Raw genomic sequence first — 144,179 nt, 5'->3', positions numbered from 1 at the left:
CCTTGAGGGACACCCACAGTTAGGGGGTGGGAGGAAGAGAAGGAGCCTGCAAAAAGAGGCCAAGGATGATCAACCAGGGAGATAGGAGGAGAACCATGAGAGGACAGTGTCAGTGAAGCCAAGGTTAGATAATGTTTCTGGGAGAAAGGGGTGGATGGCAGTTTCAAAGGTAGCTGAGAGGTCGAGGAGGATTAGGATGGAGTAGAAGCTGTTGGATTTGATGAGAAAGAGGTCATTTGTGACCTTTGAGTGGGCAGTTTCAGTGGAGTGAAGGGGCAGAAGCCAGATTGGAGAGAGTGAAGGAGAGAATCGGAGGAGCGGAATCTACGACACTGGGCGTAGACAACTCGCTCAAGGAACTTGGAGAGGGATGGCAGGAGGGAGATGGGGCGATAACTGGAGGGAGCTGTGGGGTCAAGGGTTGGTTTTTATAGGGTAAAAGAGACCTGAAAATGCTTGAAAGCAGTGGGGAAGAAGCCATCAGAGAGTAAACTGTTGAAGATGGCAGTCCAGGGAGGGCAGAAAGGAGGGAGCAAGTGTTTCGGTAAGTGCGAAGGGATGGGGTAAGATGTGTGGATGGAGGGGGTAGATTTTGAGAGAAGGCAGGAGATCTCTTGAGATACTGCTAGGGGAGGATGGGAGAGTTGAAGAAGGGGCAAGAGGAGGGAGGGACTGGAGAAGAAGAGGGGAGATTTCACCTGATAGTTTAAATTTTCCTCAATAAAGTAGATAGCCAGTTCATTAGGGGCAAGGGATAGGGGAGGCAAGGGGACAGGAGTTTGAGGATGAAGTTAAGCATCTGGAACAACTGGCAACAAGTGGCATGATGACTTGAGAAAACTGGATGGGGTCAAAAGATCGGAGGTCTCTGGGGGGAACAGGTCAGATTTGCAGGAAGGAGGTATGCGGGAGAGAAGGTAGGGGAGGAGGTTCTCACGCTGAAGGAATCTAAGAAAGGGATCAAAATGGGTCAAAAAATTGGAGGTGAGGCCTGGGGGGTATCTGAAGAGTGGTAGAGGCAGATGATATAGGCTTCACAGGAAGGGAAAGAGAGGGACAGGGAAGGTGGAATGGGGCCAAAAAGGTGGCACTGGGGAGCAAGAAGGAATCCAACTCCTTCCCCTTTCCCAGTGAAACTTGTTCATCATTTTCACAAGGATGAGACCCCCTCATCATTTTACTATTGTTAGTAAGGGCTTAACACAATTTTTTTTCTCTTCCCCCCATCTCATTACTAAAATGTAATTTAAACAATTTCATTTAGTGATATAGAGTGGAGGGGAAAAAAATTCCCAAATATGTTTATAAATACTTCCTTTTAAAATGATATAAAGCTAATTTTTTCAACTCAAGCTTTATAATATTTTATAATGAAATGGCCTTTTACCAGAGTCTACCTGTAGAAACCAAACAGACCTAATCTATTTGCCTCAAACTAAAATGGCTGATTTGTTTTTAGGAAGTGGCTATGTTAGTTCCTGAGGCTTAATTGGTATTAATGCTACATGTGGATGACCTTTTTTTCCCCCCTAATGTAAGCCCATGAAATTGAGATATTTGCTATTATGTGACATTTTCCCAATTTCAAGGGAGTGGCAATACTATTTTTGTCTGCACTAATGTGCTATTATACAACTTTTGCTTGGTTTAATAAGGTTTTTCTCGTAGTGGTTATATTAAAGCCCAGAGACATAGACCATTGGCTTGACTCAAATTTGGGCAAGATACATATATATATATATATATATATATATATATATATATATATATGCATATATATATATATATATATATATATATATGCACACACACCATAAAAAGTACCATTTACCCAGTCATCCTTACTAAGAGTTATTTCTATTGAGCAGAACACTGGTCTTCTATTCATGTAAAAAGCAAAAAACCCCGGTTAGACTTTTCAGCATTTGCATTTACTTGTATTCCAGCCCTTAAAGAGAAAGTTTCAACATTGGAAATGTGAGCGTTTGTGTGCTGTAAGTGGCTAATGCATTCCTTAGGCATAAGCAGTAATGTTGATATTTTATTCAGCTCATAATGAAGTTACATTTGAAATGTGTCCCTTAGAAGACTTATCTCTTTGAATCATTAGAAACTGTTTCTTTGCAGTTAGTCTGCCAGGTGTTGATGGGTTGGGGTGATTTTTGGTACTCTCCAGAAGACATTATCCTAATGTAACAGTATCAATTCCATGATACCATTATTCAGGAATGTTTTTTGTTCTTGTAGTATTTTCATTCTAATGTTTTTGCTCCTACAATTTTAATTTTGAGATTTTTCAAGATGTTTTGGCTAAATAGATTGCATTTCATTAGGGCAGAGAGCAACACAGTGGGATCCCCATCATATCACTGATTAATCTAAGAATCAAAGTTCTGTGCCATAGCTCATTTTAACATGTTATGGTTTATAAATTGAAATGTCTACACAGACCACACCCTCCCCTATCTCCAGAAAACCCCAGAGATTAAAATGCTTCATGTATCATATAGGATTGTTTTTTTCTTTCATCACATACCTTTGGGGGATTGGGGGGGGGGGCAGGGCGGGAAGGGGGGAGAGAGAAAGCTGTTATCCCCATTTTACAGATTACAGATGTCCAGAACTGTAGTTTGGAGAGGATAAGTGACTTCTTCAGAGACTGACAGAATTTGAACAAGGCCCTGACTCATGCAACTGTAGTGTTGTCAGTTAGATGGATGATGCTTCCCCTAAAGTTAATCTAATTCTCCCTGAGCTCGTTGTATGTGATGTTACATACAGTAAAGTATTCAATTTTAGAACTCATTTTTCTGTGCCGATAAATTTCAGGATGAAAAAATGATCAAAATACACTTTATCTTCAAATCTATCATGCATTGCAGCAATCAGCAACCTCCTTTAAGAAGTTAAATTTGTTCGACATGTGAAGGATTTTAATTTTTATGTGCAGTGATTCACATGCATCGGAACTCATGTCCACTGACATAAATAATGTAACTTGATATGTCTGTGTCATAAAGAAAGCCATGCCATTTTCTGGATATCAAAATATCACATGGATTCATATCCAAGCATGACCGTCTTCCAGACCTCTTTATTACCCCAATGTCTTGGAACACAGGAAACTCTAAAATAAGATCTTTGAACAGCAGAAATATGTGCCTTGAAAATAAGTTTTGTCTGTGGAGTCATGAAAAGGAAGGGTTTGAGAACTGTGAAACCAAAGATCAAGGGAGTATTGGTGCAAAGGGAATTTTAATAATGTTGGTATTTGTTAAGCGCTTACTATGTGCAGAGCACTGTTCTAAGCACTGGGGTAGACACAGGGGAATCAGGTTGTCACGTGGGGCTCACAGTCTTAATCCCCATTTACACACGAGGTAACTGAGGCACAGAGAAGTGAAGTGACTTGCCCACAGTCACACAGCTGACAAGTGGCAGAGCCAGGATTTGAACCCATGACCTCTGACTCCAAAGCCCGTGCTCTTTCCACTGAGCCAATTTTAGCTCTAGCACAGTATGGAATAGTGTTATAGGGAAGGATGGCCTCCCTTTAAAACAAAAGCATAAAAAGCTCTTTCATACATCTTCCATTGCTGTAAATTCACACTGTATTGGGCATTTCCAAGAAGTGTCATACATGACTTTTGAGACAATATGTTTACTTGATTTTGCAGACCACCTGCCAGGAAAGAAACCTGATCAGTTCACTTGATACAGCACTCTGTTTAGTATTTGTCAGCTATTTCAAGATGTTTTTTAACTAAACATAGAACACAATATGAATACAGTGTTCTGGGACAAGCTAGGGCCGTTGATTAAACACAAGCCTCTATGGGCAGTCAACTTCACCTATTCTTTCCTGTTTAGTAAAGAAAGATTTATCGTCCTGAATGCCTTGGGAACAATTCACTCCACCTACCCTCCTCTCATCTGTCTTATTCTTCTCTTTCCCCCAGCACACTTTTTTTTCCCTTAAATGTCTATTTGGATTTGGCTCTGTCAGCTACCTCAGGAGTGATAAAGCAATGACTCGAGGCATTTTCAAAAAAGTCTTAATTACTAAATTGCTATTACAGCTAGCTCAGTTATACAGGGTAACAAAAGGAATATGCATTTCCTACTGAAGCCCTACTAAAACTAGATACCAAAACTAGTGTGAATTATTTATAAAACTTCAAATTAGAAAAATATTGCTTTTACCATTATCAGAATGAATGAAAAGAATCCTTATAAAGCAGCCTGGGAATACCTAAATAGAATTGGGAGTTAACAGTTTGAGGGGTTTTTGCATCTTTTTCCCCCTCTCCTACCTGTTCTAGTACTCAGTTCTGCCAAAATACCCATTTTCACTGCATTTTTTGGCTAGAATGTGACTAGAGAATTCAGGAGCATTCTTCCAACAAACCATGTCTGGCTTCAGCATGATGAAGTGTGGGCATTGGTGGACTAATTGACTCTGTGGCCATCTTGAGGGGGCTATGCATATTTTCCAAATAATTTTCTAGTAGAAAGTTTGTATTTGGATGAGAGTTTGTCAGTCAATCGTATTTATTGAGTGCTTACTGTGTGCAAAGCACTTTACTAAAGCAGACCCATTCCCTGCCCATAACGAGCTTACAGTCTAGAGGTTTGCTCAGGGCAAATTTAACTGTCATTGCCAACATAATGTTAGGGCTCCCACATGCACAAAGGTAAGTGTTTTTGAAGACTTGAACGACTAATTCCACCTCCAAATTTACCCAGGAAACCTTGAAGTGCACCTGCCTACTTGATAACCAGCATGTTACATTTGTTCCAGTTCTCCACTCCCTTTCATCCTCTTCCCTTCTGCTCTCTTCTCTCCCCGCCCCCAACATACACACTTTATCCTATCCCTCTAATCCATTTCTGCCCTGGTAAACCTTAGGTAGCCTTAGACTGGACTATCCAGATTGGAAGAGATTAGGCAAAATAGGAAATTGGAGCTACTGCTTCTGCTCTTTACCCTGTTATAGAAAAAATGGGACTGCAGCATGTGCTATTTGGTTTACAACCTTACTATTTGGAGTGCCCACTTCCTGTTGTCTAATATAGCAAGAGAAGATTGTACAATGGGGCAGGGAAATTATCCCTAGAGAGACTGGGTCGGTGGTGGGAGGGTGCACTATTTAATGTAGATTCATTAAATCTACCAGAATGGGAAGCACTGACAAAAACCAAGGCTTCCCCTCAAGCTTCAAGGACTTTTCAATTTCACTAGGGGCTCCCGCTGCTGAGACAAACAGAATAAATATTTGAGTTAAAAAAAGTTTAAATCCCTAGAGAAGAGCAAAAGATTCATTGGGGCTCACTTTTCTGATACAAAGGGGCCCCATCTAGGAATGCTTACATTAGAGCTCAAAATGATAGCTTTAACTCTACTACTCAGGTGATCTTTGCATCAAGAATCTGGGAGGGGGGCAGGAAGAATCATGGAGCTCCAGCAACAAACAGCAATCAGGCAGTCCAACCCAACCAACAGCCATGCCTGATGATACACTTGTATAGATGATCTTCTCTGTATAACCTCAACTGAAATACAGGAAAAAAAACCCAAAACCCTACTAGAAACAAACACCCCTACCATCTAATGAAGCAGGGTTATTAGGGACAAAATCTTGACCTCTAGAATGTAAACTCTTTGTGGGCAGGGAACATGTCTAACTCTGTTGTATTGTACTCTCCCAAGTGCTTAGTACAGTGATCTGCATATACTAAGCACTCAAATATCACTGACTGAAAGAAATGTGGATTCTGCCAGTTTCCTTCCCTGGCACCTCCAACATTAAAGTGTGATTCTCCCTTACTACGAAAAGGTGTGTAAATTCAGCTCCAGATTACATTACCTTACTGAACTGAATATACGTGAACTCACCTACCCTGACAAACAGGGCTTGCATTTTGTCCCCCACAGATTTTGCCAGGAACAAATGACGTGCCAGTGAGTGTGGAATGGAGGGAGGGGAAGAGCCCTAGATGATGCATAACCTGTATAATCCACCCCAAATAAATGCAATTTGACTGATTTTGTTCTAATCAATTGAGACTGCAGAAAAGTTTTTAGGAAGAAAAAAATGTGAACCACAATAACCCAACCTGGGTAATTGATTGAGGCTCTTATGAGATGTAGATTCCAATTACTGTTTGCAGGCATCATGTTTACACATTGGACATGATTGTGTAATGCTCACCTAGTGACTTAATATAACTGCCAAAACACACCAGTTTTACAGTTTACAATCCAGTACTAACAGACATTTAATTCTTTTCCCCCGCCCCCAGTCACACAAACCCCACCCACTCATACACTCCCTCTCTTAGTCATACATGATACAGCAATTTTCTAAAAAGAGTTTAGACCTCAACTAACTTGTAGCCTAGAGAGTTTGTTTGCCCTCAGAGATTGTCGTAGTGAAGAGGTGACTCAACCCACTCATTTTTCTGTGGAGACATTTTTCCCTTCTTACCCCATCTGTATATCAAAACACAGAGGCCAACTTTTGTGGAGGGTTTTGAGTTTGGGGGTGAATTTGGGATGGGGCTGTCAGGGCATATAACATTTGGGGGTGGGGCTTCAGGTCAGGGGAAGTGTAAAAGACCTTCAGCAGAGCCAGAGGTATGACTGAGAAGAGAGAAGAGCCCCTGGCTAGCCTCTACCATCATCCCAGGTTAGGGTGGGATGAGAAGGAAACTGTGTTTTGCCTCAAGTGGGCTGACGGCTGGCCTAGAAGGAGACCCCTACTTGCCCTTGCCCATCTTTCAGGGTGTACCAGTGGGAGAAGAACCCCCAGCTTGGCACTGGGGGCCAGTGGAGAGATGACAAGCCCAGACTCCACAGCCTGCTAGGGGCTGTGGCCAGCTGACACAAGACAATGAAGAAAATGGAGCCACCATCTTGGCAGTTTTAGTTTCAACCAGCAACAACCTCTGGCATCCAACTGAGCCTGAAATGTAATTAGCCCTGGAGAGGGGAAGTTTAACATTTAAAGATTAATGAATGAGTTTTATCACTAATTTTCTATTAATATCCTATATTAGAAAAACTGAGGGCTAGAGCCAGTTCAGAAGTAGTTTGGGAAGCTCTCATTATTTTTGACATTAATTGCTTACTTTGTGCCAAGCATTACACTAAGTATTGGGGGACATTACAAGGATATTGAATAAGGTACAGTTCATAGCTACCAGAGAGCTCAAGTTTGGGATTGGGCAGCCAGGGGGGAGGTGTTGGGCAGCAGAGACACAGGAAAAGGAATAATTGGGCAAATTTGGGGGAAATTATAGAAACTATATACAATTCAAGATTGATTTCACTCATAATCCCAATTTTGGTGATGGGGGTTGGGGCCGGAGAGCAGGGTAAAAGTAGTAAAATCCATTGCTCAGGTACCAGATGTCAATTTTTTGGAAGGTACACCAGAACACAACACTCTGGTTCATTGGCTCTCTGCCCAGTGCTCTAATCACATGGCCACACTGCCATCAGAATTATGTTGGAATTAAGAATGAGCTTTTCTTTAAATGAAAACTGCTCATTCTTAATTCTGAAACTACTGAAAGCTATTTGTCTTCACAGGTCTTAAACCTTGCATTTTTATTCCAACTAATTTCATGTTGATGTTCTCCCCCAGACCGACTCCTTATAGCAGGTGTTAGAGTCTTACTCTAAAATGTTTTCTGTTTTTCATGCTTTTAGAACAAGTTTTCATACAAAAAGTTTATATGAAATAATTTTTGCTCTAAATCTTTAATAGAAAGAAACAATGAAAAGAGAAAGGCATTTGTTTCTCTTAAAATCCAGAATCCTTAAAAGCACTGATCAAAAGGTAGAAGGGACCTCACCGTTCAGTGATCCTGGCTATTTTCTTTATGTAGAAAATAGGTGTAACCCCCTAATTCAACCAGATTGTGGTTCTTGAAAGTGTGGCTGAATCATGAATGGGTGTACTCAATAGATGTACAGGTGATAAGTTAGGGTCTATTCAAGGACTTCTGAAAAAGTTATAAGGTTTTAAAGTTATTCCACACACAGTAAATGTTCAATACTGTTGATGGAACCTCATATAGGACAGAGACTGTGTCCGACCTGATTAACTTGTATCTGTCCCACTTCTTAGCACAATGCTTTAACACAGAGAAAATGCTTAGCCATTACCATAATAATTGAAGCAAGACTTTTCAAATTTTAAGATTTTACCTGGAAGTGAGGAAACCTTCATTTTTTCATCTGTTAGAGCACCTTGCACCAATGGATGGGATGGTCAACATTCAACAAGATCTTTGTTGGAATACAAGTTCTCTGAGTGAGAGGTGATGAACTCAGGGTCAGCTACGTCATCCATTTTTAAATTCAGTCACCTCCCCAGTTCAACAGCAACTTCCTTGAGCATCTGCTCAGCCTCCCTTCAAGGCCTTGAAAAGCTGAAACAAATTGGGCACAGCTTCCTCCAAGAGCCATTCACTGTGGATAGTTTAATCCCAGCCAGGTGGGACAGGGTTGGGGGGGGAGTTTAATCAATCAATCAATTGTATTTATTAAGTGCTTTCTGCACACAGAGTACCATACTAAGCACTTGGGAGAGTACAGTGTAACAGCATTGGTAGACATGTTTCCTTCTCACAAGAAACTTCCAGTCTAGAGAGGGAGCCAGATTTTAAAATAGATTACAGATATGTTACATAAGTGCTGTGGGGCTGAATATAAAGGGTATAAATCCAAGTGCAGGTACAAATTGATCAGTCACTGGCACTTACAGAGCACTTACTGTGTGCAGAGCACTGTACTAAGCGCTTGGGAGAGTACAGTATAACACTATCACATACACATTCCCTACCCACAACAAGCTTGTGGTCTAGACAGTGAGCTCCAAGATACTTACCTGGAACTCTGAGTTGGAACGTATGGGCTGGTCAGGTGTTCTTGTGAAGTAAGGCATCAAACAATACAAGTTGTATCCCTGGAATGGTGTGCCATGGGTGTGCTAATTTTCCTTGTATTCTAAGCAGAGGGTGTATATGGCGATTCCTGCTTCTTGGATGTAGGCTGGCACAAAAAGGGGCACATGGAAACAGGGAGGATTGTTAAGCGCAATCTCCAACGATGTGATATCATGATAGATTGTTGATAACGATTACAACACACAGACTCAACTGGTTGGCCGCAAATTGGGAAAAGCGTTCTTTTCCTCCAGTGGAAGTTTCATGAGATCAGAATGCCAAAAGGCAGACTTGAGAAGCAACAGACTCTGTAAAGTAGCAAACACATCAGTGTAACAAGGAGCTTTTGTTTGGGTATATAATGTGGAATGATTGGTCAGCCAGTGGAATTTTTGAACACCTACTGTGCAGAGAGTTTTGTACAGACATTTCTCCTCTGACATGATAGTTGTGTTTCTGCAAACTCCCGGGTTTTCTGAAACATCATGTCAGCTCAATAATAGTTTCAGTGAGAAGTGAGGGATTCTGGGGAAGATGGTTTGAAAACAGTTGAATTGTACACCAGGTAAAATACAAGAATCTGGAGGAAGATAGAGAAAACTTCACTTGTTTCTGTGACATTTCTCTGAGGAGTCATCAGTCACTCAATTTACACAGCTTAAAATCAGTTTCTAATAGACTGTTAATTTTAAATGACTTCAGTTGGTTCATTTTGCAAGGCTAACGAAGGACTGATAACAAAGTTGCCACAGACCCATCATATTGTTTGAAACAGCATTCCTAGAAGAACTGTATCCCCTTATAACTGATGTTCCACCTTGGTTTGGTAACAATGTTCCCCAGTCCTTCCAAATTGCATAGGAAAACATGCCTTTTAGCAGAAATGAGTATACTTCATGACTGGGAGAATGCAGCAGAAGAAAAGACATGATCCCCTGCCTGTGAGACATTTACAGTTTAATGAAGGAGGCAGGCAGACATAAATTATTTACAAGTAGTGTAAATAAATGGTACTAGCTAAAGATGAAATGCATACATTAGTGAATAAATAAGCAGCTCACATAAATTGATATATCCATAGGTCCTCAGGATAGGCATAAATTGCTACGTGTTAAGCATGGCTGTTGAACTGACACAATTTGGGGTGGTGGGAAGTAATTGGGGGAGGCTTCCTGGAGGAGGTGGAATTTCAGGTGATCTTTTCAGCCACACTCACATGCATAGATAGGCTGTCACCATCAGGAGCATTCATAGTGAAAAACAAAGGCTAGTCAGATATGTTGTATGGGGGGGGCAGGGAGAGAGAGAGAGAGAGAGAGAGAGACAGCCACACCTATGTAGATAAAAATGAAAACAGCAGCCCCTAAGAGAATGTGAATATGGAAGATGAATCATCATGATTTTCCTGTTTATTGCATTTTTATGCCCTTCCATTCTTCTATGTTGTATCACATAGATTACTGACTTGGGACATTAGTTTCTCTGGTTTCTGTATGTCAATTTTTAGCTCATTGACATTTTATCTCTAAACTGCTTCTTCCAAAAGGAATCCCAGCTTGTCACATTAACATGTGGTGCAGAACCCTCAAGGTTTTTGCCACCAACAAGAATAAAGCAAGTGTTGAACTAAATGTTATGGGAGAATGTTTTGTGGCGAACCATGGCTAAGCTTGTACGAGTAGGCAAATATTCTCTTTCTTTCTCTTAGCAACGAAATGAATCCCTAACAGAACACACATGTTTAGACTAGGTGACAAATTTACTTTGGTATTTTTCACCAGTCGTACCAAAATCAGCAATCTGAAAATCAAAATGAGAGTCACTGGGTTCAACTCAGTTAAATAACTCCTCAGAAATGGTAGATTAATAGTCTGGAATCATCAGTGCTAAGGGAGCATAGTAGATAAATCTTTGAAACAGACACAAAATGGTCTAGTTCTATCCCTAAACAGATGCACCACAAATGACAATTTCAAATGCAGTCACGCAATTTTGTGTATTATTTATCTGGCTGAATTTCACAGAACATTATGCAGAGGTTTGCTGACAGCAGCAGTTCCTCAAGAAATGGTTTCTGGTGGTGTTATTCCAAGTTGCATGTCTCATCCAAAACACAAAACAACTGTTTTGCTTGGCATCAAGTGTCTCCCCCCTACCACCATTAGGAATCATGTTTTTATTTACTTACGTTTGCCTGATGGGAAATAGTTTCCAAGAACTACTTGCTAATGTGCCCCTCTTAGGTTTTATCAACATTTTCAAGCATAAAGGTCTAATAAAACATCAATGGATGTTGGTTCCCCCGGCCCCAGGACTCCAAAAGGTAAACACATGTGCCTTGTTCCTTTATGACAGTGTGTGGTAATAGTCACTTCTTGAAAGGGTTTGGGAGGAACAGTTTCCAATTTGCTTGCTCCTTGGGTGAACCTGAAGTTTCCAGATAAACTCGGTTCTTTGGTTTTATGTATGATCTCTTCTTTGTAAGGAGGTGTCCGGTCTTTTCAAAATTTTCCTGTGCTTTTGGCTAAGATCAAAAGTGGCATCCTCTTTCAGTGAAGGACATGATGGGGAGACTTTTAATGAACAAGAATCTCTTCCTTGACTTGTATAATCCAGAAAAAAAATACTTGCTTTTGAAAGTTACCCCCAATTTTAGATTTCCTGTTAGTTTCTTCTTTCAGAAACACACAAGGATGAAATCTGGTACACAAGTGGATATTCAAATTATGTCAGCAATCATCAGCAGGCGAACAAATATCTAGGCTAGGAAAAAATATCTAGTGGGAGGAAGGGTTAAAGAGTTGTCCTGCCACCACCACCAACTAGACATCAATTATTGAAGAATCCTTGCAACCACTCCAGCCAGCCAGTTTGGAATTAGAAGTCACCAGCTTCGGGACATATTTTTGGTATATATTTATTTAAAAAAAAAATTGCTGCCCTTTTCCTATGGGACACAGTGACCAAAAATGCCCATTTTCCTAACATGACATTTAATTCTTGCTGCTCTGTGGTCATCAGTGAGCAACAAAGCAAGGCATTTACCAAACATGTATAAATGCATTTTGCCTTGGCACTAACATACCAAGGCTAATTTGTCTTAGAGCCATTAACCTTTAAAAGACCTCACACTCTATCAGAAATATCACAAAAGAAGCTGTTAGTAGGGGCCCTATGAAAAGAGGCTGCATTACTGAATGTCCTAGATACGTAAGAAAAACAATACGACCTGCTCTGCAGGCTTTCTCTGGGAACTGTGGGGTTTTTTCTTTTCTGTCCATAACTTGGGGAATAGAATTTGGGGGAAAAAAATGGTTTAAAAGGTCTTATTTGAAGAAGATTAAAAAAAATACTCCAAGATTTAATTAAAACTAATGGCATACTATGTAAGTGAAATGGAAGGCCATCCTTAGATACGCAATTTTCTGTCTTTGTGCAGGCAAACCTCCTGCAATTTTTTACCTTTTTTTCATCAGAAAATGACCTCCCTGCGATGTATTCTTTAAAAAGAAAAAAAATAGTAAGAGACTAGAAGTCATACACAATTTTAAAACATAAATCAATTGGAATCCAAACTGAAGAAAAGCTAAATACAGTAAAGGGATCAATTTTTGCCTTAAGATGTTAAAGGTTTCATTCTAGATGTCCCTAATCCTACTGATTTTTTCCTTGGTTGTGGCCCCCTTGCAAATATGGATTTGTATTTTGAAGTGCTCAAATGAGGTTTGTCGTATGAGTTTTGTTAAATAGAATTTACAAACTACATTTTTCTCTAGTTTCAAAAAAACCCTTATTTTCTGTGTTTGTGTCTTATATGTGCTCTGTCATAATGTAACAGCCACTTTTTTATAGACCACTTCCTTGCAGCCATATTTTTTAAAAATCAGCCAGGTAGAGAGTAGCTTTCCATTTTTAATTTTCAAGGTAATGATGTATCCAGGTGGGGCAAACTGACCTAAAGATCAAGCAAGAGACAATAAAAGAAGGATGTTTCCAAAGGGCTAGCTTCCTGGGAGTAATGATCTTAAATTTATAGTAACATTTGTGCCTGAAAGGACTTCACAGTGAGAGAGGAAAGGAGTCCAAATGGAAGGAGTGGATTCATCCAACTATTTGTGAGGTGTTGGTTTTACTAGCACAAAATGCAACTGCTACTTTTTCATGTGAGCAGCGGAGCCCATGAGAATTCAGGGCAGGAAGCCTTGCAGGACCGATTCTGTCCAATTGTAAGAGCAAAGACAATAAGAGGAGGAGGAATTGGTGGGATGTCACTCTGCAAAATGTAGAACCTCAACTGAAATTACTGTGGAACCAGGAGGAACAATTGCAATTGACAGATCTGAACAGTCTGCTAAGGGAATAAGCTAAAAATGAGTCGAGACTTAAAGAGGATGACAGTTTTGACAAGGATTTTAGAACTGAAGAAGAGCAAAGTTTTGTGGGCCTAGAGCAATAAAATTGTTCATTATAGGCATGATGAGCATTTAGCACGAGATTGTCTTACAAAAAGTGTGATTAGTATTTTCCATGAAAAGGCTATGTGTGTGGTTTTTTCCCCCTTTGGTTTTTATTGGTATATGGTGTTTTTTGCTTGGGTACGTTTTTGGTCCAAGCTGAATTTGAAATGAACATTCACGTACATTTGAAGTGATCCTTCTTTTAGAGGAGAAAATAACTTTTGTTTAACCAAACAGTTAAGAAACGGCCACATTGGAAATGCTCATCAATTATAATAATTGTGGTATTTGTTAAGTGCTTTCTATGTGTCAAGCCTTGTACTAAGCATTGGGGTAAATAGAAGATAATCAGGTCCCACGTGGGACTCACAGTCTAAGTAAGAGGGAGAACAGGTATTTTGCAGATGAAGGAACTGAAGAAGCACAGAGACGTTAAGTGAGTTGCCTCAGGTCACCCAGCAGAAAAGTGGCAGAGATGAATTAGAACCCAGGTCCTCTGACTCCCAGTCCCATGCTCTTGTCACTATGCCACACTTCTCTATGTGAGTACTTACTTGTGGGAGAACAGTATTGGGTCCTTTGGGGGGGGGAACTGATGTTGAAGAGGATGATGGCGGTGATGGGCTCTCTTGTCATAAATGATTAGCAAGCCTCGGGTCCAGTAACAAAGACTTTGGACCGGAAGTCCTACACTCCCTCATCCCTGCCAGTCCTCTTCCTGCTGGGGTAGGTACAGGGCTCTGCACACACTAAGCCCTCACTAAATAACGTGAATGGATTAACAGAGTTGGGCTCAGAGCACCACAAGTGATTGGGCAGGTAGGGGTGCTGCACATTGTGAAAAGCCCGCAAGAATTTTACATACGAAACCCACTTATGGTCTAAGTGTACTCTACCAAGCATTTAGTACAGCGATGATGATGATGATGGTATTTAAGTGCTTAAGTGTTAAGCACTGTTTTAAGCGCTGGGGTAAATATAAGCTGATCAGTTTGGACATAGTCCTTGTCCCACTTGGGGCTTGCAGTCTTGATCCCCATTGTATAGATGAAGTAACTGAGGCCTAGAGAAGTCAAGTCATTTGCCCAAGGTCACACAGCAGACCAGTGGTAGAGCTGAGATTAGAACCCAAGTCCTTCTGATTTCCAGGCTCATGCTCTATCAACTAGACTATGCTGCTCCCCTATGTGCTCTGCATGTAGTAAACATTCAATCAACACCATTGATTGATTGATTAAGTGACCACAGCATAGTGCCAATGCCGTAGCGTAACATCATAGACAATTGCTCAGGGAACAGCTTCGGGTTTCGCCGCCCAAATCCACCAGCTATTTTCAGGATTCCCAATGAACCCATATCCCTCACAGAACGCTTTGGTGGTTAATTAGGCATTCCCCTACTTCTGACCATTTCACGCACACCCCCCGCCCCCGACCCCCACATCACGCTAGGGTGTAGGTTGGAATTTGTGGGGGCAGGGAGGATTACCAGAGAAGGCTAAACCATGCTCCTGGGCCTAGATGAGCTTACATTTCAACCATTTCTTTTTTCTGATTTCTCAAATGTTAGCCTTGATGAGTTTATTTTTGGCAAGTGAATAATAGCATCAATGCAGACCCATTTAAAAAAACTCTTTATTGCATAAACTATCCAACATTCAGATCAGTGAGCTGAGACGCAAAACAGCTAAGAGATTTGTCCAAGGTCTCACGTCCCATCGGTGGCAGAGCTGAGATTAGAGCTCAGAATGACGTAGGCCAAAAACTACAAAGCTCCCTGTCATTTCATCTGAACCTTTGTCGCTCACATGTACCGACATCAGGGCTCTCTCCTGTCTATACAGTATTCTGGCAGCTCTTGGCAACTCCTACTCCTTGTCTAATGAAATAGAAATGCCTTTTGAGATACCAGATAATTTAATGATATTAAGAAATAAAGATGGGAATAGAAAGAATATATACCGGTTGAAAGAATGCATTTAATATCTGAAATTTAAGAGCTTCTTTAGGGAAATTTGTTTTTCAACTAAACATTATTGTGACTTATGGATGAAGCCCCTCCTCTCCCCTCATGCTCCTGCTCTTGCCACCTTCAGAAATGCTTCACGCCACTGACCGTCACATTATTCCTCAAGCAAAATTGGTAGTCCCCTTGTAACCCCTCTTCTTCCCTCCCAAATAATTTCCCACGATCAACTTCTCCGGCCAAACACATACCTCAACACCTCTCCACTTTGGGATCTCTCGCGACTTACTCCACTCATTCATTCATTCATGCAATAGTATTTATTGAGCGCTTACTATGTGCAGAGCACTGTACTAAGTGCTTGGAATGCACAATTCTTCATGGTTCAAGCATACCCCATGATGCAATCGGATTCTTTTTCTTGAAAATACTGCCATATCTTGAATGGAGGTGTTGTGGGGTCTGTTCCAGAACCTCTGGAAAGGTAATATGAAATTACATTCCATGCTAAATGCTATAATGCTAACCACATTCAATTTGTAGGAAAGGAATCGAAAGCATACCATCACAGTATTAAATGAGTTGTCAAATGAGTCTTTTGAGGAGGCTGCACAAAAAGAGGCTTGTTCGGTTGACTTGTTATAGTGGCTTTTCAACTTTAGTGAAGAATTTGTCCAACTGTGGTTTTTCCTCTTGAAGTATCTTGTAGCAGGTGAACTCCTTTTGAACTCCTCTCCTAGGGTCATCTTCTTCAATTGTATTTAAAAATGTGTCTGCTTTCTTGAAAACGGATGCAAGACTTCTTAATCCCAAGATTTTAGCTGCTGGTGGAGAAACTGTAGCTACAGCTGTTTCAGCATCTTGCACTGATGCATCAGATGGTCGAGGTTCACTGAGGCCCTTGTTGGACAACAATTCCTCTGCATGAGAGGAGATGAACTCATCGACATCTGCTTCACCCATTTCAAAACTCAGTCGCCTCCTCGGTTTAATAACAACTTCCCTGGTCATCTGCTCAGGGTCTCTTCCATGGCTAGAAAATCTGGCACAAACTGTGGGCAAAGTTTCTCCCAAGTGCTCTTCCCAAGTGAATATCAAACAGCTTTGATAGTTAATTGTTGACGGCTTAATCTCATCCCAGAAGGGACTAACTAACTTTTAGAGCCCTGCTGGTTGGGCATAAAGGTGGGGTAAGGAATCAAACCGTTCAAATCGTATGCCCAGGTTGGATGTATTCCTGGGTGAGAGTAACATGGGTTTTTCCTGAATTCTGGTCAGCATTTTCAGTTGGTCATTCTTCTCTCCTCCCACGCCCCCCAACAATTCTATCAATGTTTTGCCACCAATCTTCCTCTCAGATGTAAATTCAGACAATATTGGTAAAACTCCCTTCTAGTGCTCATTGGTACCCTTCTGTCAAGCCCAAAGCATAGGCTAACAGGCAGGTAGGAAGCAGAGAAGGTGGGAACAACAACTAATCCAATTATCAGCCCAAAGGTGTATTCACATGAAGGACATGCCTGTCCCAAAGCCGAGTCCTAGCACATCTCCAAGAGACCTCCCACAAATAAGCCCTCATATCCTCTTCTCCCACTCCCTTCTGTTTTACCCTTGACCTTGGATTTGCACCCTTTATTTGCCCATCCCTCAGCCCCACAGCACTTATGTACATATCCGCAATTTATTTATATTAATGTCTGTCTTCCCCTAAGATCGCTGTGGGCAGAGAATTTGCCTACCAACTCTGTTATATGGTACTCTCCCAAGCGCTTAGTACAGTATCCTGCATACAGTAAGCACTCAACAAATTCAATTGATTCTTTGACTGATTGAATGAGAAAGCAATTTCAAGAGTGAAGTATGCAGAACATTGCCAAGATATATCCAGAAATAACATAGAGACTGAATATCAAACAGCTCTGCTAGTTCATGAGAACTTTCCTCCTAATCAGGAAGAGCCAAAGAAACTAAGAGATATGATATAATAAGGCTTGAGGTCTTGAATGTTTGGGGAGTGAAAAAAGAAAAGAGACTTAGGACTGGCGGGAGAGTTGAAAATCACAGAAAAATGAATAAGGATCGGTGTCTGTCAATCAATCAGTGGTTATTTATTGAGCACTTATGTATAAGCTCATTGTGGGCAGAGACCGTATCTACCAATTCTTTTGTATTGTACTCTCCCAAGCACCTGCCACAGTGTTCTGCACCCAGTAAGCATTCAATAAATCCACTGATGATGTAGAATATTGTATTATACTAATAGAGTCAGTAGACATGTTCCCTGCCTACAAGGAGCTTGCAGTCAAGGGAGGGAGGATACAGCAAACAGCATCAGCGTGACCTAGTGGAAAGAGCATGGGCTTGGGAATCAGAAGGACTTGGATTCTAATTCCTGCTCTGCCGATTGCTTGCTGAGTGACCTTGGGCAAGTTGCTTAACTTCTCTGGACCTCAGTTTCCTCAACTTAACCGTGAGCCCCATGAGGGAGAGGGACTCTGACCTAATTAACTTGTACCTACCCTAGAGCTTAGAACAGTGTTTGACATATAGTAAGCGCTTACTAGATACTATAAAAAACCAACAACAACAACAACAACAAAAAACAACCTGGTGATTGCGCTGAGTAGAAACAAGCAGAATGAAGATGGCAGAGATTATACACCCTGCTGTGAAAATAAGTTAAAGAGAATGAGGCATATATCAAACTTTTGTAATGTAAAGTTTGGGAATATTGACAGAAAAGGGAGAATAATAATATTAATAATAATAGTAATGATGGTATTTGTTAAGCGCTTACTATATGCCAAGCACTGTTCCAAGTGCTGGGGTAGATATGGGGTAATCAGCTTGTCCCACATAGGGCTCACAGTCTTCATCCTCATTTTATAGATGGGGTAACTGAGGCACAGAGACGTTAAGTGGCTTGCCCAAGGTCACATAGCAGACAAGTGGCAAAGTGGGGATTAGAACCCATGTCCTCTGACTCCCAAGCCCATGCTCTTTCCACTAAGCCATGCTGCTGCTCAATAAGAATAATGCTGCTGTAAGAATAACACTTATAGCAAACAGTCCAGTGGAACCAGGAGTTTATTAGAAACTGGAGTAAGGAAAGAAATCTCTGTAGATACTTTTTCCCAGTCCTCAGAGAGCCACTATTATATACTAAAAGCCTTTTTCATGAGACAGTGAATCACAAGAAAAATTACGTTGCATGAAATCAATGAGGAGAAGCATGGAATGCAGTTTTCTCATGTAATTTGCTATTTCATGACTGCCTTTTCTATTCAACAGTTGACAGCTTTCCTTCCACGGCCCCAAAACCTCTCTTTACACACCTGTTGAAGTGGCAGGCCATTGAAAGTACTGAGGTCTAAGCCATTAGCTGGGACAGATTCAGATCTAAGAGGAATACATAAACAATAAACTCAAAACAAGCCATGCACCTAGATGCCTGAAGCACCTTGCTGACGACTCCTGGATTTTTGTCCATCTTGTAGAGCGTGACTTAAAAATACCGCACAAAAATTCGTGTTGGCCCACAAACATGAGTTGAGGGGAGGAGAGAAGATTCTTATCTATGGCCCAGGAATTCTGAGGGTTTGCTCTCTATTTTCATCCCCCCGCCAGTGTCGGGCATGAGAGATTAGGGGATTGGGGGTGGGGGGGACAGAGGCTGGGCAGTACTGGGACTGGGAAAAGCCCTAAATCCTATCTAACAATCATGGGGGTCATGCCAAAACATGATGGTAGGGAATGTGTCTACCAACTGTTATATCATACTCTCCCAAGCGCTTAGTATAATGTCCTGCACACACTAAGTGCTCAATAAATGACTGATGACAGGGACAGGCTGGGGCATGCTAGGCTGGGTTCTGAGGTGGGACCAGTGGCTTCTGACTCCCAAATCTAGAGTACCTCAGTTTACAAAGAACCTTACTCAAATAGTGTAGAAATAAGTACTGTATATGGGGAAATCTCTAGTGGAAGAAGAGCATCCAAGGTAAGTTCCCAGTTAGTTCATCTACCGTATTCAGAGTCTCTGAGTTGTTTTGGAATTAAAGGAACAAGCAGCCCTTGTAGTAAACTAATAATAATTGTGGTATTTGTTAAGCGCTTACTTTGTGCCTGGCACTGCGCTAAGCGCTGAGGTGGATACAAGCAAATCGGGCTGGACACCGTCTCTGTCCCCTGTAGGGCTCACAGTCTTAAGTGCCCATTTTACAGATGAGGTAACTGAGGCCCAGAGAAGTGAAGCAACTTGCTCAAGGTCACACAGAAGACAAGTGGCAGAGCCAGGATTAGAACCCATGACCTAGGTGTCCCAGGTCCATGCTCTATCCACTACACCATGCTGCTTCTCCAGGAGATTGGGGAGACTGGTGATTGTCCCTTGTAGCTCTGCCTCGTGTCACACGCACCATTTTTGTCTTCCTGCTCTTGTGTCACAACCTATTCCAAGCTTCTGCTCTAGGAGAATCACCCTGCTTCTCACTGTTGAACAGTCTGCTCTGTTTTCAGTTGCTGCTGCCCAGCTGTTCATAGCTAAAGCATATTTTTGGAGGTTTTGTTTCATTGTGACTTAATAATGACAACTGTGGTAATTGTTAAGTGTTGTACTATGTACCAAATACTGGGCTAATTGCTGGGGTCGATACAAAATAATCAGATTGGACTCTGACCCTGTCCCATGTGGGGCTCACAGTCTTAGAATCAATAGTATTTACTGAGTATTACTATGTGCAGAACACTGTACGAAATGCTGTAAGGAGAGAGAATAGGTACTAAATCAATTGTACTTACTGAGCGCTTACGGTGTGCAGACCACTGTATTAAGTGCTTGGGAGAGTACTATATAAAAGAGTATATCATTACTATGTAATAGACACATTCCCTGCCCACAGTCTAGAGGGGGAGACAGATATTAACATAAATAAATTATGGATATGGACATATAAGTGCTTTGAGACTAAGGTGGGAGGGTTGAATAAAGGGATCAATTAAGGACAACACAGAAGGGAGTGGAAGAAGGGGAAATGAGAGCTTAGTCAGGGAAGGCCTCTTAGAGGAGATGTGCCTTCAATAAGGCTTTGAAGGTGGGGAGAACAATTGTCTGTCAGATATGAAGAGGGAGGACGTTCCAGGCCAGTGGCAGGATGTGGGTTAGAGGTCGATGGCGAGATCGACAAGATTGAGGTTGAGGTTGGCATTAGAGGAGTCAAGTGTGCGAGCTGGGTCTTATTTGTTATTCATTTTATTTTTATTTATTTTCTTTATTTCATCTCCATTTTCCAGATGAAGAAACTGTGGCAGCATAAGACCCTCTGCTCCTACCCCTCTCCCTTCCCCTCCCCTCAGCACTGTGCTCATCTGCTCATTTGTATATATTTTTATTACCCTATTTATTTTGTTAGTGAGATGTACATCCCCTTGATTCTATTTATTGCTATTGTTTTTGTCTGTCTGTCTCCCCCGATTAGACTGTAAGCCCGTCAATGGGCAGGGATTGTCTCTATCTGTTGCCGACTTGTACATTCCAAGCGCTTAGTACAGTGCTCTGCACATAGTAAGCGCACAATAAATACTATTGAATGAATAAATGAAAAGCAGCATGGCCTAGTGGATAGACCAAGGACCTGGGAGTCAGAAGGACCTGGGTTCTGATCCCTGCTCTGCCACCTGTCTACTGGGTGACCTTGGGCAAGTCACTTCACTTTTCTGTGCTTCAGTTGCCTCATCTATAAAATGGGGATGAAGACTATGAGCCCTGTGTGTGACAGGGACTGTGTCCAACCTGAGTAGCTTGTATCTATCCCAGCGCATAGAACAGCGCCTGGCACATAGTGAGCACTTAACAAATACCATAAACAACAACAGATGAAGAAACTGAGGCACGGAGAAGTTAAGTGACTTGCCCTGGGTCACAGCAGATGAATGGCAGAGCCAGGATTAGGACCCAGGTCCTCTGACTCCCAGGCCCAAGCTCTTTTGACTAGGCTTCGGTGCTTCCTTTTAAAACATTTCTTCTGCCCTCTCTATTTACAATCCCATGCCAGATCTCCAGCTACCAGCTGTCACCCACTCTCCTCACCCTCATCCAGTGAAAGTATGATGTGTCAAATATTGTCTCTGCTGGTGGAATGTGTTTTTTAGGACCTCAGTGTTTGAGCTCCTATCTTGCCTCTCAATGATGACATAGAGCTGGCACTGATCTGACGGTCATATTTGGATAGTTCTGCAAATAGTTAATAAACTACTTGTTTTCTTGTGTGTGCACCTCCACTCATTCATTCATTCAATCGTTTTTATTGAGCGCTTACCGTGTGCAGAGCACTGTACTAAGCACTTGGGAAGGTACACTCTGACAATAAATAGTGATATTCCCTGCCCACAACAGGCTCGCAGTCTAAAGTGAGGGAGACAGACATCAATCAAATAAATAAAACTACAGATATGTAATAAGATATGTAATCATAAAATTACAGATAAGTGCAGAACACTGTCCTCAATCTATTTTGATCCTTTTAGGAGCCACTCAAGAACTCCCAATGATGCTTGTTAACCTGGTGTATGAAGAGTTTCCCAAAGGATCAGAATTATATTTTGACCCCAGTGACTAGATCCATTAATATTAGTATTATTAAATTTAAATGCTCACTATGTGTCAACTGCTGAGATAAGCACTGGGGTAGATACGAGTTAATCAGGTGGGACACAGTCCCTGTCCCACACAAGTCTCACAGTCTAAGTAGGAAGAACAGGTATTGATTGAATCCCCATTTTACAAATGAGATAACTGAGGCACAGAAAAGTTAAGTGATTTTCCCAGAGTCACACAGCAGGCGAGTGGCAGAGACAGGATTAGAACCCAGGTCCTCTGACTCCCAGCCCCATGCCCTTTCCACTAGCTGATGCTGCTTCTCGTTGCATCGCGAATGTGGTTACATAGAATAGGTTCAGCAAGTCTGGACCTGGTATCAACTACAAAGTTCACTTTAGCCTGAGACCTGTTTGTTAACAGCGACGTCTCTCTGTGAGCCTCGGTCACTGTCTTTGATTCCAGATGGAGATCCGTGGGATAAGAGACCCCAGATTTGAACCTTGGGGCTCTGGAGACGAGAACGCTTCTGGGACTGGCCCATTCCTTTAAACATTCAGTTCCCTCCTGGTGCAACCCGGCCTAAGTTTGTTGACCTTCAGGGCCTTGGGAGAGTTATATTTTTATTGACTTAACACTAGCCACTCATTTTATTGGCTTAGCACTGGCCTTCTCATATGAACATGAAGTTATTCATTGCCACGTTCCGGGCACCCCTGCCGCCACCACCCATGACCACCTTGACCCTTGTTTCTGTTGGGTTTGTCATTTCATTATATAATTATGTAATTTTCTGGTAGATTCGACTCCAGGCTTTTTTACTTTTTTTTTTCCTTTGGCAAGGGCACATTTTTAAAAAATAAGGGAAGGGCAGATTCATAAACACATTATAACTCATTTCCTGTGCTTTCCTCTTTATGGTAGAAAGCTGGAAGAGAGGATTAGAAAAGCACCAGGGAACCATTTAGCTCCATGAAAGAGGTAATTTTCAAAATAGCGCTATGATTCTCTGAAAGAGTTAATTTGTTTCCTACAGTGAAATGTTCAGGCAGGCTCTTTGTAGTGAATGCTGCATATAGCCTTCCTGCAGACACTTTAAGAAATGCCTACCCCTTCTCCCCCCACCCCCCCACCCCATTCAAACTGCATCAAAACTTTCTGCTTGCCACAGGCTGCTCTTGCCTTCCTGGAGAAATGCCTGTGAATGTGGAACAAGGTAACAGGGAGCCATAAATATTCTCTGCTATTAATCCAAAAATGTTAAGCGTCTCTTTTGTGTGTCAGCTTGTGCTAGGTACCGTACAAGAGTATATCAGAAAAGATATAGTCCTGCCACTAGGAGCTTACCATCTACTAGAAAGCCTCCACGGGTCAGCTACGGAACCACGATGGCTCCACAGAGCAAATCGCCTTAAAACCTGTAGCTTTTTGAGTAAGATGGCCAGGCATCCCGCAGAGTGGGGGGCTGACCACACTTTTTGGGGATTCTGTTCCACCACCCAAAAGACCTGAGTGGATAGCTGGGCTAGAAGGTAACATCGGTGACAGCATCCTCCCTCTTCCTCTTCAGTATTGGCGGCAGAACTGTTACCGCTGCCACCCCAGCTGTCATTTCCTTGACTGAACTGGGTTTTCCTGAAGGGTAATGGGAGTTTCCAGAATGGCTAGAAACACTTCATCCAGTTGCACCAGAAAGTCTCTTCACCTGGTCCAGGAAGGCTGGTTCTTGAACCCCTGGGCAGCCATGACATTACCATGGGTCTTTGGGAGCTGCCATTGCCCAGACCAGAAAGGAGACTCCCATCACCACCACCTGGGCCTTGCTCTGATGTGAAGGCAGTGGGAGTTCACAGAGCAGCTGCTCTACCTGAGCTCTGCCAGGGCATGCCCTGCTGCCATTGTTGCCTGGGGTCTGCCATCCTCTAGCAGGGCATGGGCAGCAGGAGTGAGTATCCTGACGGCAGGGTCTGAGTGGTAGCAGTAGGAGTTTCTAGCAAGGCAATCAATGACTGTGTGTTGTCACGCCTGCTCTCACATCTCTCCGTTCCCCCTTTTTATCTTCCCGTAGCCCTTTCTCTGTCCCTTTCTTTCTAGGAGTATTATTATTATTGGATTATGACTGTATTTGTTTAGCAATTTGTCAAGCACTGTTCTGAACACTGGGGGAGATAGAAGTTAATGAGGTCACTTTTCTATGTCTGTGTCTGTCTTTCTTTTTCATTCTCTCGGGCTTTGTCCTTTCCTCTTTTTCTTTTTCATTCTGTTTTTGTATTCCTCTGTACATTTCTATGTTTTTCTTCACCCTGGGAAGCCCCATCCCCCTCCTTTGGCTCTTTTAAATCTGTTTATCTGATCTGATTAGATGAAATCTAACCCAGCACTTAGCACAGTGCTTGACAAGAGTACTTAATAAATATTGTCATTATTAGGTTCTTATTTTAGGGATCCATCTTCACTTCCATCCCTGGGGTCATAGCTCCACTTCCTGGAAATCCATCAGGTCCCTTATTCTGAGCAAAAGGTTTTTGATTTCAGGCTGCATCTGACCTGATTAACTGGTATCTACCTCAGTGCTTAGAACATTGCTTGACATGTAGCAAATGTTTACCAAATATGATAATTGTTATCATTGTCTGGAGTTCTACATCTGGGCATGAAACACGCGCCTTAGTGTTGTGAATTCACTTATGCTCGAGGGTACACCTTCTGTGAGGATTACAAGGCCCAAGGACACTTATGAGATATAACCATCTGCGCTTCTCTCCTCTTCCCACCACTAGCTGAGGACTCTGGTGCCCATTGTCAGAGCTCTAGCCGTTCCCCCGCAACCGCCCCCTCCCCCTGGCCTTGCTTATATGGGATGTCTGATCTCTTTCCTCTCCACCACAGATCTAGATAAAGCTAAAGTGAGATGATTTTATTTCCCCACTAGAAGACTGGATTTTTATTTTTTTTCAGAAAAATGTCTCCGAAACCCAGGGGATTGAGAAAGAAGGTGATCCCTGCCAGCTCATTGTGGGCAGGGAATGTGTCTGTTTGTTGTTATATTCTCCCAAGTGCTTAGTAGAGTGCTTTGCACACAGTACGTGCTCAATAAATACGATTGAATGAATGAATAATGACTGCACCCTTCAGGTGTTTGTCCAGGCCTAAAGCCCACTTTTTTCAGGAGAGTGATTTTAGGTGTGGTGTGATCTTTCTCAGACACAGCTCTAAGTGGTCTTGACTACTGTTCTTCAAAGCTCTCTCCCCTTTAGACTGTGAGCCCCACGTGAGACAGGGACTGTGTCTGATCTGATTATCATGTATCTGAAATCTGTGTTTAGAACAGTCCTTGTCACATAGAAAGCACTTAACAAATACCATTATTATTATTAACGGTATTATTACTACTACTGTTCCATTAGCAGTTGATCAGTCAGGGATGGTTTCACCTCCAGTTCCCCATGGTTCATAAAGATGGAGTAAAATCTGGTGTGAAAAGCATATCATTTGGCTCTGGCAATGCTTCTTGAAGACTGGTTAGAAAAGGCTTAAGGGGGATTTAGATTTAGATTGTGGGTTGGGGGAGTTTTTGTGGTCTCTTAAGCACTACAGGGTGCTATAAGGAGAGAGTACTCCAGAAATGAAGTTGGGAAGCTCTGGGCAATTTCCAGTAGATTCAATAGGCCAAAAGTAAATCAATCAATGATATTTGAGTGCTTACTGTGTGCAAAACACTGTTCTCATTGACTGGGAGAGTACAGTAAGATAGATTAAGTAGACACGATTCTTGCCTCAAGGAGCTTCTAGTCGAGTGGAAAAAAAGCAAGAGTTCTGGCTCTACCTTCATTCATTCAATCATATTTACTGAGCGCTTACTGTGTGCAGAGCACTGTATTAAGTGCTTGGAAAGTACAATTCGGCAACAGATAGAGACAATCCCTACCCAACAATGGGTTTGTGAGGAAGGGAAATGAAAAACATGAAACTCAGTTTCTCCTCTCATGTAAGCCCACCCAGTTTTCCTGCCCTGTTGGGTGCTTATAAAAGGGTTGGGGACCAGAAACCTGTGTAATCACTGACCTGCCTCACTAGAAAAGGTTGAACAAGTGCCAGATTTCCCTGGCATTCTGCGCTTTGGAGAGGCTCACAGCAGGATTCTGGCAGTTGCAGTTGTTTATTAGGCACAGGCTTGTCTAATAAACTAAAATGGTTTATTTTCTTTTTAGTTTCTAAACAGGTTAGAGACAAGGAGAAATTAAAATAGGACTGAAAAACCTGGAAAGCATAGCGTCTCTTAAAATTACCTTGGAAGTTGGTTTTCTGAGCTCTGCCATGTTTGTCGAAGGAAAGCATATTTTCTGGATAAGGGATGGGGCTTTCAGGGGGTGAGCTTTACCTTACCATCAGCAAGCACTCACTCAATCAGCTCACCCCCTCCTATATTACCTCACTGATGTCCTACTACAGCCCGGCCCATACCCTTCACTCCTCCAGCCCCATCTTGCTTACTGTGCCCTGACCTCAGCTGCCTCGCTGCCAACCCCTTGCCCACATCCTCCCTCTGTCCTGGTACTCCCTCTCCCTTCCATATACACTAGACCACCACAATGACACAAAGATAGGCAAGGAGAAGAGACGAAAAGAAAGGGGTTTGGGTAGGGGGAGGGTTGATCTCCTATTCCTTATCCTCCTCACTCTCTCCTAGGTTGGGGCTGTAGGCTATGAGCTGGTGAAAGCTATTGCAGTCAGCAACATGCTGTCCCTCAACCCAACAACCAGGTCAAGCCTCTAATCACCATGACAACCCAAAGTGCACTCTATTCAGGGCTGGAAAACAGATCATGTCAACCAGTGACCAGTGTCATTAGAGCCCTTGGGACACTGCCTCCAAACCTATGAGAGGAGATTAAAATCCTCTTCTTCAGCAGAGCCTTGGGAAGGGGCTGGGGCTGGAGTGGGGTGAGTGGAGGAGCACCACTCTCCACCGCTCTTAGGGTTAACTATGCCAGTTCTCCTAAGTAAAAGAAAAATGCTCAGGATCCAGTCTTCACTTTATCTGCTACCAACTCTACTGCACTGTACTTTCCCAAGCACTTAGTATGGTGCTCAGTAAATACCACTGCTTGATTGATCTGCTCCACGACTTAAAGCAGTAAAAGCTAATGCAGACAGCTATTCCTCATGTACTCCTTTTGACTTGGACAGCTATTTTTTGTTTTTAGTGTTGTTGTTTTTGGTTTTTCTTTTTGTTCATGGCTTTTTAGTTTTTGCCCTGGTTTTCACAACAGAGTCAAAAAGACACCCCGCCCCCTTAGCTATTCAGAGTATCATACGAGAAGTGACATGCAAGAAGCAGTGTGGCCACGAGAAGCAGTGGTGCCTAGTGGAAAGGGCATGAGCCTGGAAACCAGAGGACCTGGCTGCTAATCCAGCCTCAGTCATGTACCTGCGGTGTGACCTTGGGCAAGTCACTTCACTTCTCTGTGCCTCAGTGACCTCATCTGGAAAATGGGGATTAAGACTGTGAGCCCAATATGGGACAGGGGCTGTGTCCAACCCAATTATCTTGTAGCTACCCCAGCACTTAGTACAGGCCTGACACATAGTAAGTGCTTTACAAATACCATAAAAAAACAACGAGATGGCTTTTCAAAGGAGTGAAGATGCAGTGGAGTCAGCTGCTGTTTAGTTCTCAGAAATATTCAGTACGGTGCCCAAAACCAACTTGACTATATGTCCCGTACATCTCTTTCCTCTCTTAACCGTAGGTGATTAAGTAAAAATCACCCAAAAGGCAAGGGGCCAGGAAAAGGTGCACGCCTAGATTTTTGTGTGCAAGAAAGTCTCTCTCAGAGCCATTCCCACTCATGGATAAAGTCTGGCCACCAAAGGACAACTCTAATAACTCATTTTGACTTCTAAATCCCCCAAGCCACCATTTCTCCCCACATAAACATAATCAATTTCAGTGGTAAAAGTTCACACTTGCCTGCATCCACAGCACAAGATTCCTCCAGGCAAAAGTCTCAGTTGGCAGTTAATGTTGTCCAGAACAAGTTTGTTTTCAGACTTATTTAAAGCAACCAGGCCATAGTTTGAAAAACTGCTGAATGGTTTGTTTTTTAAACTTTCCAACAGAAAGAAGATTATACAGGCAGGCCCAACTTTCAGGACTCATTAGTATGTGGAGAAATAGTCCGCAATGTTTGCTACTAAAAATAAGCCGTTATTTTCACAGCCAGAAATAGATCTATGTGATGGGGTTTGTGATAGTTAAGGTCACTCTCAGGCTTCTTTTCTAACCTCCACACTTCACTCACCTGAAATAACTTAAAAAGTTATTTTTCAGCTTTGAAATTTTGCATGCTTAGTTTATAGTCAGATCGCAAACCGCTTTAGGGCTTTGAACCCAAACTGAGCAGCTATTATTGAATAATTCCCAGAAAGCAAAAATATTTTTCTTTTCATAAACCATTTAGGAAATTTTTGAGAACACATCCTTTCTAAACAGTTAACCTACAGGTGCAATATTTTCCCTATGCCTTCATTTTACTAATGAGTCCCACGGGAAATTTTCTAAGGGGAAAAAGGTATAGCCATTAGGTAGTTACCATTATTATCGTTGTTATATTTGTTAAGCACTTACTACTTGCCAAACACTGTTCTAAGTGCTGGAGTAGGTACAAGATAATTACATTAAGCATAGGCCCTGTCCCACAAGAAGATCACAGCCTAAGTAGGAGGTGGAATAGGCATTGAATCCCTATTTTACAGATGAGGAAACTGAAGCACAATTGGTGACTTGCCCAAGGTCACACAGCAGGCAACCAAAAGAGCCGGGATCAGAACCTACGTCCTCTGACTCCCAGGCTCACGCTCTTTCCACTAGACCACACTGCTCCTCAGTAGTCTCAAAATACTTTACATATAATTTTCACTTCCTTTCAACTTATATTTATTATGATTAGCAAGATTATGGAGTTCCTAGAATTAGTAGTCTTGTGTTTGAAAGTCCCACATTTGTAGTTCTGAGCTAGTCCTGTTTCCTTGTAGCAGTAATTCTCCTTCCCTTTTTCTTCCCCCTTACATTGTTTTCTTCCCTTTGGCCTCTTTAAGAATATCTCCACATTAAGAAAAACAGTGGGAAAATCTTCTGGTTTGGAATTTACATTTCATCAACTTGCAAATGCCTTCATCGGGTTCACAATCAATCAATCAGTTAATTGAGCGCTTACTTTGTGCAGGGCACTGTTCTAAACATCAGGGAGGGTATAATCTGTGGAGTTGTACTGAATTCTAATCACACTAGCTCAGCTGAATATTCGGAATGATAAATTGTAAAGTTACTTGGATATGAGTCATAAAGGCAGATTACCAAGACTTCTGCATGCTTATCCTTTTCACCTTACAGAAGCCTGCTGCCCGGCTCGGAATCTCCTTGCAAGTTTGACTTTCAGGCCTTTGAGGAAACATGCACAGTTCCTGTAGAAAGAACTTTCTTGGTCAATCATTCATTCATTCATTCAATAGTATTTATTGAGCGCTTACTATGTGCAGAGCACTGTACTAAGATCTTGGAATAAACAATTCAGCAACAGATAGAGACAATCCCTGCCCATTGATGGGCTTACAGTCTAATTCATTCATTCATTCAATAGTATTTATTGAGCACTTACTATGTGCAGAGCACTGTACTAAGCGCTTGGAATGAACAAGTCGGCAACAGATAGAGACAGTCCCTGCCGTTTGACGGGCTTACAGTCTAATCGGGGGAGATGGACAGACAAGAACAATGGCAATAAATAGAGTCAAGGGGAAGAACATCTCGTAAAAACAATGGCAACTAAATTGTCTAATCTAAACTAACTAAACTAAACTAACTAAACTAACTAACTAACTAAACTAACTAAATTAACTAACTAAACTAAACTAATCTAAACTAAATTGTCTAAATTGTCTAATGACAACTAAATTGTCTAATCAACAATAGTATTTATTGAGTGCTTACTATAATAATAATGTTGGTATTTGTTAAGCGCTTACTATGTGCAGAGCACTGTGCTAAGCTGGGGTAGATACAGGGTAATCAGGTTGCCCCACGTGAGTCTCACAGTCTTAATCCCCATTTTACAGATGAGGTCACTGAGGCACAGAGAAGTTAAGTGACTTGCCCGCAGTCACACAGCTGACAAGTGGCAGATCCGGGATTCGAACCCATGACCTCTGACTCCCAAGCCCGTGCTCTTTCCACTGAGCCACACTGCTTCAATCAATCACCCAATCTGTAGCATTCACTGAGCGCTTACTGTGATGAGCGCTGCACTAAGCACTTGGAAGAATACAATAATTTGGTAGATCTGATCTCTGTCCTCAAGGAGGTTACAATCTAATAATAACAATAATAATAATGGTATTTGTTAAGTGCTTACTATGTGCCAAGCACTGTTCTGAGCACTAGAGTAGGTACAAGGTAACCAGCTTGTCCCATCTGGGGCCTCTCAGTCTTAATCCCCATTTTACAGATGAGGTAACTGAGGCACAGAGAAGTGAAGTGATTTGCCCAAGGTCCCACAGCAGGCAAATGGCAGAGTCGGGATTAGAACCCATGACCTTCTGACTCCCAGGCCTGTGCTCTATGCACTACGCCGTGCTGCTTCTGGATCTGAATTTCCCAATCTCTTAGGAGAGTTTCAGCATTGACGAAATAGTGGGTCCAGATGCCAAAATCCAGAAGGGCATCCAAATGATCCTCCAATCAATCAACCAATCAGTGGTATTTATTGATCGCTTACTGTGCGCAGAGCCTTATACTAAGCGCTTGGGGGAGTACCACACAAGGGAGTCGGTAGACACACTGACTCCCCACAAAGAACTTACAGTCTAGAGGGGAAGACGGATATTAACATAAATTACGGATATGTACCTGAGTGCCGTGGGACTGAGGATGGGGTGAATATCAAGTGCTTAAAGGGTATGGATCTGAGGGCATAGTTGGCACAAAAAGGAGAAGTAAGGGAGGTGAGTCTTGACTGTCCTCCAGGCTCCCCATTTCAGTCATTGGCTAACCACGCCAGAGAAAGAAACGGACTTGGGTCATATAAGCACTAATATTTCTGCATTTTAAATTCACAATTTAGGGGTACAGAAACTTAATATAACAGTATTTTCAAAATTCATAACCCATTCATCTCTTTAAACTTCAACATGTTTTATCGAGAATTGGTTGTTTGAAAGCTAGTTTTGCTGAATATACACCAAGTGGAGGGGAATGTATGATTAGTGTTAATTGCTACTCCGATGAACAGAAGTTGAACATTTGACATTTGGCCATGGCTCATGTTTTAAGCCCAAGAGCGTTTCTGATTCTGCTTCTTATGCCGTGACCCCGGGAAAGAGTTTTAGAACAGTACACCACGTTCCAGAGGATGTTTGCCCATTCAGCCTGGTCGTGGGAGTTCCAGAACGCCTCTTTCCCTCTCCCTTTCTCCAACCCTAGTGGGAGGGAGAAGAGGTCAGGCAGCCATTCACCCGTTTTATACTTGGTTCACTTCTCTGCTGGTCCGACCTCTGTTTAATACAGCTAAGGATGAGTTTATGTCTGGTGTTGCTATTTTAAGCAGCCAGCCTCCCTCCAGCCTCCCTCCCTCCACCTTGGCTCCTGCCACTAAATTTCACGGTGTGGAAGCAGCTGTGTTCAAAGGGACCAAGGAGGGGAATGAGAAGGCAAGGGCTTAGTACAGTGCCTGACACATAGTAAGCACTTAATACTATAATAATAATAATAATAATTACTATTATTATTAAGGGGTATGGGGGCCACAGGGCTGCTCCCAGAGAAAGGCTCTAGGTTCCAGGCCACTTGGATGGGCTTCTGCAAAATGTTGCATAGAATAATATGATGATATTGATGGTGCTGAATAAATATGATTATTTAATATCTTCTCTAGCAACCAAACCAAATGTGTCTTCTGCACTGCCATGGGGAGATCAGAATTACCACTGGCAATTGTACTCCAGGCCAAAGATGGAGAAATGGAGTTGGGAAGGGAACCCTTTCAAGTCAGTTGGAATTTGGCTAGTCATGGGATTCTGAACCGGAATGACAGCATGGCCTCGTGGAAGAGCATGGGACTGGGAGTTGTCCTTCCGCTGACCTGGAATGCCCTCCTTCCTCACCTCTGCTAAACTAACTCTCTTCCCCACTTCAAAGCCCTACTGAGAGCTCACCTCCTCCAAGAGGCCTTCCCAGACTGAGCGTCCCCTTTTCCCTTTGCTCCCTCTCTGCTCCCCTTCTGCCCTCTGCTCCCTCCCGCTTTCCCTCTTCACCTCCCCTCAGCTAAGCCCCCTTTCCCTCTGCTCCTCCCCCTCTCCCTTCCCCTCCCCTCAGCATTGTGCTCATTTGTATAGATTTTTATTACCCTATTTATTTTGTTAATATGGTGTACATCCCCTTGATTCTATTTATCGTGATTATGTTGTCTTGTTTTTGTCCATCTGTCTCCCCCGATTAGACTGTAAGCCCATCATTGGGCAGGGATTGTCTCTATCTGTTGCTGAATTGTATATTCCAAGCACTTAGTACAGTGCTCTGCACATAGTAAGCACTCAATAAATACTATTGAATGAATGAATGGTATTTGTTAAGCGCTTGCTATGTGCCAAGCACTGTTCTAAGCACTTGGATAGATACGAGGTAATCAGGTTGTCCCACGTGGGGCTGACAGCCTTAATCCCCATTTCTCAGATGAGGTAACTGAGGCACAGAGAAGTGACCTGCCCAAAGTTACACAGCTAAGTGGCGGAGCCAGGATTAGAACCCATGACCTTTGACTCCCATGCCCATGCTCTTTCCACTAAGCCATATCATTAAGTGATGATCCACGCCGGGCCGAATGCTCCCCACGTCACCTGCATCTCAGGCTCTGATAGCCTCCAGAGCCATCTGTGGGCACCCTAGGGGGAACAGATTGGCCCTCTAGATCCCCAGTGGCAGTCGGGGTAAAGCTGTACAACCAGCAACTTCCATCGTGATTCTCATTCCAGCACTTTCCAGAACCAAGTCTGTTTTGGTGGCCCTGGAAGATGATCATAGTAATTGTGGGGATGCACTGAAGTTAGCTTAGTCTTTGACCCTCACTCCTTTGACTTTTACCTTTGACCTTTGTTCCTAAATCTATCTACATTCGCTTTACCTTCTGCTTCCTGGCCTTTGACTTCTTAACCTGAGTGCTCTGACTTTGTGACCTGTAATCTTTCTGTAATTAACCTTTTGAATTTGGAAACTCAACATTTTGAATTTTGATGTTCAAATTTTTATCTTGCTCCTTGCCAGATTGTGATCCTGATTGCCAGATTGTGATTCTTCTGACCTTGGATCGTTGTGCGTTTGGGTCTAATAGATAATGTGTGCAAGTGTCCACAGAGCCGCCGGTGAAAGATGCTTTGCCAGATCCAAGTTATGCTATGAGTTACTGTAGTTCTAATTTGACATCAGATAGAAGAAAACTGATGCAAGACCATGCGCCAGATAACACATAGAACAGGAAATTGTTTTGACTATGTGCCTGAGTCGCTGTCTCTTCTAATACTTCACCGGTGCCTCTGGGTCCAGAAAGAGCCCAGACATTGAAATCCATGGTGAATAATAATACGATTGCATTAGCAAAAACATGAGGAAAGTTTGAACGGGGCCTTTAAACCAGTTTGAAACATGCACACTTTCAGCAATGCGCTGATTTAACATTTGCTTAGTTAAATAATTTCACACTTTGGTAAGTGCGGAACCTGATTACCTCTCATCTATCCCAGCGTTTAGTACTGTGCTTGGCGCATAACAAGCTAACAAATATCACAACTAGCATAAAATAAATAAATAATTACAGCATTTGTTAAGAGCTTACTATGTGCCAGGCACTGTTCTAAGCCTTGGATAGTTACAAGGTAATCAGGTTGTCCCATGTGAGGCTCACGGTCTCAATCCCCATTTTACAGATGTGGTAACAGAGGCACAGAGAAGTTAAGTGACTTGCCCAAAGTCACACAGCAGACAAGTGGCAGAGCAGGATTAGAACCCACGAATTGTACATTCCAAGTGCTTAGTACAGTGCTCTGCACATAGTAAGCGCTCAATAAATACTATTGAATGAATGAATGAACGTCCTCTGATGCCCAAGCCAATTCCACTAAGCCATGAGGCTTCCCTATCAGAATTATTATTATTATTACTCAACTCAATGCTTCAGTTTCCTCATCTGTAAAATACCTGTTATCCCTTCTATTTAGACTGTGAGCCTACGTGGGACAGGGACTGTGTCCAAACTGACTTTCTTGCATCAATCCCTGCATTTAGTGCAGTGTTCGGCACATAGTACGTGCATAATCAATGCCAAAATTATTATCATTATCATTATTTTAAGTGTGTCAGGCAGTCAGCCACCAGCAGTCTGTTGGTGCTGCAATGAGCTGGCATGTCTCCCCAAGGGGAGTGGGGCCACTCCAATATGGGTTTGGGGGAAAAGCCAGCCCGTGCTCCTGCTGTTCCCACCCTTCCCACCAGCAGGATGCCCCTTCCTGCTCAACCCAGGCACCACCCTGATGGCTCCTTAAAATCCCTCAGCCCCACTCTCCCTTCTGGTATGAATTGATCTTTACTTTCATCCCATCTGCAATCTCATTAATGGAAAGAATCCTTCGCCTGCCTACTCCCTAAGTCTTTCTCAAGGTGAAGGGTTGCAGAGGAATTGAGGGGTTTTTTAAAGAGTATTTGTTAAGTGTTTACTATGTCAATTACTGTTCTAAGTGATGGGGTAGATAGAAGTCAATCAGGTCAGACATAGTTCCTGTCCCATATTGGGCTCACAGTCAAGTACGAGGGAGAAAAGGTATTGAATCCCCATTTTACAGTTGAGGAAAATGAGGCACAGAGAAGTTAATTGATTTGCCCAAGGTAACACAGCAGACAATTGGCGGAGCTGGTATTAGAACGCAGGCTCTCTGGCTTCCAGGCCCGTGCCATGCTGCTTCCCTGAGTTGGTTTGCACAAGAATATAAGAAATTCCATTCCATGGTCATACCAATTGTCTGTCTAGGTCTGTATTCAATCTCTGACAGGATAACAGTGTATAACTCTCATAACCCCTCACAATCAATGATAAGACCTATCTGGAGCAAACAGTTGTCAAAACTGTAGGGGTTACTTTGAAGGAATTATTGTGCAGTTAGAATTTCCATGGAGTTTAGGTTATCAACCACTGGAGGCAGCTGTGGGGAAAAGGATTAAAGAAGGGTGATAATAATTATGGTATTTATCAAGTGCTTGCTAGGTGTTAAGTGCTGGTGCGATACAAGATAATCAGATCCCTCACAGTACCGGACCCATTCAGGGAGCACAATCTACATGGTAGAGGTAACCACTCTCTTACTCCCATTTTACAGATGAAGAAACTGAGAACTGGAGAGGTTAAGTGGCTTACTCAAGATCACTTAGCAAGCTAGTGGCAGAACTGAAACTAGAACCTAGTCCATGTTCTTTTCACGAGGCCTCACTGCTACTAAACAAGTAATCAGAAAGACAGCTGAGAAAGATGGCCACAGCAATCAACAGTAGCAAAATAACGAAAATGTCAAGGAGAATGAGAGTAGAAATGAGAGCCGTTTTAAAAAATGAATTTTTAAATTAGGGTGGGTTTTTTTCCCATAAAAAAAGGTTAGCAATCTGAATTACACCTCACTCATATGAATGTTTTCCTAAACTACTGACACCAAAGCTCAGAAGACCTTTTGTTGACAACCACATTCCTTTTTAGTTTTGGCCTGTCTGCTTGATAATGACATTCCTTAGTGTCACTTTCTTGTGTTTTTTTAAACCAACACTAATTTTGGTTTACTCTAAATGAACCAAATAGTTACACAAATAAGAACCCACATATCTTCTAAAATAGACTGTAGAAGATGATTTATTTAGGGCAAAAAAAACCCAACCCACCACCAACAAAAAACAACCAGACCCCCCAAAACCAAGCAATTTCGAGATTCAACAACCAGTTCCTTATTTCTGTGTAGATGGCCCAAACAAAGCAAAAGCTTGTGTACCAGAATTCAAAGGAACAGCCACTTCTTAGGGCCAAGTCTTCACGAAGCAATAACATCGATTGAGCCATGTTGTCCAACCCGCCAAAATGAGTTGAAATATGAAAAATGCCCATTCTTTTCCTTTCAACAAATAATTATTGAGCCCTGAGTGGGTGGCACTCTACTAGGCACTGTGGGGAATACAGAATATAAATAAAGCATGATTCCTACCCTTAAGGAACGGTCTGTCTAGTGGGTAGAAACCAGAGGCAATGAGCAGGAATTATGTACAGCCATACAAACATATTGCACATCAGCAGAAATATGACTCACAGTAACCATGTCTGCATGGGGAAACTTAATGGCAGGTTAAAAATATTCCACAAAATCTGCCTGCATCTTAATGGTGTTAGTTGACTCTCTAGCCAGCTAATGTTCAGGGAATGTAGCGTTAGTGATTTTTGTTGCAGTTCAGCTCAAAAGAGCTGAAGAACATTAGCTGCATCTGGGTGGGTGTCTTAATGAGCCTGGGAATCCACATAATTGCAGGTACTTCTTGAGGGTCTGTGCTCTGCCTTTCACCACTCTTTAGAAGTAATTAGATAAGGCCAAAATCTGATCAGCGTGGTGGTGGTTGGGGGTGAGGGGGGGCGGCGGGCCATGGTGGGCAAAGGGCTCCTGTTTGGCATAATTACCTTTCAATCAAATAAGTTCACTTAATATGCAGATTCAGTTCAAAAGCAGATCCACACAAAAAAATGTTGTCCTATTCAGACAGAGCCACTGAATAGAAATGAGATGAGGACCTCGGTGCTTAGCACAGTAGTCAGATGAAGATCTCCCTGTAAACCCCAACACTCAAATTCTGCAGGCAATTGCTACAGACAGGGTTCACCTAAGACTTATTTGCCAGCAAGTAGACCCTGTACTTTGGGAAGATGCAAGCTTGGCCTCTCAAAAAGACAGTAACCTCTCATGACACCCAGCTCTCCATTCTGGCATTCCCCTCTTTACCAAAAGCCCTTCTCCACCTCCCATCTCACACACACACAAAGCAGAAAGAGACTCAAACACATATCAAGACCCTGCCTTCTGTCATATTAGCATTAGCACCGGGTTTCATGTTAAGTCCTTGATGACCACCCTCATTCACACCCTGTATCTCCACTCAACTTTCTCCTCTCAGCCTTTTTGCAGCATCTTCTGGGGATGATTTCCTGATGACTCCTAGCTCTTCCTTGATTCCTTATGGCTTGGACTCCCCAAGAGTTAATAAGGACTTTTCCTGGGTGGTTGGGTACAGTTTCAGCACCATAAATGGCATGGGAGGAACTCATTGGAAGTCTTTTTTCTCCTCCTCTTCATAGGTAAAGGGCAAACTCACACACTCACAGACACACACAGACACAGAGCTGTCTTCCACTGGGACACTACACAAACACTAAATAAATGCTATAGATAGTTGTCTTTCAAAGATACAACTAATGATGAAATTCCCTTCTGAAGGTGTGTGCAACTGAAAAGGCCAATGTGGAGCCCATAGTCTGGCCACGTTGTGCACATAGACTGTCTCTTTTTGTGTTGCTATGTTTAATATTCACAGCACCTGGTGCTGTTTTCTCTTTTGCTTCCTTCTCTTAATAATATATATAATAACTAAGTAGCAAAGGGTCCAATAACCCCACTAGTTTTTTGTTAGACTAATGTAGAATGTTGGGAGTTGGTTTAGTGACTTCTCAGTGATTTAGATTATTGAGCTCACTTGTGAGCATCCTGCAAACCTGGGCCACAAGCTGCTCTGTCCCAGTATCTCATCCCAGCAAGCTTGAGAGTAGGGATGGATGGTGGGGAAGGATGGGCACAGAAGGTGGGGCAAGGGCTTCTGGGAGATGGCATTTGCAGCTCTCTGAAGTAGACTGCATTTCCTTGAGGAGCTGTGCGGATGGAGCGGCTGTCTTAGCATATGAATAATTTACCACCTGCTAAACCTGCCACCCAAGATTACGGTCTTGTTGGACCACAGGAAAATTCCTCACTGACTCTGGGATCTATGCGTCAGACCCACGCGACTACGAAAGGGTGAATGGAGATCGGGAAATGGAAAGCGAGGAGGCCACTGGAAACAATTTAAGGGTACAGTAAAATGGAGCCTCAGGCAATGCTCCTTCCCAGCTGAAAGCTGGGCGTCAACTGCTACCGATAGAACAGCATGGCTCACTGCCTTCAGGAAAGGAGTGGATCTGTTGGAGCAGAAGCTTTGGAAGGATCATGGAACAAGGAGGCGGTAAAAAAAATAGTGCCAAGCTCTGCAAGCCACAAGGATGATGACACAACAAGGGTCAGCCTTCGTGTATACAGGATGCAGCTGGGACTATGGGCCCCGCATTGGCCTTTCCAGTTACACAGACACACACACACACACACACACACACAGATGACTCTCACCTTGACTAGTGACCTCTTCAAGTTTGAAGGACAGCAATATTCTTAAGACCACTACAACCAAGTTTTTGTCCCTTCAGTCCACTAAGACTACACGCTCCAGTCAATAAATGGCCTTCTCATAGCCAAGTCCACTAAGCTCTACTCAGTCCTACTCCTTCTTGACCTTATGGATGTTTTTGACACTGTGCCCTATCCCCCTTCTCCTTGGAACGCTACCTGAGTCAGTACTCAGCTGACTCAACACCTCCTGGTTCTCCTCCAACTGGTCCTTCTATATTTCTTTTGACAGCTCCTCTTCTCCTCAAGTACTTAACAGTGGGTGACACACCTGACTCTGTGCTGGGTCCCTCTGCTCTGCTTCCTCCACACCCACTCTTTTGGAGACCTCATCCACTCACATGGTTTCAGCTACCATCTCTATGTGGATGATTCACAAATGAATCTCTCTTGTCCTGAATCTTCCCTTGCCTCCAGGATATCTCCACTGGGAAGGCCTGCCGGCACCCCAAATTCAACACCTCCCAAACTGAGCTTCTCAGCTTCCCTCTAAGCTCTCCTTCCTCCCAACTTCACCATCTCTGTTGACAGCACCACTTTCCTTATCAAGACTTGGTATCATCCTCAACTCCTCACTATCAGTCTGCTCTCACATCTGATATACTCTTAAAACCTGCCATTATTTCCTTAAAAACACTTCATGCATCTACCCTTTCCTTTCCAACCATACAATCACTACTCTGGTTCATTCACCCATCTCACAGTTGAGCTATTGTTTTGGCCCCCTACCTATCTCCCTTTCAGTTGAAACTCCATGCGGTTGCCCATATCATCTTCCCAAAACTTCACTCAGCACTTGTCTCTCCTCAAAACCTTTCCATTGTTCTCATCAGTGAATCAGTAGCATTTATTCAGCACTTCCTGTGTGTACAGCACTGTAATAAGCTTGGGAGAGTGCAACAGAGTTGAATAGATTTGACCCCTGCCCTCAAGGAGCTTACAATCTACCTGGGGAAATGAATTATGATAAATGACAGGTAGAGGAAGCAGAGTATAAGGATATGTACATAAGTGAGTCTGTAAGTGTTTAGGAGATAAAGACTCAAGTTCAAAGGTGATACACTAAGGAGGGAAAGGAGAGAAGTGATGAGTAATGAGTCAGGGAAGGCTTCCTGGAAGAGATATGATTTTAGAAGGGCTTTGAAGATGGGGAGAGTTGTAGTCTGTTGGTTATGAAGGGAGTGGGAGTTCCAAGCAGGTTGGAGGGAGGGAGGGAGAGAGGGAGAGGACCTACTCTCTCCCAGCTGCCATAAATAAAATATCCTACCGGGACTTGGGAGCTCAACTAATGCTGAACAGGTTGTACTCTAGATGGCAAGAAACCAACCAATTGTAAACCTTTACTATGTCAAGCCTTGATCAGGAAATGACTTTTACCTTGATTTAGAGACTGGTGTTGAACACGGCCTTTATTGGGTTATTGGGAATATGCTTCTTTGGATTAGCTAATCGGTTAATAGTTAATCATGGTAGTTAATACTTGTAATGTACCATTTATGTGGAAAGGCTTTACCAAGGTAAGGCATCATGTAGCAGAAGAGGTGAAATCGATACTGAAGGAAGGCCCTCTGCTGTTTCACTTTTTAATTGTTCCATAAACTATCAGAACTTTTCATTTAATGGAAACTTTTTTCCATCCCTACATCAACAAAAGTAATTCAAGGATCATCAGGCAGTAAAGTGAACAGGGAGAATTGGAAGTATTTTTTTTAATGCCTTGCCATCTTTTCAGTTGTGTCACTGCTGCTTTTTGCCAAACACCAACAGATGAACACAGCTCAGATTGCCCTGCTTATGAGTCAGCTAGGCCATTGCATGACATAAGACTTTTGCTTCAGTAATAGTTCATCCCAGGACTTGCCCATATTTGAAACTTGATCTCCGTGTGTCATATAAATGATATCCTCATTGCCCTTGACTCTTGGATATTGAATTCCTATGGCTTGCTTCCCCATGCTCGGGGTTTATGGCATACCACTCTCCTAGAAACAATCCTGAGTCAACTGCTCTCCCACAGTCCCTTCTGCCATCTACTGATTAGCAGTTTCCCAGAAATTCTTTCAAAGTTTTATTGAACTTGGTGTGCTGAGCTCCCATATGAGCAAGGTTTCTCAGAGCAACTACAAAAAAAAGTCTGTGTTAATACTGTAGTGTGGTACAATTGCGGCAGATCTATTGAATGGGATTTAGTTATATAAGCCCCAAGCTGTGCTAGTGAAATCACCACCATTATCAATTATATCTAGAGGGCCTGCTTGATGATTGGAGAAAAATCAAAGGAATGATTTAGAGCCAGTTCCTCTCTTCAAGGAGTTTACAATCTAAGGGAGAAGACAAGGATATAGAAACTTATAGTTTATAGTGGAAGGATGTAACTATCAATAATTAGACAAGAAATGAGAGCTTCCAGACCAACTTATGGCAGCCGTCCCAATTCCACTGAACTTTTTTTCCAGGTTTATCCCTGAGTTCTAGTGCATTTTCTCCACCATCCTAAGAGTTCTAGGGGCAAGTTTCTGTCATACTGAACTCTGGGGTGTGGGAGGGACTTCTAGGCTATGATGGAGGATGATATCATGTGGGGAGGGAGGGTTAAGGTTTTAGACTCTTCAGGAGACCCAGCTAAGGTGTGGGAAAGCTGGATTTGGGTCTAGCTTCTGGCCACAACCACTTGAGTGGGGAGACAGGACTTCAAGCCACAATGGTGAGCTGGAGGAGGTTGGTGCTGGATGCAAGGCATATCCTTCTCTTTTCTTACCCTTATCCTCTTTCCTTCTTTCCTCCCCAGCTTGAGCTGTAGAAAAGTACTATACCCTGGAATATTTTCAGCAGCGAATTGAAAATGAAGTCACAGTGAAATGACAGCACAGGAATATCCTCAGGACAACTGAGTTATGTTCCCTGAAAATATGGTTGTAGAATGGATGCACTGTGGCGGTACATTTTTCCCTAGAGTTATATGTTTTAAATGAGGATCCAGTCAATCAAACAATGGTATCTATGGAGCACTTACTGTATGCAGAGGACTGCACTAAATGCTTGGGAGAGTACACAGAGTTGGTAGACACAATCCCTCCTCTCAAGGAGCTTACAATCTAGTGAATCTTCTCCAGAACCTCTGGAAAAATCATATGAAATTCCTTCGATATTATAAATTGTCATGATAAGCATCATTAAACTATTGCTTAAATCTTTATTAGAGAAATTCAAAGATTAACATCACAACAATAAATGAGGAATATGAATATGGATCTTCGCAGGAGTTTACAGAAGGAGAGGTTCTCTCTCCAAGCTCGCATCTCCTCCTGCCTTCAGGACATCTCTGCTTGGATGTCCTCCCGCCACCTAAAACTCATCATGTCCAAGACAGAGCTTCTTATCTTCCCTGTCCTCTCCCAAACCTTCCTGTCACGGTGGATGGTATAACCATCCTTCCTGCCTCACAAGCCCGCAACAGTGGTGTTGTCCTTGACTCCACTCTCTCATTCACCCTACATATCCAATCCATCACCAAATCCTGCAGGTCTCACCTTCACATCACCAAGATCCTCCCTTTCCTCTCCATCCAACCTGCTACCATATTAGTACAACCACTTATCCTCTGTATCCACCAAAACTACTCACTCTTGGCTTCAAAGCTCTCCATCACCTTGCCCCTTCTTACCTCACTTCCCTTCTCTCCTTCTACATCCCAGCCCGCACACTCGGCTCCTCTAGTGCTAACCTGCTCACTGTGCCTCGATCTCGCCTGTCCTACTATCGACCCCTGGTCCACATCCTACCTGTGGTCGGGAATGCCCTCTCTCCTCAAATCTTCCAATCACTCTTACCCCCTTCAAAGCCCTACTGAAGGCTCACCTCCTCCAAGAGGCCTTCCCAGACTAAGCCCCCCTTTTCTTCAGCTCCACCCTTCCACATCACCTCAACTCACCCCCTTTGCTCTTCCCCCCACTCCCCACCCCACAGCACTTATGTATATATGTATCTACCTATAATTCTATTTATATTGATGCCCATTTACTTGTTTTGATGTGTATATATATCTATAATTCTATTTATTCACATTGATGCCTGTTTACTTGTTTTGATGTCTGTCTTTCCCCTTCTAGACTGTAAGCCCAGTGTGGTCAGGGATTGTCTCTATTGCTGAATTGTACTTTCCAAGCATCAGTACAGTGCTCAGCACACAGAAAGTGCTCAAGAAATACAACTGAATAAATGAATGAATGAGAAATTGGTTCTGCTGTTTTTCCACTTTAGTGACAAATTTTTCCAACTTTTCCTTATTCTTTTATTCTTAAAGTACCTTGTAGCATATTAATAATAATGTTGGTATTTGTTAAGCGCTTACTATGTGCCGAGCACTGTTCTAAGCGCTGGGGTAGACATAGGGGAATCGGGTTGTTCATTCATTCATTCATTCAATAGTATTTATTGAGCGCTTACTATGTGCAGAGCACTGTACTAAGCGCTTGGGATGAACAAGTCGGCAACAGATAGAGACAGTCCCTGCCGTTTGACGGGCTTACAGTCTAATCGGGGGAGACGGACAGACAAGAACAATGGCACTAAACAGCGTCAAGGGGAAGAACATCTCGTAAAAACAATGGCAACTAAATAGAATCAAGGCGATGTACAATTCATTAACAAAATAAATAGGGTAACGAAAATATATACAGTTGAGCGGACGAGTACAGTGCTGTGGGGATGGGAAGGGAGAGGTGGAGGAGCAGAGGGAAAAGGGGAAAATGAGGCTTTAGCTGCGGAGAGGTAAAGGGGGGATGGCAGAGGGAGTAGAGGGGGAAGAGCTCAGTCTGGGAACGCCTCTTGGAGGAGGTGATTTTTAAGTAAGGTTTTGAAGAGGGAAAGAGAATCAGTTTGGCGGAGGTGAGGAGGGAGGGCGTTCCAGGACCGCGGGAGGACGTGACCCAGGGGTCGACGGCGGGATAGGCGAGACCGAGGGACGGCGAGGAGGTGGGCGGCAGAGGAGCGGAGCGTGCGGGGTGGGCGGTAGAAAGAGAGAAGGGAGGAGAGATAGGAAGGGGCAAGGTGATGGAGAGCCTTGAAGCCTAGAGTGAGGAGTTTTTGTTTGGAGCGGAGGTCGATAGGCAACCACTGGAGTTGTTTAAGAAGGGGAGTGACATGCCCAGATCGTTTCTGCAGGAAGATGAGCCGGGCAGCGGAGTGAAGAATAGACCGGAGCGGGGCGAGAGAGGAGGAAGGGAGGTCAGAGAGAAGGCTGACACAGTAGTCTAGCCGGGATATAACGAGAGCCCGTAATAGTAAGGTAGCCGTTTGGGTGGAGAGGAAAGGGCGGATCTTGGCGATATTGTAGAGGTGAAACCGGCAGGTCTTGGTAACGGATAGGATGTGTGGGGTGAACGAGAGGGACGAGTCAAGGATGACACCGAGATTGCGGGCCTGCGGGACGGGAAGGATGGTCGTGCCATCCACGGTGATGGAGAAGTCTGGGAGCGGACCGGGCTTGGGAGGGAAGATGAGGAGCTCAGTCTTGCTCATGTTGAGTTTTAGGTGGCGGGCCGACATCCAGGTGGAGACGTCCCGGAGGCAGGAGGAGATGCGAGCCTGAAGGGAGGGGGAGAGGACAGGGGCGGAGATGTAGATCTGCGTGTCATCTGCGTAGAGATGGTAGTCAAAGCCGTGAGAGCGGATGAGTTCACCGAGGGAGTGAGTGTAAATGGAGAACAGAAGAGGGCCAAGAACTGACCCTTGAGGAACTCCAACAGTTAAAGGATGGGAGGGGGAGGAGGCTCCAGCATAGGAGACCGAGAATGATCGGCCAGAGAGGTAAGAGGAGAACCAGGAGAGGACAGAGTCCGTGAAGCCAAGGTGAGATAAGGTATGGAGGAGGAGGGGATGGTAGACAGTGTCAAAGGCAGCAGAGAGGTCAAGGAGGATCAGAATGGAGTAGGAGCCATTGGATTTGGCAAGAAGGAGGTCATGGGTGACCTTAGAGAGAGCAGTCTCGGTAGAGTGGAGGGGACGGAAGCCAGATTGGAGGGGGTCTAGGAGAGAATGGGAATTAAGGAATTCTAGGCATCGATTGTAGACGTGTTGTCCCACGTGGGGCTCACAGTCTTAATCCCCATTTTACAGATGAGGGAACTGAGGCACAGAGAAGTTAAGTGACTTGCCCACAGTCACACAGCCGACAGGTGGCAGAGCTGGGATTCGAACTCATGAGCCCTGACTCCAAAGCCCGTGCTCTTTCCTCTGAGCCACGCTGATATTAGCCCTTTGTGAATACCCCTGAACTATTCTCTCCCCATTCGGGTGGAGCCATATTGAGAAATGGTTTCACTTTCTCAAACATTGACACAAGACTTTTTAAACTTAAGATTTACCTGGAAGTGAAAAAATCCTCAGCTTCTTCTTCATCTGTTTCAGCATTTTACAATGATTCCTCTGAATGGGAGGTGATGAACTCATCAACATCTACATCACCCATTGGTAAATGCACTCACCTCCTCAGTTCAACAACAACTTCCTTGGGCATCTGCTCAGCTTCTCTTCAAGGCCTTAAAAATCTGACACAAACTGGGCACAGCTTTGTCCAAGAGCCATTCACTGTGGAAGGCTTAATCCCAGACAGGTGGGATGGGAATGGGGAGAAATTTATTTACTTGTAGCTCTGGTCAAAGACTTTGAGGCAGGCCAGGTGTACCAATGAGATAAGCCATCAAATGATACAGGTTGCATCCCTGGGGTGGATGTAACTTGGGATTCACCTGTAGTTAATACTTTTTCAGAAACCCTCCTCATAGGGTTGATCTTTTACTTACTCATTTTCTATTGAAGAAAAAGTAATATTTTGATTCTTGGTATAACACCATTAATAGTGCTTTGTTCTACCTCTGAGGGAGTATATGATGGTGTAAGATGAGTAGTAATTAACTTACGTTCATGTCTTAGGCTGATAATAAAAGCATTTTTATTGCAATCATTTTACTGTAATGGGAATGGATTGGTCTATAGTATTCTGTTCTCATTACCTGCTAAGTACCAGCACCAGTATCAGTTTTAATATCAGTATGTGTAAACCATGACGATGTCTTATTCTGTTCTGACCATTAGCTGGGAAGCAACTCAGATGCAGAAAGTGGGTCTTGTTTTTCCTTTATAACACCTCACAGTGCCTAGCATGGTCAATTGACCTTTCTGTCAATCTATGATGAAGCACTCTGTTTTCCATGGAACAGTCATTCTCTGCCTTGCCCTTTTTTGTGAGGCTAACCACGAACTAATCGAAATTCCCAACAAAATCTGCCATGCAGATAGTTTTCAAAGCTCATTAAACCCACAGAAATTCTAGCCAGGGCACAAAATGTTCATTTGCTCTCTCACTCACTCCCACCGCTCCCTCCCCTTTGACCAATTCCACCTCTACCTCAAACATCTGCAGGCCAGTACAATACATCCCCCTGAAATGCATGGATTTCTTTGAAAAACCAAACAAAAGGGGATCGAAAACAGAGTCAGAGACTGAAATTTCTCATTAGGCTCATGTCTGACTCCCATTAGGCCCACCCTGGTTTCTGTTAGGCCTCGAGAATGTGTTTCAGGGTTTATTTTCATGGCTAATACAGAGCTCCACTTAAGAGAGGATAAGTGCTGTTGACTAACCTCTCCGGGCCAGAGGCTAAGAACTCTGCCCCCTGCTGGCGACTACCTTCAACTGGCTGGCTGACTGACACAAATTTTGAAGAGAAAAGGGTGTAGAGCGCTTTCATTAATAGTCTTCCAAGGTGCAGCAAATTACTTCCTTTTTTTTACCCCACTTCGGCCATAAAATTGAATTCTTCATCACTGTACTCTCTTGAAATAGGCTTGGTATAATCTTGCCTTTTCTCTGAGCCTCAGTACACTTGATGAAATAAAATAGACAGATAATTGAGTAGTTAGAAACAATTGGATGAATTTCTGGCATAGGTTTGGGAATCTTTTTGCTCAGCAGGGTTGCAAAAGGGTCAAAAAAATCTACCAACCCAAATTTCATCAGCCCAGCCCTGACCTGGTAGCATCAGAGGAGATCAGGTGATGGAAATGAACATCAGCGGGTTGAAGAATGACAAATCTCCATTTGCTTCTCCTTATTTATGATTTTATATACATTTGAATCTGCTATCTGATTTCTACTCAGCCCACAATAATTTCTATGGGCTCACTTGAATGTATGTCACTGAGCTCTCTAATCACCCGCCTTCCCCAACTAATACCTGATGGAAACAATTTCATGAAAAAAACACTTATTTCTTTAGGAAACTTTCAGTAGAATAGAGACTTTGAGGCAACTCTGCAGATGAAACTATCAATTTCAAAAATATCACAACGTAAGTGCTCAAAAAATACCGTAACTGCAGTGTTGCTCAGTGGAAAGAGCCTGGGCTTGGGAGTCAGAGGTCATGGGTTCGCATTCCTGCTCTGCCACTTGTCAGCTGTGTGACTGTGGGCAAGTCACTTAACTTCTCTGTGCTTCAGTTACCTCATCTGTAAAATGGGGATTAAGACTGTGAGCCTCACATGGGACAACCTGATTACCCTGTATCTACCCCAACGCTTAGAACAGTGCTCTGCACATAGTAAGCGCTTAACAAATACCAACATTATTATTATTGTTATTCTTGAAAGCAAGAGCTAAATTGTCTCAATCCCTTATACCCTAACTCCTCTGAATTTATTTTGCTTCTCAGCATTGCTTCTTCTGCATTTCACAAAGTTAAGCCCATTCTTCATTTGCATGGTGGTGACAAAACTGGGGGCTTGAGACCCCCAGCCTATATGATCCTTCTATTGACCTGTGAGGGTGTTAAATTTTTCACTGTCACCAGGGTGGTGAAAATAGTTAAAATAAGAGAAAAACCTGATAACGAAAGCTTCTGCTTGGCTTGCCAACAGTGAAAAACAATCAGCACTCTAGGTAAGTCACTGTAGGCCTGGTGAGATAACAACACATGAATTTAAGTTCCTTTTTTGTTTCTTAGGATGTGTGCCATATCAGGAAACTGTAGGGTTTTAGATTAAAATCCACAAGCATGATGGAAAGCTAGAATAAAATATCCACTGTTATAACTGATAAACATTGCTGAAAAGGCACCTGAGGGATTTTGATGTTGATATCCATATTATTTTTAGATAAAAAGGCTAGAAGTTTGTGGTGCAGAAGGAGGGTTTTTTCTAAAGTGTTACTTAAGGGTCATTTTTGTTATTCTCCCATCCTTTGAAAGAAGTATACAGTCCTGTAGATAGGGCAAAGTTGCTGAAACTGAATGCATTTGCACCCAACCCCATTGTCCCAGACAAACTCACGGGAACTTCATTTATCCTTCAAAAAAATCAATCAATCAATCAGTGGCATTTATGGAGCACTTACTGTGTGCAGGGTACTGTACTAAGCACTTGGGGGAGTACAATATAGCAGAGTTGGTCAACAAGTTCCAAAAAATACAGGGCAATAAAAAACACTGGTCTTTTTTTAACACTTACATTGGGAAGGTTTCCGCTTTCAGACAACCAGCTGCCTTTCATCATCATCAACTGAAGGATCTTCACTATCTCCCTCCTTAATCCCTGATGACCTCTCCAAATACTTTGACCTCAGGCCCGAAACCTCTTCCATCAACTCCTCATGGCTTTGCCACCCCCTCCTCTTTCTCTTCCTTTTCAGCCATCTCTCAAGAGGAGGTCTCCTGCTTGCTTGCAGAATCTACCCTCTCTATCTGGGCCTTTGAGCACATCCCTTCTCTCCCAAGTGCTTACTACAGTGCTCTGCACACAGTAAGCACTGAATGAAATCCAACGCTTAGTAGAGTGCCTGGCACGTAGTAAGCATTTAACGAATACCATTACAAAAATATGATTGAATGACTGACTGACTGACCTCTTAATAACACTTACTGCCAGCTTCCTGTGCTCCCTCAGGGCCATCTTCAACCTCTCAGGCTCGGATGGTTCCTTCCTCTCTATCTTCAAACACACTTAAGTTTCTTGTACACTAAAAAGGCCTTCATCACTGGATCCCACAGCTCCCTCAACTACTGCACTCTTTCCCTGCTCCCATTCCTACCCAAACTCCTGGAATGAATTGCATACCACCCACCCCAACCTCCTTTACTTCTGTTCCATCAACTTCCATCTTGACCCACTACAGACAGTTTTTCCACCCACTTCTCTAGTCAAGTCCAATGGGCTCTGCTCTGTTTCAATTCTCCTTGGTTTCTTGACTATGTTACTAATTCATAATTAAGGATAACTTTTGGTGTACAATCTTAGCCACCCTGCAAATGGAAGATGAGATCTCCCATTAGCTCAGCTCTCTCCCTCCTACTTTTCCACTCTCTTCTTTTTTTTATATTTGTTAAACACTTACTATGTGCCAGAAACTGTATTAAGTGCTGGGGTTGATACAAGTGAGTCAGGTTGGACCCAATCCATGTCCCAGATGGAGCTCACAGTCTTAATCCCCATTTTACAGATGAGGTAACTGAGGCACAGAGAAATTAAGTGAGTTGCCCAAAGTCACTCAGCAGACAAGTGGCAAATCTGGGATCAGAACCCAGGTCTTCTGACTCCCAGGCTCATGCTCTATCCACGAGGTATGCTGCTTCTCACTAGGCCACGCTGCTTCTCCCACTCCACCCCAGCTCACACTCTTTATTCCTCTCAAGCTTACCTACTCACTCTCATCTCTCCTGTTTCCTACCCCTTACTCACACACTTCCTCCTACCTGGCACACTCTCCCCACTCGAATCCATCCGACCACAGCGTTTCCCATCTTCAAAACCCTTCTGAAATCCCATCTCCCTCAGGAGGCCTTCCTCAAATTTGCTATTCTTCTCCCTAGGTCATATCACCCCAGCTACTCACTTCTACACTTATGCTACTCACACCTACTTTTAGTACTTCTGTTCATATTAACACACATATCCTACTATTTCAGTACTTACTCATCTACATATTTATTTTCCTTTTCTCTTTTCCTATATGTAAATTATAGTGTGTCTCCCCCGCTAAGCTCCGGGAAGGCAGGGATAATGCCTTCTAACTTGATTGTACTCTCCCTAGTAGGCACTCAATAAATATTATTGACTGATTGCTTGATTGAACATTGTGTCAGCCACCGCACAGTACCAGCACCTCTAGTCGAATAAATTTTTCTTAATCATATACTTGAAATAATTGTTCTAATCAACCTACTCTGAATTGCCACAGCAACCCCTTTAGCTTCACCTCCTACATCAGCCCTGGCTCCAGTCATGAATTATTTCATACATTTTATCGCCATCATTTGGCTAAAGCTGATGGTATCATACTGTACCCAAGTCTGAAGTTGGTTACTGAACCATTTGGAGAATTGCTGCTGCAATTTCCAAGCTCCAGTGCCGAAAACCTAGGGCTGCTTTATATGACCAATTTTTATGGATCACCACCTAATTTTCTGTTCCTCAATTCGGTGGTGTGAGAGCTACACCAATAATAGTTCTTAATTACATCTCTTCCACTTTATCCTCTTGATTGAGTTTGAGTGATGCACGTGATGTCTGGGCATCGACCCTGGTATTTACGTGTGGTGGTCTTTAAGCGCATACTGGGCCATTTTATAATACCAAATGAGTATGCTAGAAATGGAAATACTAACAAATATTTTTCCATAACCTCATTGGCCACCCTGAAGAAAGTGTTTAATAGCCGGCACCTACATTAACTGTTGGATGCTGAAGTACCATCACGCTTTCCTTGCTGGCAGGTTATTCTCTTGCAACTTCAGGAAGCCCCAACAGGTCTAGGCTTCCGTTTGTACTAAATCTTCAATAATTTGGTCTCACTGACAGTGAACCCATCTATCACAGAAAATCATCCTTCTACCACTTGAAGGGACTTACATTAGTCAGTACTAAATCCCAACAGTATATCATCAGTAAGGTTTATGAAGCTGTGCCGCAAAGTTGACATAAACCTTCAAATCACCCATTTAGAGGACACTGGCTGGGTGATAGGATGTTTAACCTCATGCCTTATCTTAAACCAATTTTGGGATTATCTGGTTTTCTGCTCTGTAGATTCAGGCCTGAAGAGAACCTTGATGGAATGAGGGTGCCTCCCTGAAATATTTTTTGTTTTATAAATCTGGCTTTGGATTTGTCAGATCTTTTACCAGTTGGACAAACATAACCTGAAAGCTGCATTGCAATCTGGAAAATGTTACCAGTTAGAAAGTGTTGATTTTCAAGCATTCAGATCTCTAGTAGCCATCAGGGGGATAAATGATGACTGTGATGATTGATAATTATTAATAAAACCATGAGAGTGTTTACAGTGTGATCAACAGTTGGCACTTCAAAGAAGTTCTCCTTTTACCTCACTTTCTATTTTTTAGTTGTGTGAGGTGAAATGTTTAATTTTTAAAAGTACATCAATGCAATTGTATTTAGATTATTGTGTTCAGAAAGAGGATAAAAAGGATGAAAGGCATTCTTTATCACACAGGGTCTAAAATGATTTGATTAGTTTGGTATCAATCTCATAATTGGTAGAATTCTGTTTTAGTGAGGAATAAAAATGGAGTAATAAACCTGAACAAAAATGCTCATGGTTGTTTCCTATAAACCTCCCATCTGAAGAAACCATAGAAGAGAGGGCGTAAAACTAAATATGGAGGCTCACTAAAAACTCTGTAATCTGTATTTTCATTAAGGCATTAACAGTTCCCGGGAGAAATGGCATAAACATAATTGAGGCGATAGCATGTTTGAGGCCTACCCTCCTGGCTGTTCAGAAGCAAGAGTGGTAATAATAATAATGTTGGTATTTGTTAAACGCTTACTATGTGCAGAGCACTGTTCTAAGCGCTGGAGTAGATACAGGGTAAGCAGGTTGTCCTACTTGAGGCTCACAGTCTTAATCCCCATTTTCCAGATGAGGTCACTGAGGCACAGAGAAGTTAAGTGACTTGTCCACAGTCACCCAGCTGACAAGTGGCAGAGCAGGGATTCAAACCCATCACCTCTGACTCCCAAGACCGCTCTTTCCACTGAGCCACGCTGCTTCTCAATAATGCTGGAATTTGTTAAACGCTTACTATGTGCCGAGCACTGTTCTAAGCACTGGGGTAGACACAAGGGAATCAGGTTGTCCCATGTGGGGCTCACAGTCTTCATCCCCATTTTACAGATGAGGTAACTGGGGCCCAGAGAAGTGAAGTGACTTGCCCAAAGTCACACAGCTGCCAAGTGGCGGAGCAGAGATTAGAACCCGTGACCTCTGACTCCCAAGCCTGGGTTCTTTCCACTGAGCCACGCTGCTTTGGTGACTCAGCCTGTACATAAAATTGGAATGTAAACCCATCATTGGGCAGGGATTGTCCCTATCTGTTGCTGAATTGTACATTCCAAGCACTTAATATAGTGCTCTGCACATAGTAAGTGCTCAATAAATACTATTGAATTAATGAATGAATGCAGGCAGGAGAAGAAGCACATGAGTCCAATAGTGAAAGAGAAAGGGTTGTGATCTGGGTCATTCTGAACCTAATCGCAGATGAGCTACTCAGTTATATAATCTGACACCAAATTCCCTGCAATAAAAAGTGTCTCTTAGCTTTCTGCCTCACTGGTCTCCCTGCTTCCAGCCTCTGCCTGTTTCAGTCCATATACTCCATGCTGGTGCCCGGATCATCTTCCTGAAACATCATTCACCACAACTCTCCACTCCTCACAAAACCACCCATCTCCCTCTGCAGTGGCAAAACTTCCTTACCATTGGCTTCGAGGCTCTCCACCAGGTTTCCCCAGTTTACATTTTGTCTCTCTTTGTCCACTCTTCCCCAGCTCACACTCTTTACTCCTCTCACACTCACCTTTTAAGTGTAAACCACTCTCCCCTTTCCTGCCTCCTACCCCTTGCATTATGCTGTTTCTCCAGCTAAGAACTCTTTCCCTACCCTCAAATCCACATGACCTCAAACCTTCCCATCTTCCAATCCCTCCTAAAATTCCACCTCCTCCAGCAAGCCTTTCTCAATTAATTTAAGCTCATTATGGGCAGGGAAAGGTCTGCTAATTCTGTTGTATTCTCCCAAACGCTTAGTACAGTGCTCCACACACAGTAAACGCTCAGTGAATACCGATGATCGATTGAGTGATTAATTTCCAATACTCGGAGTCATGGCAACCCAACAGCCACTCTAGATAGAGTGGATGAAGTCTCCTATCAGGAACAGCAGATGAGCCTCGGTTCTGAGACTTCAGGATTGAAAGCCTGCACAGAAGAATTGACGATAGTGCCACCGGTTTACGCAGCGTCACTCACACTCTTTCATCTGTGCCAGTCATAATCGATCACATTTACTGAGTGCTGTGTGAAGAATACTGCACTAAACAGTTGAGAGAGTACAGCATAACTCTAGAGGTTAGTAGTCACTCTAGAGGATGAGTTTACAGTCACCATGTGGCAAGCACTGTACTAAACTCTGGGGCAGGTACAAGATAATGAGGTCATGAGGTTCACAGCCTAAGAGGGAGGGAGAACAGGCATTGAATTCTCATTTTACAGTTAAGGAAACTGAGGCACAGAAAAGTTAAGTAACTTGCATGTGGTCATATATCAGGTATGTGGCAGAGTTGAGATTAGATTCCTGGTCCTATGACTCCCAGGCCCATGTTCTTTCCACTAAGCCACGCTGTCTGTCTCTTCCATTGGACTGTAAACTCCTGGAGGGCAGGGAACATGTCCTGTTGCTTCTTTTGAACTTTTCCAGGCATTTAGCACAATGCACTGCACCTATTAGGTGCTCAGTGAATACCATTATCGACCATTATCTGAACTGCTTTCCAATCCACCATTTTGTTATCTTCTTTCATTTTAAATGACTCATTCCAGAGAATGTGCTAAACAATTCTTATGCTTAGGCCTGGCTCTTATTTTCCATTCCTAATTTCTTCTGAAGCAAATGTTATATTATCCTAGGTATTTAGTTGTACTTCTATGAGATTGATTTGAGAGACAGTTAATGGGCCAAGTAGACTATGAATGCCTGTTTCTCAGGTGGTGTTAATCACTGTCTTGACTCACAAGCCAAAATTCAGCACCTCACAACACTTAGCAAGAAAATGTTTGAAAGGTTACCTGTGCCCATCTGTTCAAATAGTTAGAATAAGCTTTAAAAAGGCTGACTTTGTGCATGCTAAAAGTGAACCAGCCCCTGAGAGGAATGTGCAATTTTCACTTTCCATTCATTGAGAAAAGAACTGAAAATGCACACAGGCTATCTACCGCTGTTATTGTGCCTTCTGAAGTCAATTTGGGGAGTAATGCTTCCCAAAAATAAAGTTGGTCTTGGGAAAATGGAAAAGGAATGCCTGAAATTTAAACTCTCTGATATATTTGGAAGTCTGCAGAAATCAGCCCCCTCCCCCACTCCCCCCCCAAAATGCAATGAAAAGAAGTTCAACAATTCTTCCCATTAAAATCTGGATATGCAAAAATTCCACCAGTAGCCCCAGCCAAATCCAAGTTTTATATTTTCTTCATCAACCCAAATTTAGGAGTGGGATTTCTACAGAAGTCTCACTAACCCAGCCCGCAGACAAGGTCAGAAAAACCTGTCTATCCTTGAGGATTTTCTCTGAAAAGTTTTCACAGTCTCTGCCCTTACTTCCAACTGCCATATCTCATCCCGTCTTTGCTCTTCCTCTCCTGGCTTAATGGGCTTAAAGAATCAAAGTGAATGTCTGCTCCTCTTAACACAGATTCCCGTGAAAACTAAACAGCAATAAGAGAAAGAAGAGGCCATTTGTTCATTTTCTCTTAGACACCTCCTGCCTGAGTAAGAACTAGTAAGAACTACTCCTCCTCCTAGTAGGGTGGAGTTGCATGCTAAGATTTTGATTTTGTCACTTTGTATTTGAGCACATTTACTGTTGGGCGCTGAAGTACTACCATGAAACTGAGCTGAGCCTTTGGAATTAAACTGAGATCAGAGTGTAATAAAATATCCTGGTTGCCCGTCTCTTTTTAAAGTTTTGTTTATTATGTTACTAATTCACCACATTCAGGAACCCCTGGTGACTTTCCTCATAGCTGAGTTAATGTATTACCAATTCTTACACTGGAATTATTGAGTATCATTTTTGCTTCCCTAGCAAATAGTGAAACCTCATTACCAAAGGGGCTTGAACAAAAGAAACCTAACACAGTCTTACCAATTCAAAACTCAAAGGTCTGAAAAAATGAACCTTGAATTAACCGGACTTGGATAATCCATCATTTTTATTAAAAAGGCAAGAGGACATTTCACCTGCTGAAGAATAGCAGTTGCTCAATTCAATACTGATTGAATAAACCAATAATGAGACTTCAGTTTGTGTGGAGATATCTTAGGCTTCCCTTAATCTGACTTTGATACTTTCAAGCATGTCTCATAAAATAAGAAATTTCTCTCCTTGACCCTAAGTGACCACTTGCCTTTGTCAGTTTTTAGCATTTCTCTTGGCTAAAAAAACGGAGAAGGTGTCTCACTACTGGTATTTACTGCAAACCTGCTTAGTACAGTGCTTTGCACATGGTAAGCTCTCATTCATTCATTCATTCATTCATTCATTCATTCATTCATTCAATGTGCAGAGCACTGTACTAAGCGCTTGGAATGTACAATTCGGCAACAGATAGAGACAATCCCTACCCAATGAAGGGGGTCACAATCTAAACGGGGGAGACAGACAGCAGAGCAAAACAGAACAAAACAAAAACGAGACAACATCATCAAGATAAATAGAATCAAGGGGATGTACACCTCTTCTCTCTTTGTTTGGGGTTCGGTCATTCTAAAATGTGGGCAATTTTTCTGGATATGTTACTCCTGTTGTCATCGGGCTTTATTTTGTGGAGTTCACTGTGGTTATTGTACTAATCCTAAATTTGTAGTTATTAAAAACAGCTCCTGTTTGCTATAAACCCTTTTACATATTAGTCATTAAGTGCATGAAATAGAAAGAAGTGGAATGGCCTAGTGGATGGAGCATGGGCGTGGGAGTCATGAGAGCCTGAGTTCTAATCCTGCATCTACCACTTGTCTGCTGTGTGAATTTGGGCACATCACTTCACTTCTCTGGGCCTCAGTTACTGCATCTGTAAAACGGGGATTAAGATTGTGAGCCCCACGTGGGACAGGGACTGTGTTCAACCTGATTTGCTTGTATCCATCCCAGTGCTTAGCACAGTGCCTGGCACGTAGTAAGCACTTAACCAATATTATAATTATAATAATTGTTATTATTATTGACACGCGTAGAATAATGTACTCAGTTTGGCATGACCTCTACTGGTGAACCGGCAGCATTACACTTTGGAATGAACAGGGAGACGGGGAGAACTGTATCAGGCAAATAAGGGTATTTATTGAGCGTTTACTGTGTACAGAGAACTGTGCTAAGCGCTTGGGAGAGTACAGTACAACAGAGTTGGTAGAACGATGAGGCTCACTGTGGACGGAGAAGGTGTCTCACTACTGGTATTTACTGCGAACCTGCCTAGTACAGTGCTTTGCACATGGTAAGCTCTCATTCATTCATTCATTCATTCATTCATTCATTCATTCATTCATTCATTCATTCATTCATTCATTCATTCAATATGCAGAGCACTGTACTAAGCGCTTGGAATGTACAATTCGGCAACAGATAGAGACAATCCCTACCCAATGAAGGGGGTCACAATCTAAACGGGGGAGGGAGACAGCAGAGCAAAACAGAACAAAACAAAATCGAGACAACATCATCAAGATAAATAGAATCAAGGGGATGTACACCTCATTAACAAAATGAATAGGGTAATAAATAATATATACAAATAATCACAGTGCTGAGGGGAGGGGAAGGGGGAAGAGCAGAGGTTGGGGGAGGGGAGGGAAGGGGGAGCAGAGGAAAAGGGGGGGCTCAGTCTAGGAAGGCCTCTTGGAGGAGGCAAGCTCTCAGTAGGGCTTTGAAGAGGGGAAGAGAGTTTGGAAGCTCTCAATAAATATCATTGACCATTGACACGCTGGGTGCAGAGGAAACATATAGAAGCAGCGTGGCTGGAGAAGCAGCATGGCTCAGTGGAAAGAGCATGGGCTTTGGAGTCAGGGCTCATGAGTTTGAATCCCAGCTCTGCCACTTGTCGGCTGTGTGACTGTGGGCAAGTCACTTCACTTCTCTGTGCCTCAGTTCCCTCATCTGTAAAATGGGGATTAAGACTGTGAGCCCCATGTGGGACAACCTGATTCCCCTATGTCTACCCCAGCGCTTAGAACAGTGCTCGACACATAGTAAGCGCTTAACAAATACCAACATTATTATTATTATTATTATAGAAGAAGCAGAAGATTGTGTCCCTGCCTTGTGTGCGATGTTGACAGTGTGATGGAGTATACATACCTTTAAGATCAAATTTTGCAATTTTAAAGCAACACAGGAATCTACTATCATAAAAATGAGATACTGAAAAAAAACAAAATGCTCAAATTGTTCTTCCCAGTAGAGGGTAGCTACTTCAAGCTCAGACCGGAAATTAATGAAGTTCAACAAGAAGTTATGGTGAAGAAGTTAGAGCTATCTCTAGGCACTTTTTAACATTTGATTAAGCCAGTGGGGCATTCAGATTGGGGGTGTGGGAAAGGAAGGTTGATGTGAATGGCATCTTGTGCCATTCCTTCTGTCTCCGATGGTGGCAACAGGATGCTTGGAGGCAGCTGTATGATGACTTTCCTCCGTGGCACTCTTATTCTTATTTCTGAGTGAATTTTGCAGGTGAATTTCAAATATTCTGTTTCCTTCTGTCCAAGGTTGTAAAAGAAAGAACAAAAGGTGCATGTAAGAGGGACCAGAGAAGGAGAAAATGATGACTAAAGAGGGTGATAATTTAGAAGAGATGAAATGGGTAATAATTTTCATGATGCCGTGCGGCATATGCTTCAAGGTGAAAAATAAAGAAATGACTCAATAATCACTCAGGAGTATTTACTGAACACTTATTGTATGTAGAACACTATAGTAAGCATTCGGGAAAGTACAGTAGAGTTTAAGTGGATAGAATCTCAGCCCTCAAGAAGCTTAAAATCTAGTGGGGCAGACAGAGAGGCAGTAAAATACAGTACACACAGGGTTAGGCACTGAGTATAAAATACAACATAAAAGCAATGGGAGGATTGCGGTTGTCAGTATCTGGTGCCTGGATCATCTTCCTGAAGTGTCACTAAGTATCCAAGTTCTTAGGTGATGCAAGAGTTCTGAAGTGGCAGTAAGCTGGTGAAATAGGGTGGGGAGATGAGAGATGAATCAGGGAAGGCCTCCTAGAGGAGCTGTGATTCCCAAAGGGCTTTGAAGATAGGGAGACGTTGGGCAGATGTGAAGGGGGAGGGAATTCCAGGCAGAAAGGAAGGCACGAACAAGGGGCCAATGGCAAACGATACAAAGACAAGGCACAGCAAGGAGGCTGATTTCTGAGGAGAGAAGCGTGGGAGCCGAGGTCTAGCGGGAGAGGAGTAAGGTAAGGAGTGGAGATCTGATTGAGCGCCTCAAAACTAATGATTGGGAATTTCTGCTTGATGCTGAGAGGAACAAGTAACCATTTGAGATTTTTACACAAAATGATGTTTTAGAAAAATGATCTGGGCAGCAGAGTGAAGAATGGACCGGCAAGCAGAGAGATAATAATAATAATAATAATGTTGGTATTTGTTAAGGGCTTACTATTTGCCGAGCACTGTTCTAAGCACGGGGGTAGATACAGGGTAATCAGGTTGTCCCGCATGAGGCTCACAGTCTTAATCCCCATTTTACAGATGAGGTAACTGAGGCACCGAGAAGTTAAGTGACTTGCCCAAAGTCACACAGCTGACAGGTGGCAGAGCCGGGATTAGAACCCATGACCTCTGACTCCTAAGTCCGTGCTCTTTCCACTGAGCCACGCCACTTCTTTTGGGAGATAGGGGAGACAGGGAGGTCTCTGAGGAGCCAGCTATGTGGGATATTGGGATAGCTTCGGACCAAGTGGAGGGAAGGGTATCAAAGGTCCCACCTGGAGAAACGCTCTAGGTTCAGGGGTCCTTGGGTAAATTTCTGCAAAACGATGTCGAATAAATCGACATGTTCCTGGCGTAATCTAGGTGACATCCTGCACACTTCCTTGGCCTGTATCTGTGAGTGCCATCGGTGGTCAATCGCATCTAAAGTGTCTAATAGTAGTCTAATCGGCTATGGCCACCTTTATGGCTGCCCCAGCTTGGATCTTTTTTCCAAAGTATTGATATATCATAATCAATGGTAGTTATTGAGCGCTTACTTCGTGCAGAGCGCTGTACTAAGTGCTTGGGAGAGTAAGCAGCATGGTGGAGTGGATAGAGCACAGGCCTGGGAGTCAGCAGATCATGGGTTCTAATCCTGGCTCTGCTACTTGTCTGCTGTGTGACCTTGGGCAAGTCACTTGGCTTCTCGGTGCCTCAGTTACCTCATCTGGAAAATGGGGATTGAGACTGTGAGCCCCACGTGAGACAGGGACTGTGTCCAATGTGATTTGTTTGTATCCACCCCAGTGCTTAGTTCAGTGCCTGGCACCTAGTAAGTGCTTAGCAAATACCACAATTATTATTATTATTGTTATTACAATACAACAGAGTTGGTAGACACATTCCCTGCCCTCGCAAGCTTCAAGCCTACCATATATCTAATGTGCTTACAGCCACCTACCCTCAGCAATGAAGAAAAGGGATAATATAAAGTTTCTTAGCATCGAAGCCGTGCTCACCTCCACACAATTTGGCTGGGTGGGACTTGCCGGGTTACTCAAGCAGCAACTATAAGGTGAGCTGAAACTGGGCAACCGAAAACCAGGGGGACAGAGGAAAGCAATTTAAGAATGTCATAAATTAAAGCCTCAGGCACTGTGGTGACTTAGCTGAAAAAGCCGACAGCTGTGGGAATCAATCGATCGATGGTATTTATTGAGCACTTACTATGAGCACAACACTATATTAAGCCTTTGGGAAAACATAATATAATAAGTAGACAGTATCCTGCCCTCAAGGAGCTTACAACCTAGCGGGGAAGACGGACACTAAAATCAATTACTGACAATTGAGGCCAATCTAGAACGCTGCAGGCTAAACGGGGCTGCTCATTTGAAGAGAAGCTATGAAAGTATCATGAAACAAAGACTCAGTAGCAAGACAGCACCAGGTGCTGCAAACATCAGGGGTGGCAGCACAACAAAAGGCAATCTTCGTGTGTGCATGGTATAGTTGGGACCGTGAGTCCCACATTGACCTTTTCAATTATGCATACACTCCTAAGTGGTCTTCGCTCTCAGTATTGCCTTTGAATCAGAGAACGAGAAGCAGCGTGGCCTAGTGGCAAGACCCAGAGGACGTGGGTTCTAATCCCTGCTCTGCCATTAGTCTGCTGGGTGACCTTGGACAAGTCACTTAAATTGTTCCTCGGTTATCTCATCTGTAAAATGGGGAATAAGACATGAGCCCCATGTGGGACAGGGACTGCATCCATCCTATTTACCTCGAATCTACTCTAGCGCTTAGAAAAGTGCTTGGCACATGGTAAGCACTTTACAAATACCATAATAATAATTATTATTATCAGAAGGACAACTGCATAGAGTCAAATCTCATTTAATACATTCTTGAAAAATGCCATGTTAAGGAAAACTCTCGTTGTAGTTCTTACGCTTGGACTGATACCGCGAGCATGCAGGCAACCACTTCTTCTGACATAGAACTGCGTTCTGTCCACAGACTTACACTGTTGGAAGAATGTTCCCTAAGTCTTCTGTCGTCCCATTCTATCCAACACGTGTAGAGAAAACACATGGCATAGAGGGACTGATACACACATTCACTTTCCCGATCAGGGATGTTTAATTGAGTGCTTATTGTGTGCAGTGCATTGTAGTTAAGTACTTTGGAGAGAAACTCTCTCTTTTTCCATCTACCTAGATTGGGTTTAGACCCAGTCCTAAATAAATGCTACTAATGCAGCTTCCTGGAAATAGACACTGTAGTGAAACCATCAGCGGAATAATCCATTTCCCTATAATTACCTCTAGGTATGGGCAGAACAGAAAAACAAGTTGAAGTGCACATCCTCAGCTGGCCGACTTTGCTAAAGGATGAGTGTGGGAGGGAGTTGAGAGCTGGGGCTTTCATATGTCTTTTCCCAATAATTGCTTGATTCGAGTTCCCACATTGAAGGGCTGAGTATGTTTTTATCATCATTATGCTTTAATTCTTTAGATTTTAGTGGGTGATGTTAAGTTTCCTTCCCATAATCCATTTAATACATGCCTTGGCAAACATCCACTGATTTTCTTCCTCTTTTTCAGTTCTCGACTGCAACTGTGGATTTCTGCGTTGTGGTGCAAATCGAGTGCCTGGTGTTTATTCTCTTGGAGTTGTTCTTTGGATGAAGCCTTTCTCCCGGACGACGCATCGTTACTGTTCAAATCCTGGCCACTAGAGGGCGCACAGGTTTAACATTTCTAGCGCTCTGTAAACCTTTGCTTGAGATCATTTCTTTTCTTAAAGAAAAAACCTTATTTTTATCTGAACACCGAGCTGATTTAATCGGCCCATTGTTTCACATAGAAACAAGTGCCCTTATGCTAGCATTTGATTGATTTCAGCAGTGTCTTTCTCACTAAGTTAGTACCTACACAGTGCCATGAAAGACCCAAATTGAGTTTCATTTTGCCCTTCGGGTTTTATGAAACGCATAGAGAGCAGAATGCGCTCTGCTCTAGTCATAACTGTGAAAAAAAAAACATCTGAAGGACTGTGCCTTGTGTTCTATTATTCTATTTAGAAACAGATATCTATTTATTATCAGGCATAACAACAGAGTCTCATGCTCCAGCAAACTTTCCCTAATTCCGCCCCCAGCACCCTGAGCTATATGGCCTCTTCAGCCAAATCTAGCTGTTATGGACTTATTCACACTCTCCTTAGCACTCATGTATCTATGTCCACTTGATTTATTTTGGGATCTGGGTTCTAATCCTGGCTCTGCCACTTGCCTATTGTGTGACCTTGGGCAAATCATTCAACTTTCATCTGCCTTGGTTTTCTCCTCCATATGATGGACATTTAATAGCTCTTCTCCCTCCTATTTTGACTGTGAGCCCCTTGTGGGACAGGGATTCCGTTTGATCTGATTGTACTGTATCTACCCCACTGCTTAGCACTGTGCTTGACATGAAATATTAATAATAATAATTACTATGTTGGTATTTGTTAAGCGTTTACTATGTGCAGAGCACTGTTCTTAGCGCTGGGTAGATACAGGGTAATCAGATTGTCCCACATGAGGTTCACAGTCTTAATCCCCATTTTACAGATGAGGTAACTGAGGCACAGAGAAGTTAAGTGACTTGCCCAAAGTCACACAGTTGATAAGTGGCAGAGTCGGAATTAGAACCCATGACCTGTGACTCCCAAACCTGTATTCTTCCCACTAAGCCATGCTGTTAGTACAGTGCCAGGCACATAGTAAGTGCTTAACAAATCCCATAATTATTATTATTGATGATAAGGGGTTGCAAAGATGCCCCCCACTACCTTCAGAGTGACACTCCCTCTGACGCCAATGTCCCTGACCAGAAGCCACCCATCAGCCCTCCCCTGCCACCTTTCCCAGTCAGCGTGATGCGTGGAAGGGGTCAAACCACAGTCCTCCTCCTTCCTGTTTTACTACCTCATTAAGGCACTTCAAAACACAAAAGAAATCAAATTTATCTGAGGGCCCATGAAAACCAGTGGAACCTGGCCCCAGGGGAATGTTGCAACATCCCTGACAAACACTCTGGGTGGAGGACTGCTAAACCAGTTGAAGAAAGGCTCACAGGGCACAGCGGCCTTGTCTTGTAATATCATTTGAACAGGTCTTCTTCATTTCCCCAAGTGTTTCTGTTAGTAAACCCAGGGATAATGCTCCTTCAGAGACAAGGAGGTTGGTGGTGTTGTCAACAATGTGGCCTAGTGGAAAGAGCACGGGAGTGGGAGTCAGAGGACCTGGGTTCTAATCCCAGTTCTGCCACTTGTCTACTGTGTGATCTTGGGCAAATTGCTTCTCTGTGCCTCAGTTATCTCACCTGTAAAATGGGATTTAAGACTGTGAACACTATGTGGGACAGGGACTGTGTCCAATCTGAATAGCTTGAATCTACCCTAGCACTTAGTATAGTGCCTAACGTAATAATGATAATAATAATAATTAAGCATTCAATTAATACCATTAAGAAAACAGTGAGTGGAAGGTTAGGGGAGAAGATGATTTGGGAGGTTAGATGAATTCAGTTGGTCATTTTTGAGCTTGAGATGTGAGACTGTCAAGGAAGAGAGGGGTCAGGGCTAGTGAAGTAGATTTGGGAGTCATCTGCCTAGAGGTGGTAGTTAAAGCCTGAGAGCAGATGAGCTCCCCAAGGAAGTGAGTGAAGATTCAGAAGAGGAGCTCCAGAACTGAGTCTAGAGGGTGAGAGACAGAGGACCAGCTGGTGAAAGAGTCAGAAAAAGAGCAGCCAGATAGTAGACGCAAGGCTACTTGGTGCTGCTTTAGAATTAAAAGGCAGTGTACAAAGAGTAGCTCCTCCCCACTGGGAAAAGGTTTAGTGGCTATTGACAGGACACCTGGAGCCTCTTGCTCCTGACTTCCTCTTTGACTATGTTGACCATGTCACATAGTTGGCCAGATTTATACCAGACAATCCAGTTTGCAGCTTGTCTGTCCCCTGCCTGGTACCAGTACGACACAACACCCTTTACACCCTTTATTTTTTGGGTTGTTTTTTTTCAATGCCCAACTTCCCTACGCAGCTGCTCTTGCCACCAAATTTCACAGTTTGGAAGCAGTGTCCATGTTGAAAAGTACCTGAAAGATAACACAGACATTCTGGGGCAAAAAGGGGACTTGAGTTTCCCCCCAGAGAAACGCTCTAGCTTGGGTGCGGGGGGGGGGGGGGGGGGGGGGGCGCTTGTTTGCCTAACGCAAAATGACCCGTATGATCTCATCACATTACAGGGGTAGGGACCCAAGTCTGTGGGCAATGCAGAAGTGAGGGAGAATAGTATTTATTGAGCATTTACTGTGTGCAGATCACTGTATTAAGCACCTGAAAGATTAAACCCAGGGCCCCTGACTCCCAGCCCTGTGCACTTTCCACTAGGCTTGTTGTAGCTATCACTTCTCAGAAGCGAGACTCCATTTTCTGGCTCTGATCTGAGCCAGAGGCCCACACTTGATTGAAATAATAATAATGATAACAACAATGTTGGTATTTGTTAAGCACTTACTATGTGCAGAGCACTGTTCTAAGTGCTGGGGTAGATCCAGGGTAATCAGGTGGTCCCACGTGAGGCTCACAGTTAATCCCCATTTTACAGATGAGGTAACTGAGGCACAGAGCAGTGAAGTGGCTTGCCCTCAGTCACACAGCTGACAAATGACGGAGCTGGTAGATGAGACCCCTGCCCTCAAGGAACAATCTTGTTTTCTGTGAAGTAACCTGTTCAGTGGAACAGAGCACTGTTTTTCAGGAGTACAAGAACCAAAGTTGTATTTTTTTTTTCTTCCTAGTGATGGGATTCAGCACTTTTCAGCAGTTAAAAACAAGTGACATGACCAGATGCAGCTTTAAATGAATATACATTAGAGAAGCTGCTTAGTATCACTTGCTTGCTGGAATTACGATCAGATTTGTCTTTTTAAGACTGATTTTAATAATCCAAGAAAAATGCAATTATGGGCATTTCCATAAATTTGAATACACAAAGTGTGGCGCCCATCAGAGACAAATGCATCATTAGCAGCTTTCAGCAACGCACAGACCTTTGTTCCACAGTTGAATGGGTTCTGTCTCTGTGTCCGTCACTGGGCTGCTGTGCATTTCAGAAAAGGGAGAGTAAGTCGGTAGACATGTCTGCACATGTTTAGTTGCTATGTTAAGAAAGCAATGAGGCAGCTCTTCTCTCACAGCTCCCATATCGGCTTTCTCTCTGAACTATTCACTCCACCAGATCAAAACCCCCCAGAAACGTGTCATTTTCACCAGTTTTATCCAAGAAGACTCCTGAATCAATCAATCAATTGTCAGTCGAATGTATTGAGTGCTTACCATCTGCAGAGCACTGTACTAAGCGCTTGGGAGAGTGGAATGTAACAGAGTTGGTAGACACGATCCCTGTCCAGAAGGAGCTTAACATCTAGAAGATGTTAGAGGAGCAGCATGGCTCAGTGGAAAGAGCATGGGCTTTGGAGTCAGAGGTCATGGGTTCGAATTCCGGCTCGGCCATTTGTCAGCTGTGTGACTTTGAGCAAGTCACTTAACTTCTCGGTGCCTCAGTTACCTCATCTGTAAAATGGGGATTAAGACTGTGAGCCCCGCGTGGGACAATGTGATTCTCCTGTGTCTACCCCAGCGCTTAGAACAGTGCTCGGCACATAGTAAGTGCTTAACAAATACCAACATTATTATTAAGGTAAGGTAAAGGTAAGGTGAGTGGGGGGTGTGAGTCAGAGTAGAAGGAACATCAGCCCCATTCTCTCCAGAAGACATTTATTTCATTCACATAACCCAGAGTGTCTTAGAGATGACATTTGCCTTTTTTCTGTAGGAACAGAACAGGGGTGACCCTGTTTAGGGGGTGAGGTTAATCAATCAATCAATGATATGTGTTGAGCAGAGCACTGTACTAAGCGCTTGGGAGAGAGTGGTAGAGTTTGGACAGAAGGAGAGAAGCACTGCCTGGCTTCCCCCCCTAACTCCAAAGCCATCGCACTTCCCTCCCAGGTCCCCCACAGGCATCGCTTCCCAGCCGGGAATAATAACTGTGGCATTTGTTAAGCGCTTACTATGGGTCAGGCACTGTACTAAGCACTGGGGTGGATACAAGCAATCGGGTTGAACATTGTCCCTGTCCCACGTGAGGCTCGCAGTACCAATCCCCATTTTACAGACAAGGTAACTGAGGCCCAGAGAAGTGAAGTGACTCATCCAAGGTCACACAGCAGACAAGTGGTGGAGCGGGAATTAGAGCCCATGACCTTCTGACTCCCAGGCCCGTGCTCTATCCACTATGCCCTATGGCAGGAGCTGAGGCGGAGGGACGCTGACTGTTGAAAATGAAAATACCTGACATAAAGGCATCTGGTGCCAGGTCAGTACCAGATTAAGCTCCTTGAGGGCAGGGATCATGTCCACCTACTCTGTTCAGTGACTACACTGTCTACTGAGTACAGTTCACTGCCCATAGCAAGAGCTCAATAAAAGCCATTGGTTGATGATCGATTGATTTAAGGGACAGACTGGCTGAAAACTAGACTGTCCAGCAGCATAAAAACAGACAAATGGCCACCCTAGTCCCCATGGTGCCCTAGTCCACCCCTTTGAGGCCATTAGGTTGCTCTCTCATCGATTTGGGCTCCTTGGAGCTAGAAAGGGCCTGGCCTCCACTGGCAGGATCCAGCCTCATGCCCAGGGACCTGTGGGGGTGAACCATCCCCTCCGTCACTCCCATGGGGGCAAGCTGTCCTCCAGAGTCCCCCACCACCCACCCACCCAGCCAGGAGCAAGCGGTGAGGGGCCTGAAAGCAGACCGGCTAAGCTAGAGGCACTGTGGGGGACAGGGGGACAGGGGGACAGGGGATAGGGCTCCATCCTAGCCTGGATGAGGTAAGTGGCATCAGTGGTGGAAGAGCAAGAGCAGGAGCAGGATGGGGGCACAGCCTTAATGAAGAAAACTTTCTGGTTCAAGACTGGACCCCTAAGGTCACCCCTCACCCCTCTGAACCCACCAGTGAAACCAAGAAAGAAGCATAGGAGAAGGTGCCCAAACCACTGAGATCTCGATCCCCCTCCCCCAGCCACATTGCCAACCACCAGGACGGCTCTGAGGACCTGAGATCCCAGGAGGAGAGGGGAGGAAAAGGAAGAGAATGGGCTTCCCAGCAGTTAAAATCTTGGGATGGTGGTGGCTGTTTGGACCCAGAGCAGTCGGGGTCGAAAGGACTATTTTCTCCAGGAGCAGCATACTGGTCTTGTTGATGTGGTTCTTCTCGAATTGTTTTGGCTGAATTTTCCCTATTATTCTAACCCCATGTAAGCTCCTCGAGGGCAGGGGCCATGTCTACTAACTCTACTGTACTGTATTCTCTCAAGCACTTAGTACAGTGCTCTGCAAACAGTAAGCTTTCAATAAAATCCATTTGCAGACTGTCCCTTTCTGCCCTGCTTTTTAGGAATGCAATGTACACATGGTGATGAGCATTCCATGTGGAAGGACAGTATTAAGCACCTTATGTATAGGGCAGCCCCACCCTTTCCCTCTTCTCCCCGCTATCAATCAATCAGTCAGTGGTACTTCCTGAACATTTACCGAGTGCGAAGCGGTGAACTGAATGCTTGGGAGAGTACAACAGAAGCACAGCCCACATTCCCTGCCCTGACAAAACTTATGATCTAATGGGGGCGAGACGGGCAGGCAAAAGTTATTTATGATGAAGAAGAACAGGTGGGAGACAGAACAAGGATATAATAGTCTGAATAAATCAGGATGAAATAAAATTAATATTTTAATGGACAATGGAATATTGAGCTATGCACAAGTGCTAAGGGTGGTTGTTCATTTGATTCATTACCCTATTTATTTTGTTAATGAAATGTACATCGCCTTGATTCTATTTATTTACTGTTTTATCTATTTACTGTTTTAATGAGATGTTCCTCCTCTTGATTCTATTTATTGCTATTGTTTTTGTCTGTCCGTCTCCCCCGATTAGACTGTAAGCCCGTCAAAGGGCAGGGACTGTATCTGTTATCGATTTGTACATTCCAACTGCTTAGTACAGTGCTCTGCACATAGTGAGTGCTCAATAAATACTATTGAATGAATGAATGAATGATGAAAGATGGACCACTGGGGACTAATTCAACAGCGAAGGTTTTCCAGAGGGGGTGGGATTTTAGGAGGGCTTTAGGAGGTGGAGAGGGCTGAGGTCTGGCAGATTAGGGGAATGGGCAGGGGCAAAGGGTTCCAGGCCAGGGGAAGAGCATGAGTAAAGGGTCAGCTTTGATTCTTTGCTCTCCCCACAGCTGTTCTGTTGGCTCCAGGCTCTGAATCCCTGCTCCCTATCTTTCCCCACTGTTCTTCCTTCTCTCTTCCACTCCGCTCTTTCTTCCTGCCTCTCTCTGGTCCTGTGGTCTCAGGATAGTCATCTGGTAGCCATCTTTGAGCCATACTACTTGGACACAGATGGTGACCCAGACAATGACAACCTCTTTTACACACACACACCTGCCAAAGATCCCTGATCCACTTAAGCACATTACGACTGGTCTGGAAGGTAATTTTATGGAACCTGAAGACTTTGAACAATATTTTCCAAACAGCAACTTGACATTTCTTTTGCCTATTAGAATCAATAAACACTCCTACAAGAAACTCTACAATTATGCTGGAAGATGCAGTAAATGTACTATTCAGTGGCATAAAACCTTCTAATGCCTCCCAAATTGCAAAAACAAGGTTCTTCAAATACCTTACCTTCACATTAAGACCAAGTCATACAAAAGATTTTTCTGTTGAGATCTTTCGGAACAATAAAGCCAGAATTATGTCATTACATGCTTGCAAACTTGTGTGGTGGTGGTGTGTGTGTTTTGTGTGTGGGGTGGTGGGGCAGGAGTGTTGTTGTTTTGCAGATGCATAAATTAGCTCAGAGTACATATTTTCTCAAGCCCAAGTTCATTTGCCATCATTTTGCTAGGAAGAATGTGCTTGTGAAATGAAAGATGACTGAGTACTACTTTATGTACAACATAATTATATCCCTTGTAATAACAAAAGCCTTATATGCCTGTAGTTGTTTTCTTTCTTTCTTCAGGGCTCTCAAGCCCAAATCCAGCCCTGCAATCCCCTTTGAGTGAGATTAGAAATATTTGGCAGAAGAGAAACGAGCATAGTAAAGCAAGTTATCTTTCTTTGGCCTCAGCACAGTAGCAAGGAACTGGGAAACTTCAGGACTTTCCTGCCTCTCTCAGTTGACAGCTGCAGTTAGAAGCCTCAGGTCTGGGCAGTGCAAGTTCACAAGTCTACCAACTCTGTTATAGTGTATCAATCAATCATATTTATTGAGCGCTTACTGGATGCAGAGCATTGTGCTAAGCACTTGGGAGAGTTCAAAAGGAAATGAGGGCTTCGTCAGGGAAGGCCTCTTGGAGAAGATGTGCCTTCAATAAGGCTTTGAAGGTAGGGAGAGAAATTGTCTGTTGGATAGGAAGAGAGGGGGTATTCCATGCCAGAGGCAGGATGTGGGCAAGAGGTCAGCAGCGAGATAGATGAGATTGAGGTACAGTGAGTAGGTTGGCATTAGAGGAGTGAAGTGAACAGGCTGGATTGTAGTAGGAGAGCAGTGAGGGGAGGTAGGAGGGGGAAAGGTGATTGAGTGCTTTAAAGCTGATGGTAAGGAGTTTCTGTTTGATGTGGTGGATGGGCAACCACTGGAGTTCTTGAGGAGTGGGGAAACATGGACTGAATATTTTTGTAGAAAAATGATCCCAGCAGCAGAGTGCAGTATGGACTGAAGTGGGGAGAGTCAGGAGGCAGGTACTTCAGCAAGGAGGTTAATGACCAGGTCTATTAAGCCTTATTAAAATCACATCTTCCAAGAGACCTTCCCCAAATAATCCCTCATTTCCCCTACTCCATCTCCTTTCTGCATCACCTATGCACTTGGATCTCTACCCTTTATGCACTTGATACTCACCCCTCCTTCAGCCTCACAGCACTTATGTATATATCCATCATTTCATTTTAATCAGTCCCTCCCTCTAGACTGCAGACTTCTGGTGGGCAGGGAATGTGTCTACCAAGTCTGCTGTATTGTACTCTCCCAAGCACTTAGTCCAGTGCTCCGCACACAGTAAGTGCTCAATAAATACCACCGATTGGGTGAGTTTCTGCATGGGTCCTCAGCAGAATGTGTTGCACTCCTTGGAAAATAGATGAGTTGGCAGACTGGTAGGGGAAAGGAGTCTGTCTAACCAGGTTCATCTCTGTCTGCTGCCTTGGGCTGGAGACTCACAACCTTCCTCCCCCTGCACCCCAGAACATGGTCTTTTCCTGCTGTAGACATGAGGGTAAGAGTGGGGAGAGAAAGAGGGTGAGGAGGGTGGAACTGACTTCTTTTTTAGACTAGGATTTGCCACACAGTAATCTCACCTCCCTATCCCTCAGGCCTACTAGGAGAAGTATCTGTCAGAAACTTGGAGTTCCTTAGATAAATGGGCTCCAAAAGTTTAAGCCATCTCTTTTTTCTGATATCCATTGAGTTTGCAACTCATTTTCTCATCTTTCAGGAGCTACCATAAACCCCTCAGTCATTCCATTCTATCATGTCTCTGGAAGCCATGGGTAACTAACTACCAGCTGATCAATCCTGCCACTTCTGCTCGACAGCCTGGGAGCCCAAGCCACAGTACCTGCTGAGGTGGGATGAGGCAGAGATGGGGCACAAGTGGTCTTCCCAATTTTTGAATGTCAGTGAGCTGGTGAGAATTTGTGCTCAAGGACTATTCAAGCACTCAATCAATCAATCAATGGCATTTGTTGAGTGCCTACTATGGGCAGAGCACTACACTAAACACTTGGGAGAGAACAATCCAAGAGAATTAGCAGACTCGTTCCCTGCCCGTAATGAGTTTACAGGCTAGAGAGAGAGCTGAGGAGCCTAGGTACCATCCTTTTCAGCTATGTTTCCTGCAAATATTGTTCTCCCCCAAGTGCTTGGCACAGTGCTTTGTGCACAGTAGATTCTAGATCGATAATATTATGTACCTATTGTATAAAAAGTACAATAGAATCAGTAGACACGAGCTCTGTCCTAAAGGATCTTACAGTTTAGCTGGGGTGACAGACCTTAGATTACAGATAGGAGGAAGAAGAAAAAGGGGAGATGTATGAGTTCTTGTTTAAGGAATAAGGTGTGTAAGACATGTACTAAAGTGCTTTGGGACAGTGTGAGACTAAGTGCTGAAGTGGGTGAGAAGTGCTGAACAAGCAGTAGGGGAGAGTAGAATTGAATTGAAGAAGGCCTCTTGGAGGAAATGTGATTTCAGTTCCACGACTTTGTGAGGACTTTTGCATTCATTCAATCGCATTTATTGAGCGCTGTGTGCAGAGCACCATACTAATTATTCTGCGACAAGTTAATGAAGTGTAATCCTTAGAGATGATCCCATTCAGGGGCGGTATATGGAATGGCCCGAACTCATCTCCAAAAACTTTAAATTATGAAGTTGCTGGACTTTCTGAGGGGTGGGGGTGGGGAGCAATGCCAGGGGAGAGGAAGGAGGGACTTTGAGATGCAAGACATGGGATGGGATCCAGACGGGCCCAGGTCCACGGTCCCAGGCCGAGGAAGGAGTTTAGACTGTGCATCCCCCAGCCACCTTGCCTGCAACCCGAGCCGGCCAACGTGGGGGCTGCTGTTTGTTTGGGAGATGGGCCGGGACCCCCGAGGAACCGTTTCACTTCGCAGAGAAGATGGAAGTGGATAAACGGGGGGTGGGGCCAAGCAGGGGGGCAGACAAGAGAGAGAGAATCCCGGCTCAGCCACTTGTCTGCTGTGTGACCTTGGGCAAGTCGCTTGACTTCTCTGGGCCTCAGTGACCTCATCTGTAAAATGGGGATTGAGACTGTGAGCCCCACATGGGACAGGAACTGTGTCTAACTCGATTTGCTTGTATCCACCCCAGTGCTTAGTACAGTTCCTGGCACATAGTAAGTGCTTAACAAATACCTCAATTATTATTATTCAAGCTTTTATTCAGACCAGGCAGAGAAACAGGGTGGGGCAGGCGGAGAAGAGAACTCAAGTAGTCTTTTTTTTTTTCTGCTCTATTCATTTTTTTTGAAGGTCTTTTGACTCTGCCCGAGTAGAGCAAGAGGGAGCAGCTGGGACTCAGCATGGGGAAAGTATTCAGTACAAATTGATGATTGAGTGACTCATGCCTCAGAGAGAGATGTAAGACATAATCCAAAGTAGGTGACTTCCTATTAATTTCTAATAATTGAAAATGGAAGAAGGGTGTATTTTAAGTGTTTGCCAATTATCTCTCCTCTCCCCCTCGTTATGGGCAGGGAATTCATTCAATCATATTTACTGAGCGCTTACTGTACGCAGAACACTATACTAAGCACTTGGGAGAACAGCAATTGTTGCCGAATTATACTTTCCAAGAGCTTAGTACAGTGCCCTGCACACAGTAAGCGCTCAATATGATTGAATCAATGAATGAAAGTACAATATAACCATAAACAGACACATTCCCTTCCCCGCAGCGAGCTTACAGTCTAGAGGGGGAGACAGACACCATTGTAAATCCATAAATTACAGATACGTATGTAAGTGATGTGGGGCTGGGAGTGCTTGGAATGTGTCTGTTATAGTGTTGTAATAGTAACAGTACAGTTGCACACAGTAAGCACTTAATAAATATGATTGGTTGATTCTTCGACTGCCTGACCCTCTCCACCCAATCCTCCGGGCCCACCGGCCAGTTTCTCCACCTCCATTATGCCTCCGGAGTTAAACTCTTCCCTCAAGATCCCAGCTTCTCTCACAAGCACCAGCATCTATCTTGTCCCACTCGGGTCGAGTCAAATGACCTCCAATAACACACACACACACACAGACAATCTCTCTCTCTCCTATTTTAAATCTCTACTCCACCCACCTGCTCCTCCCCATTTCTCCACCTGGTCTCTGAGTGAAAGCTTGAAAATGAGAGAAGAGGGTAGTTTAGTATCAGCTTCTCCTCCTGGTCAGGGAATTAAAAATTTGCAAGTGGGAGCAGTCTTACAAACAGCTCCAGGACAGCCTAGGACCTGACAGGGATACCAGGATGCCAGTCTGCATTGTGTCATGGCTGCGGGGAGGGAGGCGACCTCATGTGGGACCATAATTCAACCCCTTCCCCTTGCTTGAGAAACTTGATAGGATGACAACTTCAGAAGCCACCAATGGGATCGTCAAGAAAATCACAACTCTGTCGTAGCACTGGAAGGGTGTGAGCAAGGGAGGGGTTGGGATGTGGGAGTGACGAGAAGGAGACATAGTAAATAGAACAAACAGGGTGAGCTGGGATGGAGTGGGAGAAGAGAGTGGATAAGGAGCCCCGAGAGACCTGACTGCATGCCTTAAAACCAATGGTCAGGAGTTTCTGCTTGATGTTGAGAAAAATGGATAACCATTGGAGATTATTTATCAATATTAAAATCAATAAATCTATTGGTTGCTTGATGGATTTTTCAATCAATCACTGGTACTTTTTGAGCCCTTACTATGTGCAGAGCACTGTACTAAGTTCACTGTCATCAGGTGTTCCACTAGTAAGTGTGGGAAATGCTGTTCAAAATGCTTGTAACTGATATATTTTCTGCAAAGCTAAATCATCTTTTGTGAGTGTTTCTTTACTTAATGTCTCAATGATAAATGATAGAGGAGCACTACCGAGATTTTTTTTTTACTTATTCATTTTAAATTCTGGAAAAGAGATGACTTCATTCTGCAATTCCTTTTTCCAAATAGTAGCGAACTAGAAACCTCAGACTATATGTTTAAGCTCTCCTCCTCACCACTCCCCACCGTCCCCCACTAAAAAAACAGAAAAAGATTCCAAGGGAAGTCCTTCTTCCTTGATCAGGTCAGCACGTTAAGTCCTCAGAATTCAATTAAAGGAGTACAAATAAAAGAATGTTCTAGAATGAGAGCTGGATGAATAGGAGATAACTTTTAAACTTCCTTTAAGGCCATTTCATAGTTATTTCAGCTGACAAAAATGGACAGTCTACAATTTGTTCCCCTTCTGCAAGTACTAACTCAGGCAATAACTGATGCTATTTTTATTTATTTTTTTCAGATGCACAGAGATGCTCACTCATCACAACAGGAAACAAGCAAGCCGATACAAATATCAAATACACTTTTTCACCAAATACATACAGTTAGATTAGAAATCAGGAGTCAAGCAACATCGCTGTAGTTTTCCTCAAGACCAACTTCTGACTGAAATAAACCTGCAGGTCTTCCAGCAGGAAAAGAACACAGTGAACTCCATCTGATTTCCAAGCACACAACAGAGGTCCTAAGAAACACATGTGACGCAAGCACTGTGGATGTGAACTGGTTCTTAAAGCTTGAATATTCTTTACACCATTTGTGCTGTCCAAGTTTTACATTTCCTTTAGTTACGATCATGAAAACAGACTAACCAGGTTCACTCTACCTGGTTCACTACTACACTCACTGTTTGTAATGTTCAGGTTCAAATGATATGGGAAAAGTTTAAAGTTGGATGGCTGGGCCTGAAAACCCCTTAATATTAAGGTTGTAGTTATGCACTCAGTGGATTCACTCTGGGTCTTTACTCTGCAAAGTGCAACCTTTTTCCATAATTAAATCCAAACAGGGAAACAGAGCTATCAAACCACCCAACCTCCTTTCCTACAAGTTTGCAAGTTTCCCTGGCAAATTAAAGAGGAAATTAAAAAAAAAGTTAGAGCTTTATCTTGGCTTTAAATCTGTGACCAATACAGTCAATATTATACATCAATTAGGTTCACTCGCTCTAAAAATGACCTTAATCCATCACAGAGTATTTTTTAGTCATTTGTTGCTTCAGTAATAACCACCTCCCACCCTGACTCGAACCAAAAGAGTCTCAACATTGATTAATCTCCACTGGACATCATTAAAGAAGGGCTCTACTGGGATTAAAAAATGGTGGGTATGCAACAGAGCACAAATTGGACTTCAGTATCCAGTAGGCCAGCCGGTCTGGCAATGTACCTTTCCAGAATAAAAAAAAACAACAAATAAAACAAACAAACCCAACCACTGAGCAAAATAATCTGTCTTTCTAGGAGGTGGAGGGAGAGAAATGAGAAGTGTGAGGAGGAAGTGAGAATTGGCAAGACTCAATTTTGAATCTGTAATTTTTTTTTCTCCCACCCAGCTCTTGCAAATCTCAGCTACTAGCTGCCTGCTGGGATAGAGAGACATGTTTCAAAAGTCAGTTCTAGATCACAGGGCAGAATTCTTTCCTGGCCTACATGCAGAGCTCCCATTGAGTTCATTCTCTTCATCATTCAAAAGTGTTAACTTGAAAGAACTCTGCCCAAAAAGAAGTTGGCTTGGGGTAACCTATCTGCAAGATTCAAAACTAAGAAAGGGCTGAATAAGCTGTGGACTAGGCAAACCAATATATTTTTTTAAATAGTAGTGGGCTTTTTCTGGCTTCAAACTGGTAGTAAAATCAAATAAATACCAAAACACCAGCATTTTTCCAATTTGACTGCCAAAAATCAATAGTCTTCATAGGGAAACTGGTTGGCAAGTGACTACTTTTTTTTTTTCCCCCAAGGACCTAGAAATGTTTATGATGGTCTACTGGACTAATAATATTTGTGGTATTTGCTAAGCATTTCCTATGTACTAAGTGCTAGGGTAGACAGAAGATAATCAGGTCCCACAAGGTAAACAGGTCACACAGCATATCAAGGGATATTATCCTCATCAGACTAATGCCAAGCTATACACTCTGAAAGAGGAGAGGACAGGGTTATTCTCATTTTATCAAAATTTTCACCATATGTTAACACCGACGACTAGGAATGGGGCTGGGAAGGAGTGAAATCGAATTTGCTGCCGCCCATGTACTCATTTTATTGTTTAGTTACTCTGGAAAATAAAATCAGCCTTGCTGCTTAGTCTGTTTTCACATTTGGAATGGAACAGCTTTGGTCAGGTTTGTATTACCAGCGTCACAGATCACTTAGACATTTCAAACTTGCATGTATATTAGTATATGCAATTTGGGGGGGGGTGACAACACGAGATTCGATTTCAAAAACTTAAAAGCTTTACTTGACAGCATCCCTCTGACTCATATTCTACTGGCTACACGACCAGCGAAGAAAACATTCATCATCAAGTGACAACTAGGATTGGCTGAGAACATCGCCTCTCCCCAATTTACAAAGCCTGGATCATTACACAATCAACAACAATAGGCAAAGGCAACATTTTTAAAGTGCAGAAACTCCACATGCCAAACATAGTGAATGCCTTAAGTACTTTATGAAGCATTTGCCACAGTCAACAACAATTTCCTTGAAACGATTAAACACAGAAGATTAACAAGGGGTACAGCAAGATCAAGGAGTTACAAACATCAGAAAGATCCCATTTTTGCTAAATGAGAACTGTAGAGTCTAACAGATCACCCTACTAAACATTCCATTTAACAGGCTCTCACACTGTCATTCTTCCTTCTACCACTGGCCTTACTAACTCATCTTGATTGCATGCTGATTCTACAGATAACTGAAAGATACAACCAATATCTACGTTTCCACTCACAAATCAAGACACAGAAAGGAAAGGTGTGTATGGACTCAGCAGCAGCTGGGCACATGACTTATTTTGCAGCTTTTTTACCCAGAATTTTCAACTCCCATTTGGCCTCCTTAGCCTACTATTCTTTCTTTTATAGGCCTTGGGTCTGGGTCTTTAGTTTGTTTCTTTCAGGGAGTGGGAGCAAGAGTCTACCACACCTGCTATTAAGGGTAGAGGTGTGGTAAGTCTTCTTTGGACTGACTCACTGGTTCAAAAGTCTTGGAAAGAAAAAGAATTGGATTTGCTAAAATTCCTAATGCCTTTAAAGATTTATTTCTCTTGCTTTTATTATTTTTTTTTTTAAAGTCACAAGAAATGGCAATGAGAAGAGGAAGCAATTCTTCCAGGGAGAGCTCTATTAGAAATAAATGGCATTTTGGAAAGGGGGAAGTTTGAATCTGGAATAAATACCACTACACAGAGAAGCATTTGATATAATGAATTTCATCATTCAATATGAGATGGAAGAAGCTGCGTGCCTTCTTGATTTCTCCCAAATGTGCCGCGTTCCACCACAGAATGGTTACTAAATTCCAAACCAAATTTGCTTGAGGAAAAGCTCCTCCAAGAAGATTCACTGTTGGGATAGAGTTGGTCTTGACAAATAAGGCATCTCCTAGTTTGTACTGGGATCCATCACAGTGTTGTGCTAATCCTTTCACTGTGAGGAGGGATTTCCTATTGAGTATCTGTTTCCCAACCTTTGCTATCTCCAATTTGTAGCCACCTAGTTTAAGGAATAGAATACATTTTTTCTCTTCTCTTGCCAATATTTTCATTCTGACTAGGTAATTTATTACAAATAGTTATAGATTAAGGAGCCTTTAAAATATTCAAAATACTATTTATGCTGCATGGGTCAGTTAATAACTACCTTAGGAGACCTTTAATAAGTCTTCTTTTCCCAATTTATATATTTGCAGGTGCAGCCCTGCGTTCACATGGAGTTTGCAATTTCTCAGACTGTCACAGAAAAACACATAGAAAAATAATGACAACATTGCAAAGTGCAAATTCAATTAAGTGCAGATTTCTAAAGCATGAAACATTTTTGAAATCACATTCTGAAATTCTGGAGATTTTAAATAATTTTTTATGTTTACCAAATTCGAACACACACAAAAAATGTATTTTCACTTTTTGTTTTCTTAAAGAAGGGAGTCTTTTCCACATCCCAGGGACCAAATATGGAATTGATTTGGATAAAATTTCTAATTAAGAAAATCAATTTGGAGGGGAAATAAATCTTTAAAGCTGGAAAGAATGCATTTTCAGTAAGCCAAGATCATAAAGTCATCAATGATTTTCAAATTTTTTTTTTACTAATTGCTCAAGTGGGTGCTGAAATTTGACACAGAGAGTTAAAGAATCATTCTGACAACAAAGTTGTAGCACATCATCACTTCCCAATTTTCTGGGCTCAAGTGTTGAACCATCAGTTGCCCAGTAGAACGTCAGCAGGTGACTTCATTTACACTGAGCTTGAAAACGGGACCACCTGCTTTCCACCCACATATACTTCCTCGATGTTCCGATCATCTCCTGAAACGAGAGAGAGAGAAAGAAAGAGAGGGCATCTTTACACCAATCTGGTCTACTGGGCACCTGTCCTAAGTAGTACTTTTGGTCAGCAGTTCCAGAAACTCTTTCCTAGTTCTCCCTTGGAGATTCCCATGCCGCCCGTGCCAAAAAAAAAAAAAAAAAAAATCAGGGAGGAAGCTAGATCTACAATGGCGGAATTTGGATCCAGCTAGTATTTCAACCTGAATTTGCAGGAGTTCCATAAGAATTCGATTTTACCAATTTTTGCATTCACAAGAACGGTCTACTGGTGAGGAGAGGCAGAGGAGAGAAAGGACATGATACAAGTACAGAATCTTTAAGTATCCTGCAAGGGAAAATTTCTCTTGTGACACAAGGGAAGATAATAGCAAAATATAAGGAACTTTTAAAATTGTCTTTCCTGCAGATCTTTAGGAAGAGGAACCCAGGGGGTTCTCTCCCTCTTACTTGTCCACTACATTATCTTACTTAATGCCAGCTCACACTTCTAATTCCTCTCAATCTAATCTACTCACTGTCCCTCGTTCTCATCTCTCCCACCACTGACCTCATGCTCCTCCCCACACTTGGATCTCCTTCCCCTTCGTATCCAACAGTCCTCAAGGCCTTTCTGAAAAACCATCACCTCTAGGGTGATTTCCAGCTCATATCCCCCACTACTACCGCTTCATCGTCTCTATACCACTTAATCACTAGAGTACTCAATCTCCAGTATCAAGGATGTACATCTCTTAGCTACCCCATTACTTAAATACTAACTCATATAGATCTCCCCTTTTCTTTCTTCTTCTTCTCTGTAATTTTTTTAATGCCTTTCTCCCCCACTAGACTGTAAGCACCTTGAGGGCAGGGTTCATGTCTACTAATTCTCTTGCACTCTCCCAAGTACTTAATACACTGCTCTGCCCATAGTATGAGCTCAAAAAAATACTACTGGTTGATTGAGGTAAAGAAATTGAGGAGTTAAGACTCTGTCCACAATTATACAAGTAACAAGAACCAAGACTAGACCCTGGTCTGCTAAGTCTTAGTCCAGACTCCCTAACACCTTCACTTTAGCCCAGAAGTGGAAATATTTAGGAGAGAGGCTCTTAGTAAACTTCACTGCCCGATTACTTTTTGACAACGAATCCCCTAATGTGGCATGGAGGTCCTTCTTAACTCCAGAAGATTCCAGAGTGGATTTGGCAAAATTTGGGCTAGGAAGGGTAAAGAACTCCCAGAGTTGTGCTTGTGGATCCTGGAAGGGGAGGAGAGAGTGGGGGCATACTTCCTTGACCCTTCAGAATCCTCTATCCCAGTCACCAGCCACCTCCCAGCGGGAAGCATTTAAACTCTTTCCCTAACTGTGGGGCCTAAATGCCAGGACTCAGGGGCCGGAGACCTGGGTTCTAATCCCGACTCCTCTATTTGCCTGCTATGTGACCTTGAGAAAGTTATGTAAATTCTCTGGGCCTCAGTTTCCTCATTTGTAAAATGAGGATAACATTCTCATTCCTGCTCTCCCTCCCTCCCTCAGACAGGGAATGTGTCTGAACTGATTATCTTGTACCTACTCCAGTGCTTAGCCCAGAGTTTGGCACGTAAGTGGCTAAAGTATTATTATTATTAGACATTCCACCAGTTGCTCATATTTTTGGGGAAGGAAATTCCATAGCCTCCTTCCAAAGTCTAAAATTTGCCTGCCAGGAAGTTCTTTCATCTCTCTCATTCAACCCACACATTCAATTTGTCACAAAATCTTGTTGTTTCTATCTTCATAACATCTCTAGAATCTGCCCTTTCCTCTCCATCCAAATTGCTACCACGCTGATCCAAGCACTCATTCCTGCAAAGCTCGTTGTGGGCAGGGAATGTGTCTACCACCTCCGTTGTAATGTACTTTTCCAAGAGCTTAGTACAGTGTTCTGCATGCAGTAAGCACTCAATAAATATGACTGATCGATTGCCTTGACTACTGCATCTGCCTCCTCGCTAACTTCCCGTATCCTGTCTCTCCTGTCCAGTCCACAATTCGCTCTATTGTCCCGATCATTTTTCTGAAAAAAATCATTCAATCCATATCTCCCTAATCCTCAAAATCCTCCAGTGATTGTCCCACCACCTATCAAACAGAAACTCTTTATCATTAGCTTTATAGCACGCAATCAGCGTTGTCCATCCTACCTGATCTCGCTTATCTACGACAACCCAACCCATAAGCTTTGCTCCTCTAACACCAAACTACTCTCTGTACCTCAGTCTCATCTATCCTGCCACCGACTCCTTGCCCACATAATCCCTTGAGTCCAGAACTCCCTCCCCTTCATATCTGACAGTCCACCATTCTCCCCACTTTCAAAACCCTCCTAAAATCCTGTTTCCTCCAAAAGGCCCTCCCCAGACTAAGCCCTTTATTTCCCCTGTCCGCCCTCCCCTCTGCATCACCTATGAATTTGGCTATATACCCCTTAAGCTCTTTGATACTCACTCCAAACCCACAAAGCTTACATAAATATTCTTAAACTCTACTAATCCCCCTACTCTTAATCTATTTTAATGTCCCTCTCTCCCTGTCTCTCCCACTGTTTAAAGTCTTAAGTGATCAGTGAGCCCAGACCTCTGGAGTGGGCAGGGAATATGTCTAAACAACTCTGTTGTAATGTACTCTCCCAAGTGCTTAGTACCGTGCTCTGCCCACAGGAAGTGGTCAAAAAATATCATTCATAGATAGGATAGATAGTAATATGTAGCCCTGCCTGAGGCAGGCTGATGGATGAAATAACCTTCCAAGGTCTTTCGCAATTCTTGGATTCTATATTGCATTACCACTCAATCAATCAGTGGTACTTGTGGAGCGTTTATTGTGGGCAGAGTACTGTATTAACGTTGGAAGATATGTTCCCTGCCTATTCCAGAGGTCTGTGCTCACTGACCATTTATGGCTTTAAACAACGGGATTAAACGTTGTGACATAAATCTGCACGGATCAAGAAGCCAGAGAAAACAACCAAGGAAGTTACAAGCCATGGGTTTTTCGAAAAACATCTCAGAGCAACTAAGGGCGGTCACAAGAATAAGACTAGAGGAGGGAGGTAGTCGCGTTCAGCACAAAGTCAGGGACGTACCTAGATAGAGGAACTTCTGGATGACAGCCTAAAAATGAAAAACAAAAGGCAATGTTTAGAAAGCAGACTCTGATCTTTTAGGAAAGTAAATCTGGAGGTCAGGAGCAATCATCTGCTGAAGTGTGACATTTACCTTTGGGCAGTAGAGAGAGTGGCTCTCTTGTTAGAAAGCAATATTTACTGTTATAGTGTTTGAATAAGCATTGTTTGAAAGTTCTCCATATAGAACCTGGAACTCCACCAAGTAAGAGTGCTCCATAAACCCCCAAATAATTGTAGCCATCGGAATTTCAACACCACAGGCTTTGGGTAATACAGGACTAAATTTCCTACTTAGAAGTGGGAAAACCACCCAACATATAAGCAGATAAGGAAGTTTGACTATGCACCAGCTGTGAACCTCTTAAGCACTTTAACACTCACCCTAGACCCCCAGCATTTATGTACATATTCTCACACTCTTATGTCCCCCATCTGTAATTTTTTTTAATGTCAGGCTCCCCCAGAGACTGTAAGTTCCCTGTGGGTAGGGATCACGCCTAGCAACTCAATTATATTGTAATAATAATGATGATAATAATAGTAACAGTATTTGTTAAGTGCTCCTACTATGTGCCAAGCACTGTACTAAGCAGTGGGGTAGATACAAATTAATCAGGTCCCACATGGGGCTCACAGTCTAAATAGGAGGGAGAACAAGTATTTAATCCTCATTTTTGCAGATGAGGGTACTGAGGCACAGAGAAGTTAAGTGACTTGCCCAAGGTCACTCAGCAGACAACTGGCAGACCTGGCCCTGACTCCCAGGTCCCAGCTCTTTCCACTAGGCCAAACTGCTTTTCAAGTGCTTAGTACAGTGATTTTCACACAGTGAGTGCTGAATTAATACAATTATTTCAGAATTTCCCTTTCACATTATTATTCTGAATTTCCAGGCTTCGACTCCACAGCTCTCCCATGCTAGCAACAGCCCTTAAAGTTACAACCCTCTAAAGCCTGGGTCTCCATCTACAAAGTGAAATGGAGGGTAGAGCAGTTATCTAGTGTAGTTGGGCTAGGCTGACAAGCATGGATTACAGAGGCTTTAAAAAATAAGGATTTTCACTTTCCCTCTTGTTGCTCAGGAACTTTCTTCTGCCAGAATTATCTGGTTTGTCACCTCAGTTGAAGAAAGCTAAGATTAAGGACACTGTGTGAAAAGACTATTTCACCTTTTTAAGTAACATATAAAGACCTGTGTACATTTGGAATGTTCTCACAGGTGTTCTTAGGTTTTGGGTGGTTCACTCGTAAATGACTACCCTTAATAGAGTTTTATATAAAAATCGAGTGATTCAATGAAGATCGGACTAAGATAAGAAGAACACTAGTTTCTTCTACAAACAAACCATTTAAAAAATATAATTGTGGCTTGTTAGAGTGCTTATTTGCCTTCCTGAGAATATTTTAACAAAATTACATGATGCTTAAATCTGGGTTTATTTTTCTGACTATACTGCTGTTGAGGTGAACAGCATATGGGATAGGACCTCCAGTGAATTTTAGTAATATTAGGTTTGATTTACCTCCAAAATATTTCCAGAAAAATCACTGGAAAACAGGTCAAAGGGACAGTCTGTAGCTTTGGGGTTGATCAGCAGCGCATCAAATTCCTTGCCAACTTCAAAATTTCCAATCTCATTATCCAGTCCCAGGGCTGTGAAATGAAACAAGTTAGTGAATCAGTCATATTTTCAGCATCCTAAATGTGCCAACATCCCATAATAGGTTCCTGAGAATAGAGAGTTCCACCTACAGTTATATTGCTGTGAAAAATAGGGTATTTTAATAAGCACAAAGAATACTAGTTTTTGGGTTTTCACTTCAACAGGCTTCAGGGACCCACTAGTGGGTCTTCAGACTTAATAAAAGAAATGATTAAAGACCCACAAGCAAAATCTGAGAATGAAATCTAGATGCCCTTTTCTGCTAGATATGTTTTTGTGGCATGTCTTTAAAGCTGCACTGCTGTGTTATAGTGTCAGTGATTACTAACCTGAGAGATACAGTCTACCTCTTCTTCTTTCTACACAAATTCCCAATTTGAGAACGATATTGTGCCTATTTGAAACCTTAACTTTTCCTATTAACATCCCCTTTTATCTGCTGCTTTGAAATGGTCCTATACACGGGGAAAGGTTGCTCCTCTTGACCCCCCAGTTCCATCTGCATGGAAGTCCAAATCACCTCTGGGGTGAGTAAACAATTAAATTCTCATTTTTGCTTCTTTAGCAAAGCAGAGAGCCTCACGACAGAATGGAGTAAGTTAGCAACAGTGAGCTGTTAGAAGTCTGCCTATTAAGCTTCTGTACTCTCAATTCAAAATCCTTCAATACAAGCACTGAGTCATTCTCAATCTATTGTCGTATATCCTTTGAAATCAAACTAGGTTTTACAAATCAAATAATTCTTTTTTGTTCTGACACAGTAGCATTAATCTTTGTTGGTGTGGCTCATTTTCTCTCCAGTTCGAAACACAAGTAAAACCTGGTTACAATGCAACTCCCAGGAATGCCTGGATCCTTTTGTTGGAATGAATTTTGGTTACAGTGCAATTAGATACTGCTTTTCCTACAGTCCCATTTTGACCACTGCAGGGCATAAAAAAAAATAAATCAGATTTTAGGGGTGGCAGTGCAATCCTCCCTGAGCTCTCCTGCATCCCTTAGACAAGGGGATCCAGGATCTGGGCAATACGCTTTCCTCCACACTTTGCTGTAATGAGAAACCCTAGCAAAGCCTGGCAATACAGTTTGCTCCAGACTTTGTTGTAACAAGGAAGTCAACAAAGACTGGACAGATTTCATTACTGTATTGTGAGTGAGTTGTTGTCAGAGTATCCACTCTAACAGATCTTTACTTGCTTTGGTCACTTGGACACTTAATAGCTTTATCAGGGGAATCTATTGGAATCAATCTAAAGGTCTCCATGGTCCAGCAACAAACATCATCAGTTCTAGCAGATCAAAATGGAGGTCACATGGATATTGAACTCTATGACAGAGTGGACAGATTTTGTTTTGCTTTGCTCCCAAAGCTACAAGAATCTGTCCAAAGAAGAAAGTGGATGTAACATACACTGAACAGCTAAACTGATAAACTGGTAAGAATTTAATCCCCCCAAGTGTTTAGAATGGTGCCTAGCATATAAATACTGAATAAATGTCATAATTTTGTTTTTTTATGCCATTTGATAAGTGCTTACTCTGTGCCAGGCACTGTACTAAGCACTCGTGTAGATACAAGCTAATCAGGTTGGACACAGTCCATGTCCCACATGGGGCTCACAGTCTTAATCCTCATTTCATAGATGAGGTAACTGAGGCACCGAGAAGTGAAGTGACTTGCCCAAGGTCACACAGCATACAAGTGGCAGAGCCGAGATTAAAACTCAGGTCCTCTGACTCTTAGGCCCGAGTTCTATCTGCTAGGCCATGTTGCTTCCAAGATCAGTAATTATTACGTACGGGAGTCCAACGGAAGGCACATTTGTATCTCTTGTAAGCAATTTTGCAGGGATTTCAAACTGACACTTCAGGCATATGATTTTTGGTCCCCGAATGTATAAACCATTTGATACTAAATATAGGTTCATTTATGTATCTATATTTCACAGAGCAGACAAGTGGCAGAACTGGGATTAAAACCCAGAACTCCTAGTCCTGTGCCCTTTCCACTAGGTCACAGTGACTACAGACTATGAATAATCTCATATGAATATGATGGGATGAAGGACTCCTTCTGCAATGTCTCTGGCCCTTGACTTCAAGTCCTGACTATGCTATTGACAGATATCTTTAAGCTCCTTGAGGGCAGAGATGGTGTCTACTATCTCTATTGTCCTCTCCCAAGTACTCAGTACAGTGCTCTGCACACAGTAGACATAAACTCCTTGAAGGCAGGGATAGTGTCTAGTAACTCTATTGTATTCTCAGTACAGTGCTTCGTACCCAGTAGACTGTAAGCTCTCTGATGGCAGGGATGGTGTCTCTCTCTACTGTACTCTGTACAGTGCTCTGCACAGAGAGAGCACTCACTAAATACTGATAGACTGATTAATTAATTGAAGAGAGGAATACTAAAATGGTGCCCCTAGATGGCTTCCAGCTAGGATTTCCTTCTCAATGTTCCCAGTGGAACAGAACACTGAGTCACACAGTCATTCTGCCTTAATAGAACTCTTGTTTCTGCGATTCCAAAGCTTGGAGGCTAGGAGGCTGAGCACTTGCAACCAAGGTTCAAGTGCTATTAAAATATGTCCATTCGGTTGTGTCTACGGTCTTCTATAAACCAGCCACCCCAACAAGGATCGAGGGAACCCAAATGAAATCTTTGCTTTATCTCAATTAGTATTTGAAGAATCAAAAACAAATTTAAATGGATTTGATTGTTTTCAGGAAGTTTCTAAATGCATCCAATATCCACCTCCGTGGAGGTAAGCATGGAAAAGTGAGGGCTTCTAAACCACTTGAAGAACAGCAGTTTTAGCGGAAAGTGCTGCCCTGTAGAGAAAAGGCTAGATCCCCTACTTGTATACGATACTTCGAGATCCAAATCCACTGGTGACTCCAAGAGCTGTGATAAGTGTTGAATAACTATTATCTTCAAAATAAATCTAATAGTTTCCTCTGCTTAACTTCACACAGTCTACAGAAAAGAAATCACCTACCAAGCAGTGTGGCCTATTGCAAAAGAGCACAGGCCTGGGAATCAGAGGACCTGGTTCTAATCACGGCTCTGCCAATTGCTTGCTGTAGGGGAACTGGAAAAATCACTTAACTTCTCTGTGCCTCAGTTTCCCCAACTGTAAAAAGGGGATTAAATGCCCATCCCTGCTCCTACTTAGACTGTGAGCTCCATGCGGGACAGGAACTGTGTCCAACATGATTAACTTCTATGTATCCTAGCACTTAGAATAGTGCTTGACACATAGTAAGCACTTAAGCACTTAAACTTGAGAAGCAGCGTGGCTCAGTGGAAAGAGCCCGGGCTTTGGAGTCAGAGGTCATGGGTTCGAATCCCAGCTCTGCCACTTGTCAGCTGTGTGACTGTGGGCAAGTCACTTAACTTCTCGGTGCCTCAGTTACCTCATCTGTAAAATGGGGATTAAGACTGTGAGCCCCACGTGGGACAACCTGATTCCCCTGTGTCTACCCCAGCGCTTAGAACAGTGCTCTGCACATAGTAAGCGCTGAACAAATACCAACATTATTATTAAACATAATAATAATAAAAAATAACCATATTGTAACACACAATAGAGATGAGCATTTCAGAGCACGGAATAGAAGTGAAGTGGTAGGCACCTAACCCTCTTTGACCAAATGAGAAAAAGCACTGTTGGTGAAGCTGTTTCACAGTCAGTCAGGAGTAAAAGAGGAACTGTTATAGGCAATTTCAGTTGGACAGTGAAATGGGATGTGAGTCAAAACCAAAAGGACTTGCCTAATTAGGCGATTCAACTTCAGGCAGAACGGGTAGATCAACTCTTTGAAAGATCAGAAAATTAATTTGGGATTCCTGGGAAGATTAGAGCAATTATGTACATTTCCTTACACCCTATTATTTCCCCTTTCTGCGATTTAATGCCTGTCTAACCCTGTAGACTCTAAGGTCCTACCCACAAGGACCGTGTCTACCAAGTGCTTAGTACAGTACTCTGTACACAGTAAACACTCAGTAAATACCATTGACTAGAAAAGAACCACCTCTGCTCCTCAAAATCTTCCCAGTTTCCATGGTATCCCAGGGCAGCCTAGGGGATCAGACTTGGCTCAAAATTGGAATGCATTTGACCTACAGTCATTTATTAGTAAAGATGGGAGTCAGAGGACCAGGGCTCTAATCCCAGCTCTGCCACTTGGCTGGTGTGTGACTTTCCCCATTTGTAAATGGGAATGAAATACCTGTTCTCCCTCCTACTTAGACTGTGAGTCCTAGGTGGGACAGGGATTGTATCCAACTTGATTATCTTATATCTACCCTAGGGCTTAGTACAGTGTTTGGCATATACTATGTGCTTAAACACCACACTGATTTTTATTATTATTATTAGATGGTGGAAAGCTTGTGGATAAGGAGAAAAAAACCCAGAAGAACATAAAATTCCATCAGTTCCCCACTGAGTTTCTTCAATTCAGGTATAGGCCATTTGGTCAACATGATTCATTTAATCTAGTTTATTATTTTTAGCTAAACCATCCTGTATCATCACTTACATCTGATCCTGGGATTTGTCTGCTACACAAAACAATTTAAGTACCGAAATATCTTGAAGAACATCTTTTTTAGGAAAGACCAAACTCAAATCACTGAGTCTCTAAGGCATTGACTTTATATCTCTTTTATCCCATGTTTGTCAAGTAGTCCTATTGGTTCTTTAGCCAACTTTTCACCGCCCCCCTCCACATCACTGAAATTCAAATCCATCTTAATTGATTTTCATGTCTGACTCCCCCTCTAGTGTGTAAGCTAGTACAGTGCTAAGCACACAGTAAGTGCTCAATAAGTATCACTGATTGATTGGGGGTGGGGTGGAAGAGCGGAGAATCATTCCAATAGGTTCCCTCCTCTTCAGCAACTTGCCAAACCATTCTGCCCCTCGGCCAGATGTGGTCCTAGCTGGTGGGGAGAATTGAGGGCGAGGAAGAAGGGCAGTTATAAAAGATCACAAACTTGCTTATTTTCAAGATTTTTATCCTGATTTTCAACTTCAGGGTGACTACTCCCACCCTGTTCCCCCTCATATACTTATACGTCAGGTTTCAAACTGATTTTATTATCTTTTCTTTGAGTAACGTGCAATGCTAATTAGAGAATGCCTACTGTGAACTTCTGTTCAACACTGTCACCTTCTTGGAACAAAAAATTCAAAAAACAAAGTAGCCCTCTTCAGCCTCCCTGCCCCTATTAGTACAGACAAGCACAACTGCACCAGAATGTGTGTTTGTGCATGTTAAATGTCTATGTGCTCTCTGTACATACACACACTTTTTCCCATTACCTTGGCTTCCTCCAAGAGTTGCTAGTCTGAAGACTTCTTTAAGGGTGAGGCGCTGCTCATTTATTTTATTAATTAACAGGGCGCTGGATGTCATCATTGTTCTCCTGATAGCATCGAGCATGGAAGCTGAATAACCCCCAGCAACATCTAGAATTAAAAAAAAAAAAATCACAGATTTTGGTTCAACATCTGATAAACTAAAGAAAATCCTACCTGGAAACATGGAAAAAGCAAAAGCAACATACACTGTAGTTTAAAACTGCAATAATTACAGTATTACTCTGAAACCAAGGCAAAGATTTTTTTTGGTATTTGTAAGACTAAAAAATAAAGGAACTGCTAGAAGAGTGGGTGGAATCTAGCTCCGGGAAATCTTCAGAATACCAGAAAAAACAAGAGACTTTTTGCACTCCCAGAGTCTATCTCTCTATCCCTACCTTCCTTCCCCTCCCCAAGTACACTTCTTCTCTGACTCCCTTTTCCTCTCTTTATCATCTGTTTTCTTCCTTCTCCCTTTTCCTTCTCTTTTTTTTTTTTCACTCTTCCCCCTTTATCTGCCATTCCCTCTCTCACCTCACCCTCTCCATTTTCATATGTCCAGCTTGATGAGCTTGTATCTACCCCAGAGCTTCACACACAGTGAGCACTTAAATACCATTATTATTATTCTCCCTCTCACCTCTTCTTTCTTCCCTTCTACCCTTATCCCCCTCACTTCTTGATTCTTTCCTTTTCCCAACTCTCGCCTCTTCCTCCTGCATCATTTGAGAAGCAGGGTGGCCTAATGGAAAAAGCATAAGCCTGGGAGTCAAGAGACCCAGCTTCTAGTTCTGGCTGTGTGACCTTGGGAAAGTCACATCAATTCCCTGTACCTCAATTTCCTCATCTGTAAAATGGGGATAAGACGCCTGTTTTCCCTCCAGCTTAGGCTGTAAACCCTGTGTGAAACAGGGACTGTGTCTGATTTGCTTTTCTTACACTGACTCCAATGCTTGGCACATAGTAAGTGCTTCACAATACTACAATTCTTATCATATCACTCCTTTCCTTTTGCCTTCTCTCTCTCTATCTTTGATACCTCTTCAAGTTAAACCTCCAGCAGACTCTGACTGATGTCCACAAGTTAAGAAATGTAGGATATTTATTCAAGAAAAACATGTGAAAATGTACCAGGATGACCAACAGGGTAATCTAGTGAGAAAAGAAAAGAGTGGCAGGCACATAAAGATATGGAAAAAGTGAATGAAGGGATAAAATCATTTTCATATTTCAAGCATCAGATTTTAGTGGTCCACCTCAAATCTATGTGTTGAACTGCACATTTTATAAAGGACAATATTGAATAAATTTTGGAATGCCAATAAGGTAAAGGGAAGGAAATCCCTACAATGAACTCCTAAAGTTATTTCACACACCTGCAAAATTATGAAGACTTTTCAAATGAGGTACTACGTGAGTTGAAATCGATCTACAGTTCTATAATCTAGGAAATTAATCCTAGCACCACTCTAATCTATTTAGACTCTACTTCAAGGAATATTAACATCAAGGTACATTTATTTTGTCAACAATGTTGCAGAATACATTTATAATATACATTCTTAAGAGATTATCATATTAAATGGATATTGCTGATGCAGAAGACAATTTAGTTTGCAGGTATCAGCATTACCACATGAAAAATGCACTTCTAAAACATACATTAACATAATTGAGTTGAATAGCTATCCTTGAATAATAATAATAATAATAATGTTGGTATTTGTTAAGCGCTTACTATGGGCCGAGCCCTGTTCTAAGCGCTGGGGTAGACAGAGGGAACTCAGGTTGTCCCACGTGGGGCTCACGGTCTTAATCCCCATTTTACAGATGAGGTCACTGAGGCACCGAGAAGTTAAGTGATATGCCCACAGTCACACAGCTGACAAGGGGCCGAGCCGGGATTCGAACCCATGACCTCTGACTCCAAAGCCCGTGCTCTTTCCACTGAGCCACGCTGCTTCTCAGCCACGCTGCTTCTCACAATCTTGATCTTGTTCTTGAAGATCAAGAACGCAGGGACTGTCTATCTGTTGCCGACTTGTTCATTCCAAGCGCTTAGTACAGTGCTCTGCACATAGTAAGCACTCAATAAATACTATTGAATGAATGAATGAAAGAAAGTTTAAGAAATGAACACAACAATTTTTGTTAAATAAATGGTAACATACCAGTACCAGTTTGTACTTTGGTTATTTGTGGGAAGAGAACCAGTTCTAATCGGTATATGCAACAAAAGATTAAAAGGTGTAACATATTACAATAGTAGTTCTGGGTTGCACCTCATTTCATTTTGATAGACCACGATTTATATTTCTGTGGAAACCATTACATAGCTCTTTTCAGAGATGTGTTCCTTTAACCCAGTAGAACATCAGAGTATGTTTGGTTTGCTCAACAATACCACTTCATTTTGCCTAATTAATATCATCAGTGTGCAGCCTCTATTCAGGTGACAGTAATCTTGTATGTCACTGGAATACTTTAACCTTAGTAATTAACAAGGAAATTAAAAACCAGCTTGACTAGTTGTAGAACAGTGCTTTCCATGTTTCATATCATTTTGCCTGTTACCTCTGGTTTTTGGATTTTTTTTTTAATTTGATGGGATTTTGGTAAAAATAAAATTAAGCACAAAGAGAGATGACCAATGCAGAGAGAGATACTTTAGGTGATCAATGGAAGGAAACATTTTATAGACTTTCCAACTGACTTTTTTTTGCCATGGTTCAGTCTTTCTAGATTTTCTTCCTGCTTTCCCCCTTCTCAGGTTTGTATAAATTATATTACTGAGAATGAAGGAGCATATCAAAGTTAAGCAGACCAGAATTTACAGGTTAGAGACATGAACCTTGAACATTCTCAACAGTGAAGCTTGATTACAGTCCTGGTTTGAGTTTAAGTGTTTCTACCCTCCCCCACCACCCCACAGCCCTGAGCAGTGACCTATGCAAATATTTCATTTTATGACCTGAAGTTACATTGAAATCTTTTTTTTTTCCTTTCTTCTCAAAAAGGCAGGCCAGGAAATGTATTCCTTCCAGCAACACCAAGAAATACTGAAAGCTGCATACCTGAGTCACAGCTAGGTCTCAGCCTCCCTGTTATGAGAAAGAGACGAACCAATCCACTACCAAATCCCTGACTGCTAATAATAATAATAATTGCGGTATTTGTGAAAGCTTACTATGTGCCAAGCACTGGAGTAGATACAAGGTAATCAGATTGTCACACGTGGGGCTCACAGTCTTAATCCCCATTTTACAGATGAGGTAATTGAGGCACAGAGAAGTTAAGTGACTTGCCCAAAGTCACAGAGCTGATAAGCAGCAGAGTCGGGATTAGAACCCATGACCTCTGACTCCCAAGCCCGTTGTAATCCTGAGCCAACAGGTGAGGGGCAGTTCCAACTGATGGAGGTGTGGATGCGGGTTAAGGGGAGGAGGGATCGGGAAGCAGGCAGACTGAGTCGGTCATAGAAATGGGCCTGATGCTGATCCAAGTGGCTTTAAAATCCTCCATATTCCAAACTGGCTTAACCCAAACTGAGTAGAAGCAGTATGGCCTAGTGGACAGGGTGCGGGCCTAGGAGTCAGAAGGTTGTGGCTTCGAATAACGGCTTCGCCACATGTCCGCTGTGTAATCTTGGGCAAGTTACTTATCTGGGCCTCAGTTCCTTCATTTGTAAAATGGGGATTAAGAGTGTGAGCCCCATGTGGAACAGTCTGTGTCCATCCTGCTTAACTTATATCTACCCCAGTGCTTAGAACAGTGCTTGGTACATAGTAAGCGCTTAACAAGTACCAGTTTGAGAAACAAGAGAAGCAGCGGAGTTCAGTGGAAAGAGCACGGGCTTGGGAGTCAGAGGTCATGGGTTCAAATCCCTGCTCTGCAACTTGGCAGCTGTGTGACTGTGGGCAAGTCACTTAACTTCTCTGTACCTCAGTTACCTCATCTGTAAAATGGGGATTAAGACTGTGAGCCCCACGTGGAACAACCTGATTAACCTGTATCTACCCCAGCGCTTAGAACAGTGCTCTGCACATACTAAGTGCTTAACAAATACCAACATTATTATTATTACCATTATTATTACTATTTGGGTGCTCTCATATGTGGCCATTTTGGCTCAAGTGACCTCAAATTGAGTAACTGATCAAGAACCGGGCCTTATGAATAGCTCACCTAGAGGAAAAGGTAACTCCTATTTGTGCACCAATATTTTCAGTACTCCTTAGTAGTTGCACTTTTGAGTACCTGCTTGATACAGTGCCCTGTAGAAGGCTCTTGGGATGCATAGAATAACAGAGTGACCTGTTTCCTGCCCATGGGGAGCTTGCCCTTCCCTAAGCAACGTGGTAGTTCAAAAATACGCACTTGAATAACTCTAACATCAAGAAACCATCTGTCTTCAACTGAGTAGCCCACGCACTAACAGTACCTAACTATAGGGCACTAAAGAATGCCTTTTTTTTTGGACTAGTCTTTTTACGAGAGAAACCCATCTTTTGTAAATCACCTGAGTCCTCACCTATAAGGATAGTGTTTTATGAACTGTATTGGGAAAACAAATTCAGGAGAAATTTGGGTTGTTTGGTTTTGGGGGATTAAAATATAGGCCGCTGATTTAATTTCATTCAATCAGCTCTTTTCTCCTCCTACCTAACCTTGCTCATCTTCTACTACAAACCCAGCCCACACACTTCGCTCCTCTAATGCCAAACTACTTACTGTACTTTGATCTCATTTTCCTACTCACTCTCCCTTTTGCTTCATCTATGCACTTGGATCTGTGCCTTTTATCCACTTGATATTCATCCCACCTTCAGACCCACAGCCTTTATGTACATATCCTTAGCCATTTCCCCTATCTGCAATTGATTTTAACATCTGTCTCCCCTTCTAGACTGTAATCTCCTTGTGGGTGGGGATAGTGTCTACTAACTTTAATAATAATAATAATGATGGCATTTAAGCACTTACTATGTGCCAAGCACTGTTCTAAGCACTGGGTGGGATACAAGGTAATCAGGTTGTCCCAGATGGGGCTCACAGTCTTAAACCCCATTTTCCAGATGAGGTAACTGAGGCACAGAGAAGTTAAGTGACGTGCCCAAAGTCACATAGCTGAGCCGGGATTAGAACCCATGTCCTTTGACTTCTATGCCCGCACAATTTCCATTGAGTCATGCTGCTCCTCTACTTTACAGTACTTTACTGTACTGTACTCTCCCAAATGCTTAGTACAGTGTTCTGCACACAGTAAGCACTCACTAAATACCACTGATTGATTGATCTCATCTCTCTCACAGCCAATCCCCAGCTCATGTCTTCCCTCCAGCCTGGAACTCCCTCCTGAATCATATCTGACTGACCACTGTTTTCCCTATCTTCAGAGCCCTAATAAAATCATATCTCCTCCAAGAAGCCTTCCCTGACTAACCTCTCCCTTCCCCACCCTATCTGCCCTACCTTTTCTGCCATTTATGCACTTGGGTCTGTATGCCTAAGCACTTCATTATTTAGCCACATAAAACCACACCATTTATGTACATATTATTATACACTGCTGCTTCTTCACCTGTAATTTATTTACATGTCTTTCTTCCCCACTACACTGCAAACTCCTTGAAGACAGGGATTATTTACCAACTCTATTGTATCGTACTCTCCCAAACAGTTATTACAGTGCTCTGCACACAGTAAGCGCTCAATACATACCACTGACTGATTTTATACCCCATACCCAGTGCCATAAAAAGTCACAGGCTCAGCAGTTTTTGTTATATTAGTTATTATTACTTGAATTTGCACCAGGTGATCAGGCAGTAATTTTGGACATAATGGTGTTTTTTCGATCCTGAATTATTCAGTTTGGCTAAAATGTTTAAAAAAATGAAACCAAAAAAAAAAAAAAAGAAATAAACCACATTTTGGGTGGGCAAACAATAATGGACTTGGTAAACACACCTTCAGCCAGTTTGCAAAAAAGGAGGGAACTGGTAGACTTTTCTTAAAAATAATTTTGATAATAGAAAGGCTTTCTTTTTTCCATCTGTTGAGATCTGGGCTAAGTTGGGAAACTTTAGACTTTTCAAATGTCAGCACACACAAAATCCCGATGAGCCTGAACATCAGAAAAATCAGATGCTTCTCCTAGTTGCTGTCCTCTGTGGGCGTTCATAATGAAAAATGACAACATTCTCTAAGCCCTCTTTTCAGAAACTCTTTGCATTAAAAATTTTTTTGTTAGAATCACACACCATTCAGCCTAGACATTAAAAGGCATGACTCATGCTTCCTAAGTAAGCAGCATGATATACAACCAGGAGAAACATCTAAAATACACCGTGAAAACAAGGAGGCATCAGCCCTCTGGAAAGCCTTGCAGGAAAATAAACATTCAGAGGTGATAGTGAGGGAGTCTCATTTTGCTGCTGCACTAAGTGAAAGCAAAACAAGCAGAAGAGGGAAGCAGCATAGCCCAGTGGAAAGTTCCCGGGGCCTGGGAGTCAGAGAACCTGGGTTCTAAACCTGGCTCTGCCACTTGTCTGCTGTGGGAACTTGGGCAAGTCATTTCACTTCTCTGGGCTTCAGTTCCCTCATATGCAAAATAGGGATTCCTACTTAGACTGTAAGCCCCCTGTGGGACCTGATTATCTTGTATCTACTCCAGTGCTTAGTACAGTGGTTGGAACACAGTAAGTGTTCAACAAATTATTATGCATCCCTCTAGACTGTAAGCTCATTATGGGCAGGGAATGTATCTACTAATTGTTACACTTTTCTCTCCCAAGCACTTAGTATAGTGCTCTGCACACAGTAAGTGTTCAATAAATACCACCGACTGATTGACTGGGATTTATTAAGTGTTCAATATTACCAAAGCTCCATCAGCAATTTATCCCCTCATTGACACCTTTCTTCTCAAGTAATTCATGGGTTTGGAGTGTCTCAAAATAAATCAAATTAGTCAAATCTTTCTCCACTAATGAATTCTGCTCCTGCCTTGACCATCTCTTCCTTTCTCTCAGTTCCACTTCCTCCACTGAAAGAACCTCACTTCCTGAAGATCTTTACTGCCCAAGAGATCTCCAATCCCAACGTCCTCTGTCCTTTTATTAATTCTTCCCGGTAACTCCTCCCACTCTGTGTCCAGCTTTTCCATTCGTTAATCTCTCAGTCACTATGTAAATTCGTCACTCCAACTGGCAACAGGCCAAATATTTTCCGAGCCTCCGCTCTGCCACTTAACCTGCTTTTTCTAGAATCTTCTTCAATAAAATAGAGTGATAGAACTATAACATACCACGGCCATGATTTCCTCTTGCGTCACTTTGTTCTTCTCCATTTTGTTTAAAAGGGAGGAAGGAAACACAAAACTTGCCTGAATGTGCCCTAGGCTATGTAACAGGTTAGTCATTAAAAGGTTTTTCTAGTAGAGAAAATATATACTTGAAATCTATAGGATTAATTTAAATTATAGTTGTGCTCATTTGCTTTGGATAAGGGGGCCCCTTTAATTGCATCAGCAACCACAGACAAATTATGGGATACTCACCAGTGCCAAGTCCAATCTTCACTTTGTGCTTCATCACATTCTGTACATTTAGGAATCCACTGCAGATCCTGGAGAGGACAAGGTGAGGGTTGGGGGGGGGCGGGAGGGGAGGAGAGAGAATCAAACCCAGAACAACATTATGGCCAAACAGAATGAAATATTAAAGTGGTTTGCCTGCTATTGAAAATGCTTTTCCATGCTATTTTTTGAGCACCATTTGTGCACAATGCACTTCATCCAGAGCTACGTGGAGTAACAAAGGAACAACAACAACAAACAACAAAAGAACACGACAAACCCTTCTTGAGGAGACTGGCCAAAAAGGAAGGCAAGCACAATTAATAACAAATATGAAATAAAACACATTGACAGGAATATAAAAAATAAAAAGACCCATGGAACAAAGATATCTTTATAAGTATATGGAAATCAAATATATAGATATATATATACACACACAAACACACACACACATATGCCTTAAACTGTGAGCCCCAAGTGGTAATCCCAGAGCTTAGGACAGTGCTTGTTTAACAAATAAAATATATGTGTGTGTGTGTATATATATGTATATAAATGTATGCACATCATCTTTAAATGGCATGTTTGTAATAATAATAATTATGATATTTGTTAAGTATTTACTAGGTGTCAAGCACTGTTGTAGATACAAGTTAATCAGGTCAGACACAGTCCCTGTCCCACATGGGGCTCACAGTCTAAGTAGGAGGGAGAACAGGCACTGAATCCCCATTTTATAGATGAGGGAACTGAGGCCCAGACAAGTGAAGTGACTTGCCCAAGCCCACACAGCAGGCAAGGTCCTCTGACTCCCAGGCCTGTGCTTTTTCCACTAGGCCATGCTGCTTTCTGTTGCTTGGCTTCTAAGTGCCAAAGGGTTAATAGCTTATATGCTGATAATAAAAGTAGCAGTAATCATAATAATGCCTCCTTGGACTTGTAGAGTGCTTTTAATTTTTCCAAAACATTTTCACATCATTTAAGCCATTTTTTCTCCTCACAGCATTCCCCGAGGTAGGAAGAGGAAGGCATTATTATCCCCATTTTACAGATGACGAAACAAGCACAAGGAGTTCAAATGAATTGCCCCAAATCACAAAGCAAGTCAGTGGCAAACCTTCCAAACCCCACGCTCTTTGCTCTGCCTCCCTAAATACATAAGCACTTCTGTCAAATGAGGCAGAAGCCACCTATCCAAGGCAGCAAGAAATGGAGTTCTGGAGTCACAAGAGGCTTTGCTCACCGATATGCTTCTATTCCCCTACACCGTCAAAATCTGGAACAACCAGACCAGTGGAAGGAGCACAGAGAGAGCCTAGTGGCTCAGAGAGTGGGGATAAAGAGCTTTAAAACCAGCCGAGGGCAACAACTCTGGTTATGTAAATCATCTGTCAGGCTGGGATTTTATGTTGCTTTAAAGCAGTCCCTCCTCCCAATAGGAGGGGCAGAAGCAGTAATGGAAGTTAAGTCAGCATTCTCTGCTATTTGCCTGGTACACAGGTTGATGGATCCTGGGTGAGTGGCTATTTTCCAGGTCAGGGAAAAGGAGATTCACTGTGTTGCTTAGCCAGATGGCTGAAGAGTCTGGCAGTTCTCCTTCATCCTCTGGGGAAACCCAACACAGCAGAATGACAGAGGGCAGAGGACCGGCAGACAGTGGTGGGTGGGCCAAAAGCAACTTGTAGGTTGGAGACAGCATCAATTGTAATAATAATGTAATAATAATGTTGGTATTTGTTAAGCGCTTACTATGTGCCGAGCACTGTTCTAAGCGCTGGGGTAGACATAGGGGAATCAGGTTGTCCCACGTGGGGCTCACAGTCTTAATCCCCATTTTACAGATGAGGGAACTGAGGCACAGAGAAGTGAAGTGACTTGCCCACAGTCACACAGCCACACAGTCACACAGCCACACAGTCACACAGCCGACAAGTGGCAGAGCTGGGATTCGAACTCATGAGCCCTGACTCCAAAGCCCATGCTCTTTCCACTGAGCCACGCTGCTTCTGTATTTATTGAGCGCTTACTTTGTGCAAAGCACTGAACTAAGCACTTGGAAGAGTACAATATAACAAACGCATTCCCTGCCCACAACAAACTCACAGTCTAGAGTGGGAGATGGACATTAATATAAATAAATTACGGATACGGGCATAAATGCTGTGGAGCTGAAGGAGGGATGAATAAAGGGAGCAAATCGGGGTGACATAGTAGTGAGTGGGAAAAGAGGAAACGAGGGCTTAGTCAGGGAAGTCATCTTGGAAGAAATGTTCCTTCAATAAGGTTTTGAAGGTGGAGAGAGTCATTGACTGTCAGATATGAAGAGGGAGGGTGTTCCAAGCCAAAGGCAGGACGTGGGTGAGAGGTTGGCGGTGAGATAGATGAGACTGAGGTACAGTGAGTTAGGTTGGCATTAGAGGAGTGAAGTGTGCAGGCTGGGTTGTAATAGTTGAACAGTGAGGTGAGGTAAGAGGGGACAAAATGATTGAGTGCTTTAAAGTTGATGATAAGGAGCTTCTCTTTGATGCGGAGGTGGACGGGTAACCACTGGAGGTTCTTGAGGAGTGGAAAAACAGGCTGAACATTTTTGCAGAAAAATGATCCGAGCAGCAGCGTGAAGTATGGACTTGAGTGGGGAGAGAGAGGAGGCGGGAAGGTCAGCAAAGAAGCTGCTACAGTAATCAAGAAGGGATAGACTAAGTGCTTGGATTAACTAGGTAGCAGTTTAGACACAGAGGAAAGGGTGGATTTTAGCAATGTTGTGAAGGTTGAACCGACCAGACTTTTTGACAGAATGAATATGTGGGTTAAATGAGAAAGATGAGTCACGGATAACACCAAGGTTATGGGCTTGTGAGGCAGGAAGGATGGTGGTGCTGTCTACAGTGATGGAAAAGTGAGGGGGAAGACAGGGTTTGGGTGGGAAGATAAGGAGTTCTATTTTAGACATGAGAAGTTTGAGGTGTTGGCGGGACTTCCAAGTAGAGATATATTGAGAGCAGGAGGAAATGCGAGATTGCAGAGAGGGAGAGAGATCAGGGCTGGAAATGTAAATTTGGGAATCATCCATATAGAGGTGGTAGTTGACGCTTTGGGAGCAAATGAGTTCTCCAAGGGAGTGGGTGTAAATGGAGAATAGAAGGGGACCCAGAACTGAGCCATGAGGGACTCCCACATTTAGAAATGGGAAGCAGAAGAGGAACCCATGAAAGAGACTGGGAATGAAAGGCCAGAGGGATAGGAGGAGAACCAGGAGAGGAGTGTCAGCGAAGCTGAAGTTGGATAATGTATCCAGCATAAGGGGGGTGGTTGGCAAAGACAACTGAGAAATTGAAGAGGATTAGGATGGAATAGAGGCCATTGGATTTGGCAAGAAGGAGATCACTGTGACTTTTAAAAGGGAGGTTTCTGTGGAGTGAAGGGAATGGAAGCCAGATTGGAGGGGGTCAAGGAAGAACTGGAGGAGAGGAACTTGAAACAGCGGGTGTAGACAACTCACTTACAGAGTTTGGAGAGGAATGGTAGGAGGGAGATGGAGAAACAACTGGAGGGAGCCATGGGGTCAAACGAGGGTTTTGTTTGATTTTTTTTCCCAGATAGGAGACACACTGACATGACAAAGCAGTAGGGAAGAAACCATCGGAGAGCGAACAGTGCAAGACGGTGGTCAGGGAGGGAAGACAGGAGAGGGCAAGTACTTTGATAAAGTGCAAAGGGATGGGGACAGAGGCGCAGATGGAGGGGATGGATTTTGAGAGAAGGCCGGAGATCTCTTGAAACACTTCTGGGAAAGATGGGAGAATTGAAGAAGGGGGAGGAGGCGGGAGGGACTGGAGAGGAGAGGACTGGAGAGCATGTACTTCAACTGGTTGGTTACTACTAATACAAAAAAATATTACCAATGCCACTATGGGGATAAAGTAAAACTTCACTAAAAAGATGCCTGGCAACTGCAGGAGCCTCCCCCAAACAGAACACTGATCAAAACAGGCAACCTCTCAAAAGCAAGCAGCCGTTATTTCTCCCACTCCCACAACCACTCTAAATCTTTCCTCTGAGTGGATAGGACAGGAAGACAAAAGATGACCTTGAGAAGGAGAAAGGGTCCTTTAGAAAAGCCACATTTCTCAATCTGCCTGCTACTTTTTCAATGTGGCCGACGCTGCGGTGTCCCGATACTGCTACACCTTGTCGGGATGGTACAGTGACAACGAAGACAAAGAGCTCTTGCTCCTAATTTCCCTAGCCAATTGCCCCCACCAAGTCTAAATCTAGTCAACCCTTCCAACGAATATTGGCTCCTTACGAGAAGTTGGAGTTGGGGCAGTGAGAAATTGAAGCTCCACGTTCGTAGAACACCTTCAGCTCTTCATCGGAAAGGTAGCAGCCATGAGCCATCACCGTCTGCAGGTAGTAATCACAATAATTATTGTGGTATTTAAGTGCTTACTAGGTACCAGGTACTGTACTAAGCACTGGGCTGGATATGCGATAATCAGGTCCGACATGGGGCCCACAGTCTAAAGTTAGGAGGGAGAACAGGTATCGAATCCCCATTTTGCGAAGGAGGGAACAAGTTAAATGCCTTGCCCAAAGTCACACAGCAGGCAAGTGGTGGACTCAGGATTAGAAACCAGGTCTTCTGACTCCCAGGCCCATGCTCTTTCTACTAGGCCATGCTGCTTCTCAGTGAAAGGGCATTACATTGAGGTTGCCATTGAATAGCTTTTAGGTTATTGCTTCAGAATCCAGAAAATCATCTAGTACTAGTACAGTTGGTTGCAATGTAAGCTCATTGTGGGCAGGAACTGTGTCTGTTTATTGTTGTATTGTACTATCCTGATTGCTTAGTACAGTGCTCTGCACACAGTAAGCACTCAATAAATATGACTGAATGAATGAAATTAATATTTATTGTTATTATGACAGTCACAAGTGTGGCTCAGAGGAAAGAGCACGGGCTTTGGAGGCAGAGGTCATGGGTTCGAATCCCAGCTCTGCCACTTGTCAGCTGTGTGACTGTGGGCAAGTCACTTAACTTCTCTGTGCCTCAGTTCCCTCATCTGTAAAATGGGGATTAAACCTGTGAGCCTCATGTGGGACAACCTGATTACCTTGTATCTACCCCAGCGCTTAGAACAGTGCTCTGCACATAGTAAGCGCTTAACAAATACCAACATTATTATTATTAAGTGCGAGCTTTTATGAAGCACTTAACTGTTGGTAAAACGATTGCTGCAATCACTCATCTCTGTTGTCTTTTTCAGGCCCCTAAAGGGTTAGAAACACCCTGCCTGGACTGAGGAAGAATCCTACCATTCATCCCCTCTCCCAGAAGCTTTCCTAAAGCTGCTGGAACCACCACTTTTTTGCATTACTTCAAACTGAGTGGGGGTGGAAGGCAAAATGGTACCCCCATTCCCATAGCTGCTCGAGTGCAGTCGCCAACTCACTGCCTGACCATAACCCTCCCCAACCTTAATAATAACTGTGCTATTTTCCCCCTCTTGAGGGAATGTGTCTACCAATACTGCTGTATTGTACTCTCCCAAGCACTTAGTACAGGGCTCTGCATACAGTAAGTGCTAAATAAATACGATTGATTCGTTGATTTGTTAAGGACTTACTACGTGCCAAGCACTGTATGAAGCGCTGGTGTAGATATCAGATAATCCGGTCTCACTTGGGGCTCACAGTCCTTCAGTGACCTACATCCCAAAATACTGAGACAGAGTCACCCCAATGTGGAACCTTTCCATTCCTGCATGACAGGAGGAGCAATTTTCCTCCTCTGGAAAACCTGGCCTTGGTCATGTCCTCTGGGTTTACCTGAGCCTGAATCAGGCATGCTTTGCAACTTACGCTCTACAACAACCTGGTGAGGCAGGTTAGAATTATTTTTCCCCTTTGACGGGAACCTGAATCAGAGTTAGGTTATGTTCTCTACCCGAACTCAGACACAGAGAAATATCTGCAGAGCTGTGTCTGCTCTGATTTCATTTCTATACGGAACTGTTGAAACAAAATTTCCTCCATTTAGAGAGGTGTAGGGTCAGTAATGGTGAAGAAAAGATTGATTTTTGTTTCTTCAGTATCCATTCTAATGTAGCTTTGAATTAGCCGAAAATAATTTTAAATGTCTCTTCAGAAATAAGGCATCATGGAATGTTGGTACTTTGTAACAAAAGTTGCTCAGGCTAAACAGTTTAAAGAGACCTTCTGAAATAAAGCGGATAGTGTTCCTGTAGATGAAAATCCTGTTTCTCTTTCAAGCCCCCCTCAGAGACTTTGGGAGCAATAGAATTTTCCAAACCCAAAACATTATTTTTTAATCAACTCTTGTAGCAGCTATGCCAATCATGAGTACAAATAGTGTTTCCAGTTTTTTGCTAGACATGACTCAGTAAGCACGGCATTAGCACCACCATAAAATTTCAATCAATCAATATTTACTGAGCACTTACTGTGTGCCAAGCACCATAATGAGTGCTTGGGAAAATACAATACAAGAGGGTTGGGAGACCTGTTCCCTGCCCGCAGGGAGCTTTATTGGCATATAAATAAACCCTCATTTCATTCTATGCTTAACAAAATAAACCTATTACCCCCAAATGACAGTTTCTGATATGGAATAAGAAGTGATTTGCTTTGCTAGCTAAACTCCCAAATGCAGTTGCCCTTTTCTCTGAGAAATGTTTTGCATCTAAGACATGTATAGTATTTATTTCTCCTTTTACTAGTTCACAGGCAGGAGGTAACTCAAATGTTTGACATGTTCACTGACTACTGGGTTTGTGGTAATTTTATTTAAAATATTTTTGTATAAAAATTCCAGTTAAACAACTCCACAATGAAAGCCCCTTTTAAAAAAAGACAGCAATGAAAAAAATTTCCTGTAGTAATAAAGCTCTGGATACAAAACCAGTGAATTGCTTAAAATGAATGCCCATAACTTTCTGTTCCCAGCTAAAAGACTACAAATGAGATTTTAGCAGTCTGCTCAGGCCTACTCTATCTGGATAATTTAAAAAACATCTTTTGGCCCCAATGACCAGACACTTCAGTTCAAAAAATCCCAAAATACTAGCCTGAGGTATCTGGATTATTTGAAACAGGGAAATCTTGGTCTACATTACCTACTAGGGTCGACACGATCTCTGCTTTAGAAACTGACACCTATTACACATCCTAGTTTCGGTAAATGTCTGAAAATTACCTTGTTAGTCAGAAGCTTATTTCTGTCATACACATCAGTATAGTTTTTATAATTGGGAAAGAGTTCTTTCACAGCTTTAACTTCATCACGATTCTCGCTGATATGGCTCTGTAAGAGAGAAGAAAGCGCTGACTGTAAGCTGAGAGATGACACAGCCGACTCAGCAACGGTAGGAACCATCTGGGCCAGCCTGTTTAAGCATCCCGAGGGAAATAAGGAGGATGCTCCCCCATGGGCCAGGAATGAGCAGTAGCTGGCCAAATCCCCCAGGGTCAGAAGCTCCCACCTCTTTCGCCACCTCCAGCCCAAATCTCCTTGTATGCTGTTAACCAAGTCTGGCCCCAGAAAGAGGTAGAGAGTACGAATAATAGCAAATACCAAAATTATCATCATTATTGTTATTATTAATCCAATACCTCTGTCTTTGTTTGGAGCTCTGGGACACCAAAAGAGGATGTTGCAAGTGTCCTTAGCAAAAGTGTTAACTGTCCTCTCTCTCCCTCCTTCTTACACCCTCTCCCCTCCCTGACTACAGAGTAGCCTCAGGAAAACTGGTGGCAACTGTGAAGTACCCAAGCAGATGAGAAATTTCTACAATTGCATCAAGGGGTTTTATCATCAGAAGCATCTGTGCATGACACTGTTATAGGAAATGGGTGTCCACAGAAGAGGAGGAGAAAAAGAGAAGGTGAGGAGAACTACTCCTCGCTTTATATTTTGATGATGAGTTTTGGAAAAAAAAGACCACCACAAAAAACTGTAACAAATGTGGCTGGTTATAGCAATCTTCTTCCTTTCCAAGGCAAAGCGAGGGAGGAGAGTAGCAACTTTTCTGATTTGACCCCGGTCACTAGGGAAAACATTCTTTGAGATCTTGGTGTACATCAATAATGCAAACACTTACTGATCATAAATTCCTGGTGTTCCTAATACTAAGGATGGAGCGTGAGAAGAGCAAGCAGCAAAAGGTTAATGGACTTTAAAAAGGCAAATTCTGAAAACACACCATCACAGAAAAGATGAAGAATCATTGTGCTACGTTTTTTTTTTTCACCTGTCCTTTCTGGTAACCAAGTGTGATAATGTTAAAGTATGGGAATTTCAGTAGAGCATATAATTAAGACTCGTATTTAAAAAAAAAAAACTCTCCCAATTTTAACACAGCTGTAAGCTTTAAAAAATGTTTTATTTCTAAATTGCAGCAAGTTAATGACACACTAAGATGCACTCATGTTACTGGTTTTAAAATAAGACACTTGGCATTTCTTAAATGCATCTTTATAAGGTGGAATATAGATCCTTCAGTTATTCAAAAGGTAGCTAGTTTCCCCTTAAATACGATATATTCTGAAAATGTTTCAAATAAAATACAGCTGGGGGAAAAGCTTCTAAAGCAAGAGCCTGCTATAGTAACCCAGTAAACACATGGTTTTGTGAAATGGCTTAGTTTCTTATAAAAATGTCTCTTTGGGAAGAATTCCTTTCTGGGCAATTTGGGGTGGGAGAGGGTTGGGATGCACTGAGATGTAAAATCTGGCCGGGGAAGAAGTGCAGTGTCAATAGAAGGGTGTATTGGGGGATGAGCTAGAGACTACCTTCAGGGTGTGGGATCAATCAATCAATAGTATTTACAGAGCACTGTACTAAGCACTTGGGTGAGTCAGTAGACATGGTCTCTGCCCTCAAGGAGCTAACGGTCTAGTGGGCCCAGGGAAATCCTTCAAATCGAGGCAAAGTAGAGAAACAATGCAACATACCTGAATATGCAGGTTGTGGGCCTGTGCTAAGTCCCCAAGTTCACTCATCAGAGTTTCAGTGCAGGAAAGTGAAAAACGTGGTGTCACTATGGGCTTCACCCTTGGATACTGAAAACATTCCAAAGACAGTTTATATAGCGATTATGGGCACCCCTCTGATGCAGGAGAGAATCAAAAGCCAGCACAGTGTGAAAACATGGATTAGGATCTTATTGCTACAGCCTTCAGTCACCCCTGGACATTCACCACAGAAACCGAAGCCTGGAGAAGCTCCGCCCCAACTCTTCGCCCATCCTCCACGGGCTTGATTTTCACCTCCCATACTTATCTACCTGCTTCTTCCCCACAAACCTGGAGTCAATAGGAACTCTAAGCCTAAAAATCTTTAGATACAGGAGGACACTGAGAATTAGGCCATCCAAGGAAAAAAATGGTAATTTATTTCAATGACTTTTTTTTATTCTTCTCTCTCACTCCCTGTCACTTGGTGACACTCTAGAGAGGAGCCTGTGGACACAGGAAGACTATCATGCTCTCCTAATTGCCTAGTACAGTGCCCTGCAAACATTAATTGCTCAATAAATATGATTTACTGACTTCGGAGTTGCATCCATATAGAAAAATCAATTAATCAATGGTATTTATTGAACACTTACTGTGTACAGAGAACCGCACTAAGCACTTGGGAGAGGACACTAGAAAAGAGTACGTATAGATGGTACCTGCCCGCAAGGAGCTCAGAGTCTTGACAAGGAAACAGACAATAAAATAAACATTTCCATCTGTAATTTATAAGTGCTATGGGACTGGGGGAGGGGTGAATATCAAAGTGCTTAAGAGGAAGAGACCCAAATGCATATGCAATTGATTGCTTGGTACCAGAAATCACTGACCAAAATGTGATTCCTTGATGGATTTATGTCTGTCTATTCCACAACTTATCAGTGGGCTAACCAACCAGTACTGCTTTATGGTCCTGGGATACTGACTAAAGAACCTATAGGCAAGAGCCTCAAACCAAGAACCGGCTTGGGTGGTCCCAGAATTGAATTGGCCATGACTTACAGAGAAGCCATCTTACTCATTAACAGATGGAGATGACGCAGCTGTATGCTGCTGTGCAAAGGGAAATTTACTTACGTTCTTTTGTAGCATTTCGATAATAAACCTGAAGCAAAATAACAAATGGCAATTGAGAAATCCAGAAATGAATACACTTTTTAAAAACATGTTCTCCACATGCCCCAATTTTATGCATGGAGTTGAAAACTCAACCCTTGCAAAATCTTCATCACTACTAATTAAAGACAGACATGTAATAATTACTTCACTTTATCATTTGAAACCAAAGACATGGGTGCATAAAATCCACTGAAAACATAATTATATATTCTAACACAAGCATAAAAGTACCCCTTCATTTGGCTTGTTCATGCACATTTCCACAGCCCCAAATCCATTCTACTATTTTCAACTCTATTTCTAGCATGCTGCTGTATACTCTGCTTCATGCACTGTAGTGAAGCTCTTTCGCCATGCGGGGATTTAAGAGTTCTCAGCCTCCAGTTCATGGAAAGTAGAAAGCTGTTCCTCAATTTTCTAGGGAGGATACACACGTGCCTGAAGTTGTGCTATATTTACCCTATTCAGAAGAAAATATGGATTGAGGGGGAGTCTGACTATCCAAACACATTAAGAGAAACTGCTGAACATATGGTCACAGATCAGGTGTCAATTTTACATTAGTCACAGTGACAGTTAAGATACCTCCTCTGGCATTTCATAGCTGATTTACCTAAGGTTAACTAAGTGAGGCTGGAGAAAGGACTCTCTCAGCAAAAAACCCCGGGACTGGGAATCTGTCTTGTCCTGGAACTCTATCGTTTCAGCACTGGCCCTTCACTATAACAATACTATAACAATAATGCTGGGGCTTTTATGTCCTGATAATAATGATATTTGTTAAGCGCTTACTATGTGACAAGCATTGTACTAAGCACTGGGATAGATGGGAGAAAATCAGATTGGACACAGTCTCTATACCATTTAGGGCTCAACAATCTAAGTAGGAGGGAGAACAGACATTCAATCCCCATTTTGTAGATGAGCGAAATGAAGCACAGAGAGATCAAGTGACTTGCCCAAGGTCACACAATGGGCAAGTGGCAGAGTCAGGATTAGAATCCAGGTCCTCTGGCTCCCAGGCTCGTGTTCTTTCCATTACGCCACACTGCTTCTCAGTCCTAAGACAGTCAGTCGGACGCATCACCTCAAAAATCTCCTGGAGAGTCCATCCAAGAAGGTGGGGGGGGGGGAGGGGGGAAGGGGAGGTTGTACATGTGTCCAATTTGCATAAGAGGCATACGATTGGATGACCAATATGTCTGGGTGTCCTATCAAATTCACCAATCCCTATTAGAATATTAGAAGGGGCTGAATTATGACCCAACATGGTTCTGCGTCCCCTACGATTGGCATCTGCCAGTTACACGATGCAATCTGACAGCAGCCTGGTGCCCGCCACCCGCTCAGTCCGCTCCCCTATCAACTCTGGCAATGCCGCAGGCCTAAGTCCTCTGAAGTGGGGAACCGTGTTCTAGAGACCCCATTCCTCCTGGCCCAGCCACAGGGGTCTGCTCCGGAGGGAGGGACCCCAGAGAGATACGAAAGACATAATCAAAAGGAGGATGACTTCCTATTAATTAATTCCTAAATAATTGAAAATGGGAGAAGAGCATAATTTCAGTATTAGTGAGAAGCCACATGGCGCAGTGGATAGAGCATGGGCCTAAGAGTCAGAAGGTCATGGGTTCTAATCCCGGCTCCCTCACTTGTCTGCTGTGTGACCTGGGGCAAGTCACTTCACTTCTCTGTGCCTCAGGTACCTCATCTGTAAAATGGGGATTAAGACTGTGAGCCCCATGTGGGACAAGCTGATTACCTTGTATCTACCCCAGTGCTTAGAACAGTGCTTGGCACATAGTACGTGTTTAACAAATACCATCATCATCTTCATCATCATCATCTTTGGAGCAAATCATAAAGATTCTGGTTGGCTTGTCCGCCCAGGGGCCAGAAATAGCAGAGGAAGTTGTTTTCTCGTACGGTGGGGGATAAAATGACACTTTTGCCAAAACACCAAGTAACTACAGTGACGGGCATTTCAGAAATGTTGAGAAAGATCAGAACATCTAATGGATTTTCAAGTGGTTTGGTGGTTACTCTGTGATTCTTGAAATGTCCTTGGATCACTAAAAAAATGCAAGATCATCAGACGTTCAACAACCTGACAAATTTCCCGAGTCAAACTGCCAAAACTCTGCCTCGACAAGGAGGCATCCTAGTCTAACAGAAAGACTGTGGTCTTGAGTGTCAAGAGCCCTGGCTTCTAGTCCCATCTTCACCACTGGGGTCATGGATTGCTGCTTTTTTTCAGCACTTAAGGGTTTTGCCAGCCTCAGGACTGCCATCTCCAAACCTTGCTGGCCCCCCTGACCCACGCCACTTTCCCTACAAATTACCCCTCTGTTTGGGTATTAGGGTACTAGGGAGAACATAGGCTTTGGGGCAAGTGGGCTGAATGGAGCCCGACAGCACAGGCTGAGGGAGTGGTAGAAATGCTGTGGAATCCACAAGCCGTGAAAGAGGTCCTCTTCTTCCATGTGGCAGCTGAAACATAGACCCATTTCCCCCACCTCTGTGACCCCTTCAGATGCCAGTGACCGATATAAAAAAATAATAGTGCTCCCTGTACATACATTCCAGGGCCTTTTAAAATGCACTATCCATCATAAAGAAGATGCTTAAAATTTTATTAAAGAAGCAGCATGGCCTAGTGGATAGAGCACGGGCCTGGGAATCAGAAGGAACTGGGTTCTAATCTCAGTTCTGCCACTTGCCTGCTGTGTGACCTTGGGCAAGTCACTTCACTTGTCTGTGCCTCAGTTACCTCATCTGAAAAATGGGGATTAAGACTGAGTCCCATGTGGGACAGGGACTGTGTCCAACCTAATAAACTTGTATCTATCCTAGCACTTGGAACAGTACTTAACATGTAGTAAATGCTTAAATTCCATCAATATTACATTCTGTGTTAAGGAGCGCAGACTATCACCTGCACACCATCTTCTATCAGCTCTGTTACACTCAACTTTCCTAAGCACTTGGTACAGTGTTCTGCACACGATAAGTGCTCATAAATATGACTGATTTATCTTTGAGGCTGGAAAGGAGGAGGAGATTTTTTCTACCCTCCATTTTATAGGCAGGAAATCTGAAGCATGGGATAAAGTCAACTTCTCAAAACTAGGACAGCTGAGTCCAAGCTGCATGCTGGCAAGGAGGGTGCAGCAGAAGTGGGGAATGACTATGCAAGTTTTCAGTGTGCTTAGCTAGGTAAGACCTGCCTCTCTTCCTTATCCCGAAGAGCAAAATGGAGTTGGGTGGCCCTTGGCTTTGCCCTACTGTCACCTCATTCAACACTGGGCCATGGCCCCAAGGGCCTCTGGGGCGAACGTACAGGACCCAGAGTACTGCACCCTTCCTCTTCTTGGATAAATGGGTTCTGGGGATCTTGGTTCCCACTTCCAAGACACTACTCCCTTCCTAGGAGAGGAGAGCAATGGACTCCCAGAGATTTTCCCCAACATTTCACAGAGCTGGGACTAGGCCACGTTAACCCACCTACAATTGTTCACACTTTCTCATTTTTTTGCACGACACAATCACCACACATTTATTTGAAAACATTCCATCTAAGTCCCTCTTGCATAAAGGGGCCTTTTTCACTCTCTAACTTGCACTTTCAGTAGTTCTATCTGCATCTTTACAGTAGAGCCACCCACTCTCAACGGGAGAAGGGTATCACCATTTTACCTCTCTGTTTCCTTGACAGAGTCAGTAGTGGTTTCCTTGTATTCTGGAACACTTGGGTTCATATCCATGCACACTTTGCCCACAAATGCTCGCTGACCAAATTTATCTGAAAGACACCAAAGAAATAAAACAGTTGACCCCATCTTTTCCCAAACCCATGGTTTGATCACATTCATCAGGACCCTTCAGCCCAACTGGATGACTGAGCCCTGAAACGGGCCAAAGGAACAACCCTCTGATAAAAATTTAAAAAAACCCATAGACAAATAGCCATACTTTATAAGTGCTCAGTACAGTGCTCTGCACACAGTAAGTGCTCAATAAGTATGATTGAATGAATGAATGTTTGGGGGCTTTGAGTAAGACACAGTTTTTCTTGGTTTTTGGGTTTTTTTTGTAAAAACTACCATTTTCATTATAGGATTTAGTGTATGTTCTTTTCATTCTCAAACACAAAAAGCCCTATTTTACTATAAAAATTAGTTATTATACTAACAGTTCACAAATATGAATCAACACAGTTTTTCCCTGCCTTCAATTCTCCCCCTTCTCTCCTCTAACCCCTCTATTAGGATGATTGAAAACAATTCTTAGGCCTTTGGGGACAATCAGCACCCATTAAAATACTACCTAGAAGGGCACTGTACTCTACAATTTATTTATAAATGTAAATAAGCATAAAGTTATTTCCCCGAACATTTAGTCCATGGCTATTCCCACCTCCACTCTACACATGGCCTAGCCCTGCAATTGGGCTTCTATTTTAACAGTTCCTGGGCCAAATCTAGACTAATAATAATAATAGCATTTAAGTGCTTATTAGGTACCAAGCACTGTATTAAATGCTGGGGCAGATACATGATAACGGGGTTGGACAGTCCCTATACCACACAGGGCTCACAGTCTATGAGGGAGGGGGAACAAGTATTTAATCCTCATTTTACAGATGAGGAAACTGAAGCACAGAGACATTAAGTGACTTGCCTAAGGTGACACAGCAGGCAAATGGTGGAGCCGGGATTAGAAGCCAGGTGCCCTGACTCCCAGACCCATGATCTTTTCATTGATGACACCGCTTGCAATATCCTCCAACCAATTAACTAGTATTAGAGATACTCTAATTCCCCAGGGGCCCCTTACAAATCAACCTGGCTGGGATCGAAAGATATAGCAGCAAGTTCTATCTGCAGATGTCAAGTCTTCCCTTTGGATGTCACCAGAATTTCTCAAAAGTCACAACCACTAAAACTGTTTCAGCTCACTGTGGGCAGGTACTGTGTCTACCGACACAATAGAAGAGAGAAGAGCGAAGACACAAGAGAAGCAGCGTGGCTCAATGGAAAGAGCCCGGGCTTGGGAGTCAGAGGTCATGGGTTCTAATCCCGGCTCCGCTTGCCAGCTGAGTAACTTTGGGCAAGTCACTTAACTTCTCTGTGCCTCAGTTCCCTCATCTGTAAAATGGGGATTAAAACTGTGAACCCCATGTAGGACAACCTGATCACCTTGTATTCCCCCAGCGCTTACAACAGTGCTTTACACACAGTAAGCGCTTAACAAATACCACATTATTACCGACTCTGTTACACTGTACACTCCCAAGCGCTATGTACAGTTCTCTGCACGCAGCAAGCGCTCAATAAATACAACTTATTGATTACAAAAAGTACTGAGATGTCTTTAGAAAACCAAAACGCTGATTTAAATCACTGGTCAAAATGTAACAATTGGAAATTCGGGTAATATCCAGGATACTCTCCCTGTTGGCTTCTCAGCATGGCACCACCCTTTGTGGCATTATATTCTTGGAAATGATTCATTTATCTTCTTACCTGTAATTTCAGCCAGGAGCAAGGATGAGTCGGTGTGAATCGTCCCGAAGTAACAAGCTGTCGTCGTACCATTCTTTAGGGTTCTCCTCTAAAAATAAGTAGTGAAACGAGGCTTACTCCCACCAAATGTAGCTATGTGACTCAAATGACAGGGAAACACAATTCACTTTTTTTTTTTTAAATAAGACAAAAACATTTCTTTTACCTTCATGCGGGATGGATTTTGATAGGGGGAAAAAAATAGGTCCCTTCAGCAGAGTCAACTAAGTGAGGATTGTGGAAAGAGAAATGCAAATTACTGATGCCTCCATGTGATTTCTCAATCTCACCTAGCTGAGGATTTCTGTTCATGAAAAATCATCCTAATAGTTTCTGTTTCCTACATGGGCAAGAATTCTGATAAAATAGAAAGAATTATACTCAGAGGCATGTGAATAAAGTTGAAACCTTAAACAATCCATTAGTGGAATTTATTGAGCGCCTACCTTGGGCAGAGCACCATATTAAAATCTTGGGGGAGTGCAATAGAGAATAAACTCCTGAAACTTTGCTCTGCCTCTTCTCCAAGGCTGAGACCGGGCAGAGTGGATGAACCCTGGACGTTCCAGGGCATTTGCCTAATTCAGCTGCTGCCACAACTGAACCAATGCAATTCAAAGTTTCAATGGTGCAGTCAAAATATGGGACCACTGCAGAAGAACCCTGAGAATTTCTAGACCAGAGAACAGAGGAAGTGAGCGGCAAAGTGGTTGCCTGCCCTAGCCTGGAAAAAGAGGTGCTTCGTAAATGGGCTAGTATCGGGGCCAGGGAGTTTGGGTGCTTGGCATGATACTTACCTCTGCACCATCACTTTCCAGCTGAGTGGCAGAGGATAGGGCACCAGGAAGAGGAAGGGGGACACAAGAATGGCAATTTGAACATTCACCTACTTGACTCCTTTTCTCCCAAGCTACCAACCTCAGGTATGCCTCCTACCACCCACCACCTGGCAACTGTGACCTGGCTCTGAGGCCCGTGACCGCACGGCAATAGGGGTGGGTAACTGTAGAGAAAAGATGAGAGGGTGACTGTGGGAGGGAACACACCTCCCACCGCTTTCAGTCGATACACAGCTTAGCTAGCACCATGTAGACTGTGCTACTAGAGCTTAGACCCCGGTCGGGGCCACATAAAGGGCACGGCAAGCTTGGTCAATGTTAAGTCATGGATGTCGTCAAGGTACCCCATCTTCCAGTGCCATATTGGGGTTGCAGTCAAATGGGAGGGGGGAGGCAGGAGAGGAGGCATAGGTGAGGGGCTGGGCAGTGTGGGTTTCCAAAAGCCCTTGGGGGCCTGCAATCAGTTCCAGATCACCTCCCCCCCAGGATCCTGATGGGCTTGGAGAACTAGCCAGAATTCCTGGCCCACCCCTAGAGCCCTCTGGAAGCCTGGGAAGGTGGGGAGGAGGAGGAACTCTGAACCCAGAGTCACTCTGTGGGGTTCCCCAAATTGGGAGCCACCCTGACCTGACACGGATTGCCCTGGGATGCCTGCAGTCTGGAATGATTCCCCTAAGACCGCTTTAAGTCTCAGGTCATTTCAGGGTTCCTTATTGCTGGCAAATGTGACATGGTATTTGCAGGCCCTGAAGTGTTTGCACGTTGTTCAGCAACTGCTGAAAATACCCCAGCCTCTCTCCTTCTCCATCCTGAGCCTCCATTCCTCTGTCCTTCCTCTTAGGCAATCCTCTCAGGAAGAGACAGCTCCAGCATCGTTCTTAAAATGGATGACAGTAACCAAATGTGACTATCATCTTTCCTAAGGTTTCCTTTGGTCTTGCACCACAGGGCTCCTAAAAAGCCAAGAGGAGGGAGTAGATGGGATACCTGGCATGTGATTACGAGCTATGATTACGGGCGACCTATATACACCCAAACATAGCTGTCCTTCAGGTTCAAAAGAGATACTAGTGATGGTAAGATCTTATATCCGTGTGTGCCGGTGTAGCGGATAAGACTGACTGTTGACTAATAATCCCTCCTGCGTCATGTGCTCGTTGCTACTCTGTTGCATTTGTCAGGATCTTCCCGAAGCTTTCTGCTCCAAGGCAGTTACCCCATTTCTGATTACTGCATGCTAGGCTGACCTATCTCCTTTCTGTAGGTTTGCTGTGTTCACCGTGGTTCCCATTCAGGACCACAAATAGCTTATGCGGGTGGTACTTACTACAACCCTGGTGTACACCTCTTCAGCAAATTCAATTTTTCTGAACTTCAATTCAGTTGGAAATGTGTACTTGTTTAACCATTCCAGGAGGGGCAGATCTACGTTACATCCAGCAAAAGCATATTGAGGTGCATGAATGTGGGTATCCACCAGTCCTGGCATGAAGAATTCACTGGAAAATAAAATGAGAGAAAAGCAAGTAATTTGGTCATTTCCCTTTATCTTTGCTACTGTACTTGTTCATACCTTTAAGGCACAAGTTTTTTAAACAGTGCTTTATTGACTTCTGGCAGCACACTTGCTTGATTCAATTGAAGAGCAATGGATTTTCCTCAGAAGATGGATAGATAATTACAAATGGTTTATTCACTTGTCCAATTCAGGCCTCACATACAATCAAAGAATACCAAATTATGGAAAAAAAAGGCACTGAATGAATTCATCGTCCACAACTATTCACAATGGACTTCAAGTTGGAAAAAAAACCCAACAAAAAAACACCCTGGGTTCCTTTCATTTAAGACACTTGGCCTTTTGAGTAACCAGGTATAAATTAAGAGAAAGCAGAAAACCTTTGAGAATGCTGCTTTCTTAGAGAATTCCATTCTGCATTTCTGCTGAGGTTAAGTGGCTTGGGTGAACTCAAACTGGAATGGCCAGTGAGTCTTTCTGTGGGAGCAGGGGGCAAGAATATCCTTCACCACTCCTCCTACACACACATGTTCTTCTTTTCAGAACTGAGCAATGAGGGACCGCCCCTCCCCCATCTCACACCAATTATGGAGTGAGAGGCGGAAGAGGAGCCAGCCAAAGATCCTGAGGAGGAGTGAGGTAAAATGAGAACTGGGAGAGAACTATGTTGATAAAACCAAGGAGAAGGGGGCGGTCCACAGTGACAAAGGCATCTTAGAGGACAAGGAAGATTAGGATGGAGTAGAGGCCATTAGATTTGGCAAGGCGGAGATCACTGGTGACCTTGGAGAGGGCACTCTCCATGGAGTCAGTGGGTGTATACAACTCTTTCGAGGGGATTGAACAGAAATAGGAACAGGGAGATGGGGCAATAGCTGGAAGGTGCAGTAGGATCCAAAGTAAGTTTTTTCTAGTGCATGGGAGCCTTAGGCATGTTTGAAGCCAGAAGGGAAGGAGCCATCAGAGAGTAAACAGTTGAAGACGGCAGTCAGGAAGGGAAGGACAGTAGACACAAGTGTTTCTAGAAGGTGAGAGGGATGAGGCACAAATAGTGGGGGTCGATTTTGAAAGCAGGCAGGCAGACCTCCTCGTGAGAGACAGCAGGGAAGGATGAGAGAGTGGATGGGGGTGAGGGGTAGAAGGAAGTTGAGGAAGTGAGGAGCAGGCTATGCGGAGCTCATCTGCATGGACATGCCACTAATTCAGCTTAATAGGTCTAAAAGTGACCTTATCCCAAATTCACCCCCCAATTATTTTTTCCTTCAACTGAGGTTGTATCCTCCAACTACCACCTCAGCACTTGTGCACCAAACCAAACAATGCACTAATAATAATAATAGTGGTATTTGTCTCTGTCCCACATGAGGCTCACAATCCAAGCAGGAAGAAGTCAGACAAGCTCTAGACTGTAAGATCCTTGTGGGTAGGGAACATGTCTACCAACTGTGCTATAGTATACTCTCTCACGCGCTTAGTACAGTACTCTACACACAGTTCTCAATAAATATGATTGAGGTATTTAATCCCTATTTTACATGTGAGGAAACTGAAGCACAGAGAAGTCAAGTGACTGCCCAAGGTCACACAGCAGGAAAGTGATGGACCTGGGATGAGAACGTAAGTCTCATGACTTCTAGTCCTGTGTTCTTTTCACTAGGTCATGCTGCTTCTCTACATTATGCATTTCTGTACATATTGACTTACATGTTCAATCTGACACCAAATCCTGTTGGTTCTACCTTCACAACATTGCTAAAATTGTCCTTTTCCTCTCCATTTAAACTACCACGCTGATCTGAGCACTTACCCTATCCTACCTTGACTACTACATCTGCTTCCTCAATGACCTTCCTGCCTCCTGTCTCTCCCCACTCCAGCCCACACTTTGCTCTGCTGCATGGATTTTTCTTAAAAAAAAAAAAAAAAGTTCAGCCCATGTCTCCCTACTCCTCAAGAACCTCCAGTGGTAACTCTCCTTATCATCAGCTACAAAGCACTCAATCACCTCACCCCCTCCTACCTTGCCTCACTATGACAGCCCAGCCCGCCATACTTGGCTCTTCTAGCACCAGCTTACTCACTGTACTCTGATTTTGTCTATCTCGCTGCCAACCTGTTTCTCACGTCCTCCCTCTGGCCCAGGATTCTTTCCCTCTCCCTATATACCAGACCACCACTCTCCCACATTCAAAACCTTATTAAAGTCACATCTCCTCCAAGAGTTCTTCCCCAATTAAGCCCTCTTTTCCGTAGCTCCCTCTCCTTTCTGTGTTGTGTATGCACTTGGATCTATGACCTTTGGGCATTTGATTTTCACCCCACCCTCAGCCTCAGAAAAGTTATGTACATATCTATAAATTAGATATTAAAATTGTTTATAATATCTGTCTCCCCCCCTAGACTGTAAGCTCATTGTAGGCAGGGAACATGTCTCCCACCTCCCAACATGTCTCCCTGCACATAGTAAGCACTCAAATACCACTGATGATGATGATGAAGGGTAGTTCTGTTAGGTAACAGCTAGGAGGTTGTAAAGTAACCCTCCTAATGAAAAAAAATGAATGGTAAAAATTATTTACTTGCTTGCACAACTGATAGACTCTGCTTCTTCTAGGTGGGGAAGAAGATGGTCTAATGAGAAAATTCATACAATATGCCTCTCTTCGTATTTTCTTTTTGTTTTTCATGGAAACCTGTGTATGTGGAGGAAATCAGAGACTGGGTCTACACTAGCACATTATCTAAAAAATTCAGATCCCTCAAATTCATTTTGGTCTCAGTGACTCAAATATTTCAAGTAATCTACTAAAAGTCATAGCTGAGCCACAAATCATGCCATACACCCCAATAGCCACAGTATGACCCTTGCCTGGGTAGAGTAAGAAACGTTACCATGTAGAGAAAGTCATCTTTTTCATTGTGGGCAGGGAATATGTCTATCAATTCTGCTATAGTGTACTCTCCCAAGCACTTAGTACAGTCCTCTGCACACAGTAAGCACTCAATAAATGAGCTTGTTGTGGGCAGGGATTGTCACTCTTTATTGTTGTGTTGCACTTTCCCAAGCGCTTAGTACAGTGCTCTGCACACATTAAGCACTAAATAGAATTGAATGAGTGAATGAACGACTGATTGATTAATCTTTTTTAAAATGGCAAGTTCACCTAAATGACAACCAGAAAGTCCTTAGAGTCAAACAGGAAAGGAGTCTCAAAAGCATTCTGCAAGGGGCACAAAAGCTAACAGCAAAAGTCTCTTCAAACAGATGAAAAAAGGAAGCCAGCTAGGGAAACAGTGGGGGCACTTGTTAACTGCAGTGAAAAAGGTGTACTTAGGGACGAAAAGGAGATAGCCGAGAGGGTCAAGGAATTCTTTAGTTCTGTCTTTATTGAAGACCTTAGGGAGCTTATAAACCCAAATCATTTTTCATAGACAAATCAGTGGTACTGGATGAAATTGTTAAGACAAGATATTTCAAATTGATATAGTATACGCAACCAAGTCTTAGGACTTGGGCGATATGCTGGCACCTGGAACACTGCAGTAAATTCTGGTCACAGCCTTGTATGAAGGACATAAAGCTGGAGAAGGTACAGAAAAGGGAAACCAAAATCAACACGAGGGTGGAGCAGCTTCCGTCTGAGGATATGAATGGGGAAGTTTAGAATTTTCCATCTGGAAAGACAAAGGCCGAGAGGAGGCACAGGTCAAGTTTACAAAAATCAAGAAATATGTGTGGGACAGAGACTGTATAATCTGATCATCTTCTATCTATTCCAGCACTTGGAACAGGGTTTGATACACAGCACGTGCTTAATAAATACCACTTGTATTAGTGGTAAAAGGCTTGAAGGTGGCAGATTCAAAACAAAAGGGAAAATCTTTTTCAGTCAATAAATATACAGCGTTCACTATCCCAAGAAGTTGTGTCGGCAGAAAACACAACAATAATAATAATAATACTATTTGTTAAGCACTTACTATGTGTCAAGCACTGTTCTAAGGGCTGGGAGGGAAACAAGTTAATCAGGTCAAACAGTCCCTGTTCCACATGGGGCTCACAGTCTAAATAAGAGGAAGGACAGATCTTGAATACACGTTTTACAGATGAGGAAACTGAGGCCCAGAGAAGTCAAGTGATTTCCCCAAGGTCACAAAGCAAAAAAGTGGTGAAGGCAGGATGAAAACCCAGGTCCTCTGACGCCCAGGCCCGTGCTCTTTCCACTAGGCTAACTCTGCTCTCCATCAATAGGTTCAAGAGGATAAATTCATGAATGAGAGGTATTAAAATGATGGGAAAAAAATGGGGATGTTTGATAGCACATCCCTAAGCCTATGACTGGATATCAAGGACGGCAATCATACTTGGCTGCCATTGTCCCAAGATAGAATACTGGGCTGGCACTCCTTATGTTCTCAGCTTAACAATGTGGGGAGCAAAAGGGAGGAGAGGGCTTGGCATTTTGTCAGTGTGGGAAATTGGTGGACCCAGTAGAATTGTTGAGAGGTTAATGATTTTTGGAAATGATTTGAAAGGCTGAGGTATTTGGACTAAACATCTAAAAATACTGTTTTTTTCAAGTTATATTTATATAGGCTGAAATTTGTACAAGACTTAGGGATATTTCACACGTGGCTCAGTGGAAAGAGCCCGGGCTTGGGAGTCAGAGGTCATGAGTTCGAATCCCCCCTCTGCCACTTGCCAGCTGTGTGACTGTGGGCAAGTCACTTCACTTCTCTGTGCCTCAGTTCCCTCATCTGTAAAATGGGGATTAAAAGTGTGAGCCCCACGTGGGACAACCTGATCACCTTGTACCCCCAGCGCTTCGAACAGTGCTCTGCACATAGTAAGCGCTTAACAAATACCACCATTTATTCTATTGCCAGATCATCTACTCCACACTTACACAATGGGTCTGACTGAAGAGGGTCAAGGGTGCCCACTGTGCTGTCGAAATTCTACTGATTTTGTATTTGCATAAGTTTTTTTCTTCAGGGTGCTTAAAATTCCATAAAATCTGCACTTTGTTGTTACCTCCCCACTTTCCTTAATGCACTGTTTCAAGGTTCCTTCTACTTCCACCTGTCGGTATAATATACATTAAAAGCTACCCTCAAATTGGTGCCAAAAAAAAAAAAAAAACCCTATCCGTCTGCCAGAATGTTCCAGGAATCTCAATTTTCAGATCCTAAGCTTTCACTTTTCATTGCTTCTTTCACTACCTCCTCACCACAACCGTTTTACTGCTCTCCTGTAGACTAAGGAAGCACAAGTATAAGCCTCCCATTTGAGCGTTTTCCTGCAAACACAAAAATTCATGAAAATTCGACCAAAGTGTAATATTCAAAGTTCCTTTTAGCTGCCAAGTTGCCTTCTGTAGATTAAGCTGATATGAGTGTATGCCGGTTTTTATGGCTTTTGAAAAGATACTGTAAAGGAGGTGAGGGTGATCCTTGCCCCTTTTATCAACCACTACCCTGCTCTGTTGTCAGTTTTTTTGCAACTAGATGTCCCTCCTAACCTTGAATAAAATAACATTTATTTTCTGAGCACTGAAGTAGCGCTTGAGAGGAAAAAAACGATTAATGTTTCCTATGGTTTGGAAGGGAAAGTACAGTAGTGAGAAATTCATAAAACTTTAAAGGGGAAATGTAATACTAACTGTAAACTTATTTCTTTTATTAAAGAATTTCCAGGAGAAGAAACAAATGCATAATTTATACAGACTTTAAGAACATTGTGCTTTAAAGCAACTGATTACCTGAGTTTTTTCCTGATCTCAATAAAATAAAAATAATTGGTTTTGCAGAAAGGACAAATTCTGATGTAGCTGAATTTGTCAGAGAACACTTACCCAGATGTCAAGTTGTTTGGAATCCTGGACTGAGGAGAGAGAAACTGTTTCTATAGGCTGGTGGTCTTAGGGAGGCAGTGTGGTGTAGTGGAAAATACTTGGGACTGGAAGTCAGAAGACCTGAGTTTTTAGGCCTAGTCCTGCCACTGGCCTGCTGTGACCTTGGGCAAGTCACTTAACCTCTCTGGACCTGTTTCCTCATCTGTAAAATGGGGATAAAATACCAGTTCCCAATCTCAGACTGTGAGCCCTTGTGTAAATTAAGTACTGTATCTGATCATATTATGTTGTTCCTAGCCCAGCGGTTACCACAGTGCTTGGCACACAGAAAGAGCTTAATAAATACCACACCATAACTATTTAGGGGGTTACCTAGGTGTTTTTGTGCCTACTGCCGGTCATGGACTTGTCTGCTGTGTGACCTTGGGCAAGTCATTTCACTTCTCTGTACCTCAGTTACCCCATCTGTAAAATGGGGATTAAGAGTGTGCTTACCATGCGGGACAGGGACTGTGTCCAACCTGATTACCTTGTATCTACCCCAGTGCTTAAAACACTGCTTGGCACATAGTAAACGCTTAATAAATACCATAATTATTATTATTCTTTCTCTTCCCTTCATCCCTCTTCTTCACACTTTCCTTCCTACCCACCCCTCGCCACCAACCCTGACTCTGCAGCCCTAGTCAATGGGCCCAACATTGAATATAAAATCCCTTTTACTTGCAAAGTTGTTTATGATTCATCTAACCAGATTCTCCCAGTGCCTAAACCAGTTCCTGCTTGGCAGACACTCTGATAACTGCATTAACTCTTTCACATCTCTAGAGGGGCCATTTCTTAGGAAATTACTGTACTTCCTCTCTATACTTCATACTTCAACTTTCAACAAGACTTCAGAGAAGAAGCTTTCCTGCTGGCCACAGCTTCTGCCTGCTAGAAGTTAAGGAGTCAGAAAGGGCAAGATGGAACCAGAAAGTGAATACCTTTTTCATTTCTGTTGTCTGCCATGCCTCCACCACTCTAACCATCGTAGGACTGACTCCTACTGCCTGAGGAAACTCTGCAATTGGCTTCAAAACCTTTCTAGTAAATAAAGGTATAGCTCCATGTCCCAACCTTTCTCCCCCTCCAAGGTAGCCAAGATAGTCCTCTGCTTTCCACTCCTTAATGTACCCCCTACCCTCAAGGATGTCCTCTCCCCTGACAGCAGCAGTTGGCCCCACCGCCACTGTGCCATGCCACCCACCCCCTGCAAAAACTTTGGATTGCAAGAAGCACGATGGAAACTTTGAGTTCCTCCCTTCTCCAAGGCTTCTTCCTCCATCAACACTACCAGCTTTCAGAATCTCAAACTCACCACTCCCGCCACCCCCCCGCCAGCCCCAAGCAACTCCATCCCCCAGCAACTCCAAACCCTGGATCCAGATCTCATCACCTCAGGTCTTCTGCCAATCCCCCTAGCCCTGCCCCACAACCTTCTGCCACTACAAAGTCAGGGGCCTGGACTGGGTTAGGGGAGAGAAGGAAGGTGGAGGCAAAGACTTCTCTCCCAAGCCCCCTCTTTTGGGATGAGTTCAGAAATCCTGCAGGAATGGGATGGCTGGGTTAGGATTTTGTAGTCAGATTCAAAAAAGAAGATATTTACATTGGAATTTGAACATTTGATATTTGAATTCACAAACAAGTGATTTTGCCCCCGTGGCGTGAAACCCTTCCACATGCCCACCTGCCTCCATGTTTTTCTCAACTACATCTGGAAGGAGGAAAGAGCAGGAAAATCCAAGCCCTAAGGTGTCCAAGTCATGCCCCACAGGATCTTAAACTTAACAGTTGGGAGTGAGAGGTTCCTGGAAGGAGGGAGCAAAAGTGGAAAGCCTACCCTCAAGTGAACAGGTCTCCTTTCCAGAAAAGGCTTTTTTTTTTTCCTGGTCCAGACTTTGTTGTTGATGAGTTTCACTGCTAGAGAAACAAGTACTTACTGGATGCTGAGTTCTCTTATTTCTGATGATTTGAAGCCCCATTCTTTGGCCAATTTTTCTTGTTGAGAAGCTTGTTCGAAAAACACAATCTTGTAAAAAGAAAAGAAAAAGGAAATCACACAGAGAAGTTACAGGCTTGATAATTGGCTATCTATTAACAGAAATTAATATAAGTTACAGATATGTATATAAGCGCTGGTGGGGCTGAGGGTGGGGTGAATAAAGGGTGCAAATCTAAGTGCAAGGGCAATGCAGAAGGGAGTGGGAGAAGAGGAAATGAGGGCTTAATTGGGGACCTCCTCTTGGAGATGTGTTTTTAATAAGGCTTTGGATATGAAGGGGGAGTTCTAGGCCAGAGGCAGGAAACAACAATGAATTCTCCTCCTACCCAGAAATGTCCAAAGAGCAAAAGTTCCTGGGATTTTTGTGACTCTTTTCTCCCCCTCCAGAAGACAGGAAAGGGCTCAATGCCATATTATATGTAATTGGTCATTATCAATAATTATGTTGAGATATGACAGATAATAGAGACAAAAGGAGGAGCCCTACAATTATTAAGAGAAATGAAGTTAATTTCATTTGGTATTTAATGAAGATAAAAGCTTCTTCGGCTGCAGGAAGGTACTTCTAGGAACTTAAGTGTGTCACCAATGAGAAACCTGGCAAGCCTAGCACTACATTTCTCAAGCTCTGGTTATGTGTAATTACTGTATTCTTCCAAGCGCTTATTAGAGTGCTCTGCACACAGTAAACACTCAGATACCATTGATTGCTCAAGGACTCCAGGGATAAGAGGAATGATCATGTGACTTGGAGTGGTTTACTGACTAGAATGGAGCAGATAAACAAAATAAGTGGAAGAGGTCATCACATGACTGCCTCCTCCCTCCAAGATGATTCTCCAAAAAGCCACAGTTGGTATTTTAGTGTTGCAAAATAAAAACCCAAACCCACCCATTCCTTGACCTTCCCAATAGCTCTGTTTCTCCTAAACAGAAATAGGATATGATTTTCAAGACCAGAAATCTGATTGCCCGAGGTGGGGTCAAAATGGGACAGAGAAAGAGAGAAGGGGAGAGAAACAGGAAGAAGAAAGGATAAGAGAGTGAAGAAAAACTGAAGGCAATGGGAAGGACAGCACTTACATTCACTTAATCATATTTATTGAGTGCTTACTGTGTGCAGAGAACTGTACTAAGCGCTTGGAAAGTACAGTTCAGCAACAGAGACGATCTCTACCCCCACCGACATTACAGTCTAGAAGGGAATAATTGTGTCATTTGTTAAGTGCTTACTGTGTGCCAGGCACTGTACTAAATTCTGGGGTGGATACACACAAATTGGGCTGGATGCAGTCCCCATACCACATGGGGCTCACATTCTCTAACCCCATTTTACAGGTGAGGTAACTGAGGCCCAGAGCTGGAATTAGAACCCACAACCTTCTGACTCTAAAGCCCATGCTCTATCCCTTACACTCTTACATACGTAACCATAATTTATTTTAATGCCTGTCTCCCCCTCTAGACTGTAAACTCCTTGAGGGCAGGGAACATGTACACCAACTCTATTGTATTGTACTCTCCCAAGCACATACTACAGTGCTCTGCACCCAGTAAATGCCTAGTAAATACCAGTGGATTACTGGTTGATTCATTGGAAGGGAGAAGACAGGAAGGGGAAAAGGGAGAGGAGGGAGGGATGAGAGGAAGGGTGGGGGGACAGAGAGGGCTGATGCACAGACAACAGAAAACATGAGAACAAAATGGTGCTACAGCTTCATTCAGGAATGGAGACTGATATTTCTCAAATGACATGGCAGTTCGAGGGGTTTCACAGAGTTTTTATTTGGATTCTTCTGAAAAACTGAACTTGTTTTTCATGGGTGTTTTTTTTCCTAAGCAGAAAGTCTTACCAAATTTGGAAAAGCAATGAATTTGCATACCTGCCATGTCCAAAAAAGAACCTGGCCCTTCTCTCTGGTCGACGGAAAAACCAAAACAAGAACATCTCCCCAGCCCAGAAAGCAGTGGCCATTTTCTCTCACAGGTGCGTTTTATCTTGTTTGGCCAATTAAAGTATCCGGGTGTTTGTCAAACACCTACAAGTGCTCAGCAGCTTGGAACTAATGATACTTACGATGAGCAATAATGAAAATGTCAGAGATTCTGGAGCCAAAAATGGATGAGTAATGACAGTCAGCTAACGAACAAAAATTCTGTGAGATATAGATTTAAAACAGCAGATGGCAAATTTGGGGAACAGGCTTGTTGCTATGGAATAGGCAGACCACTCCTCAAATCATTCTGAAATAGCTCCGCTCCAGAACAAAATAAGGGAGACATACCTCGAAGTATTACCCTAACTAAATCCTAGCATGACATTACATACATTAGCCCTAGACAGACAAAATCTGATAAGAGCATAAATATCAGGGAGTACTTCCAAAGCTTGCTAACAAAAATGAAAAATAACTGGATCACTTAAAATCAAATTATTTGGATAAAATGACCTTCCAGGTTACTAAAGGGCTACTGAAGATATTGAGAAGCAGCATGGCCTAGTGGAAAGAGCACAGGACTGAGAGGCAGGAGACCTGGGTTCTAATTCTGACTCTGCCCCTCGCCTGCCATGGGACTTTGGTCCTTAACTTTCCTGGTTCTCAGTTTCCTCATCAGTAAACTGGGGATGAAATACCTATCCTCCCTCCCTCTTATAGAGTGTGAGCCCCATACAGGACAGAGGACTGTGTCTGATCTGCTTCTACTGAATCTACCCATGATTAGTGTGTAGTGAGTGCTTAACAACTACCACAATTATATATTATTACATGAGTAGTGCTAAACAGTATCTCAATATCAATGACTAAAACTCACCTATAGGAAATTGGTCTCTCAATTCCAGATCTTTAAGACCTTTATATCACCTTGTTCAATACAAATGCTTGTGCTGGAACCTCCCAACACATTAAAACCAAGAATCCATAAAGGAAAGCCCTCAACAGCTAGTCTACAAAAGAAGTGATCAAAAGGTTAATATGATAATAGGCTAACTGGAATACATTTGGAAAATAGATCATTTTGAAACACTGCAGCAAACCCAGTGGCCAATAACTTTATTTCAAAAGGTTACATCCTGGGGGAGCGGGAGGACTTTGAGGAATGTAATCAACATAATTCTACATGTAGAGAGTCTCATACTTTTAATCTCTCAGAAGCGAAATTATACCCAATCTGTCACCTCTGCACTTGGATCGGTACCCCTTAAGGACTTGTTATTCACCCTACTTCCAGCCCCACAGCACTTAAATGCATATCCTTATATTCTCCCATTCCCCTATCTGCAAATGATTTTAATATCTGTCACCCCTCTGGTTGATAAGCTCCTTGTGGAAAGAGAACGAGTGCACTAACTCTACTGTATAGTTCTCTCTCATTTGCCTAGCACAGTGTTGAGCACACAGTAAGTGTTCAGTAAATACCTCTGACTGATTGACTGATTGCCATAACCTATGTTCTCTCTATACCATTTGGCTAGGACTCTATTAGGGGATTAGGGAAACTTATTCTGACAATGCCAAGCTCTTTGGGCATGGTAGGCCTGGTAATCAGGAATAAATTGCTTGTTCACACGTGCATGATGTCAGAACAGCATGCTTTTCCCCTAACAAGAGATTGTGCAAGATTGCAACCCTAGGGCTCACAGTCTTAATACCCATTTTACAGATGAGGTAACTGAGGCACAGAGAAGTGAAGTGACTCGCCCAAGGTCACACAGCAAACAAGTGGTCGAGCTAGAAATAGAGGAACCCAGGTCCTTCTGGCTCCCAGGCCCTTGCTCTATCCACTATGCCACGCTGCTTTGCACCTGTCCTTCAAAATACCATGTGATTCCTCGACTGGTTTTGGCCGATCGGAGGATATGTCCTAAAATATTTTGTTTTCATGTCTATGTTTCTGGACAGCCATTTCTGGAAGTACACATAAATTTCTTTTATAGGCACTTCTGTCTACTACACCACTGTTTGAATGCTCTAACTAGGATTAGATTTACGTGTTTAACGTGATAGGCAAGTGTGTGTATTTGTATAGTCTGGCAAAGCATATACATTACAAAGCTGTTCTTTGTCTTCAAAGATGATGCTAGTGATGATGAGATTTTATGTGGACAGAATTATGTGCAATCAATTTGATAGATCATCCTTTGCTGAACTGTTGCATTTGCCATTTGCAGAGTCTGGAGTACTTTTCAACTCTTCTTCTGACTACCTCTATCTCCTCAGAGCCTCTGCTCTATAATAGATTGCCACATGCCAGGCTAGTGTGTCTGCCACTGTGGTCTCTCAGCAGCCCATAGCTCTGCCAAATGGGGAGTATATGCTTCAAACTATCTTTTCAAATATTTCTTCTGCTCTCCTTGTTTACATTCCCCCAATTCAACTCACCACACAACAGCCGCTTGGCTATCCTGCTGTCATCTAACCTCTTTACATCTTCTGCCTTGCTCAGATGCATACTGTCTGCCTGGACCTTGTTAGGTGTGACTGTGTCATACCACTTGTGGTTGTGCATAGCTCACAGGTCACACCACTAAAACTGCTCAAAAAACCAGGTGTGATTCTGTGTCGAGGTCAGGTGTCGGAGCCAGAGGGAAGGGTGGACAATACCATTCTTGGTAGCCCTTCAGTGTAGACTGAAGCTTGATGTGCAAAAGTCCCCCACTCTGTCTGTGAGAGTTAATGTCTGTAAGCTTCTTGTGGGTAGGGAACGTGTTTACCAACTCTGTTGTGTTCTACTCACTCAAGCGCTGAGTACAGTGTGCACACAGTAAGCACTCAAATACCACTGATTTATTGATTTTCCTCTATTCATGCCTGATTTAAATTGGACAACCACTGAGCTTGTCACCTGTGTGGACATCTACTCAGCAGGTCAAGCAATCAGTACTGAGAGGGGGATCGTTACAATTGCTTCTTCAGGAAACTAACACTTTGCCCCCCAAAACTTTCACACAAAGAAATCCTGACAGTCAATCATCCTTGGATTTAAGTGAAGGCTGGGACTTTAAAACCTGCCTGCTGATTCCGTTTTGGCAGGCTTGAAGGTTGGAAAAGGAAATTTATCTTGGCATGAGCCAGATTACTTACACATTCTTAAATTCCATTTGATTTTCTTGCCCAAATTTTCTCACCAACTTCCTTCTTCCCACTCAAGGAGATAGTCCAAACAAAAAAAAAAAAAAAGATCTTCCTTGCCAAACACTCCCTTCCACAGAGCCCACCACTGGTGATATATATACACACACATATACATCACAACTGATGGTGATGGAGAAGCAGCATGGCCCAGTGGAAAGAGCATGTGCCCAGGAGTTAGAGGATCTGGGTTCTAATCCCAGCTCTGACAGTTGCTTGCTGTGTGACCTTCGGCACGTCACGTAACTTTTGTGTCTCAGTTACGTCATCTGTGAAATGGGGATTCAAAACGTGTTCTCCCTCCTACTTAGACTGTGGGCCCCATGTGAGACAGGGACTGTGTCCAACCTGATTAACTTGCATCTATCCCAGAACGTGGAATAGTGCTTGACCCATAGTAAGCTCTGAATAAATGCCATTATTATTATTCAACTATGAGAGAGAGAGAGAGAGAGAGAGAGTGTGTGAGAGAGAGAGAGTGTGTGTGTGAGTGGGGGGGGGGGGGGGGGGGGGAGTCAATGAGCGACCCATAGTTCCAGCCATATTGTGGACACAAAAAGGCTGATCCCTTTTGGGCTGTCAAGTTTGATGTTTGCAGTGCATGGAGTTGTTTTCTCTTTTACCTCCCGTCTTTCATTCCTTACCCACAGCCCCCTTACCCTGCATTTAAAGGACCTGGGACAATCCAGAAGTCACAATCACCCCATGCCAACACTTGCCAGCTCCAACTTCTGCCTGTCCCACTCAAGAGGGAAATGGCTCAACCACCACAATGGCAGGTGAGGCTGAAGGCAGGGTGCGGGGGGAAAGGGTGTTTAGCATTAAAGCTATGTGAATGGGGGCTCCTCACTAGCCACCCTACTTACAGCCTCTCCCCACTCCAGTCTGAACTTCATTCAGCTGTCTGGACCACTTTCCCAAATGTCACCCTGCACGTCTTCCCACTCCTCAGAACACCTGCAATGGTGCCCCTTTCCATATCAAGCAGACACCAGACCACTGGCTTTAAGGCACCCCCTCAGCTTTCTTCTTACTTAACCACTCTCTTCTCCCATTATACCCCAGCTTGCACACTTCATTCCGCCCAAGCTAACCTACTCATTATGCCTCGTTCTCTTCTCTCCTGCCTTTGAACCCTTGCTCAAGGCTTCCTCCTACCTGAAACACTGACAAACCACAGCTCTCATCTTTAAATCCCTTCTAAAATTCCACATACTCCACGAGGCTTTCCCTGATTAATTTTTCCTTGTGCCCTAATCTGGTGCTCCCTACAATTACCTTGGCCACATTTGTATTTCACTTCTGCACCCACACCCACCCATAACACTTCTGTACATAGTGACTTACATATTTTGCTATTTAAGCATTTACTCATCCACATATCCATCTTTCCTTTGTAGTCTCCCCATATCTGCAAAGTTTCTATGTCTGTCTCCCCAGCTAGACTGTAAATTACTTGAGGACAGGGATTACGTCTTCTAACTCTATTATACTCTCCCAAGTACTCAGTACAGTCCCTTTCACAGTCGGCACTCAAATATGATTGACAGAGCTTGCCAGAACTAAAATACATTATACAGTAGGCGGAGGGGCAAACGATGGTCCAATAAGGCATACTGTAACTCACCTGCTACCTTAGTCGATCACAACTTGGCACAAAGTCTTCCCATTCTTAGCTAACCAGTGTCATTCAATGTGTTGACTAAGCAGGAGCAGTATTAAGTCTTGTTTTCTCTATGCTTTTGTGTGTGTCTTTCCTAGGCTGTACGTTCTGCCTTCAGAATTTGCAAAGATCACCCCCTTAAAATAGCATTTATAAACACAGCAAAAGTCAGTGGCAATCAGTCATTTCTGAGCCTCAGAAGCAACGGACACTTTCTGTTGTCTGATTTTCTACTTCTGGTTTGGAGTTCAGTTGCTAAGGCTGGTTTCAGTCATTTTAAAGCTGTTTCTGCCATTTTTTCCTATTCCACAAAATTAAATAGAGCTTTTCTTCCTCACTGTTTAAAGTGAAAGATCCTTTACTATTTCCAGGAGCTAGAGGATGCCTCTTTTCTCCCATTTCTTTGTATTTTGTTCAGTATAAGTGAAAAGGTCTTAATTTCAATTTCTCTCTGTCACTTTAATTACAAAGTCGGCCCCAGTTACCCCCGGAAACCAACATTTTCAGTTTCTATTTCTAGTTAGTGATCACTGATTCTATTTTCAGTAACAGTCTGTGTGTTTGACTGTATTATAGTCAACAGGAGTTATGTGTGAGTATGAAGGCAGAATCTGGCTTATTTGGAAGCTGATCTGTGTAGGGTGCAGACTTATGTCTGTGTTTGCAAAATAGAGTTGAGGGTTAATAAGGGCAGATTTTCTTTTTAAAAATCTAACTGCCTAGGAGTTAGCTGTTATCAGATTTGACTCATGGAGCCCACCTCAGTGCGTTGCTAAATGAAAAAAACCTCGAGCCCATTTTGCATGAACAAGCACCTACTGAAAGAAGCAAAAACAATTAATACATCAATGATCAACTAGGCACCACCTATGTGTGGTATGCTACCAGGTGCTGAGGGAATTACAACGAAGACACACACATTCACACATACACTGCACCGAGGGTAGGGATGATGTCTACGACTCTATTGTACTGCATTCACCCAAGCGCTCTACACACAGTGAGCGCTAAGTGCATATGATTGATTGAGTCTTAGAATTTTTATAAAAATCTTTAAATGGTAAAACAGGAAACCTCTAAAAGCCTAAAACTCAAACAGGGCTTCTCCTTAAAGAGAGTAGGTATCAAGAAACCTCTCATCTCAAGTACACGTAGAGGTACATAGTCCTGTAGCCAGACCACCTCTGGGCGGTCACAAATGCACACAGCAGGAGTGGTGGATGAGATCTAGATGAACTGGACCTTAAGCTTGTCATAGGCAGGGCCCGTGTCTACCAACTGTACTATACTATCCCAAGTGCTTAGTACAACCATCTGCACACAGTAGGTGCTCAATGCCACTGATTGATTGATTGCAGGGCAGCTATTTTGGGAAGGTAAATTCGTAGCTGCTGCTCCAGGTTACGTCCTCTGAGCCCAAATGCATTGATGCTCAGGGAAGTGCAGTCTTCATGAAGATGAGGACTTCTCCCTGCAGCTTCAACTTCACCCCAAGTTGCTACTCAATACATCATCATCAATGGTGTCTACTTAGTGCTTTCTATGTGCAGAGCACTGTACTAAGCACCTGGGAGAGGACAATACAACAGAGTTGGCAGACATGTTCCCTGCCCCCAACGAGCTTACAGTCTAGAGGGGGAGACAGACATTAATGTAATTTATAATATATTTTAGACTGTGAGCACGTTGTGGGGCAGGGATTGTCTCTGTTGCTGAAGAGTACATTTCAAGTGCTTAGTACAGTGCTTTGCACAAAGTAAGCGCTCAATAAATATGATTGAGTGAATGAATGAATATAATTTAAAGATAAATACTTAAGTGCTGTGGGGTTGAGGATGGGGCAATTATCAAATGCCCAAAGGTCACAGATCCAAGCGCACATAAGGCACAGAAGGGAGAGGGAGCTGGGGAAAAGAGGACTTAATCAGGGAAGGCCTCTTGGAGGAGATGCAGCCTGAATAATGCTTTGAGGTGGGGGAGAGTGGTGGTCTGGCATATATATAGATATATGGAGAGGGATGGAGGACTGGGGGAGGATATGGGAAAGGGGTCAGCAGTGAGATAGATGAGATCAATCATATTTATTGAGCACTTACTGTGTGCAGAGCACTTACTGTGTGCAGAGCACTGTACTGAGTGCTTGGCAGAGAACAATAAAACAGAGTTGGATACAGTGAGTAAGCAGGTGCTAGAAGAGCAAAGTGTGTGTGCTGGGCTGTAGTAGATCAGTGAGGTGAGGGGGCGGGCTGATTAAATGCTTTAAAGCCAATGGTAAGGAGTCTCTGTTTGATGAGGAGGTGGATGGACAGTCACTGGCATTTAGGGAGTGGAGGTGTACTCTCCCCGATCCCTAAAATAAGGCTGTAGAGGGATATCTAGGCTTCCTTCTATAACTCTACTCTAGCTCATTTTCAAGGGAGGACTGTGGGACCAGTATGCAGACCACATATGGTCCTCTATTACACAGTTTCCTGGTCACTTTTAGTTACATATCTTCCATTTCTTTAAAATCTACAACTCACTTCATTTTCCTTTCTGCTTTCTGTGTGTATGATTTCTTTATCATGCACACTTGGCAACTACTTGAAAAATGGCTAACAGCCGTTAAGGTAAAAATTCTGTTAAAAGCAAGCTAAAGTTTGTGCAGGGGGAAAAAACAAAAATCAAAAAACCCTCTGATATCATCAAAACCACAGCTTTCAGGCAGCGGTACTTCTCACTGTCCTTACTCCTCCTGGCAGGGTTCTTGTCTGTTAGAGGTTATGCCACTGTTTTTTCAGGGTGAACTTTACAGGCCTCAAGCACACCAGAAAGAGAGTAGTAGAAGGAACACACTCCACTGCCCTTCCCAACATTGCTAAAATCCTCCCTTTCCTCTCCATCCAACTACCACATCTATCCAACCACTTATCATAATCCGCCTCGTTTACTTCATCTGCCTCCTCGCTGATCTCCCTGCCTCCTGTCTCATTCCACTCCAGTCTTTACTCCACCCTGTTGCCCAGATCATTTTTCTATAAAACCGTCCAGTCTGTGTTTCCCCACTCCTCAAAAACTTCCACCTCCTTGTCAAACAGAAATTCTTGACCATTGGCTTTAAAGCACTCAAACACCAGGATTAGAACCCAGGTCCTTCTGACTCCCAGGTCTGTTCTCTATCCACTAGACCACACTGCTTCTCACACCCTTACACTTGGGTCTGTATTCTTTATTCACCCCCATCCACCAGCCCCACAACAGCTACAGACACATCTGTCATGTATTTTAAATTCTGTCTCCCCTTCTAGACTATAAGCACCTTGTGGTTAGGGAATATGTCTACCAACTCTGCTGCACTGTAGTCTCCCAAGTGCTTAGTACAGTGTTCTGCTCAGAGTAAACAATAAATACAACTGATTGATTGCCCTTCAAACTTCATCTCCAGAAAGCACACAAAGACTAAGTGGTCAAAGATGGGGTAGGTCCCCCAACCTTCTCCTGGTACCTGGAGACAATGCTTAGTAGAGTGTTCTACATGCAGTAAGTGCTCAATAAATAGGATTGATCGATTAACTAGGATCCATGTCTCTTCTTCAACCATCCCATTCTACACTTGTTCTACTTAGGCTGGGCCCCATCATGTGTGGGTGATGTTAGAGGGCTCAACTTTTTCATGACTCTATTTGCTAATACCTATATGCATGCCATGCTGTGAGGTGCACAGAACATGAGAAACAAGAGATTTGCCCTCTCAATCCTGCCAAAATATGAAAGAATTTCAATGGAATGAAACAGTTGGGTTCTTAAATTGAGCTTTAATTTTACTATTGTGTGTTTTAAACCCCGTGGCTGAAAATAGCTTTATGTAACCATTTCTTTGGAATGGTGACAAACCAAGGGATGAAGACTGGGTGACCAAGAGGATTCTAGTAGTTTCCCTCTTGCGAAAGGTCAGTGGAGGGGAAGAACTGAGCCCAAGGAGAGAACAGGATTAATCATAAAAAGGCAGATTAGTTCAACTCCTCAAATACACCTTCTGCTCACAAACAGGGTGACAAACTACTTTAGGGTTTTCATATGAGCTGCTGTCATAGACCTGTCTGCACTGATGAACTACTGTTTAACTGTGGCTTGATTCAAAAGGAAGAAAACAGTCTCCTGAAAAAAAAATGGAGAAAATTTTGAAATGCTTCGCCATCTATCCGCATTGGGATCAACTGCTTATAATGACCTAGGGTGGTTGGCAATGAGGGTTAGAGGCAGCCCATGCTGCCTTCCCAATTCTGAAGCAATTTGGAGACCACAGCACTGTGTGCCTAGGGCTGGAATGTTCCATGGGGCCAGGTGGCCATCTTGATGAAGGGATCTTTCTGCAGTGAATAACTCCTCTGTTAAATCCAGAAAAGAAACAGGATGACTTGACAGACAGAGCATAGGCCTGGGAGGCAGGGGACCTGAGTTCTAATCCTGGCTCTGACACTTGCCTGCTCTGTGACCTTGAGCAAATCACTTCACTAGGCCTCCATTCCCTCATCTGTAAAATGGGGAGTCAATACCTTCTCACCCTCCTCAGACTGTAACCCCCAAGAAGGGACAGGGGCTGTGTCTATCTTGATAATCTTGTATCTACTCCCGTGCTTAGTACAGTGTTTGGCACATGAATGCTTAGTACATACATTATTAATTTTAGAGGCAATACCAGATTTCCTCACTGAAATGACTCTGTATTGACCCTTTGGTTCATCAAAAGAAAAATGACACTAAATGGCACAGCCAGTACTCTAGACCCCCCCCAGGGAGAGTGCTCATAGAAAATTTCTCAGAAGTAGGCTCCTTTGTCAAGAATTGGAAACTCCATCTGTTTGGAGTTTCTGTGCTAAGCAATGCAGTCTGGTGTTTAAAACAAGGGCTGAAAAAGTTCATTAAAGTAACAGTAATAATAATAATAAATGATTATGATAATAATGATATGGGCATACCTAGTTTGAGAGATTGCCTCGGCTAGAAACACAAACTTCAGCATAAAAATGAATGACTGGTAAAAAGCAGTTTTGAATGGGTGATGGCTTTCCTTAAAGCCTAGGTGCTTCATCATTTGGGGTTTGAGATGGGGGCTCACTTCCTTATTTTCTTTACGTTTTTGCTTGTGTCAAGTCAGACTGGGGCCTCAGGAATGACACGGCTGCTAAGGAACAGAAAAATAATGCCTCAGTGATGCCTGATGCACGAAGAGGCGAGCAGTGTTGCAAAATATCCACATTTCTGGCACAACGACTGAAAATGAATCATTAAACCCAAGTTCATCTTTAATTGTCAACAGAAGTAAACAGTTAAGTGAAGGAGAGTGCTTGGCTAGCTCACTGAGAATCTGGATAAGTACCTGGGGAACCAGGCTGGGCTTATTTCCATAGAGTGGGAAAAATATCTCCTAACCCCAGAGCTCTGCAATGCCCTGACCTTTTGCCCCACCCTGGGTGACATCACTGTCTCCCCTCCCCAGGCCAAGTCCAGTGGCCTATAATTCTGATGAGATAGTTCATGGAAAGCATTATTACAGGATCTTCAACCCACATTTAATTATCTCAGAACAAAGTGCTGAGAGAGAAAGGCAGGCTAAGAAAACTTACCTCACAATGTCAATTACTGACATGTGATGCTGTGCTGGACCCTATACAACACTGAGGTTAAAATTCCAAGTTTTACAGTACTGTTAGATATATGGACAAAATCAACTTTTGTGCTTCAAAAAACCAATGTTTCTTTATCAACAGCTTAGCTGCTCTCCATATGCTTTTTTTCTTTCTTTCGGTTATTTTGAGTACTGGCTTAGGCTTGTGGAAATGAGGGTAGGAGAAGGGTAAGGAGGGTTAGGTGCCCAAGTGAAAAGAAAATTTAAAGAGAAGTTGCTTCTGTCTGGATCTCCATTGAACCCTACAACCGCATCAGATTTGACAACCCAGAAATGAATGGTTCATTCAATAGTATTTATTGAGCGCTTACTATGTGCAGAGCACTGTACTAAGTGCTTGGGATGAACAAGTCGGCAACAGATAGAGACAGTCCCTGCCGTTTGACAGGCTTACAGTCTAATCACGGGCTTACAGTCTAATCAATGGTTAGGAGAGCAGAGCAACTGGAGAGACAGGAACAGTACTAGCAGCAATGTAGAGGGTAAGGGACAGGAAGAGCAGGAGGAGGAAATGCAGGAGGAAGTGGAGTGAGCCAACAGGCAAGAGGGCTGGGGCCTGAGAAGCCTGGGGTCAACTAAGGTGGGGGGAGAGGGAGTGAAGTGCCATAATAACAGTGGTATTCTTAAGCGCTTACTATGTGCAAAGCATTGTTCTAAGCACTGGGGGGGATACAAGGTGATCAGGTTGTCCCACATGGGACTCACAGTCAATCCCCATTTTACAGATGAGGGAACTGAAGCACAGAGAAGTTAAGCCATTTGCCCAAAGTCACACAGCTGACAAGCAGTGGAGCTGGGATTAGAACCCATAACTTCTGACTCCCAAGCCCGTGCTCCTTCCACTGAGCCATGCTGTTTCTCAAGAGAGGGCTCCTGGGGGAGCAGAGGTAGGGCAAAGATGGGGCTGAGGACAGCGGATAGGAAAAGAAGCAGGATTCAGGTGAGGGCAAGGACATTCAGTTGCAGTCTTTTCTAATGTTCAATATACTGATGTGTTTTCAAAACACTACAAACACTAAAGGTGCACTTAAAGAAATATTTTCCAGGCTTATACACTGGTTCACCTTGTTTTGAACTCTGGTTATATGAGGAAAAAGAAAAGAGAAATATTTTCTATCTTAAGACTATCTGCAATAAATTCATTTAAGAGCCCAAAGGTCAGATCTACCAGAGGCAAGAAGGTCCCACAGTTCTTTACTTTTCTGCCAACATTCTTGTCACAAATGGATGCTGGCTTGGGCTCAGTCAAGAACCCCTTCAGAGTCAATATGTGGATTTCTGACATCAAGGACAGAGAATAATAATAATAATGGCATTTGTTAAATGCTTACGGCCAAGCACTGTAGTAAATTCTGGGGTAGATACAAGATAAAGTCCCATCTGGGTTTCACAGTCTGAGAAGGAGGATGCCCAGGTAATGAATCCCCATTTTGCAGATGAGAGAGATGAGGAGCACAAAAGTGACTTGCCCAGGATCACATGGCGGTAAGTGGCGGAGCTGGGATTAGAACCCAGGTCTGACTCCCAGGCCCATGCTCTTTCCACTAGGCCATAATGCTGCCCAAGGTACACCTGAAAAATCTGGAGTCAGCAGAGATCCATGGATATGAAGGTCATGGGTTCTAATCCTGGCTCCACCGCTTGTCTGCTGTGTAACCTTGGGCAAGTCGCTTCACTTCTCTGTGTTTCAGTTACCTCATCTGTAAAATGGGGATTATGACTGGGAGCCCAATGTGGGACAGGGACTGTGTCCAATCTGATTTGCTTCTATTCCCCCCAGCGCTTAGTACAGTGCTTGGCACATAGTAAGTGCTTAACAAATACCATTATTATTATATGAAATGAGTATCCCAGGATTCCTAGGAATTTCTGACAGTGGACAAAGTGTGTGGGTTGAAAAGCAAGCTACCTTTTTCAAACTGTAATAAAGATATGGGATATTAATGGGAATAGAATGTGTCTAAGTTGGTTATCTCGCATTTACCCCAGCTCTTAGTAAGCTCGGCACAGAGCGCTTAACAAGTACCATTAAAAAAAAGGAGTTAAAGGCAGGTGGACTTAGTAGTGGGTTGGAGGTGTGGAAGGAAGAATGGAAAGGAAAGAACAGCCAGTAAGAAAGCAGAGAACTGGGAAGGAGGGGTTTAAATGTGGTAGGAAAAGGCAGTTTGGAGCACAGGGAGGAGCACAGTTCCCAAATTTGCCTCAGATGTGTTGGTAGGAGGCTGGTGCTGCTGATAAACTACAAAGTCTGAAGGAGTTTCAATTTTACATCTTCTGAATAGGTCACTCCCATGCCCACCCCCAATATCAGAGCCCTGCACAGGTTTGAAAACTGTCAAGGTCCAGCCCAATATCAGTCCTATCTGAGCCAGCCCAATCATATTTATTAAGCACTTACTGTGTGCAGAGCACCATACTAAGCACTAGGGAGTCTAACAGAGTAGGTAGACATGTTCCCTGCCCATGACAAGCTTACAGCCTAGGGTGGGGAGACAGACATCAATATAAATATATTATGGATATTTACATAAGTGCTGTGGGGCTGAGGGAGGGGTGATCGAGATCAAGGGGGAGGAGGATGGCTGTGACATAAAGCAATGATCCCTGGACCCCTGCAACTCTGAAGTAACTGCCAGTACCCACCAGAGAGGAGTCCCAGGTCACTTCTGGTCTAGGCTCCCTTCCAAATTGATAATGTGCCTTACCCAACGACCGCAGTGGGAGCTAGATAGGGGTGGAAGTGGAGCCGAGATGTTGGTCCTCCTTTTTTACCCCTGCTGCCAGAATGTCACTAGCCTCCTTTAACCCCAGCCTGGCTTAGCAGCCAGGAGTGAAGCAGGTGGTTAGTGTTGGAAGTGGCTGGGCTGGTGGGGGAAATCACAGTGCAGCTCCTAAGGCCAGGGCCTAGCTTGCAGAGAGGCTGTGGATCCGCTGACCTATCCTGGTGCCTTAGCCACTGAGGCAGTACAGCAGGAGGGACTGTGTGAGCAAGAGGTCAATGGCAAGAAAAAAAAAGACAGTGAGGCACAGTGAGTAGAGTGGTATTAGGGAAGCCAAGAGTGCAGGCTGGAGCTTGGGGGATCGCAAAGCAACATACATTTTCATCATCCAGAAAAGTGGGTTAATCTCACCTGTTTCAGTTGATCAGCCAATTGTGTTTACTGAACTCCTGCTGTCTGCACAGCACTATACTAAGGGCTTGGGAGAGTGCAATAGAGTTAGACACAATCCCTGCTCTTAAGGAGTTGGCAGTCTTAGTGGGTTGCCTATCCATGAAGGATCATTTCCTCCAATTCAGTGATTACTTATTTTTGTTTTGTTTTCAAGCCTTTAGTATGGAATCTTTGCCAAGATCTCTTGAAAATGGGAACATACTATGTCCTCTATCCAGACTAGTGATGTATGGTTTCCTCACAGGAGCCAGGTTGTGTTTCTCCCAACAGGTTGTGTTTGTGTCTAAGTGTTCATTCATCCTAAACTCAATGGCAGATCCTACTAATTTGCTGGGTTTAGAAGTAATACTTGCTGGTCTACAATTCCAGGAATCCTTTTTATAGATGAGATTTACATTGGATAGCTGCCAGTCCTCCAGTTCAGTGGTCATTTGTAACAATGTTACATATTCTTGCCAAGAGAGTTTCCCAATTTCCACTCTGAGTTTTTCAGATGTCTTGGATGGATCACAGACAATCCTGGTGACTTGTTTACCTCATTTATAAACTCAGCAAAAATAGTCTTTGTTCTTCCCTAATAACTTCCTCAGTAAAGATCAAACTAAAGGCTTCCTCGAGTCTCTTGGTTATTGCCTTTACATCTCTGAATGAACCTTTTATGCAGGATCGCTAAGTAGCTCAACTGATTCGCTAGCTGGTTTCCTGCTTTTGCTATATTTGAAGAATCTTTTACTATTTGTTTGGTGTCTTTTGCAAAGGGCTTTGAAACTCCTTTTCTGAACGCACCAAATTTTCTATTTGGATCTGACCTACCACCCTCCATTGGCTTTCCTATTCTCATTTGGGGGATGAGTTCTGCCCCTCTCCTTGATGACTTATTTTACTTTTCCAGTTAGCCATGCAGGGTTTCTCTTTTATTGAGTTTTTTTGGTACACACTTTACCTGGTTCTCATTTATAAACAGTCTCACTTTTTTTTTTAAAAAAAACTACTCTATCTTCTCCCTAATATTTGCATTTTTCATAGTGCTTTTTCCCACATTCAATATATTTTTGTTGGGTCTTTTGGGCTTCCTATCAACAGCAAGCATATTTAATTTCACTGGATTGTAATTACTATTGCAGAGCAGCTCTCCCACATAAACTTCCTGCATGAAGACCTGTCCCCTATTCAGAATTAAATCCAATATATCAGCTTTCCTTGGGGTTCTAAAACAAATTGTTCCAGACAACAGTCATTTATCCCATTTAATCCTTACTGCTAATTCTCATCCTGATGAGTTATTCGGCCAATTTGTGTATGGGTAATTGAAGTTTCCCACTATTACTACCTGCAAACATGTGCATATGTACAGGACACACACACATACACAGAAATACTTAAGGCATGAGCACACACAGAAACGCCCAGGGATACACAAACGTATATGGACAGAAAAGCAAATACAGAGGCACAGACACACAATTTTACACATAGAAACCCAACACCTCTAAACACAAGGACAGAAACACACATGTGGATTCAAACACATGTTGACAAGTGAATAGACATACAGGGGGACCGTCACACAGAGAGAGCAACAGGGCACAGGATCTGAAGAAGAGTGAGAAACCACCAAAAGAAAAGTAGGGAGAAGAATGACAAGAAATATAATCTAACATGGGTGAAGAAGATTTTCTGATAGGAAGAGAGGAAAGGCTGCAGCCTTGAATATTCACAATCCCACTGTGTAGTTAGCATTCTCTCCCAAATGCTTAGTGCAGTGCTCTGAACACAGCAAGTGCTTCAGAAAAACTATTGACTGAATGACAGCCCCTATGATATCCATATATAGAGAAGCAGTGTGGCTCAGTGGAAAGACCACGAGCTTGGGAGTCAGAGGTCGTGGGTTCTAATCCTGGCACCACCACTTGTCAGCTGTGTGATTTTGGGCAAGTCACTTCACTTCTCTGAGCTTGGTCCCTTATCTGTAAAATGAGGATGAAGACTGTAAGCCCCACGTGGGACAACCTGATCATCTTGTATCCCCACACCCCAGCACTTAGAACAGCACTTCACACATAGTAAGTGCTTAACAAATGCCATCATTATATATTTGCCAATTGGGCTGCTGGCCAGGTAAACACTTTTAATTCATTCTTTCTTTACTTGCCTCATACTTCCCTTTCTCATCCCTCCATTTCTCCCTTCCCACTCCTACCCCATTCCCACTCTGCCCATCCTCCTTTAATCATCCTTTCTCATAATTCCCCTATTTCCTCCCTCCGCACCCCATAATCCCAATCTATCCTCAACACATCACCATGACTCCCCGAGTCCCTCTCTAACCTACCCCCTGCCCCACACCAAGCTGACCCTGTGCTCTGTAACCCTGAACTTTCCCCTGCACTACACTTTTTTAAACTCATCCTGCCACAGCCATCCCTGTACCTGCCCAGCTTCATACAAGCCCATGCTGCCCAGGGTCCCCCAAAATCACCACTGTAAATGGGACCGGGGCAGGATGGGGAGAGGGTGACAATAGTCCCCTCCCCCATGCCTCTTCCACAGTTTTGAATGAGCTGACATGAGACAGGAAAGGGACAGGGATGGTGGAGGTAGAAAAAGTTAACGGACGCGCGCATGTGCACACACAAACACACACAGTTTGGGAGGTCAGCCCAGCGATCTGGGGTGCAAGGAAGCCATGAGAATAGCGAGGGGAAGGTTTGGGGTTTTCACAGTGCAAGAGAAGCAAAGTGTTTAAAGTATTAAAGAAGGGGCCAAAGGGGATAAGGAGAATGGCTGGAGAGAGGTCAGAGGGTGGAGGCAGGGAGGGCAGGATGAGTAAAGAGAAAAATGCTGAAAAGGCTTACCTGGCCAAGAGGTGGCAACATTTACTCCAAGCACACCTGTGATATAAAGTATAAGGTGCCCTTCTGATACTCACCTGCGGAGATGACCCTGTCTATCTCAAGCGATTGATCTCCTAAGGCCATGCCAGTAAGTGATCTGCTTACCAGGGCAGGATAGAAAGAGAGAGACAAGAACCTAGAGAGCCAACCTTGCTTCTTCAAAGGGGTATCGTCAGGGAACGCGTTGCTTCGGCGGGCCATATCTGGGTCCCGCACATCAAAGACTCTGCCTGCCCTTTCAACGTGCTGGCCGTGACTCTGTCCGCCTACTCACTTGTTGCACTCTATGCCTCAGAGGGAACATGGCTGGCAGAGAGAGAGGGCATGAGGTTCGGGGCCAACCACCAGGACTACAGTCTACTCTTTCTTAGAGGTTCTTGCTCCCAAAGTCAGCGAGACTAGACTGAAGGTCATCCGCCAGATTCAACAGAAGACCCCATCACTAGGTTGAGTGGGGTTGGCCAGCAAAGCAGTGGAGAGTCCTGATCCTAAAGGGTCCAGCTCCCATCCTTAGCCTCCCCACAGAAAGGACCCTGAGAGAAGGACCCTGGTTCTGGTAGCTACCACCCCAGTCTCCAGCAGCAGGGCAGAAGAGATAAGTCTGGTTAGACTAGACCTTTCCTCACCACATCTACCCTCCCTGCTTGCTTTCTTAAAAGAGAAAACATGGTCCAGTTGGCAAGAGCATGGTATCTAAATCGCCAAACCTGAGATTGTATTCAGAAGCAATTCAACCAAGTCATCAACTGGTGCCCTGAAATGCTTGGACAGCTGGAATTGTTCAGTCATGTTATGCTGAGGGCTTTTATGGTATCTGTTAAGCACTTACTACGTGCCAGGTACGGTACTAAGCCCTGGGATAGATACAAGCTAATCAGGTTGGACACAATCAAATTTATTGAGTATGTACTGTGTGCGGAGTACTGTACCAAGCATTTGACCTATGCCACATGGGGCTCACAGTCACAATCCCCAATTTACAGATGATGTAACTGATACACAGAGAAGTGAAGCAACTTACCCAAGGCCACACAGCAGACAAGTGACAGAGCCGGCCTTAGAAGCCAGGTCTTCTGACTCCGGGCTTGGGCTCTTTCTACTATGCCAGGCTGCTTCTCGGTAGAAGATCCAGTCTGCAGGCACCCAGCGGCCCCCTCCCCAGTGCCATTTGGCAAATACAAACTCTTTTGGAATGTTACACTATATAAATTACTCGGAAATGGAGAAGAATGTATTCGTATGGAATTTGAGACTTTTTTTTTTTGCTTTGGCAGCAAGCTTCGAGATTAGCACAGGTATTGCGTAGTACACTTGTAGACTGTAAATTCACACCCAACCCATACCCCTAAAGAATATCTACTTACCTGGGTTAACACAACCACATCTGTGATAGCAATTCGACTTCCACACAGTGGTCCTAAGTTGAACCATTCCATTTTGAAAATTTCTACCCAGGAGTTATAAGCCAGCACTCCACTTGATTTCTTTTGGTTTTTGTTCAGTTGAAGAGGATTGGGGTTTGATCTTGGCTATGATTTTGCAAATAACCACTGCCTGCTCTTTACTCACCCCTCGACACTGTACCCATACAGAAACACTAATTCCCCAACCTGCAACTTTGTTGTGGGTCCCGTCGGGTCAGATCGAAAGAACAAAGTACATGCCGGTCTCTAGACCAGACCAAGGAAAGGAAATAGTTGAGAGGCAGGCATACAGAGCATATTATATAATTTAGCCCAAGTTTCTAACTTCATTCTAACCGTTACCCAAAATACTCTCATTGCCAATTACTTACAGGATCAGCTGAGTTCTGTTTTAATTCTGCTGTAGAATCATTAGGTAAAAGATTTAAAATTATCCCAGCTAAGGCACTTCCTACTCCTTTCTCTGTCACCAATTCTGTTCTCAAACAAATTCTGAAAAGGGAAGTTTTTTTTTAGAATTCAGGAGTGAAACAGCTTGATATGGTGAAAATAATGCCTCCAACCCTCCCTGAACTCTGATATGTTTTTTTTTCTAATTGGCTTATTCCTGAAATTCTCTAAGAGCCTTCAGGATCAAGGAGGGCGAGGGAGAGAGAGAGAGAAAGAGAAAAAGAGAGAGAGAGAGAGAGAGAGAGAAAGAGAATTGGCCATACATTCCATATGGATTCGGAGGAATATGTTAAATGGATCCTTTTACATGCAAACATCTTATAATTACAGAGCCAGGTTTCCTAGACTTACAAAATCTTGAACCAGATAAGATATCCCTTCTAAATTAATCTACCCTGTAAGTGGTCTTTGATCTCCTAGGTGACATTACGAAACAGATCACTGAAATATACCAAAGGATTTAGCATCATTTTTAAGTCACTTCAATGAGAGGTTTTTTGTGTTTTGTTTTTTTTAAAAAAAAACCAAACTTTCATGTGTTCAAGGGCAAATCTGGCCAAACTCCTTACCCTTATTAGTACCCACAAAGGCAGTAACAGTTCATATTGTGTACTGTAGGTGCATTTTGCTTACATACTGGAAATCACAATTATGGCACTTACGCCATTTGAATCAATCGTATTTATTGAGTGATTACTGTGTGCAGAGCACTGTACTAACTGTATTGGTTCAGTTCAATATAACAGAGTTGATTAGACCTGTTCCCTGTCCACAGGGAGCTTGAAACCAATCAACGCAATTTATCGAACACCTTCTTGTGCAGAGCACCGTCCTATGTGTTTGGGAGAAATCTAGTTCAGAACACCAGAAAAAAACATTAAAAATGTTAAAAAAACACTTCCCTTGGGAATGAGTTTAAAGTCTAGATTTCTTCTTCTCCAGGCAGGGCCAGGTTAACATTAGCTCAACGGAGCAGTGGAGCCCTGGAAGTATTGGAACTTTTGCTCCTCCAACGCTAAGTACTCGCCTTTCCTTCCATGCCCAAAGGAAGGACCCTGAGCAACTAGATAGGTTACCACTACCATCTGGGCCACTATTTTAAAATTCTTTCTCCATTCTTTCTGCGTAGTTACCTTTTGCAGTGTTTCAGTTGTTTCCCTTTTCAAGTGGGATATTTACCAAAAAAACAGAGAGAGAGAGAGAAAGAGAGAGAAGACATTTTGGCCTAGAAAAAGCTTTGGTTATAGAATTGATTTCGGTCATCTTGGATTGCGTGCAGTTTACCGGCGGTTCGCACCAATTCTAGGCAGACCGGCAACCGATAAGCGAACTCTCCGATTTTAGCACTTCTCCCAACCGCCAACGGGCAGGTCCGTCAACTACTTCTCGGTCCCGGCTCTTCCCCTCCCCCGTTGATTTTTATAAAACGGAACTGAGACCGAGCGACTATCTTCGAACCGGCCTAGGGAGTACATCGCGACTTCGGGAGCCCCGGGATCCGGCGAAGGTTGGGACGAAAGCGAAGCGCTGGGGCAACGGGCCCGTGTGTCCCCTCCCCCCCTCCACTGAGGTCTCTCTAAGAAGGGCAAATTCAACTTCACGGCAATTTTAACTGTGAACGAGAGGCGATGCCAGCTGGCCCCGGCTAAATCCCGGGTGCTCCCCGCGACCCCTCCTCCCACACCCCCTCCACGCACTTACTTTTCCGCTGTCGTTGACTCCCAGGAGGTGATCCGGCAACACCTCCATGGGGCAGGTCCAGGTGGAGTGGACGAAAGTGCCTTTGAAGACGTGCGCGAGCGGGGGCATTAGAGAGGCGCACATGGCTGGGGTCGGGTGGCGGGGGCTGGATGTCCCGGTGCGCGGGAGCAAGACAGGGAGGCAGGGAGGCAGGGAGGCAGGGAGGCAGGGAGGCAGGGAGGCAGGGAGGCAGGGAGGCAGGGAGGCAGGGCTACTGGCGCTGCTGCTGCTGCTGCTGCGGGAGAGCGGGAGAGCGGGAGCCGCCGGACTTGCCGGTTCTAGCGCTGCCGGTGCTGCTGCTGCGGCCCCGAGTGGATCTGCCGGCCGCGGCCGCTTCCCTTTCTGGCCAGCCTGCCCCTGCAGGCCGCGCCCAGGGGCGGGCCCGACGCACGTCCTCGCCGCCTATTGCACGGGCTGGGCCCCCCCTCCCACCGAACGCTCGCCCCTCCGGGGTGTGGTTCCGCTCTCCGCCCGTTTCTCTCCTCCCCTGGCGGGGCGGGAGAAGGGGCGGGGGGGAGGCAACGGGGGGGCCGGGAGGGGCTGGGCGCGAGGGTTCCCCAACTGTTGGGTTCGCGGACCGAATCTCCCCAACTCTTGGAGCCGATCCCTTTATTCGCCCCCCCGCCTTCAGCAGCCCCGCGGCACTTAGGTCTGGATCCATCGTTTGAAAGCGCCTCACTTTCCTCATCTGTAA

The 144,179-nt window shown here is 43.3% G+C and overlaps 1 protein-coding gene across 1 annotated transcript; it reads right to left on the bottom strand.

Moving 5' to 3' along the window:
* Positions 1–73,466: 73,466 nt before the first annotated feature.
* On the bottom strand, positions 73,467–143,687 carry GDA (guanine deaminase). Its single transcript, XM_029054954.2, has 14 exons — positions 143,447–143,687; positions 121,280–121,368; positions 113,251–113,422; positions 111,046–111,133; positions 109,217–109,322; positions 105,482–105,509; positions 104,342–104,449; positions 102,585–102,692; positions 99,675–99,772; positions 95,348–95,415; positions 87,748–87,894; positions 82,271–82,401; positions 80,706–80,733; positions 73,467–77,577 (listed from the first exon to the last, which is right to left on the bottom strand). Exons 1-14 carry the CDS (start codon positions 143,567–143,569, stop codon positions 77,507–77,509), a joined length of 1,365 nt encoding a protein of 454 aa, XP_028910787.1. The 5' UTR covers positions 143,570–143,687; the 3' UTR covers positions 73,467–77,506.
* Positions 143,688–144,179: the final 492 nt, after the last annotated feature.

This window comes from Ornithorhynchus anatinus, chromosome X5, assembly GCF_004115215.2.
Source record: "Ornithorhynchus anatinus isolate Pmale09 chromosome X5, mOrnAna1.pri.v4, whole genome shotgun sequence".
NCBI classification, from domain to species: domain Eukaryota; kingdom Metazoa; phylum Chordata; class Mammalia; order Monotremata; family Ornithorhynchidae; genus Ornithorhynchus; species Ornithorhynchus anatinus.
The sequence above is the reverse complement of the archived record's forward strand: the minus strand, read 5'-3'. Positions and strand labels throughout refer to the sequence as shown.

What these genes read in the sequence shown, in the direction of transcription:
- GDA (XM_029054954.2), bottom strand. Translation starts at nt 143,569, where the DNA reads ATGTGCGCCTCTCTAATGCCCCCGCTCGCGCACGTCTTCAAAGGCACT. An exon ending in GAGTCAACGACAGCGGAAAA is followed by an intron (nt 121,369 to 143,446) that starts GTAAGTGCGTGG and finishes TCTTTTTACAAG; the next exon opens with ATTGTGTTTTTCGAACAAGC. An exon ending in TTTCTGGAAATATTTTGGAG is followed by an intron (nt 80,734 to 82,270) that starts GTAAATCAAACC and finishes TTTCATTTTTAG; the next exon opens with GCTGTCATCCAGAAGTTCCT.